This window comes from Budorcas taxicolor, chromosome 2 (assembly GCF_023091745.1).
Source record: "Budorcas taxicolor isolate Tak-1 chromosome 2, Takin1.1, whole genome shotgun sequence".
In the NCBI taxonomy this organism is placed as follows: domain Eukaryota; kingdom Metazoa; phylum Chordata; class Mammalia; order Artiodactyla; family Bovidae; genus Budorcas; species Budorcas taxicolor.
The window spans coordinates 169,892,080-170,036,258 of NC_068911.1; the positions used below are offsets into that span (position 1 = coordinate 169,892,080).

Here is a 144,179-nt window from a genome sequence, read left to right on the forward strand (position 1 = left end):
ATTGTTTTAGGGACAGTTGATCTTCAGTTCCAGGGCTGGTTTGTTTCCCTTTCTCTGAGGACATTCTCGGAACTGTGGCAGCTCATGTGGTGGGCAGAGTGGGCACATTCTGACCATCATGCAATTAACTTCTCCACCTGGGGTTTCAGTATCTATAAGACCGCTCACAGGATATGACTCAGAATATTACGTATAGCCACTGAGAAGGAACTAAAGACTCTTGGCTATGCTTAATGGCTACATTATTACTATTTGGTCTCCTTTGTTTTTCACATGTTCTCATTTCTCTGATTGAATTTTTGCTTTTTTTCCCCCAACTCACCACCAATGCATTTATTTGCTGGAGAAAGGGTCAGATCTTATTAGGTACTTTAAACTGGATACGACTAGAGACATTGATCTGCCTAACATCTGAGCGTTCACGATTGCACAGATAACCATATCCTGCACATGAGGCATCAGCATTAAACTGAGGAGCCTTTGACTTGACCAGGGTTGGGTGTGGGCGAGGGGGGTGGAATACATTCTGAGCAGTCATACGATTTCCCATGTAGAATGTGCTGTCTTCTTAGACAAGTAGTGTTGAGAAAAACAAAGATAGACTCCTAGCCTGGATGTGGCGGCAGCCTGGTGAAAGGGGATCACATCCTATTTACAAAGCAAGAGCATGAAGCGCCCAGCTGAGCTGCGCGATGTGAGCAGGGGGTGACTTGAAGGGTGGGAGTTGGGGGTGGGATTTGAACTCATGAGCTTCTGCCCGTGCAACGTGGGCCTCCACAAGCCTGTCTCTGGCCCCGTGCACGAGGGAGACTCGGGGAATCTGCAGAGTGAGGGGATTCGGCCCCCATTCCCCAGCTCCACCCCACCTTCCCCAGGTCTAAGAGTGCCCAGTCCACTGGACTCAGCCTCACTCCCACCCAGTCCCTGCTTCTGGACAGACGCATGGGAAATATGGAAACTGATGCCTCGCCGTGCTAGAGCACCTTAGGTGATTCTGGGGTGGTCGTCTGACAGGTGCCCCAAGATGATCAGGCCTCACCCGCGGTGGCCAGGCTGAGACAGCGTGGTTTTGTTTTTTTAGGTGATTCAGCTTACTCCAGGACAAACCACGCTCCTGACGACACCCGGCAGAAAAGCAGGCTGGCGCCTCGGAAGAGCTGGCCCTGCACACTCAGGTACTTCCAGGGGTGGATCCAAGATTTGAACACTGGGGACTAAGGAGGGAGCCCAGCCCACAGTCCTTCATGGCCAAGAAATCACCAGCCAGCAGGAAGGAGGAGGTCAGCAGGCTCATCGCAATCCCCATCACGAATTTGGTGTCAGCCCGGATGGCCAGTGCCTGGCTGAACTGGGAACCTAGATTCTGGTCATGCCCCAGCCCTGCCGGGGCATCACTCATGCTACCATCCACCAGGTAGGCACTGATGAAGTGGGCCAGCAGGTTACAGCCCCACAAGAAAATCGCCCAGGTGGTGGGGGCTTAAGCCCATAAAGAATCCCAGCAGGCCCTCTTCTTTGAAAATCTTCCCAATGGAGGTCAACACGCCGCTGGACTTGGCCTCCCATCCCGCAAACTGGACCACGCAGCACGCTGAGATGACTTGCAGGGGGAGGGCCAGGATGCGCGACCACCCACGGCATCACCATCGTGTAGGAGGTCTCCTTCAGCACCTTCTTCAGAGACGTCTTCATGTCATCCTTGTTGGAAACCTGCTGGATCTCCTCTGGTACCTTCGTCCTGCTGCCCTGGGTCACCGTGGAGAGGGCGTTGGACGTCAGCCTAGGGGCTCAGGCTAGAAGCAGCCCTGTCTTTCCGTCCACTTGCATGATGTGCTTGACATGCAAGGTAGAGGACCTTCCTCCCCAGCACGCTGGTCCCAGTGGTGGAGGGCCTTGTCTCATGACCCACCTGGATGAGCAGCAGTCATGCTCAATGGTGACTGAGCGCCATCACTCCTGAACCCAGCGCCACGAAAAGAGCCCCAGTGGTCAGGGCATTGTCCCCAGAGGCCAAGTCCCCAGATGCACCATCCATTCTGCGGGTGGAGGGCTGTGCCACAGGCTGAGGGTGGCATGGAGGTGCAGGCAGCGGATCCCTGAGTCCAAGCCTTGACTCCCGCCACCATCCCACGGCGAGCTCGGGCTTCAGCTCTGGCTCTTGCCATCCCCGTGGCACCGCCTGGAGCCTAAACTTATTCTTTGACTAAGTTTTCCACAGACAAAAGGCAGGCAGAGGACCTGGTGGGACAAGGACCATACCATCCCACTCTCTTTCAGTGATTATCCTTAAGCCCATAAGGATCAAATGATCAGTTAAAGTAGCCAGTTGCCATCCCAGTCTTAAGTCTGAAATTTAAAAGCTACTTGCGCAGAATGTTGAACAATCTGAAGCCTGGCTGTCTGGAACCCTTCCCAGGACTGACGTGCATTAACAGAGCTAACACATTTCTCACGCATAGCCCCAGTCTCTACAGTTCAGTTCAGTCACTCAGTTGTGTCCGACTTTTTGCGACCCCGTGAACTACAGCACGCCAGGCTTCCCTGTCCATCACCAGCTCCCGGAGCTTGCTCAAACTCATGTCCATCGAGTCAGTGATGCCATCCAACCATCTCATCCTCTGTCCTCCCCTTCTCCTCCTACCTTCAATCTTTCTAAGACATTGGACAGGAAAACAAGTTGGGCATGCTCATAAAATTTCTTGCTTTCACCTCTATCATGTCTGATCCTTAAATTCATTTTTATGATGGAGTATAGTAAGTATTTCTGTTTCTACAGCTTCAGGGGAGAAGACAGGTCCTCCCCATCTTTCTGAGGCTTGTTTTTATAGAAGTTGAGATTTTCATTCTTAGGGCCAGGCACTGGAATTTTGTTAGTTAATGCAGTGAGAAAGAGAAGGGTTGAGGAGGCCAAGTTCTAGAGCTAGAGAAAAAAAAAATGTTTAATAACCATTATTTAACCATACTGGAATCTAGAGTATTTGGTTGTTTTCTGCAATATTTTAGTTTGAGGTCAGAAATATCTTCTTAGAAGATGGAGTTCTTATTTGTTGTTCTCCTCAGTGTATGTGTGTGTGTGTGTGTGTGTGTGTGTGTGTGTGTGTGTGTGTGTGTGTCAGGGGCCAGGATGATTTTCAAGAAGAAAAAAGGAAGAAGATGCCTTCAACCCACTATCTTGAAAAGACAAACTTGGAGTACTTCCTCCCACCACAGGACTTTGCATATGCCGTTCCCTCTGCCTGGAATACACTCCACCCTCTTGCCTGGCTAACCGTGTTGGGAAAAGCCCTATCTTCCCAGGGAATTTCCCTCATGCCAAGTAATTCTCCGTGATACCAACTAGAATTGTGCCCTAGAATTCAACTGCATTCTGACACTATCATCCCAGAGATATAATCAGATTCTACAGGTTAAGGGCTCAGCCTCATAAGACTGCTCCTCTCCACACACATCAGAGGCTAGTCTGACCAGCCATCTATACATCAACACTTCCAATGACCCCCTCCTAGGGTTCGACCCATTTGTTAGAGTGGCTCACAGAACTCAAGGAAGCACTTACTTACCTTTAGTAGTTTATTAAAGGTTACAACAAAGGATACAGATGAACAGCCGGATGAAGAGACACACAGTGTGAGGTCTGGAAAGGTCTCGAGCACAGGAGCCTCTGCCCTGTGGCACTGGGATGTGCCATCCTCCCACAACAGGGATGTGTTGGCTCGTCTAGAAGCTCCCCAAAACCCATGCTCTGGGGATCTTTATGTGGACATAATCAATAACTAACCTCCATTTCAAGCCCTCTCCCCTGGAGAAGTTGGCATGGGGTGTGTGTGTGTGTGTGTGTGTGTGTGTGTGAAAATTCCAAGCTTATAATCATGGTTGGTCTTCCTGGTGACCAGCCCCCAGCCAGGATCCCAGCCCCCCAGCCCCACAAGTGACTACAATAAAATGAAAGATGCTCCTAGTGTTCACTTCAGTCAGGAAATTACAAGCTTATAGGAACTCTGTGCCAGGAGCCAGGGGTGGATATCAATATCGATATATAATTATTATCTCACAATGACCTTTTCCATCCTGAGTTTCAGCTTAAGCATCACATCCTCAAAAGACCTTCCTGATCCCACAGATGGAGCATCCTCCTTAGCTACACCCCTGCACAGTTCCATGAACCCCTTCTCCACAGCCCTGTTTACAGTCATACTCTAATATTTACTTGTGATTTCTTAGCATCTCTTCCCTAGTTGGCTGTGTACTCCCTGAGAGCTGGCTGTGTCTCTTTCTCCTATTTTCACAGAACCTGGTGTTTGTTGAGATGATGGGAAGATGCTGGAACGTGGGATCTACCCTCACTCCCTGACCTCCTTGGGGTAGAGAGAAGGGTCCCAGGGAGTTGGCAGCCCTGCGTCCCTGGCTTGTCACAACCTTTCTTGTGACCTTTGCTTTATTTGGGGTCGTGCTGGGTCTTTGCTGCTGTGTGTGGGCTTTCTCTAGTGCCAGTGAGCCGGCTGTGGTGTGCGGGCTTCTCATTGTGGTGGCTTCTCTTGGTGAGCACAGGCTCTGGGGTACATGGGCTTCAGCAGTCGTGGACGAACGGGCTTAGTTGCTCTGCGGCATGTGGACTCTTCACGGACCAGGGATCAAACCCGTGTCTCCTGCATTAGCAGATGGGTCCTTAGCCACTGGACCACCAGGAAAGTCCTTCCTTGTGATCTTGAGCTAAACAATTGTCTGTGTCTAAAGCATGTGCCCTCAAAGCCTACATTCAGTGTGGTAGGTTCAGAACTGCAGTACCAACCCTGGCTCCAGGCAACACTCCGACAGCAACTCCTGCCACCTCTCAGCCTCAGTTTCCCCAGCTGCAATGACCAGGTGTTGAAGGAGGCCACAGGTCCCCCCACTTCCTCCTGTTAGGACTTTCTGGTCTTCCTCAGCCCCAGGGCCCTGTCCCACAGCCCCTAGTCAGCATGTCTGCCCCGATGTCCTCTGTCCCCTCTGCTGGGTCTGGCCCAGCCATCCTTAGCCAGGACGTGGCACACATTTGAATTTTCACACGCAGGAAGATGATGGGAAGGCCTGGGAAGAACTTGGCTTCCCACGCACCAGGCGCCATGCAAAAGGGTCTTGGTGCATGGCTTCGCTCAGCTCACCATACCCAAGACGGGGTTATCTGGTGCTTTCTATTTTGCAGGGGAAAGGTAAACAGTGTGCCCAAGGTCTGCTGCTAGGAAGGGACGGAGTCAGGGTCCCAGGATCCAGCAGCCCCTCTGCTGCTCACTGCTCCAGGCAGGACACCCCGGGCAAGTTCCCTTTCTCAGGGGCCCTCTGGAGCTTTCCCACAGAAACTCTATCTCGTTACCCTTACTTCCCCTAAGGGACTGGGAACTTTGATGAAACTCGACTTCAGTTGCTGATGTCTCCTCCCAACACCCTGCCAGGTCACAGGGTTCAGGGCTGAGACCCTCTGGGCAGCATTGGAGTGGGGGGTGGGGTGGGCGAGGGCAGTCTCTGGACTCAGCTGCGGCTTGTTCCTGGGATGGAGGGTAACACCCCCTGCTGACCCGATCTAGTGGGGCAGGACCCAAGAATCTCGGGAGGAGAGAAAGTGGAAGTGCTTCATGATACATTTCAGTTCAATGCCATCCCTACTGGCTGGCCCACTGTGGGTTTACTGGGAAACTATGGTCAACACCACAGACCCAGACTCTGCCTTCCAGAAACCCTGGTGGAAAAAACCCAGAGAGTGAGGTTTATTCAAGCTGACCTTCCTGCAGCAACCTTGGGACCAAGGAAGGTCATTCAGAGGAAGTGATGCGAGCCAAGGGTGAGTGGGGAACGAAGTGGGACGGCATGAAGGAGGATGCGCACTGAGGAACTGACAATAAAAAAAAGTGTCAAGTGGCAGCGTGGGAGGCCCCGGAGCTTGGCCTCTGATCCTAAAGCTTTGGGGACAAGTCCCTGCTTGAGGGACATTGGAATGAAGAGTGATGTGCTGTGAACTGTATTTTAAGTTCCCAGAGGAGGTGTGGGACATGGCTTGGTAGGCACAGAGGGACACTCAGGGGGCTGCAGATGCTGGTGCTCCAAGGAGGCAGGAGGGAAGCCCTGTCTCGCTGGTTGGCAGACGGCAGGGGGAGGCAGAAGGAAGCGGGGTGGAGCCCAGAGAGCCTGGGTTAAGCCTCCCCATCTGAACAGGGTTGCCTCCAGCTCTAGTCAGAGTCTCAGGGGCAGGGGGCTGGGGCCGTTGGAGTGGGAAGGGAGTGTACCAGCCTGTGCCAGACTTGCCTCCCAGCCCTGCTGTCTGGGAGCTGCTGATGGTGCTGTTGTGCCCAGACTGCCTCTGGTTGACCCCTGATGTGGCCCCACTTCTGAACTTTCCCAGAATAATGAGGGCTTGAGTCCCAGGGAGGTCCGGGCTGCCATCTCCACCCCCAGGTGGGGCTTTGGTTCCAGAGCATGTATGCTGTGTGCAACACAGAGCCTCTTCCACTTCCTTCTAAACAAGCCAGGGGCGGTGAATTATTAGGAGAGGATTCTTCTGTCCTAGCAAGTGATTCCAGGCATGTGGGCCAGGGGGCTCCAGGGAGCAAAGTGAGACCTAGAGACCCCAGAGAGAGTGGAAAAGGGGTGGTGGGTCTCCTTCCACCTTTCCTGACACCCTGCCTGCTCTGAGCCCCCGGGGCTGCGGCTCCTCAGGCAGAAGTCTTCAGAAAACTCCGCCAAGGCTTCATTCCCACTGCGGCCGTCTTTTGAGCCTGAATCTCCAGTCTGACCTTAAGCTCCAGGTATACGTACAGCCCACTTGACGTCTCCCCTGATGTTCCCCTGAAGGTCCTCACACTCAGCGCCTTCCCGAAACCCGTTCCTCCACGCTCCGCTCCACAGTGAATGGCACCTCTGAAAGGCCAGGTGCCCAGGCCAGGGGTCTTCTTTTTCCCAGGACTCCACCTCCTCTCTGCAGCTGCCACCTCGACGCAGGCGCCTTCAGTCTTGCCACTGGTCTTCAGTCTCTGCCACTGCCTCCAGCCTCACCTCTTCCTCAGCACCGTCCTGCCATCTGCCCTTTAAATGCTGCCTTCTGGACTTCTCTGGTGGTCCAGATTAAGAATCCGCCTGCCAATTCAGAGGACATGGGTTTGATCCCTGGTTCAGGAAGATTCCACCTGCTGTGGAGTAACTATCCCCATGGCCCTTGGGGTGAAGTGTGAGCTCCCAATGACCCAGCTCTTCTGGGCCCTGACAACTCTGCAATCTCATCTCTTGCCCTCCCTTTCCAGAACTCCCCCTTCAGCCACTTGGAAGTGCTTGTACTCCATTAATCCTGAAATACCCCCTTGCTTCCCCAGGCCTTTTGCACCTGCTGGGAAAGCTCCTCACCATTTTCATGCAGGGTCACCTCTATTCCCCCATCAGATCCCAGCCTTCACACTCCATTTCTAGGGAAGCCTTCCTGATGACCAAGTTGGTTAGGAGTGCCTCTCCTAGTAATGGTTCTTTCATTCAACAAATATTTACTGCTTGTTTAGGCTTCCCTGGTGGCTCAGACGGTAAAGTGTCTGCCTGCAATGTGGGAGACCCGGGTTCAATTCCTGGGTTGGGAAGATCCCCTGGAGAAGGAAATGGCAATCCACTCCAGCACTCTTGCCTGGAAAATCCCATGGATGGAGGAGCCTGATAGGCTACAGTCCATGGGGTCGCAAAGACTCAGACACGACTGAGCGACTTCACTTTCACTAGATGAGCTAATCCCTGTCCCAGCCACTTCGAATACATCCAGAAACAATGCCAACCACCATCCATGCCCCTAGTAGAGCTCACATTCAAATGGGGTTGGGGATGGGTGAGACAGACCATAAACAATACAGAGTGAATAAGCAATTGATCCAGTGTGGGTGAAGGCAATGGGTGCCATGCAGAAAATGGAGCAAGGGAAGCGGGAGGCAGAAGGGGGGTGGGGCGACTGCAGTCCTCACTGGAGATGGTAACCTTTGGGTGAAGACTTTGTCAGCAACCTCCAGCCAAAGACCACCAGGAAGACAGGAAAATTATCACCTTGGGTTTCTGGCTCATAGTGAGGGACAGCACCCTCCATGGGGAGCATGGGGACCGTGGGGCCACTCAGAGAGTGTTAGAAAGGCCTTACTCTAGGATTTGGGCTTGGGTTAGATGATTTAGGAGGGCTCCAGGAAGCAGGACTTTCCTATGGATTGGATGCTGTCAAGAGCGGGGGCAATTCTATGACTGGGGATCTTAATGAACCTTAATGAGGAGGGAAGACCAGACCCAGGCTACCGCTGTTATTAGCATGACACAAGTTTTCCTTATGAACTGTAGGGGGATGGCTGTAACAGATTACCACAAACTTGGTGGCTTAACAGAAACTTACTCTCACGGTTCCAGAGGCCAGAAGTTTGCTGTCAAGATGTTGGCAGGGTTGGTTCTTCTGGAGGCTCTGTTTCATGCCTCACTCCTTACTTCTGGTGGCTGATGGCAGCCCCTCGTGTTCCTGGGCTTCCAGATGCTCTTCACAAGTTTTCCCTGTGTCTCGACATCTTTTCCTGTCTCTTACAAGGACATTTATCACTGGACCTAGGGCCCACTCTTATCTAAGATTGCATATCAAGATGCTTACTAGAATTACATCTGCAAAGGCTCTTATTCCAAATAAGGTCACATTCTGAGTTCCAAGTGGACGTACCTTTTGGGGTCACGAGTCAACCCACTACAGGGATGGCTGGTCCTTTTAGTGGTTTGGATGCAATGTTCTGAAAATACCAATCAAGTCTAACCGATCTATTGTCTCATTTAGGATCTCTGTCGCCTTATTGATTTTCTGTCCAGAAGATCTGTCCATTGATGTGAGGTGTTAAAGTATCCTACTCTCACTGTTTTCCCATCAGTTTCAACCTTTATGTCTTAGTATTTGTTTTAGATATTTGGGTGCTTCCGTATTAGGTGCCTATATGTTGATGAGTATAAAATCCTTTTCTTGTATTGATCCTTTTACCATTATACACCGCCCTTCCTTATCTTTCGTTAACAGCCTTTGCTTCAAAGTCTGTTTTGTCTGACTTGAGAATTGCAACTTCAGCTTTCATTTGTTTGCATGAAATATCCTTTTCCATCCCCTCACTTTTGATCTGTGTGGGTCCTTTGCCCTAAGGTGGGTCTCCTGTAGGTAGCATATTCCTAGGCTCTTGTTTTTTCATCCTGTCTGCCACTGTGTTCTTTGATTGGAGAATTCAGTCCATTGACATTTAAGGTAATTATTCCTTTTTGAAGTTTGGATAACGTTCACATTTTTTCTGTGTTCAGACATGATTGTCTTGACCCATCATGGTCACAGAGCGGTCTTGTCTGGACACTGATGTTCTGTGAAACTTTATGTGCAGGAGAATACCAAGGCCCAGCTGTGGGAGCCAGGCCAGCCACTGGAGGCCAGGGCCTGCTGTCCTCTTGTTCAACTTGAAGGCAATGGGGGAGGGAGCCATCTGGGGGAAGCGTTCCAGCCACAAGGGCAGGATGGGAGTGTGCCTTTAAGGGCCAGCCAGTCCCTGGGGTGGCTGTGGCCAAGGGAGCAAGGGGGAGAGAGGCAGTGGGACAGAGAGGCAATGGGAGGGGCTGCAGAGCAGTGTACACAGTGGCTCTTAACACTGCAGGAAATAAGGGGCCTCGGGAATGCTCTGAGCAGAGCAGTGAACACCAGGACTGGAGTCATCAGCAGGCATGGTTTTGATAAGAGTGTTAGGACAAAAGCCTGACTGAAGTGGATTTGCGTGCGAGTGGGAGGGTGAAGACACAAGACGAGACAATTCTTTCCAGAAGTTGTACTGAAAAGCGGAGCAGAGAAACAGGAAGTCGCTGGTGAGAAAGTGGAATCAAGAGAAGGTTTTTCGCTTTGTTTCTCTTTGAAAGCAGTGACGGTGCATTTGAACGCTGCTGGGGAAAGTCTGGAGGAGAAACCGTCTTGATGGCGTCAGTTGGAGAGGGCATAACCGGAGGGGAGGGAAGACAGGCTCCAAGTGCAGGTGGTGGCCTGGCTGTGGAGGAAGACCATGGTAATGAGGAGAGGGTCGGGCTGTGGGGCTGAGGCAGGCCGGCCGGCTGGGAGACTTCATCAGCAGAGGCTCTCTGTGGAAAGCCTCCCTCCACATCTCAGCTGCACTTCCTGTCAATAACCTTGCTCCCAGGCCACGAGTGTAGTAATAGTGTCTGCAGGGGCCCCTTTAGACACCCTGCCTGGCCCAGGTGTGGAGACAGCACTTGAAGCTCCACAGACCCCAAAGGGGACCAGAGATGGAGACAGAAGGGTAGGAAACTGAGAAAGAGAAAAACCAGAAAGGGATCAAAATTCAACCCAGTCTCCCAGACCCCAGGTACAGGCAGGGGCCACAACCTGAGTCAGAAGCTACCTTGTGCTGTTCACAGCCCTAAGCATCAGGGCCAGGTTTGAATTGCTGAGAAATTCACTTGTCAAGCTGAGCACTCTCTGTGAGCCTCAAGTTCCCAGCTATAAAGGGGGGAACACCACCAACCTCCTCTTGGGTCTTCTGGGAGAATTTAGGGGTTATAAAACACACAAAAGTACCATCAGGGTGCCTGACAAGGAGCCAGATTTGTTTTCCTTCTCCCCTCTCATCTCCCGCCCCGGGGGACCATCCTACATCTTCACACCGGTTCCTACAGCAGCTCGGAGAATGGGAGCAGGGCCCCGCCTGCTGGCTGACTCTGGAACTGCTCCTCTGCCCCCGTCCAGAGGTAGAAGATTGCATGCACATCCAATTCTTCCAGCAATCTCATTCCATGGCAGCAGATACCATGCAAATTCGGTAGGTGAGCACTCAGGCCTTCTTACCACCTCCATCGTCACGGGGCAGGGGCTTTAATACACTCTGACCCCCTTTATTCCTGCAGCTGCCCCTGCCTGGAGTACCCCCACCTCCATCTGGAAATGTCAGAGGTCCGGGGCTTTCCACGACCCTCACCTCTTAGCGCCCCCTCACTCTCACAGACAGAACTACTGGGGAACTTTCCCCCATTCTCTCAACATTTGGACTTAACCTCTAGATTGGCTAAACCGTGTGGAGAGAACTGAAACACCTGTCTCCCCTGCTTTGAGACTCACTCGAGGGCAGGAACTGCCTCATTCATGTTATTTTCTGACACCAGAATCCCATCAATCACTGCCCTGCCTGAAACCTCCCCACTCTGGGTGGGGAGGGTGCGTGTCTGTGTGTGATGTGTATGTCTCTAGATTTTCCCCATATTTATGTCTTCACACATATGTCCTTCACTGGCTTCCTTATATCTTCAAATTCCCCAGCAAAGCTCACAGCATAGGACCTGGCCTCTGTCTTCCTGATTCCTCCCTCCTGCCGAGTAGTCATCCCCTCATCCATCTTCCATGCATCTCTCACTGGTTCCTCTCCCTGGAGAACTACAGCTCACACTCCTCCATGCAGCAAATCCCGACTTGATCATCAATGCTCAGCGCAAATGTCATCTCCCTAGAGGCCTCCCTGACACCCCAGTCTCATTCATCTCTGCTGTCCTCATCCCGTCTATCCCTCAGCTGAAGCCTTCAGCATCTGAGCAGCAGCACCGTAAGTGTGCCTGTTTCCCTCTAGAAGGCAGGCCTCTAGCGGGCAGGGGTAGTGCCCTTCCGTACGCCCAACTCACACGTGTTCAATCCATGTTAGCTGAAGTCCCCACTGCCATTGTTCACTCACAAGCAAAATGAGGGATCCAGCCAGGATCTCATAAACCCTTCTGACTCTAAAAATTCTGAGTTGATAACGACAAGCATATTTTAGGCAAGCAGTTACCAAACAGTTGCTCTTGAGCTGTGATCAACCTGTTGTTTTCTGCCAAAAGGTCCTTCTCCATGGGGTTCACCACCCTCTCCCATCCTGGGGAGGTAAACAGGAGTCATCCCCTCCCTTCTCAGCAGAGGGCCCATTAGGGGCATAGGACACTGGGGAACCAACAGTCGCTTCTCATCTCTGCATCCCTCACCAGTGATGTGCTCACCGGAGCAATGGAGACCATCTGCCAATCCTGGTGAACAGGAGGGGTTTACCTCCCCAGTCATCGGCTAGAGCTGTGTTAGGGGCGAGAGGCAGCTAAGCCCCTTCCTGCAGTATTCCCCTTAGAGGGGCACTAAAACAGGGTTGGAATAAATCAGAAATCTGGGTGCCAGGGATGCCAGGTTTCCATACCATGCCTCTATTTGCTGTGTAAGCACCAAATTCAGCCATTCCAGCTTCCACTAAAGTCAAACGGACCTTTGAAAAGAAAGAGCTTTGCAGGCTTGGATATTCCCTACTGAGCCTTCTTTGAGACGCAAATTGAAGTTTTACTCTGCAACTCAAATTCTGAAACCAAATAACACATGGCATAATCTCTTACCAGAAGGATTTTATTACCTAAAATACATCTAAATCCTTTATTATACCTTCTAGTAAGTTGTCCAGTTTGGGAAAAACTTCTCTTTCAATTTCCAAATATCTAGCTCCAATCTATAAAGCCCGATGGCAAGCCAACTACGGCTCGTACACTCCTCCCCTTACCTCATCCCGGAGGCCGTGTTAACCTGTGCTCAGGCTCTGGAGTCAGAATCCAGTTCCAATCCTGACTTCACTACATGAAAATCGTAAAGAAGTTTATCTCTGAGCCTGTTTCCTCATCTGTAAAATAGGGATAAAAACAGTATTCCTTAGGGCTATTAAAATTAAATAAATGCTGCAGATGGTTGCTTGACAGTAGGCAGGTACTCAACGAATGATTTTGAACCAGCACTAATAGTAACCTCTGCTATGACGACAGGAAGGTGTCCTCAGAAGATGAGGACAGTCATCATTACGGAAGCCAGCAGAGAAGTTAAACTTCCGTCTAGCTGTGATTTTATAGATCTCTGTTCCTTTTACCAGGCTGCTCCTGCTGTGAGTCCACACTCTCGCCCTAAGGGATTTGGAGCCTCGTTGGCATTTTAGCCACAGTCACGTGCGTTGTCTCACCATGCACAAAGCGCGCTTCCTGCACGGTGTCCTAGCATGCAAGACACATCCACCCAGGTCAAACTCCAGCTGAGATCCCCTCTAAACGTCCTCAACTTCACTTGCTCTCACTCCTGTGCTTCCTGAGCTGTAGCTCAAACGCACGCAGCTGCAGCCAGACAGTGGTGGTTACACTGGGACAAGGGCACCCGTCTCTCTGCCTTAACCCACTTTGCTCAGTGAGGCTTCATCAGGGGACTGGAATCTTTAATTAGAATTTCCAGTTCATCAGGGGGCATCTTTATTTGTGGTAATAAAATGGGGACACAGCGTCACCTCCCAAGCCTGACAGCTGTACCTGACAAATAGTCCCTCATGGCAGTGGAAGTAGGTGATGGCAACTGAATCACAAACTGCACCCAAATGACAAAAGTTACATTTAATTTACAATGTAATAAAGGTTACAGGTAAAAAGCTACACATAAAGCGTGAAAAGGCCTATTACACAAATGTACAAATCTCTGTACAAAGCTCTTATCAATGTGTCCTACCTTCGTCTCCTATGTTTGTTAGCCAGGTCTTCTAGTCTTGGAGCTCTGGGTCAAGTGGGGGAAAGAGCCTCCGAACCATCATCTAAAAATGTCCTCTTAGAGACATTCGTTACTTCAAAGTAAAAATCTTTTCCTTTTTAATTAGAATTTCTCTAACTGGTCATATCCTTTAAAAATTGCCTTCATAACACACTCAAAAAGGAAAGTAATACCTTAGAGAGTAGAGGACAGTACCCTGAAATCAAGTGAGAAACTTCCGCAAGTACTCAGATTTCACAAGAAAAACAGGTAGAGTTCAAACAATACTGTAAGTTTAAAACTGTCAACCTGTGTCTATGGCACTGGTCAGATGAAGAAAAAAAAAAATGTTCTCATTTGAACAGAAAGGACAAAAGAGAAAAGCCAAACTGCTGGACCTCAAAACCACTGACCCAGGAAAACACTTTTGAGTTTAAATCTTAGCTTAACTGGAGAATTTTAAACCCTCCTGTTAAGCAACCTGGAATCCGCGGCAACTCCTCTGCTACCTGGACTTCCAGGGATAGCAGGTATAAATTAGGCTACTGGGCCCACGAGGCTGGCGGCGCTTCTGTCACCCCCACAGCTCTGGATTCAACCTGAGGACCTAGAGTTTCTCCCTGGGGTATGTGACCTTAAATAAAAATGACCCTAGAAAGAGGGAGAAAAAAAAAGGAGAAAAGGAAAGCCTGGGGAAAAGCCAGGGCAATCTATTTAAAAGGATATATGAAACGTTTCTCCGCAATGAAAGTGTTCTGAAGACAGGTCTTTCTGGGATATTTCAACCTCACTCCCCGTTTTAATATTACATGGTTAGGACCCCAGGAGACATTCTGAAAGACGATACTGCACACATGAAAAGTTTTTCTCCCTAATTCATTAGCTCCCCCCAGCACCCTTCCACCCTATTCCCACCCAATCCCACCCTCCTCCATGACCAAAAATATCAAATCAGTAAGGAAGGTGTGGGCTTCTTGCCCGGCCACGCCTCTTTTGCGTATTTCTTCTTCTTGGGTTCGTTGACAGCTTCGGGGTTATAGACGGCAGGGTTTGGTGCAGGGTTCATGTTCACTGCTGACGGCACAACAGGGGTCAAGTCCACATCAGGAGCGAGGTTCGGGTATGGCATGGGCAAGCCACCAATGAGCGCTGTCCCATGGATGCCGTGCGGCTGGGAGCCAGCTTCACTGTGCGTGGGGGGCAGGCCCCCGTAGAGTCCTCCACTGAAGGCAAAGTTCTGCATGCGCCTGCTCCCCGATTCCTCCAGGCCCAGGGAGCCAGGGCCCTCCACCCGCTTCTTCTGTGGTTTACAGAGGAGACAGAAGTGAGACAGAAGAGTGCTGTTAGGTTCCTCTACTGCAGTCCTAGAAAAGCTGGGGAAGGCCCCTGAACCTCTAACTCGTTTGTTTCCCAAACAACCCATCTCACTGTCCTCAAATCTCAGGGCCTGAAGAGGCCTTACAGTGGTCCTCTAACACGTGGCTCCCAAACACTGCTCCACACACAGTGCTCATCATCCTACACCAAACCAAGAAAAATGAGGCCAGTGTGTGAACTTTTCATAAAGTAAGACTTATCCAGTTTAAGGGACTATTCTTTACCCTAAGGTCATGCCTCTCTCTCTGTTTTTGATGTTAAAATGCCCTTTTAGGAAACAAAGGTGATTAATAGATGGTTCCAAGTATTCTAATTTTTATTTTCTTGGGGGAAACAGACAGCAGAAAATTCCAAAGGAAGAAGAAAGAAGAGAAAGGTGCTCAAGGGGAAATGTGACACAAATTCTATGGAGTTGTCTGAAAAAATTTCATCTTGTAGTTTTTCACATTGGACTAAAGTTCAACGAAAGATCTTCCTGAAACAAAGACTAACCGGAAACTTGACACATTTCTTGATCTAATATATTCTGAAGATTAGGAAAAAAACCAACTCTCTCTAGCAGCTCTGACCAGCATCTTCCAATCACCATTTGAACACCTCTGCCAACAGGGATCTGCTTCCAGGGGCCACATGTTCCCTTTTGGAGCCCTAGCTGTCAGGTAGTTCTCCATGAGCACTCAGAACATCTCTGTAGCTTCCACTTCTTGGTTCTTCAATAGAGCTATCTTTAAACCTAACCCAATGTGGGCTGGCTTTCCTATCTGTGTCATTCTTGTTCACAAAACAAATCCATGGCAAAAGCCAGAGGTGCCATGCAGAAGGCAACTTTGCCTCCTCTTTGCCTAACAGCTTACTCTGAGTTAAGAGGGGAAGGCTAAAGAAACATGGGTCTCTCTGCACCCTACCCTGCTGAGAGGTAAATTTACAGACTTGCATCACATCATAATTTACATGCAGCATTAAGCTGGCTCGTCACCTGCAGTTTCTCTATGGCACTCCAGGATCCCAACACACAGGTCAGGTAAAAGTATTCCCACAGTATGAAAAACAAGAAAGGAGCAAAGAATGTGTTTTAAAATTAAGCCTACATATGGAAGAGTGGGTTTTTAACCCAGATTATATAACATTCCAAACATGCTTCCTACCTTGACTGGGACCACTGCAGTCTGCACCATGTTCCGAAAGCGACCAACCGAGGGATCCACATCCTCTGCAAAAAGACACGAGAGCGGGGTTAATTCAGTAATCAACTGGGCGGATTAATGTCACATGGCTCAGTGTGAACAAAGTCATCACAATAACTCATATTACAACAGTAAAATACAGCTAACACTTCAAGTGTTTTCTGGGTATGTGTTCAATCCTCACAACAACCCTATGAGCTAAATACCACTGGAGTAAACATGTAATAGATGAGAAAACAAACTCAGGCTTGGAGGAGGAAAAAGACAGGCCCAGTCACCTCGCTGGAGAGGAGCCAGGATATAAAGCTCAGCAGCCTGTGCTCTAGACTACTTTCCCATTCCACATACTTCCCTCTTTTGAGGGGAGATTAAAAAAAAGTAGACATCATCAATCTCATGTTAGTAATAAAAGAGGGACACCTCAAGAGGTCACACACCACGTACTTTGCTAACACCTGCTCATAAGCGAAAAACAAAATCAGGATCCACACCCAGGGCTTCTAGCTTAACTTTGCCTTTTGAACTGAACACAGGCATACCTCGCTTTACTGTGTTTCACTTTATTGTGCTTTGCAGATATTGCAGGGTTCTTTTAAAAACAAAAACAAAAAACAAAAACAAGTTGAAGGTTGGTGGCAACCCTGCATTGTCAGATGATAGTTTGCATTTTTTAGCAATAAAGTATTTAATTAAAGCACTGTAAAGAAACAAGGACATGGGTTTTTTTAGATATAATGCTATTTTTTAGACATAATGCTACTGTACACTTGTAAATGTAAATTATATATGCACTGGCAAACCAAACAAATCTGCGTGACTTGCTTTGACATTTGCTTTATTGAAGTGGTCTGGAATGGAACCCATGATATCTCCAATGCATGCCTGTACAAAGGCGGCTCACTAACAGATCTGCAGGCCCTGCCCAGGCAGGGTGGGAGAGCTTTTCACAGCTTACACACACTCTACTGCACCCTACAAAGCTTCTAGCTTCATTCATTCACTCTGCCAGAAGAAGGCACTAAGATCAAGTAACATCCTTGCAATCAGTCTCTCATTTATTGGACAGAAGGCATGGAAATAAAGAGCAAGACATGGTCCTGCCTTTAAGGAGCTCACAGCTATAAAGCCAGATGGGTCACAATACAATGGAGGTGCTTCAAGGGAAGTATGAAAGTAGTCATCTTGGAGCACAGAGGGGAGACTGGGTTGGATGACCTAGAATGAACAGTTTCCTCACTGAAGACGAAGTGTGGGGAGACAGGCAAGCACAGACTTACTATCATTACTAGAAAAACCAACTCCCTGGCCCTTTTACCTTAATACAGTGGTAGGAAAGGAGTTGTTTCCCAAGCAGACATTGTACACCTTATTTTAATGTACTGAAGGTGTTTGCTATTTAAAGAAACACTTCTGTGAATCCCTTTGGGATATAAAGTATTCCTTATTTAATTGAAGAGCCCCTGGTTTATTTAAGTCTGGCTTTTCACATATTAGGATGCCTCTAAAGAATATATCCTGGAATTACGTACACAAACAATTGTTGTTCAATGAACGAACGAATGAACAGCTTCTATACAGAAAAAGAAAGAGGAAAAGGTAGCCAGGCTCATCAGGAAGGAGACAAGGTCTCTAAAAACAGGCACCCTTATTTTCTCTCATTACCACAGGAGCCCTGTTCCAATCAGCCCTTCAGGAAAGCTAAATGAAGCGCAAGAGCAACTGGAGCCCGAGAGGCGTGGCTACAGGGTATGTGCCCCACGAACACAACAGGCCTGTGGAAGTGAGGACGAGGCCATCGAGGAGACCCTGTCCTGTGCTGGCTGCACAGTGTTCGGTCCCCTCACCCTTTCCTCATTCTCGAGCCATTTGACTCCTGAAGAGGGAGTCTACCCACTGCAGGAAATCTCTGCTCCTGGAAGATCTACCAAGAAGTTCCTTGCCAGGTCTACTTCTGGTATAGGAAAGTCTGCACAGGTAAGTGTGACAGGGCTGGCAGATGACGACTGGGATAATGGCTAACATTCATCACGAGCTACTGAGTGCCTGGATGAAGCACAAACTAGAATCAAGATTGCTGGGAGAAATATCAGTAACCTCACATATGCAGATGACACCACCTTATGGCAGAAAGCAAAGAGGAACTAAACAGCCTCTTGATGAAAGTGAAATAATAGAGTGAAAAAGCTGGATTTAAAACTCTACATTCAAAAAAGGAAGGTCATGGCATCCAGTCCCATCACTTCATGGCAAATAGATGGGGAAACAGTGGAAACAGTGGCTATTTTTGGGGGCTCCAAAATCACTGCAGATGGTGATTGCAGCCATGAAATTAAAAGACGTTTATGACCAACCTAGACAGCATGTTAAAAAGCAGACGGACCTTGCCAACAAAGGTCCATCTAGTCAAGGCTATGGTTTTTCCAGGACTCATGTATGGATGTGAGAGTTGGATCGTAAAGAAAGCTGAGCACCGAAGAATTGATGCTTTTGAACTGTGGTGTTGGAGAAGACTCTTGAGAGTCCCTTGGACTACAAGATCAAACCAGTCCATCCTAAAGGAGATCAGTCCTGAATATTCATTGATGCTGAAGTTGAAGCTCCAATACTTCAGCCACCTGATGTGAAGAACTGACTCACTGGAAAAGATCCTGATGCTGGGAAAGATTGAAGGCAGGAGAAGGGGACGCCAGAGGATGAGATGGTTGGATGGCATCATCAACTCGATGGACCTAAGTTTGGGCAAGCTCTGGGAGTTGGTGACAGACAGGAAAGCCTGGTGTGCTGCAGTCCATGGGATCGCAAAGAGTCAGACATGACTGAGTGACTGAACTGAACTGAGTGCCGAGCACATATCGGAGGTATTTTCACTTTAATCATTTAATCTCTCCATCAATCCTATGGGGCCATAAGTCTGACAAGTCACTTGACCAGAGGGTCACAGAGCTACCAAGCAGAGATGTGAATTTCATACCCCAGCCCACTAGAGTCCACACTCTTAAACACTCTGCCATACTCTCCCTGAACACACTGCCTTCATAAAGTTCCAGGACAATAATTTTCTTCTTTTTCTTTTTAGCTGCCCCATGTGGCATGTGGGATCTTAGTTCCCTGACCAGATACTGAACCCATGGCCCCTGCAATAGGAGCAGAGTCGTAACCACTGGACCACCAGAGAAGTTCCACAATAATTTTCAAGAGAGAAAACAGAACATATCAGACCCTAGGTCTTGAAGGGAGACTTAATGAATTATCTAGTTCAGTCATTCCCATACTGTAGGCTGTTCATCAGTACAAATAAGAGCTTAGTAAAACTACAGATTTCTATGTCCAACCCCTAGAAACTCTTATCTGACATCCAGAAATAAACTTTCTAGATTAGTCATTCAGCTCCTGACTGAACATTTCCCTTGGACATTCACTACTTTGACAAGTAATTCATTCCACTTCACACATCATCAGAAAGTGAACAAAAGTCACTAGAATGAATGCTTCAATCTCTTTCACAGGAATTCTTTTAATTTTTCTTCTAAATATAAGGATTTGTTGTTGCTTTTAATGCCGAGCCAAATACTTGCTACTCACAGGCTCTGGTTTCGCCCACTCCTTCCTCCCGAAGGTCAGCCTTGCAAACATCTATTCTCAGGGTGCCTCCCCCCAATCTGCTCTCCTTCATGCGCATTTCCCAGCATTCAAGGACCACTGTCCATAGCTGGGAGTCTCCTTCTCCCTTAAGACTACAAAACACATTTAGTATTTTAGTAGAAGTTAGAGCCTTAATGGGCTTCCCTGGTGGCTCAGAGGTTAAAGCGTCTGCCTCTAATACAGGAGACCTGGGTTCAGTCCCTGGGTTGGGAAGATCCCCTGGAGAAGGAAATGGCAACCCACTCCAGTATTCTTGCCTGGAGAATCCCATGGACGTAGGAGCCTGGGAGGCTGCAGTCCATGGGGTAGCAAAGAGTTGGACACGACTGAACGACGTCACTTAACTAACTTAGAGCCTTAAAGAGGCAAGTCTTCAATGCAGTTAATAGTGGCAGAAAGTTGTCCAATTTTAAGTTACCAGTCATACACAGATCCCCATGAAGACAACAGTGTCTGCTCTAACCTATACTTAAACTCCACTATGATACAGACATACTGCATCAGCAAAGGAGAACTACAGCCATGCTCTGTACACTGAATTGTATGGGCCCTTCCTCTAGCTACTTCTTTCACACTGCAACTGGATAATGCTTGAGTGTTCAGGGCACTCCATCAATGAAAAGGCATAGCTTGTTTTATTGTACTTCACAGACACTGAGTTTTTTATTTCAGTAAATTTGAAGGTTTATGGCAACCCTGCATTGAGTAAGTATTTCAGTGCAATTTTCCCAACAGCATTTACTCACTTCCTAGCTCTGTGTTACATTTTGGTAATTCTCACGTTTCAAACTTTTCCATTATTGTTACAGTTGTTATAGTCGGAGAAGGCAATGGCACCCCACACCAGTACTCTTGCCTGGAAAATCCCATGGAGGGAGGAGCCTGGTAGGCTGCAGTCCATGGGGTCGCGAAGAGTCAGACACGACTGAGCAACTTCCCTACAGTGGTATATGACCAGTGATCCTTGTTGTCACTATTGTAAAAAGATTACAACTTGCTGAAGGTTCAGATCATGGCTGGTGTTTTTTAGTAATAAAGTATTTTTTAATTAAGGTATGTACATTGTCTTTTTAGACATGACGCTACCACACACTTAACAGACTACAGCGTAGTACCGGGAAACCAAAAAATGTGTGTGACTTGCTTTACTGAAATTCTTGAACCAAACCCACAATATCTCCAAAGTATGCCTGTAGTGTACAAAAATATCTCCCCTGAATATAGCACTTGTTATTCTAAAACTTGTTGAGAAACAACTGACCTACAGGTTGTGTAAACTACTCTCTAGGATCATAGCCTTTTCATCAGAAAAAACTAGCAGGACACCTCACCTGGGTTGATGATCTCATCATCCTCACTAAAGGTCACCCGTGAATTCTTCCTCTTCCTCTTTGGTCTCTGAATGTCCAGATTCCCCTCCTCAATGGTGAGAGTGGAAATCCGCTTGTTGTGGGCAGTGTTGAATTCTGTCAGGTTCTGGGCCAGAGTTCACACAGGAAAGACAGGAATGAGTACACAAGGAATTTGAAGGAGAATATTACCAAAGAGCAGGAAGGGATCAGGAGCTAACCTTGACCTCTTCACAAAGATGAAGTTCTCCTTGCATCCAGAAAAGATTACTGTCCCTAAATAGCTAACACCAGCAAGGCTCATTTGACAGGGTGTGGAACATCTTCAGTGACCAGTGATATTCAAAAGGGGCTGAAGGACCCTGAGCTGAAAACAAGTCATCTGTGCAAAAACCCTTGAGTTGAGGTTTGGGGGTTTTTTGAAGAAGGTTATCATGTCTTCATGCTGAGAATTAAACGAATGCGACTGGGAAGAAATTCAAGAACTGTTTAAAGTAACAAAACAGATGAGAAAGAAAAACTGACAGTTTCTTTCCCAGTGGCTCTCTCCTTTAAAACTAGTTAGGACGCTGCCAGTGCACGGAATATCTGGCATTAATATTTTGTCACTCCCCATCCCTGTCTGGCCCCATTTCTATTCATAACTATCCATCCATCTCAGTGATTAACTTGGCCTCAGCACTGCTGCCTGCCTCTTTTCAATCCCTTGGACTTATTCCAATCTGCGCTGCAGTTTGAGACATCCCAAATGTCTTGAGAACAAGACCTAGAGATGACAGGAGGAGGCATGGAAGCAGTCTGGAAAAGAATGGGCAAGAGGGACTGCCAACCAGGCCCCTGGCTATGAGGCTACTTATTTACAACCAAGTAACTTCCGAGTTGTAAGATTTGTACTGTGCTTTTTTCTTCCTACGATCTGGGAAACTGACTCTGTATACAAGAAGAGTAAATGTATGTGGGTGGTTAAGGACAGGCTGCCATTTGATCTACCTGGATAGACTAGTCACACCAATACAGTGACAGGCATGTGAAGACAAAAGCTACATCACAAACTACTGGGGTCAACTCTAGACAAGGAAAACCTTAACACATTAAAGTTAAATCCTGTAAAATTCAGGGCAGCCAGGTCCAGAGCAAAAGCAGTCTAGTTCTACTCAGAAGATTCTTGGGCTGATTGGACAGTATCAAAAAAAGCTACATAAATGAATGAAAGCTCCAATCTCTGTAAGCCAGTGCTGTTCAAACAAACTTTCTGGATGATAGAAATGTTTTCTATCAGAGCTATTTAGTTTGGTCAGTCACTAGCCCCATGTGACTACTGAGCACTTGGAATGTGGCTGGTGGCTACTGCACTGGATGGTAGAGCTCTTAAGAAAGGTAACTCCCTTTGGCTTCTAACATGCAGCAAAGGTGCACAAGACAGCCATAAGGGTCTACTGGCTAGTCAGCCCTGGTTATATATAACCAAACCCACACAGTGCAGACTTCCAAGGGCCACACCACACTGCCAAAGTGGCAAAGGCTTACCACTCTATTCAAGAAAACCTCCAGCTGCTAAGTCATTGGCATTTCAAGCTACACAGAACAGCTACTGCAAAAACCAGAGTCTCCAAGACATAACAATGACATAGACAATAGAATTACATCAAGTTCTGTTTCCTCCTCTGGAAGCCCCAGTAAGCCCTTGAGTTCATCATCCTCTCCACCCATCTTCTCATCTCCTTTCACAGCTGATGGCAATGTCTGAGGCTTCTCACGTAGAGTGTATGCCCTTGTGGATGCACCAAATGAGACCGTGGAGTCGATGGGAATTTGCTGAGGCTTGTGTGGCTCCAACCGAATGTGACCCAAGAAAGTGCCGTGTGCTGGGAATAACCAAATCAGAAATGTAAGAGAGGAAAAGAAAAAAACAAACAAAAAACAAACCTGAATTGCAGAAGAGAAGCTTCTGCCAGCACATCAGTTTTGCTTTTTAAAACAGAAATGGCATTGGGTCTACTTTGCATCCCTTGTCATGAGTCACACTGAAAAGGAAACTCCTTCACTGAATCCTGAATCACTACAGTGGATTTCTTACACATCTTCAGACTTGCTGTTAGCCCACATAACAAGTACCTCTGCTGTCAGACTGACTCCATTCTGGGTCCAGCAGGAAAGGCTTCAACCCAGCAAAAGCCATGCCCCCCAAGGAGGAGGACAGGAACTGCTGAGGTCTCACCTCTCCAGCCCCAAGCCTAAGGAATACAGGAACTGCTGGATGGGTAGCAGTTATACTTGGGGTTTCCCCAGGATAAGAAATGAGGCTGGCTGAAACACGTGCAATACCAATGGCAAGGTAGGCCAAAAATCCTACTGCAGAGTCCGGATACTTTTCCATGTCTACATTCTGCATATTATGAAATGGAGAGAAAAGATGAGATAAATTTGCAAGTAAGTACTTATGAGACAAGGCTCTCCAAAACCACCATATAACCATACTGGGGTAACATGTGCATGTGTATGCAGAGGGGGAAAAAAGGAGTAAAACACGATCAACCCAGGAAGGAGATCCCTTATGTTCCATGCTGCAATTAATTATACACAGGTGAAAACAAACAAACTTCAAGGCCCCATGTAGTCAAGTTTCAATTGCATTTCTGAGATTATCTCTGACAAACTTGAAAATCTTATAGTCGGAGTGTGCTCATAGAATTAAAATTGATATTAGTAGTAGTAGTAGCCAAAGCAAAATGTAGCTGAGATAAAAAACCTATTATAAAAAATAAAACTTGCTCAAAATAAGGATTTTTTTTTAATGTCCTGTACCCACAACTCTGCTACATTAATGGAGCTAACCAAAGCTTCTGCTTAAACTGGATCACAATCTCTCAGGGGCCTATAAACACATTCCCTAGTTCCTAGGTGTTTTTTTGTTCTCTCTATATACCTATTACTCTCTTCAGGAAAGCACTCCCTAAAATCTTCTTCTCTCTCCACTCATTAATTATTTCAGTAAAATAGGAAATAACACAGGAATGGAGAAGGACTGATTCAAAAACCAAACATAAACTTCCTTGATGAGCAATAAAACACAATTTCAAATCTGAAGAACCCAAAGAGCATCTCCACGCTGCCCAAAAGGGAATGTGTAAAATGGGATGGGATACGAGTTACTTACTACTGTTGAGATCTATCAGGAAAACTCTCTTCAGATGCTTGTGGTAGACCAAGGCAGCATGGACCCGAGAGCAAGACTGGTGGTCTATTGTGAAGTCACACAAATCAGGGTTTCGCCCAAATAAGTAATACTTCTTCTCATCGATAATCAGTTTCTAAATAAATATAAAATACTACTTAAAGCTGGTTTCAACAGGGTTTAGCAAAAATTCTTCCAATAAAAGTAGAGCATATTAACGTAAAATTCCTTGTCAAAGTAAATAAATATATATATATGTATGTATATATATTTCCTATTCTTCAAGATAGAGACCTCAGAAAAATTTACTAACATTTTTGGGGAATGGCAATTTTAATCCCCAAATATAGTGGTCAAATGTTGAGTGCCAATATGAAAAGAACTTTCCCTAATCCTATTAGATGTAAATGGCCTGCAAGAGAGGCTGTCTTCTTTTCATTGTAAATTTAAGATTTCACTTAACTTGAGGTTGAGCAGCAAATAAAAACATAAGGCATGCCTATAAAGGAATAAGACCTCTTTTCAGAAAAATACATATTGAAATGAAGACTATCAACTGGTCTGCAAAGGAAGGGAGGTATAAACACTTACCTATATTCTAATCATGCTGCCAGAGCCCCAAAATATTTTTGGAAGCCCCTTGAAATCAGAATTACGTTAGACATCACCGTATGAGCCTCTAGATCTAACTTTATGGTCTCATTTCATTTTGGCCACAAAAAAGCATTACTCAGAGTTAACTCTAAATGAGTACTTGCTTTGTCCAAATATGGTATGACCTCACAGGGGAAAGATTTTCCAGGTTTGAGGGAAGAGAATGTAGAGATTCACATTTATTGAAGGGCTATTTTTTGCTAGGCATTTTAAGCATTATCTCATCTAATCCTCAAAACAGGTCTGTGAACTAAGTATCACCTTTATTATTGAAAGTGAAAGTGTTAGTTGCTCAGTCGTATCCAACTCTTTGCAACCCCATGGACTGTAACCTGCCAGGCTCCTCTGTCCATGGAATTCTCCAGGCAAGAATACTGGAGTGGGTTGCCATTACCTGCTCCAGGGAATCTTCCTGACCCAGGGATTGAACTGGGGTCTCCTGCATTGCAGGCAGATTCTTTACCGTCTGAGCCACCAGGGAAGCCTATCACCTTTGTTATTAAACATAAGAAAATGAATTCAGAGAGATGAATCTAGTCATTCAAGGCAGTCAGGCTGGTTAAGTAGCAGATGTGGGATTTAAATTCAGGTATGAATAACTTGCAAGGCTAATATTCTCAACAACAGTGCCATAGGTCTGAAATAATTCTAAGAACTCCAAAATGTTTCTAACCACTCCTGTGGAACTGGAAAAAATAGAACTATATAATGTCCCAATATAATAGTAGAAAAGAGGATTTTGCAGAGCAGCAAACTGTTATTTTAAAAATTGTAGGGGCTGATGTAGCACCGTTAACTTTCATTTTGCCAAAAAAGAACTTTCTTTTAAAATTGTCACCAATCATTTTATAAAAGAAAGGTCATTTTAACAAAAAAGCAGGGAGGACAAGGATAAAAGGCCACTCTTTGAGTTGAATTTAGCTTTATGAAAAACTCACTACCCTGTCTTTTTCTTTTAATCCTTGATCAGTAAAGCTTTTGCCACATATTGGTTGTGGACTGGGCTGTCACAGATGAAGGACCCTAGGTTAAATTTTTGCTAACACTTCATTCAGTTCTTAAGGTCTACAATTTGAGCCTTTGAAGAATAACCCTCATTCATATACATTATGTTGTTCCTTTACAGTTTTTACTTTTATCTGCACCACGTGGCTTATAGGATCTTAGTTCCCAGATCAGTGACTGAACCCATCCCCTTAGCAGTGAAAGCGCCGATCCCTAACCACTGGAATCCCAGGGAATTCCGTTTTTTTCTTTAAACAGAATGTCTCACTAAGCTCTAGTTCACATTTCACACTATGCTCCTTCTAAAATCCCTGAAAGAAGACAGCACAAAGCTGAGTAAGGAAGTAGAGTCAAATTAGGATTGTACCAGGCTAGGATTCAAGAGGCTTATTTTTCGTTCCTGGCTATGTCACTGAACTCACAGTGGGCTACTATTCTCCCCTGTGCTTCAGTGTTCTTACAAAACCAGAAATGTACCTCACATACTGGTAACAGTTAACAACTGCTGAGTACTTAAGTGCACACACTGTGCTATGAGTTTTATGCTATGTCATTTCATCCTTACAGCCACTCTGTGAGCTAAGTAGGTACTATTATTCCTATTTTTATAGATAGGAACAGTGAGGCATAAAGAAATTAATTAATATATGCAAGTTCACACTGCTAGATATTTATAAACTGGATTAGAAATTCAGGTCTGATTTCACAGAATCTAAGCTTTTATAACCACTATATATTTTCTTCACTCTTCCTGCATCAAAAAATCTACCATATGGCAAAAAACATTTAAGGAGTGAACAAGTAGTATAGGTCACACTCTTAATTTTTTTTTAAACACTTACCCAGTTACTTGCCAGCTTATACTTTAAGGCTCAAAGGGATGGGGGTCACCTTTGGGAAACTGTCCAGCAGAGCCCACTTGCTTCTGGGAGAGCTTGTCCCAGGCCCCTAGTGCTAGGGGGCCTCAAGATTCAACAACAGTCTGACAGCTCAATGCCACAATTGCCCCATGCCTGCTCAGACCCAAATATTAAGACGTGGGTTAAAAATAAGATATTGCTTTAGAATTGAGAGAGCCCTAAAATGTCATCATGTTATTTTCTCTAGGTAATATCTATGCAAGTTGAATCTCATAGATGCATTTTCCATTCGTATCTATATGCACATACATGATGTCTTCACAAACTTAAATTTGCTAACCACAGAGCTCATAGGCTGGACTTAAAACAAGTCATAAGACCACCAGCTCTTGGGTTCTAATACAAAATTGATCACCTTTCTATGATTCCAGGCTTCCCTGGTGGCTCAGCAGTAAAGAATCCACCTACCAATGCAGGAGACACAAGTCTGATCCCTGGGTTGGGAAGATTGCTAGAGAAGGAAATGGCAACCCACTCCAGTATTCTTGCCTGTGAAATGCCAAGGACACAGGAGCCTGGTGGGCTACAATCCATGGGGTCACAAAAGAGTTGGACACAACTTAGTGACTAAACACCACCACAAGGTGTCAATACCAGAGATTTAGGTGTTTAGAGAAGAAAGAGAAAAGGCCTCAAAATTAAATATGCACATTCACAATTAAAGGTATCTCAATTATAGAAGGGTGAAAATGTAGAGGAAAAAACAGTATGCCTCAGAAGCAAGAAAATGAGTGAATTCTTAGACAATTTGCTTCTTCTGTCCATGTGAATGAAATAATGCACTGGCCCTTCAGTAGTTACTAAACCACAATTGCTTAACTAGCTATGGCTAATATCATTATCCAGTTGTGCCTCTGAGTTATAACTCAGAGTGTATCTTTACACCCCGGGCTTAAAAGACTCATGGCTTTTGTTTTAATATTGCACTTCTTAAACCCAGCTATCACAACACATCACAGGCCTCTGACATAAGGCTTGGACATAGATAGCTCGGTTAGTATCAAGTGCTGCCTAAATCCTTAAATAATAAGCAGATCTGGAGTCTATTTCTCTCAGAAACAACACAGTGATGCCTAAGGATTGTAACATGACACCTTTGTGGCAACTTAGCACACCTAAGAGCACTGAAAGACAACATTACCAGTTAATGGAAACCAGTAATCAGAGCGATGTTTGACAAGTTAAGAGTGCTTTGAAAATATATATTATTTCTTAAAAGAATTATGATATTATCTTTAAAGCTAGGCTCCTTATCTTTTTCTCCCTACTGCAAATTAAAGATTTATTAAATTCTGGTTAGAAAAATAGACTTCTATATGTCTATTCAGCAACATTTTATATATGTGGGACAGTTTATAGTTAAAGAAAAAAAAGACATTTTAGCTAAATTATTCCCTTGAATAATCCTGATATTTTGTAACCTTTAAGACAGAAGAACCCATGACAAAGTGGTTCTAACTGACTGGCTAAGGGCTTGATGAATTCATCACAACTTCTGCCTTAATGTTTTACAAAATACATGTATCACTACAACATCCTGAAAGTGAAAACAATGTATTTATAGAACATCCTTCAGGAGATCTCACAGACAGTTTTCATTACGGAGTGCAATGTTTTTACTATATACACCAAAGAAAAATAACTGCACTCAATAATAGGGCCTTGAACTTAAATGTCATCTGAGCAAACAAACCTAAAGTTGGTTAAAAACATGGAGACTCACAACTCGATGGCCACAGTGGGCTTAATCCCCATTTCTTGGTAAATAAATGGTACAAAAGAATTTTAAAAAATCCACACAACCTAAGAGCTAAACAAAATTCGTGTTCTCTTGCAGTTCTATGCGGTTTTCATTCTAGAAACTTGGAGAAAAGCCAGAATTCTGCTACACTTGTTCTTTATAGTACTTACTTCGATTATAATCATGTAAATTTTTGTTTGGTTCTGTCTTTCCCACCAGATGATTCTTTTGAAGACAGGAACCATGTTCGTTTTTTTTCACTGCTGTATTCCCTATGCCAAGCACAAAGACTGGCACATAATAAGCACTCAGTACATGTTTTAAATGAGTGAATGAATTTCATCACCATTTCCATTCTCTTTTTTGAACATGTGTCTTAGTTTATGATCTTCTATGAAGGGTTTTAGCTTGAATGTCATAAAAGCAACTTAAAAGTTGAATTCAATCTATATCATTCACTTTCTTCTTCAATTATTGCAGATCTTGCATCTTCCACACAACTCCACATACTCAGAGAGAAGGAATTCACCAAGTTATAGGGCATCCAGTTTCACTGAGGCCTACAGGCCCACAATCTATTAAAACCCTTCATTTGGAAGGTAAGAAAAGTCACAAGAAAAACTGAGTATCTGTAGAGATACACATTGGCATGTGTTTTATCACTATGTGCTTTTAATAGAAAAAAAAAAATCAGGATGAACAAAAGTAGCATTGCTGGAAAACAAAGCACAGGAGAGGGGGTGGAAAAGTGAGTCACTGGCAAGAATCTTTAGTGTGGTGGGGAAAAAAGGCAAGATGTGTATTTCCATACCTCAATTAGCTTGTCTCCTTTGACTACATCCAGATGTAAACCAGGAGGGGGCTTACCTGCCCTGAAAAGTAACAGTGAAAAAATATTTTCAGGATGAGTTTGTAAATGCCATTTACAATCATTATCCCATTCAACACTGCAGCTCTCTTACCAGCCTATAATTAGTTCATGTTCAAGCAGAAATGTCACCTACTTTACTATTATAGCTCCTTTCTGCATTTGACACTTACCTCCCCAGTGATTCAACTGCTCTAAAACATATTTCAGGGGATCTGTATTTAGAGCAGCACCAAAGAAACCTGTTATTTTAACACTGAATTACCTACCTTGGAGAGAAAGCAGGACAGAGAATGCAAGTACTATAGTCGGAGTTGTCTGGTCACTTGGAGTTTGAGTCTAAGATTTGCCACTACCAATAATTACCATACAAAGGTAGAATAAATCAGTTGGTGTCTGGGGCTGATCAAGGTAGACTCATCACAGAAGAAAGAGAGGGCATTGTCCTGAGCTCTGAGGTCAAACCAGATATGTAATTTAGGCAGTGAGGGCAATCCAAAAGTATGCCATGAAACCAGGTACCAATAAATACAAGAGATATTTGTTAACTTTGAACAGGTCATTCTACAATGGCATGTATAAGGGAACTTTTCTCTATACTCCTATAATCATACCATCCAAGGGAGACACATATATGTCAAAGCACCTAACACAATGTCTGGTGCACACCAGAAGTTAAGGAAATGGTAAGTGATCTTATACAGTCTCTTCTAACTATAAATTTACTATCCTGGCCCAGTAAACTTATAGTTAGAAGACATAAGTAAATATTCTGAAATCAATGCGGCAAGGAACTGAAATGGACAAAATTTGCAGACTGGAGCAACTATGTGTTGCAGAAGTGCAGAGAGACCCAGACAATAGCTACACATTCACTTGTTTCCTGTCTTTGCTCGTCTGAAGTCTGAAGAACAATTACCAGAGTCCCAACATCTATGCACGCGCGCGTGCACACACACACAAACACAAATGCATCCATTTACATCTAACTGAAGATACAACACAGTCATCTCACAAGCCTGACCCAACTCCTCTATGGTGGTTGCTGGGAGGACAGTGCATTGGACAAAAGCCCATTTTGTCTGGAAACCAGGGAAAGCCAAGTTACATCCAGAATATGCTTTCTGAACTCCTACTCTGTGTCTGGCTCAGGCCTAGGAACTGTGACTCTAGAGAAACATTAGGCAGCCCTTGCCCTTGAAGGGTTCAATATAACGGCGAACACACACAAACACCACACTGTGATGAGCAGAAATAGCTCTAACTCGGATGGGTCGCCTTGCCAGGCAATTCATATAATTAATCGTGTACTCCACTCAAAGACTAAAATTATTCCATTATTCCCAAGAACTTGCGAAGGCAGGTTAGGAGTTCATCCTAACAAGCAAGGATGCCCTCTGGTGCCCGACTTCGCGCTGGTGGCTAAGAGCACAGGAGTAGGTCAGAGCCGTTCCTGCCCTCAGGGAGCTCCCAGTCAGCGAGAGACAGGCAAGGGCCGCACCAGGCTGCAGTAACAACCGCGGGATGCGAAGCTCTGAGGGGGGATCGGGGCCAGGAAGCTAGCTCGCGCGCGCTCGGGACAGAGAGCGGGGGGCAGGTACCGGGCTCCACAAGAGCACCAGGCACTCAGGCAGGAGGCACTCAGTCAGGAGTTGGGGTAAGTTCGAGACCAAGGCCCCGAAGCGCCCCGGCAGCCGGCTGACTGCCCGAGGGGCTGCCTAAGCCAGCGCCTCGAGCCCCCAACTCTGGGTTTCCTCGGTTCCTGGGCCCGGGCTCCGAGCTCCGGGCTCCTCCACACGCCGCCCGGCCCGACGGACACTTCTCCCTCAGTCAGTCCCAAGATGTTTGGGCCGTTCGGCTCGCTGCGAGAAATCAGCCGCCCGGCCGGCACAGGCCAGCGCAGCCAGGCCACTCCAGCGCTGGTCGCCCCGCCACTCACCAGGTCGGGCAGTCGAACAGCGGTAGGCTGGAGCCGGAGTTCGCGGCTGCCGCCATCTTGCGTCTCCCCCTCCCATTTGGCGGGCCCGAAGCACGCTGGGAAACTGGAAGACCCAGAGGGGGAGAGGCGGCTTCCCAGCGACCTGTGCGTCTGCGCGCGCACACACACACTCCCACGCACGCACGCACGCACGCACAGGGCGCTGTAGTAGCGGTGGAGACTGGGTTCCCGTTTAGGGGTGTTTTTTAGGGTTTGAGAGGGTTGACCTTCTCCAGAGGCCAGAGCTTTCCTCGGCCGGCAGTTGTCTGAGGAAAATGGGCTCGGTTTCCCTGTGCGTTCTTTTTGCAAAGACGCTCCCAGGCTCTAAAGTTTTGTGATGCCACCCTTGCTCTGGGCTCGCACCGTCAGCCTTTTGACTCCCAAGATGGAGATAAGCTAGAGGGTATAGGGCTTCGGGATTGGAAAAACACCAGTCTGTTGTGTCTTCTCTAACGGTCCTGAGAAGCTACCTTTCGGGGTCGTATAAACTCTAGACAAACAGGAGCCAGGGACGGATCCAACCAGATGGCAGGCGTCCAGATCATCAAAATGCATGACTGAAAAGGGTTATTTAATCAAGTGGAGGCCTCTTTGGATTTTAAAATTTTGGTCATAGTGACTAGATTGTATAACGAAGACAGGATTCAGGTCTGCTTTTGTCCAACAGCTGAAAGATCATCAGCAGGGCTTCTGGTTGTAATGGCTTATTGTCTGCTGCTGCTGCTGCTAAGTCGCTTTAGTCGTGTCCGACTCTGTGCGACCCCATAGACGCCAGCTCACCAGGCTCCCCCGTCCCTGGGATCCTCCAGGCAAGAACACTGGAGTGGGTTGCTATTTCCTTCTCCAATGCATGAAAGTGAAAAGTGAAAGTGAAGTCGCTCAGTCGTTTCCAACTTTTAGCGACTCCATGGACTGTAGCTCACCAGGCTCCTCCATCCATGGGATTCTCCAGGCAAGAGTACTGGCTTATGTCTACTGAGTGCTTATGTGGGCAAGAATGTAGTTTATATGGATCATCTCATTTAATCCTTAAAACTCTCTTTGAAATAGGTATTATAGATCCCTGAGGGGAGGCTCAGAGAGACTGAGTTGCCCAGCCTCACGCTAGAAGGAGTGGGATTCAAACCTAAATCTGTATGATGCCAAAGCCCATGCTCTTTAATCATCACTCTCTCACACTTTGATGTTGATATGATCATATTTATTATTAGCATGCAACTGAAACCCAACACTTTCTCAGTTCTGTAGAAAACATGAGAGGATTATCCAACCTGTTTTTTTCTTTTAAGGAAACCAAATGCAAAATTACTGTCCACCTATAAAGAGGCATTGCACAGCAGATTATCTCTTTCTGTGGTGGAGCTCTTGTCTTGATTCCCTACTACTGGTCCTTTAGATTTTAAATCTAACATCAACCTGTTCAAAAGATTTTGCCCTGGGTGACATCTCCAGGCATCAAGATTTAACTGTAGCATATTAACTTAGAATTTAAAATTATCAACTGTTAGGAGAATCACATTTTCCACTGGTCTTCAAAAGCATAATAAACTCATCCAGCAAGGATGTTAACTGGTCAGATTTTTTTTTTTTGGCTGCATGTGTGGCTTTAAGGATCTTAGTTTCCTCACCAGAGATTGAACCTGGGGCCACAGCAGTGGAAGCACCAAGTCCTAACCACTGGACTGCTAGGGAATTCCCTGAGGTCACTTATCAAATGAACGGGTTAATATACCCCCTTTTCCAGCCCTGTGATTCCAAAGATAGACTAGGCCAATAGTTCTAAACTTGCTTTCAGGAAAACAGGCTATAGCTTCCTCCTTTGAGCACAAGGACTTGATTCTTAAAAAAAATTAAATCATCTCAAGTGTTTTGAGTATAACAGAAAAGAGAAGGTACTTTTATCTGGAGAGATTGTGTGGGCCTTTGAGGTCCTATGCCCTTTTCAGGCATGAGGTGGTATTGAAGGCATTTCTAGCTGTCAGTGACCTTAATAACATGTCAGCTTTGTCTTTCAATTTCTCAGCTTCCACGGGTGGTCCATTATTTAATCCCTTATAATGCTGAATATACACCCAAGAAACCTAAAATATATTCTTACCCTTATAATTCTTTATTCCTTGGCCATTTCCCCTGTTTTCAGCACAGCTAATATTCACACTGACCGCAGATGTAATGTAATGGCACACTTACCTAGGCCTTACAAAGCAAAATGCTCTTTGTTTGGGTACCAATGATGTCAGTACAGATATGCAAACTAGAGGACAGCAGTCTAGGAGGTGAACCTTTTGAAATGTAAAGACTGCTGGACTAGCTGCCAATGGATTTTGGTATCTCAAAAAAGATTAGTTTCTTAGACTTTGAGACTTTAGAATAGAATCTAAAGATATAAGGAATATATTGATATTAAAAAAACTTCCTTAGAACATCTTTGATATGAATGATCAGATGGAGACACTGAAAAACAAATGTTTGTATACAGATGGTAGATACATCAGGAAACTTCATTTAGCCGGGTGGTGAACAAAAAATTGACAAGGTGCTAAGGTCCATCTAGCCTAGTTTTTCCTGTGGTCATGTATGGATGTGAGGGAGGCCTGGCGTGCTGCGATTCATGCGGTCGCAAAGAGTTGGACATAACAGCGACTGAACTGAACTGAAGAAAAGATGTTCATGAAAAGTGAATAGAAATTGCCATTACTCTGGATTGTTAAAGCTTTATGAAAGAGGTGGTGGAACGACAGTTTGTATTAGTGATGAACGGAGACAGTGCATAGGTCTAAAGGTATGGTTTTGAAGTCTGTGTGCTTGAGATCAAAGCCTGACTCCACTGCTCCTAAACTGTGTGCCCTTGGCCAGGTCACTTACTATGCCTCAGTTTCCTAATCCATAAAAAGAGGACAAGAAAAATACATCTCTTCAATGGTTTTGTGGCTATAAGATGATAAATGTAAAACGTTTAACATAGTGAATTGTTTGTAGTAAGGGCTTTAATATCACCCCACAAATGACCAATGAGAGCACTTCCACAAGCCTTTAAATTCCTACAGTAGACCACCATCCTTGGCCTCAGCTTCTTCAGCTGTAAAGCGATGGGGCTAGTCTAGATGAGTGATTCAAACATTAGAGATGTCATGGACTAGGGGAAAAAGAAGATACTACAGTGGCATCAACTTTTATTTTGCCAACTAAGGAGATTTTAAATGAAGACTGTGACCTAACATCACCACCTTTTCATTTTCATAATCTTTTTAAAAAGTGAGGAAGCCATTAGCTCAAAGATGGCACTTTAAAAAGCCCACTAACATTATTTTTCTCATTTCTTCACGGACTGTAAAAAATTGGTCCTCAATCAGAGTCCCACATTAAAAATTCTATCATTTCAAGTTTATCTCTTAAAAATGAAGTACTATTTTGTCAATCAAATTTCATTTTGGATAAGGATTCAAAAGAACTCCTCAGTTGACCTAAAAGCAGAAAGAGTTAGAATCAAAATCTTTCAAGCTATTCCCTGGCAAGGTGGAGATTCTGAAGTAGTTGTAATTCATAGTGCTGGAAAGCAATACTGAAAAATTCTTTGAAACCTAGGGATACCCTAAACATGCTTAGAAAAGCAGGGAGGAAGCAGGTGATTCCCACTCCTAGAAACATGATAGAATTGAGTTCTGTCTAACACTGAGTTGAGTTCTGGTCTGCATTTAGTGACCAAAAGTAAGTTTCACTCCCATGACTGAGAACTGCCTCTGAACAGAAGGGGGAAAAAAAAAAAAAAACCCACAAAAAAACCAAAAACTGAAGGGAGAAGGCTCAAGGTGTTTTAATTTGCACTGACTGAAGCATAATTTCATTTTGACATTTTTGCTAGTGGTACAAGGGAGTGTATCTCCACTCCTTAACAAAACAAAACCTGTTCAGGGAGCACAGATTTAGCAGCTAACAAGTTCCTGTTCTTGAATATTCACAGAGGAAGTGGCCCGCATGACACTTCTAGTCTACCCTATACTACAGTACTACAGTTTTAATTCACTTGAAGAGAAAACTTTCCATAAAGAAAGGAGAAAGGGAGAAAGAGAAAAGAAAAGGAATAAAGAGACAAACAGAATTTGTATGTTCAGACTAAACCCTTGTGATCCTTATAATCAGAGAATTTAAAGCTATAAAAGAGCAACTGAGGACACTTGGGGCCTATGGGTTAAGTAACTTGTTCAAATACCTATAGTGAGTAAATAAGAGAGTTAAGATTCTCCAGGCCTTCTGTACCCCAGTCTAGTTTTTGACCTCCAAACCAATGGTTTTCAACCATGGTTATACCTGAGAATTATCTGGAGCTTTAAAAGTCCCTATATCCAAGCTATAACCCCCACTAACTAAATTAGAATCTTGTGGTAGGGGTACCAAGATATCAGTATTTTTTTGTTTCTAATGTGAAGACATAGTTAAGAATATCACTGCCCTAAACCATGGTGCCCTCAAGGTGGGCAAAGCACAGGTAAGGATAATTCTGTGAACAGGTTTGTTAGGCCCATTTAGCAGAACCTCTTGGTAACTATTACAAGTTCTAGGCCATTGCAATTCTAGGCCAAGGTCATATTTGCGGCCCATGATTACTATTACCACACCACCATGGGATTATATAGTATAATAGAACAGAACTATGGTGGCTTCATTTAACCCAAACTGAAAAGTGTTTTGTTTTGTTTTTTAAAATCAAGCCTTTTTTTTCTTGCCTGGAGTATTATAAATGATGTATTCAGGTCCAAGTATAATTTAGAGCTGAAGGGGCAGTGATTGTAGAACCAATGAATTATCTCTGAAGCTGCTGCCTGGGCCTCTGTGACACCCCAACAGCTCTATTCTGTTCTTCAGGGAAAGGGCCTCTTCCACCCCCAAACCAATCCTCACCTGATCTCCAGTTTTCTTGCAGGTCTCAGTTTTTCTCTGGACAGCACATCATCTGATATCTACTGCATTAGGATGTTAACGCATAGAAACTTATAATAGAAGGTTTTAAAATGTTTATTTGTATTATGAGGGTGAAATGATGCAAGAGTGCAAAGAAACTTAAGTATTTAGCCCTTGTTTCCCTGCTGTTCACATTATTTTAGGAAAAGAAGATTAAGGAACATTAAAAGGAATGGAAGAAGTAAATATAAATATACCTAGCCAAATCCTCTAATTCACTAAAGGATGAACTGAAATTGTTGGCCCAATTCACATTTATTGAGAACCTAAAAAAATTACTTCCCCTGTAACTTCCCTAAACCTGTGAAAAAGGGGAGTGGACAACATTTATATTACAAGACAGCAATCTTTTATTGAAACATTTTTTTTGGTCTAAAACTATGCATGGAGAGATTAACCTCTTGTTCATAAATTAGGATAATTCTAACATCACTATTCCAAACCAATATTATTTACAAAAAAAGTACCTTTTCTTTGTTTTCTTGCCAGTTCACAGGACTAAATTCTAAATTTTAAACCAACTTGAGTCTAGCTTTTAAAATTTCCCTGCCACCAAATGCCCAGCAAACCTTATTAGGGTAGGGGGCAGCCTTTTGATGGCAACAGTCATCATTTACCAGGAATGTAGAACCACAACTGAGCAACAACAACAGAAGATTAAATCATTCCAAACAATTCCTGTTTGCTTTCCAAAAGCATGCTTTGTCTAATTCTCCCATTCTATACAGACAGGTGGGAGAGGAACGCCACAGAGCATCGTAATGTTGATTCAATCAACCTCTTCAAAAAGTGGACAAGATGGTTTAGCATATATATGGATGAACTGCAGTCAATGACACGAACAAGTAATAAACTTTAAACCCAGATTAACACATATTCCCCAATAGCTGGCCAGCTCAGATCATTACTTCTCATTTAATCTGGATCACATGTGCAATTTTTTACTCTCTAGTTAAATACATTGCCAAAATTTTTCAAAGCATATAGGGAACAGGCTTCTTAGAAATTCAAATTAAAATGTTAAATAATAAAAATTGCTGGCTTATTATACAGTTTCTGACAAACTCCAATGTGCTGGGTGACCGAAAGTAATTCTATCTCAGTTGCTAGTAAAAAGGTAAATCTTGTATATACATAAAAAGACAATATTACAAGACTGTAGTGTTAGCCTACTGAAACAAGAATATCTTAGAATGGAATTTTAAGTAAACACTTGGGATGATGAGCAATCAGAATACAAGAGAAAAGAAAATCCACATAAATTAATTCTTAATTTGAGGAATCAATAAAATGTATACACAAATTGATAAATACTGTCTCCATAGGTCACTAATTCCAAGGACTAGTTAGTAGGTAGTTTCTAACTAAATTATTACAAGACATTCTGGTGTATTCTCTCTTCGTATGATCAGTTTGTTCTGGCAAGACTCCAACAAGCACTTGCCCTTGAAAACAGCTCAGCGGGAGAAGGCTGGAGGCAATCACTTCATTTATTAACTAGCCACAAAATAAATCCCAAGATTACAATAATCACTGACAGGACAAGCACCAGGATACAGATCTTCTTGCGAGATTTTTTCTGAGGAGAGAAATATGTAAAGAAGATACTCATGAAACAAGTAAAAAAAGTTTATAAAACTCCAGGAGTGCTTCATCAGTCGGCCTCCTGGTAATGCAAAATTAAACTGTGTATGATTATGCAGACACCTTCTCAAAAATCTCAAGGTACCAGTGCTAGACAGCAGTGCAAGTCCTCATTCAATGCTCCCAAATACAGTTTTGCAAAGGAACTGTTTATGTTGCAAGGTGTTATTTGCCATAAAAAAAGTTATTTGTACATGTATATTTGAATAAAGGTTTTATACCTGTTATAAAATTTTATGTTCACTGTAAAAAATACAGACAAGCAGAAGAGAAAATAATCACCCACAGATAAAACAGCTGACATTTTAATTGTATTTCCTTCTGATCTTTTATCCAGGCACATTTATCTGACAAAATTGGGACCATACTGTATCATGTCTGATGGTTTTCTCACTCAATATTTTAGAATAAAATTTGTGATATTATAAACTTTTCATAAACATCTTTTAATTCCCACATAAAATAACATGAAGTGGATATAGATAATTTACTTGACTGTTCTTTACTGTTGGATATTAAAGTTATCACTCACTTTTTAAAAGGAAACTACTATTAAATACAATTTCTTTAAGAACAGTCCCAGGGGAAGTACAATTATCTTAGGAACATGGTAAATGACTAAATGCTATTTGTTTCTAAAAACCCATGCAACACCAGGTTGAGGAGAAATGAGAAGGACCTCATTCACAACATGTGTAAACTGAGGTGAAGACCCAGATAAAGTTCGTAAAATCAGAGTTTCAAATAATATGTAGAAAAATACCACTTTACAGAAAGTAGAACAATTAACCCCTATTTGTTCACAGCAAAATAACCCTCATATGATAAGCCAACTAATTCATACATAAACAGCAGTCCAAGTTGAGCCTCTGTCCATTTTCTGTGGCAACAGTCAACATAAATTATCTGCAAAGTCCTACTTTGTACCTATTACTATCCTAACTGAAACAAATTTCATCTGTTTAGGTTAGAAAATTAGCCTTACCCCAAATTAGGTATCATGCTAGCTTATGGGGATAGCTTTGTAGCTAAGAGGCTTTTATGTCAGTTTATTCAAAGTTTGATGCCTTTTTTGTAGATCTCTCTGCAAAGGAAAATACTAAAAATGGGGCTGGGATGGCAATTACGACTGCCTGCCTCCAGCTTAAGACCAAACAGATGGCTGCAGCTGTTCTCCATGTGTCAGTGACTCTGATGGCCCCTAGAGTCTACAGCAGAGTGACTTTCTTTTGTACCTGCTTTTACCTGATAGTAAGCAGCTCGCTGTAGCTGGTCAGTGGCTCTTTCTACATGCACCTCTGAGCTTTCCACGTTGGCTTCTATGCTGTCTGCAAAAGAGAAGGGCAGAGGATGTTTTACCACAGTCGGATGTTTCAAGACTGCAAACTGAAGAGCATTCTGATGCTAAGGGTCCTGTTCCACCATCACTCCAACTATCCAGCCATGAGATCAAAAGTTACCAGCCCCATAAGAGAACAGCCCTCTTCTTTGGAAAAAACACTGAAGAATTGTTTAGAGGTAGAGGGTTATGAAGTATGCAAATCATCCACAAACAGTTCAGAAAAAAATCAGGTAAATACATAGAAAGAGTGCAAATAAAAAGCAAATGGGGTAGAATGTTAACAAGAAGTAAATCTAAGTAAAGCTTATAAAGGAGTTCCTTGTTATTTTCATTTTTGCAACTTTTTGTGAACTTGAAATTATTTCCAAATAAAAAGTTTTTTTAAAAAAGGGTTTCAAATCCCATAGCTGTGCAAGTTTCTGGAGATAAAAACTGAGAAGCTGACAGCTATTTCTCTAAATAGCCAAAGACTTAACATGAGGCTACGGCAAGTGAATAGGCTATTCATGGAAGCCTTATTTTAATTTCCACATTTGACAAGGTAAGAAAATTGCTAAGAAAATGAATTTAGTGATTTTTAAATGGTATTCCTAGATTCCTAAGACACAGCTTACTGACTTCTTTGCATACAAAAACTATCCACTCACCTTTATGTTAAAGGTATCAATAATACATACCAATGATATCACCCTGGTCATGGATCATCATGGCCAAATCTTTAAATATCTGATTGACATCCAAAATATCAGCCTAAGGAACACACACACACAAAAATTAACCAATATTAAGTAACATGTTGGAAGATTCATTTCCTCTACTTACCTAAAGTTCTGGCTATTAACATAACACATGTGTTTTTAAAGCTTATAAATCATGCTTTCTTTATAAACAGAAAATGAAAATAAAGTTAATTATTAACACTTACTAAGTGACTTCTGTATGCAGAGTACTATGCTGGTAGGTAATTAGAAGCACAGTCTCTTGGAGCCTGACTATCAGTTATAGAGGACTGTTAACCCTCCACAGTCTTGTTCAACCCTAAATTAAGAACTTCTTTGGACCTCCCTACTAAAATGTAGACAATGACAGTACCCATCTCATAGCATTTTCAGAAGTACTAGATAAAAAGTTCTTCAGTCCAGTTCAGTTTAGTTCAGTTGCTCAGTCGTGTCTGACTCTTTGCGACCCCATGAATTGCAGCACGCCAGGCCTCCCTGTCCATCACCAACTCCCGGAGTTCACTCAGACTCACGTCCATCGAGTCTGTGATGCCATCCAGCCATCTCATCCTCTGTCGTCCCCTTCTCCCCCTGCCCCCAATCCCTCCCAGCATCAGAGTCTTTTCCAATGAGTCAACTCTTCACATGAGGTGACCAAAGTACTGGAGCTTCAGCTTTAGCATCATTCCTTCCAAAGAAATCCCAGGGCTGATCTCCTTCAGAATGGACTGGTTGGATCTCCTTGCAGTCCAAGGGACTCTCAAGAGTCTTCTCCAACACCACAGTTCAAACGCATCAATTCTTCGGTGCTCAGCCTTCTTCACAGTCCAACTCTCACATCCCTACATGACTACTGGAAAAATCATAGCCTTGACTAGATGGACCTTAGTCGGTAAAGTAATGTCTCTGCTTTTGAATATGCTGTCTAGGTTGGTCATAACTTTTCTTCCAAGGAGTAAGCGTCTTTTAATTTCATGGCTGCAGTCACCATCTGCAGTGATTTTGGAGCCCCAAAAAATAAAGTCTGACACTGTTTCCACTGTTTCCCCATCTATTTCCCATGAAGTGATGGGACCGGATGCCATGATCTTCATTTTCTGAATGTTGAGCTTTAAGCCAACTTTTTCGCTCTCCTCTTTCACTTTCATCAAGAGGCTTTTTAGTTTCTCTTCACTTTCTGCCATAAGGGTGATGTCATCTGCATATCTCAGGTTATTGATATTTCTCCCGGCAATCTTGATTCCAGTTTGTGCTTCTTCCAGCCCAGCGTTTCTCATGATGTACTCTGCATAGTAGTTAAATAAGCATGGTGACAATATACAGCCTTGATGTACTCCTTTTCCTATTTGGAACCAGTCTGTTGTTCCATGTCCAGTTCTAACTGTTGCTTCCTGACCTGCATATAGGTTTCTCAAGATGCCGGTCAGGTGGTCTGGTATTCCCGTCTCTTTCAAAATTTTCTACAGTTTATTGTGATCCACACAGTCAAAGGCTTTGGCATAGTCAATAAAACAGCTGCTGCTGCTGCTGCTGCTAAGTCGCTTCAGTCGTGTCCGACTCTGTGCGACCCCATAGACAGCAGCCCACCAGGCTCCCCTGTCCCTGGGATTCTCCAGGCAAGAACACTGGAGTAGGTTGCCATTTCCTTCTCCAATGCATGAAAGTGAAAAGTGAAAGTGAAGTCGCTCAGTCGTGTCTGACTCTTAGCGACCCCATGGACTGCAGCCTACCAGGCTCCTCCGTCCATGGGATTTTCCAGACAAGAGTACTGGAGTGGGGTACCATTGCCTTCTCCGCAATAAAGCAGAAATAGATGTTTTTCTGGAACTCTCTTGCTTTTTCAATGATCCAGAGGATGTTGGCAATTTGATCTCTGGTTCCTCTGCCTTTTCTAAAACCAGCTTGAACATCAGGAAGTTCACGGTTCACGTATTGCTGAAGCCTGGCTTGGAGAGTTTTGAGCATTACTTTACTAGAATGTGAGATGAGTGCAATTGTGCAGTAGTCTGACCATTCTTTGGCATTGTCTTTCTTTGGGATTGGAATGAAAACTGACCTTTTCCAGTCCTGTGGCCACTGCTGAGTTTTCCAAATTTGCTGACATTATTGAGTGCAGCACTTAAAAGAAAGGGTATTATATGGTAAATGACTAATAAGTGGTATAGCATTTACCTCAAGCAGAGAAGGAAGACTATGGCAGAAGAGGCAGGACTTAAGAAGCCATATACATAGAAAGGTAACTTGGTTAAAGAACAAACAGCCCAGTTTGGCTATAACATGGATGTGATATTATGATTCATAATAAGAAATATGTATTTGATCTTTGTCTCAATCGGAGCACAGAGCTCCTAAAATTTTTTTCTAAGTGATAAAAGAGATAAAGATGTCCTTTTTAATTCAAAACAAACCCTTTCAATCACTCCTGAGTATGTTAATAGCTTGGCTTTTGTAAAAACCCCTCAGGATGGGGGCTAGTTGCCAGGGGAACCAACCTGGTGTTTAGTTGATTGGAACTTTCAGCCCCAGTTCCAACCTCTGGGGAGGGGTGGAGGGCTCAAGGTTAGATCAATCACCAAAGGCCAATTATTTAATTAATCATGCTCATGTAACCAGAAGTTCAGAGAGCTTCTTGGTTAGTGAACACATGGAGATATGGGGAGTGTAGTAGGCCTGGAGAGGGCATGGAAGCCATGCACGCGTGCATGCTCAATCATTTCAGTCATGTCTGACTCTTTGCAACCCTATGGACTATAGCCCATCAGGCTCCTCTGTGCATGGGATTCTCCAGGCAAGAATACTGGAGTGGGTTGCCATGTCCTCCTCCAGGGGATCTTCCTGACCCAGGGATAGAACCCATGTCTCCTGAATCTCCTGCACTGCAGGCGGATTCTTTGCCACTGCGCCACTGGAGAAGCCCCATGGAAGCCATGTACCCCTGGCCATATACTTTGCCCTATGCATCTCTTCCGTCTGGCTCTTCCTGAGCTGTATCCTCTTATAATAAACCAGTAACCTAATGAGTAAACTGTTTTCTTGAGTTCTGTGAGCTGCTCCAGCTAATTAATCAAACCCAAGGAGGGGATCATGAGAACTTCCAATTTCCAACCTGTTGGTCAGAAGCACAGGTGACAACCTGGATTTGCGACTGGCACCTGAAGTCGCAGAAACAGGGGTCAGTCTTGTGGGACTGAACCTTCAATCTGTGGGATCTGAGGCTAACTCCAGGAAGACAGTATTAGAACTAAGTTGCACTGTAGCGTATCTTGATGATGTGGCAGAATTGCTTGATGTGGGGGGAAAAAACACATATTTGGTGACCAGAGTGTGGGAAGGATAGAGTGGGAGTAGAAGAGAAGCACACCGGAGTGTGTTGCTGCACTGTTAGAGCAGGGTTTGCATGTTAGATGCAGGAAATGACTGGACACGAAAGTGCAACAGCTAAGGAATTAGACCTTGATTCTGTTGAACGTGAAGTGCCCATGACACTCCTCTCCTCAGCTCCACACATCTCATTCTACTCTCGGCTGGATGGGATTTCTCATGTTAGAGAATCAATTAGATGACTAGTAGCAATAGATGAAAAAGAAAACACATGACATCTTTGAAGTCAAACTTCAGGCTTTCCCTGATGGCTCAGCCGGTAAAGAATCCACCTGTAATACAGGAGACACAGGAGGTATGTGTTCAATCCCTGGGTTGGGAAGATCCCATAGAGTAGGAAATGGCAACCCACTCCAGTATTCTTGCTTGGAGATTCCCTTGGACAGAGGAGTCTGGCAAGCTACGGTCCATGGGGTCACAAAGAGTCAGACATGACTAAATACGAGCACAAGGATGAACTGTTTCATCAAAAAACAGAGGGCAACAACAAAATTCTGTAAAGCAATTATCCTTCAATAAAAAAAATTTAAAAAAAAAAAAGTATCAAGAAAAAAAAACAGAGGGCTCTAGGGCAGTGTGTCTCAACCTTGACTGCACTTTGTAATCACCTGGGAAGTTTGTAAGATAAAAAATGCCCTCACCCAGGGCTTCCTGTGGATGTTTGTCCATTTTTAACCTACAAAAAAATAAGAAAATCACATGCAGTTCAAACTAGTAATTGGTGGGTGGATGAGAAGAGGTGGGGCATTAAAAAAAAAAAAATCTCCAAGTGATTCTAAAAGTACAGTCAGGGTTCAGAACCACTGCCACAGATGAAGGTCAAGGAGGAGATCAAAGTTTCTCCTCTCTACAACCCTCCTCCCCGCACTGCCGCAAGATGGCAGTCTTCCATCTCCATGGAGAAAAGTACTCAGGTTTAAGGATATTTTACTGGTCATCATGCAAAAAATTAAAGTTGGAAACTCAGGTAAGAAAGGCCTTGAGACTTCTCTCTCAACCCTCACCTCAAAAATTGTTCCTGTTTCTCTGACTCACAGATGGGATACCCAAAATTTGTGATTGGACTTTCAGATGCACAAAAATGGAGCAAACTTTTTGGCCTGTCTTTACTCTGGGTTATTCAGACTAAGCAAAGGGCTCTCCGTAGAGCCCCACCGAACCTAAAGACTGGCACTGAGGTTTGGGGACAAGGTCTTAATAAAATATTTGTTGGCCTTGTTCTGTTCTCCATGGGTATTCTCATGGAGACCTTATAAAACATGGTGACTGAAGAGGGGGTCCAGGTGTCCTCAGGCACTATGACCAGTACCATCCTAGTGAAGTGTGAAAGTTGCTCAGTCATGTCCAACTCTTTGTGACCCTGAATCCTCTTTGTGGCCTGATTCTCCAGGCCAGAATACTAGAATGGGTAGCCATTCCCTTCTCCAGGGGATCTTCCCAACCCAGGGATTGAACCTAGGTCTCCCGCATTGCAGACGGATTCTTTACCAGCTGAGCCATCAGTGAAGCCCAAGAGGACTGGAAAGGGTAGCCTATCCCTTCTCCAGCGGATCTTCCCAACCCAGGAATCAAACCAGGGTCTCCTACATTGCAAGTGGATTCTTTACCAGCTGAGGTACCAGGGAATCCTGATATGGTCATAAGAGTAGGTCAAATTCACCATGATTACACTGACACATAATATGCAAACTGTACAACTCATTTCATCCTTTTTCATAATCACTGAGAGAAAAACCAGATTGCAGATACACTGAGTCAAACAAAAAACATGACCTGGCCCTCACCTCCAGCTGCCGAATTGCTGTCTCCCTCTCTTTAATAAGCTCCAGGTCCTGTTCGGTGATGGCCACCTCATCCTCCTGTCTCTGCATCTGGTTCCACTCCTCATGGCTGCAGGGAGACAAGCACATGGGCTGATTCCTCCCCACAAAGGTGTACCTAAGACATATCATCTCTGCTGTCAGCAGAGCCTGTCCAAAGACGGTACCAGGCCTCCAACTCCTCTGGTAACAATACAAGTCCCTGGGGGTTACATTCTTCACATCCAGAGGCAAAGAACTGGTAACACCAAGAAAACCAAGTCTCAGCTTTCATGGGCAAAACTAAGAGGAGGCAGAATTACAAGGGATGGGACTCCTTGCTGTTTCCATCCAGGGATACACTCTATAAAGTTGCTAGACAAGAAGCGGGCAGAGATTTGAAATCTCTGGCCCATTCTCTCCCAGGACACTCTCAAAGTGCAAGCTGTGTTGGCATCTCAGGTACTAAATGGGTAGAGAAGAGCAGGTTAAGTGACCTGTCAGTGCCTCACCAATTAGTCTGACAGAATCATATCTCCTGGTTTTCAAGGATTTCTTTGAGGCTATTAAATGTCTCTTAACAGAAAAGCAAAGTGAAAAAGCTGATGAAATGTTACAACTCTTCTTTTCTGGTACCATATTTAGAAGAAAAGCATATGACTTATGAGACATGGCACTTTGAAAATTCAGCATTAAATGTACCTTTCCAGTAGTACACATAAATCACATGTCATCTCCACAATACTTAGAGAACTTTCTCCACGTGCTGGAGATATAAAACTGAGTGAGAGGGCACTCCAGGCCTCTGAGGCACTCAGAGTATAGGGGTGGCAAGATAGATGCACACCTGTGACAAAACACTTTATGTTCTGAACTAGTACCATCAATACATCTCTATGGAATTAGTTAATTCAGTTTGGAGGAGGAAGGAGATGTCTTGTAGATACAAATCATTTGCTTTTTCTAGGGTTGCCTCCATTTTAGGGATGAGTAAACAGAAACCCAGGAACTTTGAAGAACTAATATCCGAATTATAGGTAAAATCTCAGCCCTCCTAAATTGTAGGTTTTGGGGGTTTCTATTTATTCCTCTTGAGCCAAACCCTCTCCTCAACACACAGACATTAGAGATTTCTTGAAAGTTTTTTATTCACTTTGAAATTATCCCTTTCATAATTCAAAGATCATGGAAAAGCCCACTGTTTTGACTTTTTTTAATTTGATGGATTATAAATTACCTACCCCAGGGCTCTTGAGAGTCCCTTGGACTGCAAGGAGATCAAACCAGTCAATCTTAAAGGAAATCAGTCCTGAATATTCTTTGGAAGGACTGATGCTGAAGCTGAAGCTCCAATACTTTGGCCACCTGATGCGAAGAACTGACTCACTGGAAAAGACCCTGATGCTGGGAAAGACTGAAGGCAGGAGAAGGGGATGACAGAGGATGAGATGGTTGGATGGCATCATCAACTCGATGGACATGAGTCTGAGCAAGCTCTGGGAGTTGGTGATGGACAGGGAAGCCAGGCGTGCTGCAGTCCATCAGGTCACAGAGTCAGACACAACTGAACGACTGAACTGAACTGACCCCAGGGGTCCCTTTATTTTTCCTCCTTTTTTCTCACTGATTTTTAAAATTAAAAGGAAGTATAAAGTATAAAATCCCATCTCAACTATCTACCTTAGAACAATTCCTTTACCTGTCAAAGGAGACGAGCTGTTCCTCTCTCTGCCTCTCCTCCGCCTAGAAAGTAGATGGCATTATTGCTGCTGTTATTCACAAACATGTCACAGACACAGACACACACACACACACACACACACACTCACATACACACAATGACCTCCTTTAGCTACAGTATAAAGAAGCAACATCCTTTGGCTCTGATAGGATCTATAAGATGACCCAGGGCTCTGGCAATCTGTCTTGACTGGGAATGGGTGTGAAATAGTCAAAAGCCAATCTGCACTCCACTTTGGGTTCAGAGTCAAAACTATACTAAGTAGGATGGAAAGAACATGGTAGGAGAAAGGAATAAAAACTAATAACAGTGATAACATTTTTAAATTTGGAGAGAGGTGCGTTAAGGGAAAGAATGGAAAACGTGCAAGCAAACACATTTTCAGAACTTGTAGAGATTTCTTTTAAAAATAGACCTTTAAAGCATATCGGGTTCTAAAGTGACAAACTGACTTCAAAAATCAGTCTAATGATACATTACTTTTGTAATTTAACAACTAAGAAAAAAAGTTAAAAGAGCAATCTATTTTTTAAAAAATTCCCTTTTTTATAACAGTAATCAAAAAGTTAAGCAACATAAAGAAAATTTCAAAATTCTACCCACCCAGAGGAATACAGTGGGGTTTTTTAAATTATTATTAGTTTTCACTCTCTCCCCAGATCAAGAAACGAAACACTGCTTGTGTCCTAAAGCCTACCTCTGTGCTCTTCTCCAATAACCACCACCTCCCTCTCCTCCACAGTAACCATTATCCCGACTTTTTGGCCACCATTTTCTTGTATTTTTAAAATATTGATATATATCAATATTTAATATTTTATCTGATTTTGAATTTTACATGAATGGAATTATAATGTTTGTATTCTTTCATGCTTTGATTGGATCAGATTAGATACGCCAGATCCATCCCTGATGCTAAATATAACTGTGGTTCATTTTCTCTGTTGTAATATATTATAGTACCACCACGTATTTATCTCTTCTATTGTTAATTGACATTGGAATGTTTCTGATTGAACGTTGCTATGAACACTCCTGTACTTATATCTTTGTACAAACATACAAAGTTCTCTGGGGTAGAATGGCTGGGTCATAAGGTGTTTTGAAGTTACAGCCAAATGTTTTCCAGTGGTTGTTCCGACTCATACTACCACTGGTCAGGTAGGAAAGTTCCTGTTCCATTACATCCTTTGTGTACCCTGGGCTGTTTATTACACTGCAAAAATTATTTGCCAGTATTCTTTGGGGGCTAGGATAAAAGATGTGTGAACAGAGACGATTTATATTTGCTTTTGTTTGCGTGAAGGTACTCAACCAGACCAGGACTTCTAGAAGCTTCAGGCTTTTGGACCATTCAAGTAGTATGAATTTGGACAGCAAATCTGCCTGAAGGTTACTCTGTGGTATAATTTACCGTCTGGATTTCCCCTCCCTCCTGCCGTCCTCAGTGTTAATGCAATCTTTTTAACAGTCTGCTAAGGAACAGGAGGGCTTACTTTTCATTTTTTTTAGGGCCCAGTTTAATTTGCAAGCACCTTCTTTTACAATATCCATCTTGCATGGACCCATTACTTTGACTTCATGCCATAAGGACATCAAAACTGAATTCACGTTTGCCCTCAGTAAATGTAATCGGTGGAAAAGTAGTTTTTTTCGGTGCTCTACTTATCTCTTTGGGTTCACACCTTCTCTTAGGCTTTGATCTTAATATTTTCATGGCTCTTCGATATTTTTGAGACATTGAGTTGTTAAAATCTAGTATCTGTTAATTCTTTTCAAAGAGAAGGCTAGTCCAAATAACCTGGCCTTCTACATTCTAGGAAACGGATTTAACCTTTCTTTTTAAAAAGCTTTTAACATAAGATCAATATGACAATGAGAGAGAAAAAAGAAAATTACACATGATTCTACCTGTCATTTTTGTAAATCTTTGTGCATATTCCTTTCCAGTCTTTGACTGTATGTACACTTTTTTAACAAAGGTTATACCAATCTGACATTTTCATAGCAGCTAATGTCCATGTTTATTATTCACAGGGATAGTAAGCAAAGACAAATGGTCAAAAAATTTTTTTAAACTTAGGAAAGAACATCCTGAAATTTGCAGAGGCCTTCTTTTGGAAATAAACTCACAGAAAGACGAGATCCAGCTCTTGCTCGGGCAATGCTCTCCTTCTCCTTTTCAGACACCCTTCTCTGCACAGCCTGGAAACTGTTTAAGGCTGCAGAGAAGTCATTCATGAGACGTTCCTTCTGAAGTTTCTGCTGGCGCTGGGAAATTAAACAAGAACTTAAAATTTCATATTAACCCAGAATCATTTGGTTTTAATTCCCTTTAAAAGCAAAAGTACACCCCCTAAAAATTCCCAACTAGGAAAAGAACTATGAAATAGGCTCTTCCTTAAATGAATGAACTTGCTCTTTTCTTTTAACTCAAATCTCTGGTTAATACTATAGGCCAAGTCAGAGTTCTCCTTCTTTCATACTTACAAACCTGTGAACTAGGTGTCTTTTACCATGTAAGGGAATCTCAGAGGGAACCACAGTTCAGAATTTTAGTTCCCAGGAGAATCTAAAAGCAGAATAAACACCTATGGATTTAGACTGGACTCAAACAGAGACTGTTTCCTTGCTAACATGTTAAACTGTATTCATCTATAGTTAGTTCACAGCTTCCCTGAACACCATAGAATCGTTTGCCTTTACACTGTAGTGAGGTTCAAAATCTTTGAGAACCTAAAAGCTTATTCTGCAGAGTTACAGGCTATGTTTATTTAGCTTACTGATACTATGTCTCAAAAAGCACATACTGAGAGCACTTGCTATAGTCAATTGGTACTATAGGTTATACAGAGGCAAGTATAATCAGTAAGAATCCAAGGGGTCAAGGCCTCAAGAGGTGGTGGACACTAAGGGAAGAGTAAGGCATGAATAGTAGAGAGAAGGGGAAAGGCAAAGCCATGCAAGGTAACTGTGTGAGCAAAGGCATGGTGGCAGAAATTTGCGGAGGATTTATAAAAAGATAGTTTGACTGGAACCAAAGGTTTTTTTCATGAGAATAGCTAAAAGATAAAATTGAAAACATAGGGAAGGGGCTGGCCACTGCAGGTTTTATATTTATTCTTTAAAGATTTGCTTACTTGGCCATACTGGGTCTTAGTGGCACACGCAGGATTTTTGATCTTCGTTGTGGCATGCAGGGCTTCCCAGCTGGCGCTAGTGATAAAGAACTCGCATGCCAACGCAGGAGACTAAGAGACGGGGTTCCACTCCTAGTCTGGAAGATCCCCTGGAGTAGGGCAGGGCAATCCACTCCAGTATTCTTGCCTGGAGAATCCCATGAACAGAGAAGCCTGGCAGTCTACAGTCCATAGGGTCACAAACAGTTAGATATGATGGGAGCAACTTACCACCCATGCACTCAGGCATGCAGGTTCTTTAGCTGTGGCCTGTGGAGTTTTTAGTTGTGGAATGTGAACTATTAGTTGTGGCATGTAGGATCTAGTTTCCTAAGGATTGAACTTGGACCCCCTGCATTGGGAGGGCGGAGTCTTGGCCACTGGACCACCAGGGAAGTCCCCACAGCAGGTTTTATTTTATTTTTTAAATTTATTTTTGGCTGTCCAAGTCTTTGTTGCTTCACACAGGCCTCCTCTAGAGCGGGGGTTACTCTTTGTTGCAGTGCGAAGGCTTCTCAATGCAGTGACTTTCTCAATGCAGTGACATCTCTCATTGCGGAACACAGGCTTTAGAGCTCAGGCTCAGTATTTGTGGCTCACAGACTTAGTTGCTCTGTGGCATGCAGGATCTTCCCAGATGAGGGACTGAACCCGCGTCCTCTGCATTGGCAGGTGGACTCTTAAACACCGGACCCCCAAGGAAGCCCACCTGCTGCAGGTTTTAAATGCCAAGCTAATGAGTTTGGGATTCAACCTCTAAAGAACAAAGAGCAATGAGGATTTCTATGAGGGGACCATGATGTGTACAAAATGATAACTTAGAAAGATGAGTCCACGATGGTGAACACAATGGAATGCAAAAATGAAATAAGTCAAAAAGATGACCACAATAATCAAGGTTTAAGGTTAGGAAGACATGGTATCAGTAATGAGAACACAAAGAAATGAGTCTAAAAAACATTATGCGACTGGCTGTGGGGAAAGGAGGATAAAGTCAGAGGATGACTCACATTTCACACCTGGGAGAGAGATGGTAACACTGAAAGCAAATTTAGATGACGGACTTTTTATCCCATTCCTGAGATTTTAATTTTTACATAAACATTAAATAATAGAGGGGAAAAAACATCATTCCTCAATCTCACTATCCAAAAATACTATCTTTTAAGTATATCATAAACATTTTCCATGTTAACATACTCTTTACAATTTGGTCTTTGCTATATAATACTCCATTAAGTTGATCTAGTAAATTTTATGTAAGCATTCCTTCTAGATTGTTCTATTTTTAACTATTACAAATAAATAAAGCTAAAGTAAGCCCTATTGTAACAGCTAATATTTATACAATGCTTATCACATATCATATTGTTATAACCACTTTATATAATAACTCATTTAATCCATCTATCAACCTATACTATTAAAGTACCTATTTGACAGATCTGGAAAATGAGGCACAGAGAGGTTAAGCAATTTGCCTAGGATCATATAGTAAATGGCAAGGGTAGAATTTAAATCCAGGAAACCTGGCTCCAGAGTGCATAGCTGGGTTTTTTTCCCTTAGAACTTGGAAACATTTGCATGAGTGGAAATATTAGGTCAAAAGGCACAAACTTTTTTTTACGACAGTAAGTACTGTCAGTCAGCTTAGTGAGGGGTTTGGGTGAAACAGAAGGGATTCATTAGCATATCAAAGAGGTGATGTCAGAGCAGGAATCAGCAATATGGGGCAAGTACTTAGAGGTGCAGGGGCAAGGGATTGAAAAAGATTTGGGGACCATGTCATAAAAGTCACAGGAAATTCATAAAAGTAGAAAAGACTCCTGGGGGAGAAAGCATAAAATAACAAAATTAGAGGATCACTGGTAGCACCTCGGGGCACACCCACTTCCAAGAAGACACAGAGTCAGAGAAAGACGCTGAGATGCAACCTGGGGTAAGAGAGACAAAAGGCCAGAAAGGGGTCACCAGAGTCAGGGGACACGAAATCTACTTTGTTGTCTTTACTATGGAAATCATGGGAAGAAAAAGGAAGTTTCAGTAAAGACAGGATGAACAGGAGGATCAAATAAAACAAAGAGAAATGAATAAAAATGCAAAAAACCTCCACTGGATTTGGCAATTAGAAGATCACTGATAATAGTGCATAAGTATGAAAGAAATGTGAAAGTACGATGTATGGTTTGATACAGTCCAGTAGCAAAAAGATGAGTGACAGGGCTAAGGTTAATTAGATAAAGAAACAGTTGAAAAGCAAAAGAATATTCAGCACAATAGGAAGAAGGGAATCCAGGATTTATATTTCACCAGAGATAATACCTCTGTGGATTTGTTTTATGTTCTTAATGATTCAAACTTTGCCAACAAAGGTCCATCTAGTCAAGGCTATGGTTTTTCCAGTAGTCATGTATGGATGTGAGAGTTGGACTATAAAGAAAGCTGAGCACCGAAAAATTGATTCTTTTGAACTATGGTGTTGGAGAAGACTCTTGAGAGTCCCCTGGACTGCAAGGAGATCCAACCAGTCAATCCTAAAGGAAATCAGTCCTGAATATTCATTGGAAGAACTGATGCTGAAGCTGCAACTCCAATACTTTGGCCACCTGATGTGAAGAACTGACTCACTGGAAAAGACCCTGAGGCTGGGGAAGACTGAGGGCAGGAGAAGGGGACCACAGAGGATAAGATGGTTGGATGGCATCACTGACTCAATGGACATGAGTTTGAGTAAACTCCGGGAATTGATGATGGACAAGGGAAGCCTGGCAAGCTGCAGTCCATGGGGTCACAAAGAGCTGGACATGACTGAGCAACTCAACTGAACTGAATGATCCAAGATAATGGAAGGAAACAAGATGCATAATCCAAAAATAATTTCTATTTGATTTTGGAATACATTAGATTTTTTTTTAAGCAGATTGAACTTTCTATTTTGCTTATGCTTCTATTTAACACTTTGCTACTGTTCATGTCCGACTCTGAGACCCCCGTGGACTGCAGCACATTCTGTTGACATCAGACTCTTAGATTCCCTTTTATTTTTTACTGCTAAATCTATCTACAAGTGTGTATTCCCTATGTGGACAGCTGGGAGAGGAAAGGGATGATTTGGGAACAATTTGAAAGAATGAATGGCAAGGGGAACTGGTCCAGTATGAGAAACAACCAACACAAACAGCACACAGGCAGTCAAAGGGTGATTATGTTAAGGTGACTACTTTGTAGCAGGATGACAAAGCACCTGGTTTTGGTTCTTTTCTTTTGTGCAAGGGGATGCCAAAAATCCAAAGACTGAACACATACTTCATTAAACGCCTTGCCAGGAATGAGTTAAACTGATAATATTCAAACTTTTTAAATGGAGATCCAGAATAAAAATGTGACATCTTGACCTAGCATCATATATACACATATGTGTGAAACAAAAGCTTCATGTAACGGTATTTCCCTTAATTACATGGTTACACACTCTGATGTTTCTATTCTGTTTCATTTCTTTTAAATGGTGATCATAATACACTAAAATTATATTATGTTCCAACAGTTACAATTCACAGACAACCCAGGAAGGGGAAATGGTAGGCTTCATCTTTGTAGCCATCAGAGACGAAATATTATTTTTAAAAATTCACTAATAAAAAACAATGTAAGTTCAGTGCTCCCATGAATGGTATAGAAACTAAAGCAAGATAAAATCACAATAGTCTAAGATAGAGAAGATTTTTGTCCTGGAAGAGACAGGATGTGAGGCAGACCATGAACAGTAGGTTAAAAAGTCAAGCTACAATGGAGGGGACACATTTGACTTCAAGAACAAGTGAAGGAAAGGCATGGCATATCAAGGGAACATTGAATTCCAATAGAAACTGTGTCTTTAAAGGATATAAATGGTCACTGAAGAAAATGACTTGAGTAGAGAAATCTTTCTCAGAGCATTTCCTTAACTGGAAACCTACAAAAACGTGACATGAAAGTGACTGCAAAGTAAAAAAAGACGTTTGCTTGAAATTTATAGATACTGGATACAAGCAAACTAGCATCAAGCCAGAAAGCATAAAGCTGCTAATCGAATCCCAACAAGATGCAAACACTGAGATTCTTCTTCAGTTAAGCCCATTTTACTAATATATTAATATATTATTGCTAATTATCACAGCAACTACCCATATTGAGTACCTACTAATACCTTGCAAGATCTGGTACATGCATTCTTTCTGTTGTCACAGTAGATACTTATCCATTTTATGGATAAGGAAATTGAGGTTCAGTTTGAAGGCCAAGTTTGTTTCACATACCGCCTCTCCAAAAAAAACCAATATTTTCCTTATTCAAAATAAATAAATCAAAACCCCAGAAAATACCAACCTGTTCTGAAGTAGATAAAGGAAGGGGCAAGGACCCCAGTTCCTTCAGTAATTCATTTGTTTCCTTGGCAAGCTGATTTGTAGAGTGTTGTAACTGTTGCCTAAGAGAGAAAAGATGTGCTTTAGGATATTCTCACTTCTTGAGAGCTGTTAGGATCAGTCTGGTCTCAGAGCATCTCAAGATGCAGGGAATGAACCTGAAGGAATGGGTTCCCAGATGCTCAGGTTCACAACAAAATTCCAAAAGTACCACCTAGTCAAACTCACTTCAAGTTGTCTTCACGTTACCGAGTAGAAAGAACCTACCTCAATGAAAACTGCTGATTAGGTACTTTAATTCTTTGGGGAGAAAAGAAAAGCATTCTCAGCAGTTCTGATAGAAATACAAAAGCAGCTACCCCCACACCTCAATCTAATAGTTTTAACATGCTGAACTCTCTCCGAAAATTCTCACGCTGATTTGCCCAAGTTCTGCATGGTTACTGTCTGTCACAGTCCACTGACTAGTGACAGAATCCACGCACTGGGGGTTGGATGAAATGTGCATTAGAAGCATAGCTTCTACCCTAGGGAACAACCTCCGAAGATTAACTCCCACGTTTGTGCTTAAAGCTGGTGCTTTTTCAGCTTTATCCTTGACTCCCTACCTATGCTTTATGCTTGACTTTCTGGCTCTTTCCTCCAAAACAAAGAAGCCCTATACTGTGTTAAAAAAAAAAGTAAGGAGCAGAGGGGAAAGGAAATTAAAGAGGGAAAAATGTGTGGGATTGAAAGGTACTGGAAATACAAAAAAGATTCCTTTCAGTCATGGTTTCTCCTACTATCTGGCCATTTCTGCAAAGGTTTTAAGGGAGGACAGAGAAACCACACTACTAATTACTAATATTTTTTCACTGCAAAGGGGTCTCCAAGATAGAAGGAAAAAAAAAAAGCAAAACCAAAAAAATTTTAAAAACCATGAGAGTCAAAACCAACAGGGGGTCAAAAAACAAAAAAACAAAAATGGGCATTTCCTGGTGGTTCAGTGGTCCCCTCTTCCACCAAAGAGGGCACGGGTTCAATCCCTGCTTGGTGAACTAAGATCCAACCAGCCATATGGTATAGCAAAAAAAAAATAACAATACTAAAATAAAAAACAAAAGCTCCCAAAAAGAGTCAATCCGAAGCTTGAGCATCATGGACAGTACTAACATACCCACAGCTACCTCACGTCTCCCTCAAAAAAGCTCAAAGTACTAACAGTAAGTGATTCTCTCACTTCCCAATGTCTAGGACAGGAAACAAAAATAGTGCTAAAGATGAAAACTAGAACTTCTAAGAGCAGAGATAGAGTCAAGGAGGACATAATAAAAAGAATCTATTCCACTATTCTCTCCTCGGGTCATTCCGAATATACTTCTTTAATATTATATACAGCTGGAAATCCAACAGATTAGACAAGCACTGTAGATCATCAGGAGGCCTGTGCCAACAAGGAAGCTCATGTAGGGAGAATGCAGTTTAAGAGTGGTAGGGATTCCCTCTCTACTTCCCTAAATTGTTCTGCTAAGCAGTCCAAGGGAGCAAGAAAAGCAGTCTAAGGACTCTGAGAGGCAAGGGAGATCACAACCCTTTAATGTATTCTGTTGCTCCTCTTCTAGATCCAGCTATGACCTCATGTCCCCACTGCCTCTTGTGCTGACTTCACAGGCCTGCAACCTAAGCCGCCAAGCAGCAAAAGCATTAAGTGTGTCCCCAAAAGGCCCTCACAAATCCCAACCTTGTTAGGAAGCTACTCACAGATTTTCCTGTAGCTTGCTTGAATCCTGCTTAGTTCCTAGTTGGCTCATCAAGTTCTTTATCTGAGCGGCTGGGAAGAGGAGGAAAAAAAAATTTATTAAAAAGAAAAATACATTCATCACAAGCACCCTGGGGAGAGGGGAAGGGATAAATTGGGAGACTTAAGACTGATATATACATACTAACTATATATAAAGTAGATACCTAATAAGGACCTATTGTATAGCACAGGGAACTCTACTCAATACTCTGCAATGGTCTATAAGGGAAGAGAAACTAAAAAAGAGAGCATATATATACATATATATATATACACACATACATACATATATATATACATATATATATCTGATTCACTGTGCTGTACACCTAAAACTAACACAACATTGTAAATCAATTATACTCCAATAAAAATTAAAAAAAAAACCCAAGCACCCTAATTCTCAGATCACTGGTCTCTCCCCATATCCTGAATAAGTATGTACAACTAATAGGAAGCATGCTATGATCAAGACCCTGGTCTTGATCTTCTAAACTATTCTCTTCTAAATCTACCTGTGAGATCTACCTTTCTCCTAGAGAGTAACTATGCCACTAAGCAGAAGGTGGTAGTTTTATTCATCACTCCCAAAGAACTTCCACATTCTCCCAGATTTCCAGTGGCACTGGTTAAAATGTTTGTCTCTTTTGGAATGGCCTTGATACCAAGTATCAATTCACAACAATAAAAATTTAAATTCATGAATACAAAATAATTTTCTACAGCAAACATCTTTGGAAAGACAACGTACATTTACCATTGATAATAAGTTACCACTAGCTGAGCACTTCTATGTGCCAAGTACTATATTAGGAGCTTTGTATACATAATCTCATTCATTTTCATAGCAACAGTCTGAAGTAGATGTATGTTCATTTTGCAGATGAAGAAATAGATTGAGAACTTAAATATCTTATGTAAGCACACACACAAAAAGAAGTAGGGCAAAAAATTCAATCCCAGGGACATCATACTCCAATACCTATGTTCTTTTAACTATGCTGTCTGTAGACAAATAGTACATTGCTTTGTTCAGATTACTCTACCAAGATATTGTGCTAAGATTAGGAATGGTCATATTTGAATCCTAGATGTTTAAGCCCCTAGCCCTGGACTAGGAAAGCAGAGTTCTGGAGGAACTGACAGTCAGAAACAGACTGGCTGGGAATCTGAACACCCTTGTCGCTCACTGACTTCTACAACAGGAATAGAGCCCCTGATTTCCTATGTCTTACTTTCTATTTTCTTTTTCTGTTGGCAGAGAAGATGGGGGAGATTCATTCATTTATAGAGCCTGAAATTTTATTGTATGACTTTTCTGTTTGTTTGCATGCTTGCATTTTAAAAGCACTCACTGTCTTCTACAGGGCTTCCCTGGTGGCTCAGAGGGTAGAGCGTCTGCCTGCAATGCGGAAGGCCTGGGTTCGATCCCCAGGTCAGGAAGATCCCCTGGAGAAGGAAATGGCAACCCACTCCAGTACTCTTGCCTGGAAAATTCCACAGACGGAAGAGCCTGGGAGGCTACATATAGTCCATGGGATCGCAAAGAGTCACACATGAATGAGCAACTTCACAACTGTCTTCTATTGCAAGAAGCTGGAATACAGAACATAGTAACAAAGTACTTTTTGTCCAGGGGAAACATACTTATCTTCAAGTTTCACCAGAACTGCAAGAGATAATCTATCACAACAGGCATAGGGCTCCTCTGGCCAAAAGACAGTTTCCTTTGTGAGGGCCTCTCCTATCCTCTCAGGTTTAACTCCAGTTTCACTTGTGAAACACCAGACTGCTAAATGACTAGCTTAGGGGAAGAAGATGAGGAAACCAGTGCTTACTGTAACAATTTGTATCTATCATTGGAACAGATTATATACAAGGTTTCAATGTCCAATAAAAATGAAACTTCACTTATTAGAATTTTAAATTTTAAAAATTAATTGTGCCTTATGATAGGGTGCTTCTTAAATAACAAAATTTGGGGGTCACAGTCATAACCCTGACCTTAATTTGGTCACCAAGAGTAGTAAAAAGGCAAGCTTAGTAAGGACCAGTTACCTTACAAAAACACAGATGTGTTAATAGCTTCTAAGTCTGTTAAGAAATAATAACTAGCCAAAATCTTCTAGGTAATTGCTGAGTGACTCTACAGCTAAGGGAAACTGAACAACCTAGCCCTTAACAGCATCTAGGAGTTATTTCTCCTGCAGAAAACTAACAAACGGAAACCTCAATTACATGGAGTTGGGAGATCCCAAGGGGGAGCTCTCACACCTACCAGATAGCAGAGCCCAGCAGGAAGACTCCTCTACGCCGATGAAAAGCCATGGACTCTGGGTTTGCTGTATTATTACCAACTTTCTTTTACCCTTTCCTTGCTAGGAGGCGGCTTGCACTTGGCTTGCCCTGATTGCAGCCCCCGAACTGCAACTCTCTGGTAACTCTGAATAAAACTGTCTTTGCTGGAGAAATATCTGGCAGTCTATTTTAGGTCAACATCCGTAGCCCAGATCACTGTGCCATCATGGGTGTTACAAAGCAAAAGTTTCCACAGTCAACAATATATATGTGTGTAACACTTCAAATCATGATTTTATCTTAAAGACCATCTTTTAAGCAAAAATATAACTCCAATTTTATAACAGAAATATAGATTTCACATGATTAAAAAGTTGCCTTTTGACAAACTTTCCTAAAATGTAACTATTCCATTAAACGGGGATTTTTTTAGCTTAATGGTTCCATAGGAAAATGTAAAGCACTATAAAAGATTACATTCTGCTAAAAAAGCATTATGTAAGATATAAATAACCATTTTTCATCACTAAGATGTATAATGTCCTTCTTACCTAAGTCTAATGGGAATCAGAATCAAAGCTATCAACTGACTGGCCAAACAAATAATTTAAGAAAGAGGACAGACATTAGCAGCTACAGAGTGTTCACCATGTGCCAGACACTGGGCTATGTACTTGATGTGGTATAATAAAAAGCACATTTGGTCTTTGTTCTCAGTTCCTGGCAAAGAGTTCCTAAAAGCCTTGGAATTTCCTGAGTGATAGGAGTGTCTTTTGTTATTCATAAAGGGCTCCTTTGGAGCATACAGAGCTTACCTATTGAGGTGACCTGAACCTCAGATATGCAGATGACACCAACCTTATGGCAGAAAGTGAAGAGGAACTAAAAACCCTCTTGATGAAAGTGAAAGTGGAGACTGAAAAAGTTGGTTTAAAGCTCAACATTCAGAAAACGAAGATCATGGCATCCGGTCCCATCACTTCATGGGAAATAGATAGGGAAACAGTGGAAATAGTGTCAGACTTTATTTTGGGGGGCTCCAAAATCACTGCAGATGGTGATCGCAGCCATGAAATTAAAAGACGCTTACTCCTTGGAAGAAAAGTTATGACCAACCTAGATAGTATATTCAAAAGCAGAGACATTACTTTGCCGACTAAGGTCCATCTAGCCAAGGCTATGGTTTTTCCTGTGGTCATGTATGGATGTGAGAGTTAGACTGTGAAGAAGGCTGAGCACCGAAGAATTGATGCATTTGAACTGTGGTGTTGGAGAAGACTCTTGAGAGTCCCTTGGACTGCAAGGAGATCCAACCAGTCCATTCTGAAGGAGATCAGCCCTGGGATTTCTTTGGAAGGAATGATGCTAAAGGTGAAGCTCCAGTACTTTGGCCACCTCATGCGAAGAGTTGACTCATTGGAAAAGACTCTGATGCTGGGAGGGATTGGGGTCAGGAAGAGAAGGGGACGACAGAGGAGATGGCTGGATGGCGTCATGGACTTGATGGACGTGAGTCTGAGTGAACTCCGAGAGTTGGTGATGGACAGGGAGGCCTGGTGTGCTGTGATTCATGGGGTCGCAAAGAGTCGGACACGACTGAACTGAACTGAACTGAGCCCTGACAGCCTTAGGGTGGGTAGGGTTTGTCACCAGAAAGACCAGGTAATTGGCAGGTTGGAAATTTCAGTTCCACCCACCAATCTCTGAGAAGGGAAACTGCGGGTAGGGAGAGGAAGTACAGATTAAACTCTATAAATTCTTGAACTAGATTTGATGAGCTTCCAGATTGGTGGACTCCCCAGGTGGTTCAGTGGTAAAGAACCCACCTGCCAATGCAGGAGACTCAGGAGACACGGGTCCGATCCCTGAGTCAGGAAGATCCCCTGGAGGAGGGCGTGCCAACCCACTCCAGTATTCTTGCCTGAGAAATCCCATGGACAGAGGAGCCTGGCACAGTCCATGGGGTCGCAAAGAATCAGATATGACTAAGTGACCACACGCACACAAGCATTGACTGGTGACCACACGCAGATGCAGGGAGGGTGTCAGTGCCCAGAAAGAGAATAGAAATTTGAGCTCTTCCTACATACCTTGTTCTAGGACTCTCTTCTATCTGGCTGCTCCGAATTATATCCTTTTATAATAAACCAGTCCCTGTTGGGTCAGAGGGTAAAGCGTCTGCCTGCAATGAGGGAGACCCAGGTTCAATCCCTGGGTCAGGAAGATCCCCTGGAGAAGGCAATGGCAACCCACTCCAGTATTCTTGCCTGGAGAATCCCATGGACAGAGGAGCCTGGCAGGCTACAGTCCACAGAGTCGCAAAGAGTCGGACACGACTGAGCGACTTCACTTTCTTTCACTATAATAAACCAGTAAGTGAATGTTTTCCTGAGTTATGTGAGCTGGACTAGAAAACGAGCTGAACCTGGAGAGGGGCTCATGGAAACACCTCCAATACAGCTCACTGGTCAGAAACACAGATAAGAACCTACACTTACAATTGGCATCTGAAGGGAGTGGGGTCGGGGGAGCCTTGTCGGACTAAGTCCTTAATTTGTGGAATCTGATGCTAACTCCAGGTAGTGTCAGAAATGAATTAAATTGTAGGACACCCAACTTAAGTCCAGAGAAACTGACCACTGGCGTGTGGTAAACCCACATACCTGGTGTCAGAAGTATTGAGAGTGGAGAAAACATCAGAAAAGCGCTTTCCCTTCACTCCTGATAAGCATTATCTTCCTGTTGTTGTGCTAGTTGCTCAGTCGTGTCCAACTCTTTGCGACCCCACGGACCATAGCCCGGTGGTTCCTCTGTCCATGGGATTCTCCAGGCAAGAATACTGGAGTGGGTTACCACTCCCCTCTCCAGGGGATCTTCCCAACCCAGGGATTGAATCCCAGTCTCCCGTACTGCAGGCAGATTCTTTACCTTCTGTCCCACCAGGGAAGCCCCTTATCTTTTTAGATAAGCATTATTACTATGAAGACCTACAAGACCTTTTAGAATTAACACCCAAAAAAGATGTCCTTTTCATTATAGGGGACTGCAATGCAAAAGTAGGAAGTCAAGAAACACCTGGAGTAACAGGCAAATTTGACCTTGGAATGCGGAATGAAGCAGGGCAAAGACTAATAGAGTTTTGCCAAGAAAATGCACTGGTCATAGCAAACACCCTCTTCCAACAACACAAGAGAAGACTCTACACATGGACATCACCAGATGGTCAACACTGAAATCAGATTGATTATATTCTATGCAGCAAAAGATGGAGAAGCTCCACACAGTCAACAAAAACAAGACCAGGAGCTGACTGTGGCTCAGATCATGAGCTCCTTATTACCAAATTCAGACTTAAATTGAAGAAAGTAGGGAAAATTGCTAGACCATTCAGGTATGACCTAAATCCAATCCCTTATGATTATACAGTATAAGTGAGAAATAGATTTAAGGGCCTAGATCTGATAGATAAGAGTGCCTGATGAACTATGGAATGAGGTTCGTGACATTGTACAGGAGACAGGGATCAAGACCATCCCCATGGAAAAGAAATGCAAAAAAGCAAAATGGCTGTCTGGGGAGGCCTTACAAATAGCTGTGAAAAGAAGAGAAGAGACAAGCAAAGGAGAAAAGGAAAGATATAAGCATCTGAATGCAGAGTTCCAAAGAATAGCAAGAAGAGATAAGAAAGCCTTCTTCAGCAATCAATGCAAAGAAATAGAGGAAAAGAACAGAATGGGAAAGACTAGAGATCTCTTCAAGAAAATTAGAGATACCAAGGGAACATTTCATGCAAAGATGGGCTTGATAAAGGACAGAAATGGCATGGACGTAACAGAAGCAGAAGATGAAGAACTGTACAAAAAAGATCTTCATGACCCAGATAATCATGATGGTGTGATCACTCATCTAGAGCCAGATATCCTGGAATGTGAAGTCAAGTGGGCCTCCAAAGCTAGTGGAGGTGATGGAATTCCAGTTGAGCTATTTCAAATCCTAAAAGATGATGCTGTGAAAGTGCTGCACTCAATATGCCAGCAAATTTGGAAAACTCAGCAGTGGCCACAGCACTGGAAAAGGGCAGTTTTCATTCTGATCCCAAAGAAAGGCAATGCCAAAGAATGCTCAAACTACTGCACAATTGCACTCATGTCACGTGCTAGTAAAGTAATGCTCAAAACTCTCCAAGCCAGGCTTCAGCAATATGTGAACCGTGAACTTCCTGATGTTCAAGCTGGTTTTAGAAAAGGCAGAGGAATGAGAGATCAAATTGCCAACATCCGCTGGATCATCGAAAAAGCAAGAGAGTTCCAGAAAAACATCTATTTCTGCTTTATTGACTATGCCAAAGCCTTTGACTGTGTGGATCACAATAAACTGTGGAAAATTCTGAAAGAGATGGGAATACCAGACCACCTGACCTGCCTCTTGAGACATCTGTATGCAGGTCAGGAAGCAACAGTTAGAACTGGACATGGAACAACAGACTGGTTCCAAATAGGAAAAGGAGCACATCAAGGCTGTATATTGTCACCATGCTTATTTAACTTATATGCAGAGTACATCATGAGAAACGCTGGGCTGGAAGAAACACAAGCTGGAATCAAGATGGCCGGGAGAAATATCAATCACCTCAGATATGCAGATGACACCACCCTTATGGCAGAAAGTGAAGAGGAGCTAAAAAGCCTCTTGATGAAAGTGAAAGTGGAGAGTGAAAAAGTTGGCTTAAAGCTCAACATTCAGAAAACGAAGATCATGGCATCCGGTCCCATCACTTCATGGGAAATAGATGGGGAAACAGCATCAGACTTTACTTTTTTGGCCTCCAAAATCACTGCAGATAGTGATTACAGCCATGAAGTTAAAAGACGCTTTCTCCTTGGAAGTAAAGTTATGACCAACCTAGATAGCATATTCAAAAGCGGAAACATTACTTTTCCGACTAAGGTCCGTCTAGTCAAGGCTATGGTTCTTCCTGTGGTCATGTGTGGATGTGAGAGTTGGACTGTGAAGAAGGCTGAGCACCAAAGAACTGATGCTTTTGAACTGTGGTGTTGGAGAAGACTCTTGAGAGTCCCTTGGACTGCAAGGAGATCCAACCAGTCTATTCTGAATGAGATCAGCCCTGGGATTTCTTTGGAAGGAATGATGCTAAAGCTAAAACTCCAGTACTTTGGTCACCTCGTGCGAAGAGTTGACTCATTGGAAAAGACTCTGATGCTGGGAGGGATTGGGGGCAAGAGGAGAAGGCGACGACAGAGGATGAGATGGCTGGATGGCATCACTGACTCGACGGACATGAGTCTGAGTGAACTCCGGGAGTTGGTGATGGACAGGAAGGCCTGGCATGCTGCAATTCATGGGGTTGCAAAGAGTCGGACATGACTGAGCGACTGAACTGAACTGAACTGACACTGAGGCTCACACTGTTCCAAAACTCATTCCTTCATTTAGAATATCTATTCTACAGTTATGTGCTCTAGAAGACATTGTTCTCAAGAAGCTTTCCCTTTTAGGAGAAGAGATAATAAGCATGTATCAGGTAGTGGTAAGTGCTATAAAGAAAAATAAAATCAGGTAAGGGTTGGAATAACAGGGTAGGGAGAGGGTACTAATTTACACAAGGTAGTCAAAGATGACCTCTCTGATAAGGTGACACAGAGTAGAGACCTAAAGGAAGTGAAAGATCAAACCATGAAAATATCTGGGGGAGAAGTTTTGAGCAGAGAGCATGAAGCACAAAGTCCCGAAGGCAAGAGCACTTGCTGTGATGGAGAAACAGGGGGCCAGTGTGACTAGAGAGAGATGAGAGAGACGGGGGGAGCCAGAATACATAGGGCCCTGTAAACTGGAGCAAGGCCTTCCAATTTGAATGAAATGGGAAGCCCCCGATGGTTTTAAGCAGTGTCATAAAAGTGAAAGTGAAGTCGCTCAGTTGTGTCTTTGCGACCCCATGGACTGTAGCCTACCAGGCAAGTCCATAAAAACCAGAATTCAAATCCAGGGCTAGCTAATTCCAATAACAATATATATTTTTTATGTCACGTTAGACTCTCTCACAGGCATAGGGACCTTTAGAGGAAATACACAGAATGTAGTGACTTAGGGCAGGCTTCCATTTGCCAGTGTTGCACTTTGCCCCACCCTGCTTATCTGACAGCTCCCTAACTTAACAGCTCTCTCCTCCAGATAGGCTGATGCCCTTGCTCTAACCCGCTCCCTTCCCTAAGGCCCTGCTACCTTTGGGAAGGTTCCTGCATATTTACTGGAGTCCAGCAGAGTGCCAGCACCCAGGGAGCAGGAAGCAATTGCTGATTAATTCAGTTAGCCTCAGTTTTGAGACTTCCCTGGTGGCTCAGACAGTAAAGTGTCTGCCTACAATGCAGGAGACCCGGGTTCGATCCCTACGGGGGTAAGATCCTCTGGAGAAGGAAATGGCAACTCACTCCAGTACTCTTGCCTGGAAAATCCCATGGGAGGAGCCTGGTAGGCTACAGTCCATGGGGTCCCAAAGAGTCAGACACAACTGAGCAACTTTACTTCACTTCCTCAGTTTTATGTTATGCCACTTTCAAGGCAGCAAATGTGAACAAACATGAGCTAGGCATAATAAGACCTAAATTCTAAGCCAAACAGGACCACTAACTATATGTATGGCACCAGATAAATCATTTCCTGTTGCTGGGTCTCTTTCACCAATTATATATGATATTCAGGTTTAACTAACACATATTGAGTACTTATTGTCTGTCACAGTACTTAGTATTTGTGTGGGTGGGGCTTTCTTCCTCATTCAATTATTACTGACTACATAAGGACTAAATGACCTCCAAGTACTCCCACTACTGCTCAATGATAAAAGTCAACAATAATGAAGAAGCTCTAATGCCAGAATGATGCTGTGTAACCAAGCAGTTTTTTTGCAACCCAGAGTTTGGCTGAGAGAGACTCTGCCTCTCTGTACACCTCTGGAGAGGAGGGACCACATTCTACTCATTTTTGTATTTGCATAACCACACATGCATACACACTCCTCCAGAAAATAATTGGTTACAGGGTGACACATAAAGGTAAATGTTACTAGTATGGCAGTTCAAGGAAACAGATCTCATCTTATTGACTGTCTTTAGATAGAGCATTCTCTTTAGAAACTCAATAGAGATTTCAAAATTTCAAGTTGTTAATCACTGATCAAAATGTATTAAATGCCCTAGACAGCAAAGGGGATTTTACAGACTATGGGGGAAAAGTCAATTTAAAATCAGCTGTTCTTGGTTTAAACTCAGCTGAGAACTTTTTTTACCTAGTCTTTTCTGACTTCTTTTGTTTGCTCAAATATGTAAATTGGGAAGCGTCACTTGTTAGCTAAGCACCAGAATGAATCCAAGCTTTCATTAATTCTATTCAAATTCCTGAATATTGATATTTTCCTAAAAGTTTCCAGCAAGATGCCCCAAAACTCAAATGATAAGGACAGTAGCGTCTTTGTTTACTGGAAGTAGAATTCTTTGTATAATGCCCTCCATAACCCCCAACATCAGAGTTTATTTGAAAATAGTGACTCAATAACCCATCTGTTTCACAACCAAGAACTGTATCACTTGAGACTTCCCTGATGGTTGAGTGGTTAAGAAGCCACCTGCCAATGCGGGGGACATGGGTTTGATCCCTAGTCTGGAAAAATCCCACATGGTGGGGAACAACTGAGCCTGTGTGCCACAACTATTGAGCCTGAGAGCCTAGAACCTGTGCTCTACAAGAGAAGCCGCCGCAAGGAGAAGCCCACACACCATGACTAGAGAACAGCCCCCGCTCTCTACAACTAGGGAAAGCTCCCGGCAGCAACAAAGCCCGAGCCAGGCTACAAAAATAAACAAATAACTCTTGTAAAACAGAGAAAAGAACTGTATCCCTTAAACCTAAAGCACAAAAAGAAACAGTTACACACACACTTATTTTTCCCTTGAATGCACTTAAGATGTTAAAAAGTAAAGTGATACTTTTTGGAATAATTTTTATCAAAATGGGTTAAATCTAAGAGTTTTCTGGTCAGCTTAGTTAATGAGAAAACTCCTTTTCTAAGCATTCTAGTAAATGAAAGTTTTACTTTTAGATTGATTTGTTATATTTGGGATGAAAATCACTGGGTATCTATCCTCTATGAAATGCTACATAATCTGGAAACCAGATGACTAGGCCAAATGTAAAGAAAAGTTCTTCAGTTCTGTGTAAGCCATTTTGTTATTTTTAAAACTAGGCCTCAATTTCTCCTATCACGGACCTCTCATGTTTAAAAGCATGTCCTGGCTAAAACTTTTATAAGACTACAAAGCAAACTAATTTATTGCACATTACAGCTAACATCTACACTAGGAACTGCTCTAAACTGAACACTCGTCGTGGACTTTTAGCTGATATCAGCTTTTAGCAGAATCTGAATCTCCAAATGAACCTTAGTCCATATCAAAGTCTAGACACATTGAAAGCAACTACCATAAAGGTAAACAAGCAAACATATAGTCAAGGAAAGAATCATATTTACATAAAATGAGAACATGATAGCTTATGTTAGCACATAAATCATGACAATGAAGCCATCTCAGCGTCTTACTCTGAAAATTAGGTTTGCATCGTTTTTGCAAAGCTATCATGAAAATGACCTGACTTTTTAGCCACTATAATAGGAAAGCGCTAAACTAAACTAAACTGAACATGAACACTGAATATTGAAGGTATAATCTTCTATTTACCATACCCATAACAGAACACACAACGGGTTAAGAACATAGACTCTGAATTGAGACTGCCTGTGTGTTATTCCCAGTTCCACACTTCCTAGTAAAAGCCTCCACTCCTTTGCGCCTCAGTTTCCTCACCTAAAAAATGGGAATAACAAGAGAATCCTCATGTGGCTGCTGTGAGGCTGACATTAAGACAATATGAAGCTAAATTCAGAACAGTGTCTGGCACTTAAAAGAACTCAATCAAGGATAGCTATTATTATCAAACTCGAGACCAAGAAAAATGTACTTAGCAATGATAAAAATCAATTAAGTACATACTGAATGCCAACTATTAACATATATCCACTGCAGTGCCAGGCCCTGTAGTTAAAAGAGAGCCGTACAATGCATGGCTGCTCTCCTCACAAAACTAACAGTGATCTCTCAGTTGGAATAACTAGGTCAAAAAGCATGAATTAATTACAGAATACAGAATAAAGTAAGTGCTAAGCTTGCAAATTCAAAAAGAAACACAAAATGACAGTTAACATTTCTTAAACAATGTTGCAGGCCTGCTTCAAGCACTTTACATAAATTTCCTCATTTAATTCTCATGATCCTATGAAGTAAAGACTGTACAGCAATATGCTTACATAGCTAGTTAGAAGCAGACCTAGGACTCAAACCCAGGCAGTCTGACTCCTGAGACCGCTCATTTAACTACTAAACTATAGTGGAGCAGGGGACTCAACCAATTATATTCCGGCCGGGCACTACACTAGGCACTTTCAAATAACCCATTTCACCAATAGCATTCATTTTACAGATGGGGTAACACACAGAAAGGGGAACTGCTCCAGGCTAACAGCACAACATAGAGGAGCAAGAACTCTGTCACAGATCTGCTAAGCCTAACTCCCAGGCTCCTGGTGATTTCATTCTTTGAAAAGCAAGGGAAAGCTAAGTTACAAGGGGCAGGATTTAAGCACAACTCAAAGGATTTGTATAATTTAGGTGGTTTGCGAGGTAGGGAACGATTGAAGAAAGGAGGAATACAATGAGCAAAAACTTGCTCCAGAAATCAATGTTTAGGGATGTTAAGAAAAATGGCCTGCCTGGAGCAAAGGGTGACGAATAGGAGAAAATATGGCTAATTTGGATTAAGATGACAAAGACAGTGGAAGCAAAGCGGAATGCTAAGACCTGATGCAGCAACAACAGCCAGCCACTGTAGGCTCTTGAGGAGGTAAGAGGGATTTTAGACATATTGCTGATAGCAATTGTTGGGATGAACTAGAAAGGATGTTGAGATCATGAAGACTTCACAAAGAGGGCAATGAAATAAACAGCAAAGGGAAACAATTTTAAAAGAACAGCCCACAGGATTTCACACAACAGTCAATTTTAAAAGTTTAGCTGCTTTTAATTTTTTAGTAAACAAAATCATATCAGTAAATTAGCAACATTAAAGAACAGACATGCTGTTCTTTAATCTCTTCAGAGATAACTTGGAGCCTGTTAGGTTATTGCCCTCTATCTGCCCAGACCCTTCGTTTCACAACAGGCGGAGTCAAGCATTTTTCTTCTGTTGCCCACACATACTGATAACAACCATCTGTGCCAGGCAGTCAACCTTAGCTGTACCTGTAACAACCCACACAGTGGCCTGCCGTATTTCAGCCTGAAAGGCTCAGCAATTCCAAACCCACAAATGCAGCTGAAAAGTTGAGAAAAAAGAACAAGCTATTCTCTCATATTTTCAATAAGTACAGGTCCTTGCAGGACTCTATGGATGTGGGCATACGTCTGAGGCGGGGTGGGGAGAGTGGTGTCACATCCAGACTGTACACTTAGGTACACTGGCCAAGTTTGGGGAAGGGGTACCAGCCTGGTAACTGGGTAGAGACAATGTCACCCTACCCATTTCCAACTCCCAGAGCCTCACTAAACAATCCCAAAGGGAAAATTTCAACTCACACTGCCTAGGGTCATAAGATGTGGTAGGAACCACACAGCACAAGGTAAATGAGGCAGGGAGAGGTGGAAAAAATCTCATTCATTCAAATCTACTAAATACAATTTACTGAGCATCAAGACCCTAAATAATATGATCCCTGGCTATCTCCACGGCCTCTTTTCCTACTATGCTTCCTTCTCTAACTGCAGTCCAGACACATTAGTCTCCCTGCCATTCTTGAAGGCACTGAGGTCTTTGCTCTTGCAATTTCCTCTGCCTAGAATGCCTTCCCTCAGCTACTCACAAGGCTCTCTCCCTCACTTCATTCAGGGCTCTACTCAGAGAGGCCCTCCTTGACCATCTGATGTAAGATAAACAGCACTTCTTTCTCTGGTTACTTTGTGTCTCCTTATCCTGCTTTATTTTTCCTTCATAGCACTTATTATTTCTCAACATTAGTTATATATGTATATGCATGCATATGTATGTATATACACACATTCATACACACATATATATACACACACTAACAGGGCAGGGTTTTGTTTATCTTGCTCGTCACTCCATCCCCAGTGCATAGCAGGTGCTCAAAGAATATCTGTTGAACAGCGAATGAGTGAATCTATCATATGGATAGATCTGAGGTAAGTACTAGAAATATAAAGATGAATAAGTCATGCCTCATTTCTTCAAAGGCACTAACAATCTAGCAGGAGAGGTAGACAAACCACAAGAGGAGAAAGTTCCACAGCTCAGGTATTCCCCATAGCTTCCTACGAAGAGTTCAAAAAAAAAAGTCACTTCTCACCTGCTGAAGTGTTAACTGCTACAAAACTGTAATATTAATTAAAAATTATAAGAAGGCTAAATGTTGGTCATAAGAGACAGATCTGGTTTCAAATTTCTTAGCCTGTTTCCTAACCCATAAAAAGAAATAATACTGGTAATTACTTCAAAGGGTTGTTACAAAATCAAGTTAGATAATGCCTGTAAAGCACTTATATCGCCTGGCACACAATATGCACCAAAAATGTTAGCTGTTAATGTTATTAATGGCTGAATCCAACTATTACTTGAGCCTGATGCCTAACCAAGAGCTAAATCTTATGAATTCTATCGCCAAAGACACCTCTCCTATTCCTTCTTTCTTTTCATTTTCAGTTCCTAACTGGTATCTCTGATTCCAGTCTCTCCCTTCCAACTCGATTTACACATTTCTACAGAATTAAATCCAAACCCATTAGGTTAGCACTTAAAGCCCTTCATATCTGGGTCCCAGCTTAAACTTTCCAAGTCTACTTTGCACTGCGTTCTAGAATCCACCACGCTAGCCAAATTAAACAACTCTACTTTTCTATACACAGCACATGCTTTCCCCTACCATGCCTTGTTCATTTAATTCCCTCCTTAAATGCCCTTCTCCTATTTATCGTAAAAAGTTCAAATCCTTTCCACCATCTTTCCAGCCAGACCTAACTCAAATGCCATAATGCCTTCCCTGGTCCCTCCCACATGAAAAAGATGTCTCTCCTGACTACCTATAACTTTATTATATCTCTTCTATAGCACCAAATCCTTTCAGTTGCTATGTATGCCAAAGGCTCCCTGCCAGTTCTTATACACAGTACATGCATGATACTCAAATAAATGCATACAGAATGAACATTTCACAAATAGACATTAAAATTAGATTTGGTCTCAACAACAAATTTTTGGCTTTGAATCAGAATTTTCTGATCTAGCCTGTATTACAGCTCCCTCACAAAAGGAAACTGGAACACAAAGTACTATACTTCCTAACCAGTGGTCATATATTTTAAAAACATTTTTATTTTTTGGCTGCACCATGCAGCATATGGGATCTTAGTTCCCCAACCAGGGTTTGAACCTGTGCCCCATGCAGTGGAAGCATGGAGTCTTAACTTCCCTGGACCACCAGGACAATCCCACCAGTGGTCATATAAATTTTTGTTTCAAATTTCTGGATTTCACAGATGACATAGTCTTCTTTCCACTTCCAAGGCGCCAAGACTCAAATGATTTCCATCAGAAACTTTCCCTCTCTCAAATTCTACATTACATATTAAATTTAAAAGCTAAGTGGTATTTTTCTTTAAAATATAGAACACAATTGTGATTCAGGACCAACCAGTTCTACCTATTAACAAGGTACAGCCAAGCTCACAAAAACACAATAAACAACAAGGATGATGATACCATTCCTTCCAAGTAGTTGCTGCTGCTGCTGACCTCCTGTTTATAAGTCTCTGAGCTGATCTTCAGGCACAAGATTTAACTCATTCATCTACAGTCTCATTTAGACCCTAACAGTGGGGAAGCAGTTTTAAGACAAGCAATGACATTCTGAAATCCACCACCAATTCTACCATGTCTTACTTGCTATGTGATTGTGGCCATGTCCCTGAGCTTCTCTGTGTATCATGCTTGTTCAAAAGAGTAACTAGATGGGGAAGGAAAACAAAAGACTCATCAGCTTGAAATCCAAAAGCACGCAAATCTTCTGCTACAAAAGACAAAATACTGTAAACTGAAGTGTCTTTGGTGAACTCTTTTATTAAAATAGAAGTCATCTGACCCCTTGAATACAAGTCATTGTAACTGACTTCCAAACATTACAGGAAGAACTGTATTAAAGTCACCAAAACACATGCATTCTCCACTCTGCTTAATTGAAAGCAGCTGACTTTCAAGAAGCCAGAAGCTGAGCAGAATGTAAAGTCTAAACCAGTAAACAACTCCCGATCCAAACTGGTCAAAGAGAAGTGGGTGGAGGGAAGCAGATGACAGGAAAAACTAGGCTGACCGCTGCATCAGGTCGACTCACTCACTGCTCTGGAGCAAACACACCCTCCCACCCTGGGGCTATCAGGACTGCTGTCTTAGCCCCAAAACACCTTAAGGGCAGAACTCCTGAGAAGAAACTCGAGCTTCAGTTGAGGCGCCGGACCCTCAGGGTGCCTGGGCCTGGCAGATTAGGGGATGGCAGCCCACCGTGTCCAGAGCGGAGCGCCCGAGACGGCCTCAGGTGTGGCTTTGGCCGTAGCCCCGGCTGGGCTCCGCCGTCCCGGCAGCCTCGTCAGGACGGCCCCCGCCCCCCTCAGCCGCCGCGGTACCCCGGCTCACTGGCTTGGCTGATCCGCTGGATGTTGCCGCTGCACGTCTGGATGATGCTGTTGAAGTCCCGGAGCGGGGGCCCCGAGGCCCCCGGGTTCCGGTACATGTCTAAGGGACCGTAGGACATGACGAGGAGCAGACAGCGACTCGACCTGCACCGCGCTCCTACCGGAAACAGCCGCCAGACCCGACCCGCAGGCTGACAGGGAAACCGGGAAGAGAAAGGGCGGGGACGGGATGAAGCTGCGTGCGCACTAGCCCCGCCCCCTCGCGACGCGCTCGCGACGGCCCCGGCTCGACCCGCTCCGCATTTGCGCAGGCGCCGCCGGAGCTGGCGGCTGAAAGGTAGCTTAGAGACGCGACGCCCTGGAGTTTGCGGGGCGGAGCGATGACGTCATGCCGTTGGGACTTGGATGAGAGAATCTAGGGTGGCGGTGTTGTTTATTGTCAGGGCACGGCGACAGAAGGCAAGAATTTTTCGATTAGCATAAAATTGTACCAGATGATCTCAGCCCTAACATCCTATCCTGGTCTATTCTGAGAACTCAGGCCCAAATATGGAGAATTCGACAACCTTGAAACCCAGATCCGTAACCAAACTCCTGAGATTCCTCACTGTTTTCATCCCCTAGGGTTTGGGGAGGATTTTTGAAGCACTTTTATGGTTTACAAATCACTTTCATTTCTCTCTCCACCCCTCTTCTAGTCTGCGTGCTTAGTCGCTCAGTCGTGTTCGACTCTTTGCGAACCTATGGGCTGTAGCCCGCCAGGTTCCTCTTGTCTCTGGAAGTTTCCAGGCAGGAATATGGGAGTGGGTTGTCATTTCCTTCTCCAGGGGATCTTTCCTCACCCAGGGATAGAACCAGCGTCTCTTGTGTCTCCTGGATTGGCAGGCGGATGCTTAATCAGTGCGCCACCTGGGAAGCCTAAACAATAAAATAATAATAATGAAAAGATTTTTAAAGCACATATTATGTGTGACACACACACACACCCCCACACACCCACACACACCCCCACTGCAGTTCAGTTATTCATAAGCTGTTTCACGCCAAGGGACGATGCCCTAACTATTCTTACCTTCAGACTAGATAACGGACCCCATGGACTGTAGACTACCACGCCCCTCCATCCGTGGGATTTTCCAGGCAAGAGTACTGGAGTGGGTTGCCATTTCCTTCTCCAGAGAATCTTCCCAACCCGGCTTTCCCGCATTGTAGGCAGATGCTTTACCATCTGAGCCACCAGGGAAGTCATAGATAACGGACAATCGATTTTTAAATATTGAAGTAAAGTAACAACAGAACAAGCATGATCATTTTCCCTATTTCAGGTGAGAAAGTTAATGCCACAGAGGTTAATTTGCTTTTCTGAGATTTGACTGCAAAACCCAAGCACTAAGCTAATCGTATTGTCATCTTGCTATGTCCTTAAAATGCATTCTCGTATTACCAAATTCATTCTCCATCTAAATCCCTCCAAATAGCTTCTGCATCTATATCCCAAACCAGGATTTCTTAGAGAACTAGATTCTCAAATTTTTTAAATCATTCCCTTAAGTAACTTGTAATATATGATGTCAGTGTTTCCATAGAAGACTGCATTTTGTGAGCTTATGGTAAATGGAAAGACAAGTGTAGATTTTGCTTTGGGGAAGATCAAGATAGACATAAGTGAGGGGAAACTGGCAGTGGTTTGGTTTTTTTTTTTTCCGTTTTCTCCACCCCACTTCACCCCAGTCTGCCTTGCAATCTCTGGGGAATGACCAAGAGAGGAAGCTTCTTGCCTGTGTGGGAGGGGGCCCTTAATGGGTGAATGAGCCTGCATTCAGCCTTAGAGCTTTTATAAGCAAATCTGTCTCTATTTTTTTGTTGTTGTTGGAGCATTTATAAGAGCATTTTTTTTCTCTTTAGAAAAGGACAGATGATATTTGGGGGCTCTCATTCTGGTTTTTAAAACCATATATATTTTTTTAAAATCCATAGTTTTATATGTTTGCCGGCTAAGTCGCTTCAGTTGTGTCTGACTCTTTGCAACCCTGCGTCTCTTCTCTCTCCTGCATTGGCAAATGGGTTCTTTACCACTAGTGCCAACTGGGAAGTCCATAGTTTTATATATCTTGCCAGCAAAGATCCATATAGTCAAAACTATGGTTTTTCCAGTAGTCAGGTATGGATGTGAAAGTTGGGCCATAAAGAAGGCTGAGCTGAAGAATTAATGGTTTTGAGTTGTGGTGCTGGAGAAGACTCTTCAGAGTCCCTTGGACAGCAAGGAGATCAAACCAGTCACTCCTAAAGGAAATCAACCCTGAATATTCATTGGAAGGACTGATGCTGAAGCTGAGGCTCCAATACTTTGGCCACCTGACATGAGAGCCAACTCATTGGAAAAGACCCTGATGATGGGAAAGATTGAGGACAGGAGGAGAAGGGGGTGACAGAGGATGAGATGGTTGGATGACATTACCTACTCAATGAACATGAGTTTGAGCAAACCCCGGGAGATAGTGAAGGACAGGGAAGCCTAGTGTGCTGCAGTCCATGGGATCACAGAGTTGGACACAACTTAGCACCTAAACAACAATGGTAGTATTGTATGGACTTCCCAGGTGGCACTAGTGGTAAAGAATCCCCCTGCCAATGCAGGAGACCTAAGAGATGCCAGTTTGATCCCTGGGTGGGGAAGATCCCCTGGAGGACGTCATGGCAACCCACTCCAGTATTCTTGCCTGGAGAATCCCATGGACAGAGGAGCCTGGCAAGCTACAGTCCATAGGGTCACAAGAAGTTGGACATGACTGAAGCAACTTAGCACACAGCACACATAGTAGAGTAAATCAGTATTCTTGTCTGGGAAATTCCATAGACAGAGGAGCCTGGCTGGCTACAGCCCATGACAAGAGTTGTACACGACTTAGCAACTAAAGCACCACCATAGTTGGGGAAGGAAATGGCAACCCACTCCAGTACTCTTGCCTGGGAAATCCCATGGACGGAGGAGCCTGGTGGGCTGCCATCTATGGGGTCGCACAGAGTCAGACACGACTGAAGCGATTTAGCAGCAGCACCACCACCACCATAGTAAATCATGTACATTGTACTTTTTACCTAGAAAGTAGCCTTGGGAATGTTTTCATTTACATTTGACTCTGTTCAACGAAGTGAAGTTCAGTAAAGGTTTTCATCCTGGTTTGAAGTGGTGGTTGTTACTGTTGGTTTTTCTCCAACTAAAATAAAAAGTGGTTTTCCGTCTGTGCCACGGCTATCTTGTGCTGTCACTTGTAGCTATACATTTGTGCCTTGCAAACACTAGATGTCAAATGAGTATATATTGAATTTATACATGAATAATAAATAATAAGTATCATTTCTTAAATGCCCATCCAGGCAATGTGAACACATTTTACAAAGTTATTGGTAATTCCCAAGATGAAACCCATCTGATAGAGACCACCTATGGTCTGACAGATTTATTAACTTAGTGCTGCAAAAAGGACTACAAACTAGAGGAATTATGGGGCATCTCACCAAGCACAGGGAGAGAGAGAATTATTCTAGAATTTTTAAGGAAGGACTGTAGGTAACATTTAAAAGAAGCAGTGTTTTTGATAGCCTCAAAGCATACCAGGCTATGTGTAAAGGGATTATCATCGGGCCTGAGCTAACAAGAGGACTCAGAATCCTGTTTCCTTGGAAACTAACAACATGAAGATAAATGTGGAAAGCTGTATCTAGAAACCCCTTATCTGAGGCTCTGCACCTGGGTTGGAAATTGAGGCTGCTTCTCTGTGTCAAAGTCACTCAGATGCTCCAGGCAAGAGTGGAATGTTCCGGTCTTACTGATATTTCAAATAGCAGATTTTTTGAAAAAGCACCGCTTTTAGAAAATGAGATTTCTCAGCATTATGTCTTTTTTGCTAATTGACAAAAACTGTTTCTCATAGTTTGAACTCATCAAGGTGAGATTAGCTCCTTGGTAACAGATGAAGAAACTGGTGTTCTCCAGAGGTCTGGATGGTTGCCCACCATCATGCAACTATTAAACTGCAGAGCCATGATTCATGCATATTCTATGACCCAGTAATTCTACTCACTATATACTCAACAGGTGTGCATCCATATGTGTTCCAAAAACCAAGTATTAGGAAGCTCATACCAGCACTTTTTATGACTAAGCAGAATTTATCTGTATTAATTTTTATTGTGTTAAGATTAACATGCAATAGAATACACAGATATTACAGGTTCATGTCAATGAATTTTGACATTTGTATATACCCACATACTGTGTTAGTTGCTCAGTCATGTCCAACTCTTTGTGACCCAGTGGACTGTAACCCGCCAGGCTCCTCTGTTCATGGAACTTTCCAGGCAAGAATAATGAGTGGGTTGCCATTTCCTTCTCCAGGGAATCTTCCCAACCCAGGGATCAAACTGGTGTCTCCTGCATTGCAGGCAGATTCTTTTCCATCTGAGCCACCAGCCACCAGGGAAGCCCAAACACCCACATAACCACCACCCCAATTGAGAAACAACATTTTCATTGTTATCAAAGAAAGTTTCCTCAAACTGTGGTCCTTTTTTTGTGGGAGGGGCTGCACTGGGTCTTCGTTGCTGCGTTTGGGCTTTCTCTAGTTGTGAGCAGGAGCTGTCTCTAGTTGAGATGCTTGCGCTTCTCAGTGTGGTGATTTTTCTTGTTGCAGAGCACGGGCTCTAGGGCACATGGACTTCAGTCATTAGTTAGGGTTGGGGGCTCAGTAGCTGTGGTACACGGGTTTGCCCCCGGGCATGTGGGATTTTAGTTCCTGGACCAGGAGACCAGGGACTGAACCTGTGTCCCCTGTATTGGCGGGTGGATTCTTAAACACTGGACCTCCAGGGAAGTCCAAGCTGCGCTCCATTCTAATCAATTCCCCTCATCCCCAGAAATCATTTTCTGATTTTTATCATCAGAGATTGGTTTTGTCTATTCTCAGGCTTCATCAAGAAGGGATCATACTTTATCCTTTTGTTTTTTGATCATACTTTGTCTCCAGTTCAAAGCTATTATGAAGAAGGCCAGAGAAGCTTTTTATTTCTTAGATCTATTTTGTTTTTATGTTTTAAATTATGAAAATATGATAACACATTTACAGGAGACTTGGAAAATACATAACAAGGTTACATATAGTTCTATTATATATTACAGTTATTTTTTACATAGATAAGATTTTTGGTTGGAGCTTCAATATCAAACTCTCAAAAATTAATAGAACGAATATACAGAGAAGTCGAAGGATATAGCAGACCTGAAAAGTACTATGAACCAATTCAACATAATTAAGATTTATACGATTTTCATGCAACGATAGGATACACATTTTATTTAAGTTTTCATACATTATAAACTAGGAGACCCTGGAACATATCTAGGGACATAAAACAAGGTGCAAAAATTTCATGGTCAAAGGTATTGAAATCATATAGATTCTGTTCTTTTATCACTGTGGAATTATGTAATCAATATCAAAAGACATTTGAAAATAATTTTCAAGTGCAATATGACATTTACCGAGAGAGATCTTTGACTTAGCCTTTGAAAGCCTCACTAAAGTTAGAAGACTGAAAAAATGCAGAGGGTGATTGCAGAGAAGAGAGCATTGAAATGAGAAATTAATATCAAAGATACTTTTAAAATCTCATGTATTTGGAAATTAAATGTCCATTTTAAAGTGATGGGTGTATCTAAGTCATAACAAGGAAAATTAGAAAATATTTGCAAGGAATAAAAATGAAAGGAGAATTTACCAGTTTGTTGTATGGAGCTGAGGCTGCTCAATACAATTAAATACAATGTGGAGTCTTGAATAAGATATGAAAACAAATAATGGACACTAGCGTAAAATTTTATGAAATTTGAACAAAATCAATACTTTAGTTAATAATACCATTCAGTTCAGTCACTCAGTCGTGTCTGGCTCTTTGCAACCCCATGAACCACAGCATGCCAGGCCTCCCTGTCCATCACCAACTCCTGGAGTTCACCCAAACCCATGTCCATTGTGTCGGCGATGCCAGGCAACCATTTCATCCTCCATCGTCCACTTCTCCTCCTGCCCTCAATCCCTCCCAGCATCAGGGTCCTTTCAAATGAGTCAGCTCTTCGCATCAGGTGGCCAAAGTATTGGAGTTTCAGCTTCAACATCAGTCCTTCCGATGAATATTCAAGACTGATTTCCTTTAAGATGGACTGGTTGGATCTCCTTGCAGTCCAAGGGACTCTCAAGAGTCTTCTCCAACACCACAGTTCAAAAGTATCAATTCTTCGGCACTCAGCTTTCTTTATAGTCCAACTCACATCCATACATGACCACTGGAAAAACCATAGCCTTGACTAGATGGACCTTTGTTGACAAAGTAATATCTCTGCTTTTCAATATGCTGTCTAGCTTGGACATAACTTTCCTTCCAAGGAGTAAGTGTTTTTAATTTCATGGCTGCAATCACCATCTACAGTGATTTTGGAGCCCAGAAAAATAAAGTCAGCCACTGTTTCCCCATCTATTTGCCATGAAGTGATGGGACTGGATGCCATGATCTTAATTTTCTGAATGTTGAGCTTTAAGCCAACTTTTTCACTCTCCTCTTTTACTTTCATCAAGAGGCTTTTTAGTTTCTCTTCACTTTCTGCCATAAGGGTGGTGTCATCTGCATATCTGAGGTGATTGATATTTCTCCCGGCAATCTTGATTCCAGCTTGTGCTTCTTCCAGCCCAGCATTTCTCATGATGTACTCTGCATATAAGTTAAATAAGCAGGGTGACAATATACAGCCTTGACGTACTCCTTTTCCTATTTGGAACCAGTCTCTTGTTCCATGTCCAGTTCTAACTGTTGCTTCCTGACCTGCAAATAATACTGTGCTGCTGCTGCTGCTGCTAAGTTGCTTCAGTCGTGTCCAACTCTGTGCGACCCCATAGATGGCAGCCCACCAGGCTCCCCCATCCCTGGGATTCTCCAGGCAAGAACACTGGAGTGTGTTGCCATTTCCCTCTCCAATGCATGAAAGTGAAAAGTGAAAGTGAAGTCGCTCAGTCGTGTCTGACTCTTAGCAACCCCATGGACTGCAGCCTACCAGGCTCCTCCGCCCATGGGATTTTCCAGGCAAGAGTACTGGAGTGGGGTGCCATTGTATCACATGTTAATTTCCTATTTTTTTAAACAACATAGTATTTCTTTATATTCTCAGAACTGGATTAGAAGTTTAAAGTTTCAAGCCTCATTCAAATTTTCTTTTTTTAAATCACTAAGATAATAAATATTCTAGACTTTTAGCAGTAATACTAGATGCCAAAATACATGAAACTATATCAAAGTTTTGAGTGAATATAAATTAGAAATGTAGTATTTCTATCATAGTAAGTCAAACAAGTAGAATCAAATGGCAAAAATTCACAAGTTTTCTAAAATATATATAATACATGACTATATATGTATACATATTATACATACTAGTTATATGTATATTATATATATGCATAAAAAAGTTTTTCTACTATGCTTAATAAAATCTTGATAAAGAACAACAGTAACCAAAAAAGAGGGACAGGAAGCAACAGTTAGAACTGGACATGGAAAAGACGCTTCACAATAAACTGCGGAAAATTCTGAAAGAGATGGGAATACCAGACCACCTAATCTGCCTCTTGAGAAATCTGTATGCAGGTCAGGAAGCAACAGTTAGAACTGGACATGGAACAACAGACTGGTTCCAAATAGGAAAAGGAGCACATCAAGGCTGTATATTGTCACCCTGCTTATTTAACTTATATGCAGAGTACATCATGAGAAATGCTGGGCTGGAAGAAGCACAAGCTGGAATCAAGATTGCCGGGAGAAATATCAATCACCTCAGATATGCAGATGACACCACCCTTATGGCAGAAAGTGAAGAGAAACTAAAAAGCCTCTTGATGAAAGTGAAAGAGGAGAGTGAAAAAGTTGGCTTACAGCTCAATATTCAGAAAACAAAGATCATGGCATCTAGTCCCATCACTTCATGGGAAATAGATGGGGAAACAGTAGAAACAGTGTCAGACTTTATTTTTGGGCTCCAAAATCACTGCAGATGGTGACTGTAGCCATGAAACTAAAAGACGCTTACTCCTTGGAAGAAAAGTTATAACCAACCGAGATAGCATATTCAAAAGCAGAGACATTACTTTGCCGACTAAGGTCTGTCTAGTCAAGGCTATGGTTTTTCCTGTGGTCATGTATGGATGTGAGATTTGGACTGTGAAGAAAGCTGAGCACCGAAGAATTAATGCTTTTGAACTGTGGTGTTGGAGAAGACTCTTGAGAGTCCCTTGGACTGCAAGGAGATCCAACCAGTCCATTCCGAAAGAGATCAGCCCTGGGATTTCTTTGGAAGGAATGATGCTCAAGCTGAAGCTCCAGTACTTTGGCCACCTGATGCAAAGAGTTGACTCATTGGAAAAGACTCTGATGCTGGGAGGGATTGAGGGCAGGAGGAGAAGGGGACGACAGAGGATGAGATGGCTGGATGGTATCACGGACTCGATGGACGTGAGTCTGAGTGAACTCCGGGAGATGGTGATGGACAGGGAGGCCTGGTGTGCTGCAATTCATGGGGTTGCAAAGAGTTGGACATAACTGAGCGACTGAACTGACTGAACTGATTCACTGGAAGGACTGATACTAAAGCTGAAACTTCAATACTTTGGCCACCTCATGCGAAGAGTTGACCCATTGGAAAAGACCCTGATGCTAGGAGGGATTAGGGGCAGGAGGAGAAGGGGATGACAGAGGGTAAGATTGCTGAATGGCATCATCAACTCGATGAACATGAGTCTGAGTAAACTCCGGGAGTTGGTGATGGACAGGGAGGCCTGGTGTGCTGCAATTCATGGGGTCACAAAGAGTCGGACACAACTGAGCGACTGAAGTGAACTGAACTAAACCAAAAAAGAGGTGGAGAAATTGAAAAACATAAACTAAATGAAGTGAGAGCACTGAATATGAAATAGGAAAAGTGAAACAACCGGATAAAAGCAAAAAATCATTATATAGTCCAGTTGTTTTTAAACATGGTTGCTCACCAGAAACACTTCTGAAGCTTTGGAGAAAAAAAGCAATACCTGGGCATTTGTATTTTTCAAATAATCGGAAGATAATTCTGATATGCTTCTGGATTTTAAAAAGTAATTACAGGTTTTTCAATTAAAAAATGTAAATGTAGTGTTAATTATGTAGAATTCTATTATTATCTGTTGCAGAGCAGCATTTATTTCTACAGGTTCCCAACTGGAGACAACCTAAATGTCCATCAGCAGTCAGATGGATAAACTGTAGTATCACAGAGCATGAAAATTAATGGCCTATTACTATGTGAACAACATGGGTGATTTTGTCCAAACATAATGTCTGGCCAAAGAAGCAGACAAAAATGAGTACATTCTGTATTATCATCCTCTGCTGTCCCCTACTTGTTTTGCCTTCAGTCTTTCCCAGCATCAAGGTCTTTTCCAACGAATTGCCTCTCCGCATTAGATGGTCAAAGTATTGGAGTTTCAGCTTCAGCATCAGTCCTTCCAGTGAATATTCAGGGTTGATTTCCTTAAGGATTGACTGATTTGATCTCCTTGCAATCCAAGGGACTGTCAAGAGTCTTCTCCAGCACCACAGTTCAAAAGCACCTATTCTTTGGTGCTCAGCCTTCTTTTATTGGACCATAACGAATAGTGAAGGTCAGGGAAACCTGGTGTGCTCCAGTTCATGGGGTTGCAAAGAGTCGCGTACAACTTAGCGATGGCACAACAACAGCCTTCTTTACGGCCCGACTCTCACATCCACACATGACTACTGGAAAAAGCATAACTCTGACTGTATGAGCATTTGTCAGCAAAGTAATGTCTCTGCTTTCTGATATGCTGTCTAGGTTTGTCGTAGCTTTCCTCCCAAGGAGCAAGTGTCTTTTAATTTTGTGGCTGCAGTCACCATCTGCAGTGATTTTGGAGCCCAAGAAAATAACATCTGTCCTTGCTTCCGTTTTTTCCCTTTCTATTTGCCTTGAAGTGATGGGACTAGATGCCATGATCTTATTTTTTTGTTGAGTTTCAAGCCAGCTTTTTCATGCTCCTCTTTCACCCTCATCAAGAGGCTCTTTAGTTCCTCTTTACTTTCTGCCATTAAAGTGGTATCATCTGCTTTTCTGAGGTTGATGATATTTCTCCCAGCAATCTTGATTCCAGTTTGTGATTCTTCCAGTGCGGCGTTTTGCATGATGTACTTTGCATATAAGTTAAATAAGCAGGATGACAAAATACAGCCTTGTCGTTCTCCTTTCCCAGTTTGAACCAGTCAGTTGTTCCATGTCCTGTTCTAACTGTTGCTTCTTGATCTGCCTACAGGCTTCTTAAGAGACAGGGAAGGTGATCTGTTACTCCCATCTCTAATAATTTTCCATTTGTTGTGATCCACACAGTCAAAGGCTTTAACACAGTCAATAAACCAGATGTTTTTCGGAAACTCCATTGCTTTCTACATGATCCAACAAATGTTGGCAAGTTGATCATGCAACCTCAGGCATGTATGTGCTAAGTTGTTTCAGTCATGTTCAACTCTTCATGACCCTATGGACTGTAAGCCACCAGGCTCCTCTGTCCATGGGATTCTCCAGGCAAGAATACTGGAATGGGTTGCCAGGTCCTCCTCCAGGGGATCATCCCAGAGATTGAACCCGGATCTCCTGCATTGCAGGTGGATTCTTTACCCACTGAGTCACCTGGGAAGCCCTCACAGCTTTGTACATCCATCAAAATCCTTTTATCTATACACTAAGAAGGATAAATTTTGCTATATGTAAATTATATCTTATTAAAGTTAAAAATGGCACTCTAAAGATCAGTGAAATGAAGGTGCACATATGAAGTGGGTAATATGGAGTTGAAAAAAAAAGACATATTAATTGTGGTTTTGGTGAACGTTCTGGTGACCTAAAAGTGATCTTGGAACCAAGTAACTTTGGAAACAAAAAACAAGTGAACATACGTGTTCATTCTATTTTGTCACTGTTGTTTTCCCTCTCAAGAAACAGAAAATATAGATTCTGTGGGAGTCTTGCATAATAATAACTTACCAAATCTAGGGCATACTATTTGTCAAGCACTGTTCTAGAGACTTCTCAGTTCAGTTCAGTTGCTCAGTCGTGTCTGACTCTTTGCGACCCCATGGACTGCAGCCCACCAGGCTTCCCTGTTCATCTCCAACTCCCAGAGCTTGCTCAAACTCATGTCTATCGAGTTGATGATGCCATCCAACCATCTCATCCTCTGGTGTCCCCTTCTCTTCCTGCCTTTAATCTTCCCCAGCATCGGGGTCTTTTCCAATGAGTCAGTTCTTTGCATCATGTGGCCAAAGTATTGGAGTTTCAGCTTCAGGATCAGTCCTTCCAATGAATATTCAGGACTGATTTCTTTTGGGATTGACTGGTTGGATCTCCTTCCAGCGCAAGGGACTCTGAAGAGTCTTTTCCAACACCACAGCTCAAAAGTATCAATTCTTTGGCACTCAGCTTTATGGTTCTACATAATTTAATGTATGTAGGATCATACATACATTGTGTAGAAGGAGACTTCCGTATACATTATTTAATACTCACAGCAACCCTAAGGTAAGTAGAGATAGAATTCAAACACAGGCAGTCCAACTTCAGAGCTAACCACAGCCTGACACAATCTCACTTTTCAAGTAGAGTCGATAACCTGCTTCAATGCCAGTCTGACAAGCACTAGCAGGCTAAGTAGTTATTGGTTCCAGTCATAAGTAAGAAATATGAACTCCTTCCCCTCAAAAGGTAACTTTCATTCCTGCCTTCAAAACCCAGAGATTCACATAGCTGTTACTCCGTCTTATAGATCAAAGGCCAACGTAGCAGCCAGCCTCCCAGGTGGAGCCCAGTGGTCTGCCTGCCGATGTGAACGCACCTGGGTAGTCTCATTCCACACTGAAGGGTCAGTGATTTGTCCTCTGTAACCAGCAGGCTGTGGAAACGTTGAGGTATGACAGTCAAACGTAGGCCATGAGAGACATTGCAGCTTCTGCCTTGCTCTCTTGAATTTGGTTCGGTTCTAAAATCCATTCCCTACGTGGCAGTTTCTATTTTTAAAAATTGCCACCATGGTGGTTTCCATCCCGCATGCTCTTCTACTTTGTCACCTTCTCATCAAGAGAAGGGATCTATGTCCCTTCCCCTTGAGTCTGGGTGGACTTCTGCTTTGACTAATAAAATGCTGCAGAAGGGAGGTACTGTGACCTCAGAGGCCAGGTCAGAAGATGAAACACAGCTTCAGATTTGTTCATTGGATCACTTGTGCGATGGAGTCCTGAGCCACCATGGAAGAAATCTGATTACTTAAAGGCTGGGGAAGGCCAAGCTCTATATGGAGGGGCCTATTCCATAGGTGCTTCAGTCAGCATTACTAGACTTTACCATCTCAGTCCAGGCACTAGATACACAAACAGAGCCTTCAGAGAGATGATTCCAGCTCCAGTAAGTGTCCTTCAGCTCTTCAATCTGCCCAGCTGAGGACCCAGAACTTAAGCAACAAAGACAAGTCATCCCCACAGTGCCCTGTCCAAATTCTTATCAACCGGGTCTGGGGGCATATTAAAATAGGTGTTTTATAAAACTAAATTTTGGGAAGTTCTCTGGTGGTCCAGTGGTTAGGACTCACTGCTCTCATTACCATGACCCAGGTTCAATCCCTGGTCAGAAAAAAAAGACCCACTAAATTTTGGGGTAATTTGTTGTGTAGGAATAACAACCGCAACACTCGTCAGCTCCTGACAAAAATGGCCCCTCCTCCAAGAATCTAGATGACCATTAGCTGAGGATAGTTATACTGCAGGTAACATATGGTCTTAAACTGCAAAGGATGGGACCAAAAGTCTGCTAAGTTACTTTAAGGTCTTTTGTTGAAGAGCTTCACTTTCACTTCACTGTCACTTTCCTGAAGAACTAGATGATGTCTTTCTCTCTTTATATTATACTCTTCCCCTCTAGCGGCTTTTAAGGCTGAGTAAATGAGTAAATTAAAAAGCAGAGACACCACTTTGCCAACAAAGGCACATATAGTCAAAGCTATGGTTCTTCCAGTAGTCATGTATGGATATGAGTTGGACTATGAAGAAGGCTGAGTGCCAAAGAATTGATGCTTTTGAACCACGGTGCTGGAGAAAACTCTTGAGTTCCTTGGACAGCAAGGAGATCCAACCAGTCCATCCTAAAGGAAATCAACCCTGAATATTCACTGGAAGGACTGATGCTGAAGCTGAGGCTCCAATACTTTGGCCACTTGACATGAAGAGCCGACTCACTGGAAAAACCCTGATGCTGGGAAAGACTGAGGGCAAGAGAAGGGGGTGACACAGGATGAGACGGTTGGTTGACATCACCAATTAATTCAGTGAACATGAGTTTGAGCAACTCCAGGAGATACTGAAGGACAGGGAAGCCTAGTGTGCTGCAGTCCTTGGGGTAGCAAAGATTCAGACACAAGTTAGCATCTAGACAACAAATGGGCAAATTAAGAGAATTCACACAATAAAGATGGTCATAAACATAGTCTACTGTCTTAGTCTGTTTGGACTTCTATAACAAAATATCACAGACTGGGTGGCTTATTAAACAACAGAATCTCTCAAAGTCCCCACCTTCTAATACTACCATCTCTAGGCATTAAGATCTCAACATATGAATCTGGCAGGGTGCATGTGTTAGTCACTCAGTCCTGAGTCTTTGCGACACCATGGGCTGTAGCCTGCCAGGCTCATCTGTCCCTGGAATTCTCCAGGCAAGAATACTGGAGTGGGTAGCCATTCCCTTCCCCAGAGGATCTTACCCACCCAGGGATCAAACCCGGGTCTCCTGCATTGCAAGCAGATTCTGTACCATGAGCCACCGGGGAAGCCCCTGGCAAGGAGGGAGAGCAGGAATAAACATTCAGACCATAGCACCTATAAAACTGTCTTCATTCAGAGGAAATACACTGTCACCGAGCCTACAGAAGAGAATGACCAGGATGTGACAATGACGTCTGAAAGGCACTTCTTACTGATTTAGAAACCTACTAGCGCCAGGGTTTCAAACCAACACATTCCTGTCCTTGAGATGGCATATCAAAAACCTTTCATTCATACCGTATGAAGATCCATCCCATATTAATTGTGAATAATAATGGTAAATATAAAATCAAGGAACAATGGCATTGTCCAATACTCTATTAAATGGGGGTCTCATGAGGAGAGTAAGTTTGTCAATTGTCTTCCCTGCTGTATATTCAGTGCCCACCAGAACTTACAAGCAAGCAACTGAATTGAATAAATATAATCACAGAAGAAAGAAATCAGTTTATTCTCTGATGGATATAAAACTCCCTATTAGCGCCGTTAGGCTTTTAATTGTTTAAAGTCTACAAGCAAGACAAACTGACTCTTTTCTAGGTTGAAGGGGATTATGGAATATGTCTATTGGTGAACCAGCAAGAAATAAATGAAAAAACAAAGAAAGCAGTAATTATACTTGAGTCCATATGAATTTTTATTAACACACATTTTTCAAAGTCTGTACAAACCAAAACATTCCTGTGTTTTAAAATGTCCATTATTACAAACATACAAATAAACAAAAGGTGTTACCAAAAGTTAGCTACTCAATTTTATGGTAAAACAGTATCATGATTTTTAAAAACCAAAATTTCAAGACTGAGGTTTCTTCCTTCTCTTTTTGGAACTCGTGGAAAGTTAGAAAATGTATGGATTTGCTTTATATTAAATGCCAAGACCTTAAAAAAAGATTTAGTATAAAACTAAATATGTTTTTACATTGTCACTTCAGGTAACAGAAATTCTCAAGTCTTTAAAATTAAAAAAAAACAAACCATGACTGCAACTTTTTTCACAATCTTTTCCCCATAGTCAATGTAAATGCATCTGAAAAATATTATCTGACAGTTTGTCTTTACCTAAAATTTTCTCATTCAAAAAGTTACAAAACTATTTAGCACTGCCATTTCCCTTGCTTAGAAGAGAAAATTACATCCCCTACCAGAGTGATAAGCAACATGATCCATTGTTCCTCTTATCTGAAGGAAGCCACTCATTTCCACGTCTCTGTCCAATTAAGTGCATGGCTCCACTCGTGAGAATGTTCACCAATTAGAAGCCTTTGCTCCTGGGAAATGCCTAGTAAGTTAAACTTACTGCTACACTTCTGGTAGTCTGAGGTACAAATGTCATCTGCCCTTATGATAACCTCTAACTCCAGTATCGACCCCTGCGTTAAAGGATTCCAAAGTAGCTGGTTTTACTGTTCCATGGCACACCACACATCTCTAACTTTCACAAACATCACAGAGGACCTGAGAGTATGGCTAGAAATGCAAATCTATCCTCTCACATGAAAAGTAAATCCATGTGCCTGCTGGGTCAAGAAGGGAAAACAGGACACAATTCAGGTTGGGGCCAAGCTGCTTTTGAGAAGCACCTGATTTCAACACATTTCCATTAAAAGCAGGGAGTGTACAGGCGGCAGTGGGTGAGGAAGAGTGGGGAGACAGTACATACAGGGATATCATTCTCGCAGTTACACTCAGAGTCCATACTTGAGCAGCTCACTAACTTCCAAAATGCTCTGTAGTCCAAACCTTATCCCATTTTGAATCATTTAAAAAAAAGCTATCCGACAATGGCCCAGTATGACAGCTGATATAAGAGTGTTTTTTTTGTTTAAAAAGAGGTGGCAGTGTGAGAAGTTAAAATCAGTCACATAAAACAATCAGGAAGGAGAGGGAGAGGGAAGTGTCCAGTACAACCTGGACAACCTTTCTTTCTGCCCTTACTTAGAAAGACAGACTCTCCAAATCTTTGCTACCTCCCTTAAGCATCTTCTTACATGCTCTTCCAAGAAACCCTCCAAAAGGCACTTAACTCCATACTTATATATTGAATTGTTTCACCTTAGCAATCAGTTTTTAAGACTCCAAGGTAACAAGAAAGAAAAGATCTGATTCTTTCACTAAAAGCTAGAGAGTAGTACTTTTTTTTAAAAAAGAAGCATCACTTTTACAAGAAGAACAAGCTAGGCTACCATTATTCCTTTATCAAGAAAAAGTTTCTTTTTTTAAAAAATAAATAAAACTCTGGCTATACATAGTACAAAGTTCATACATAATATACCTGGAAAAAAACCCAAGGGTATACCCTGAAGCAAAAGGTTTATTGGAGAGAAAAAGTCTCTTCCATTGTACCAAGTCTTAAGGTGGCAGTTTTCAAAGTTCAGAGGGTGGGCAGTGATATGTAATTAATGCCAAATTGCTTGCTCATGGGTATGGCAGGATGCAGTGATGGACCAAAAAAAAAATCATTCTGCACATAACACTGAGCAGTGACCACCACAAAAAGGAAAAAAAAAAAGTAGCAAAAGAGAGACAATAGTACTGAGAGAAGGGCTGGGGGTAGAGTAGAGAGAGGGGAGTGGGAGTGAGAGAGTAAGAGAGAGAAAGAGAGGGGAGCTTGAAACCCCAAACATTCAAGCATGCAGTCATAACACAGCACAAACCAGGTGTTTCCATTCAGCCCAACGCAGTCACACAAAGAAAGATAACTGTAATAATATAGAGATCTCTTAAGGAAGCTTGCAATTCCCAGAAAACAGCCAGGTTGCCACCCTAACCGAGGAATCCATTTGCTGTTGCCGGGAGCGTTCTTGTGGTCTCTCATGGAGAGGTTATAGCTCCTGACTTCTCTGACTTCTTGCTCTTGGACAAGGCAGCTGCCTGCTTCAGGAGCTCCCGGTTTTTGGCCTTAAAAAAAAAAAATCAGTGGGCAAAGGAAGTTTTAGCAGGATAGGATGTTTTTCATGCAGATGCTAAGGGAAACAATGTAGAGGTCAGGAAGAGGTGAACAAATTCTAGAGGCAGAAAACAATAGAAAAGCTCTAGGGTTTGGTTGAGAGGGAGGAAAGTATTTGCTGGAAGTTAATCAGTGTACTTGCATCTCCTGGGATCCACTATTACAAACGGATGCTCTATGCAACACAAACAAACCATGGAGTGCCTTAGTGGGCTAGATAAACAGAATTTACAATTTCGACATCTGGAATCACATCTGGTTTATCCAAAAATCAAAGAACACATTTATTAATTCCACTGTTTTTTGACGTAAAAAGATTAGAACACATCCAAGAGAAAATAATAAAAGTCATCTATAAGGTGATTTAATGTTAACTGACATGTCAAATTTCTGAGAAAAAAAGAAATCTAAGAGAAGATCACTTAAAATATCAAGATGGGCAAACAGTGGAAACAGTGTCAGACTTTAATTTTTGGGGCTCCAGAATCACTGCAGATGGTGATTGCAGCCATGAAATTAAAAGACACTTACTCCTTGGAAGGAAAGTTATGACCAACCTAGATAGCATATTCAAAAGCAGAGACATTACTTTGCCAACAAAGGTCCATCTAGTCAAGGCTATGGTTTTTCCAGTAGTCATGTATGGATGTGAGAGTTGGACTGTGAAGAAAGCTGAGCGCCAAAGAATTGATACTTTTGAACTATGGTGTTGGAGAAGACTCTTGAGAGTCCCTTGGACTGCAAGGAGATCCAACCAGTCCATTCTGAAGGAGATCAGCCCTGGGATTTCTTTGGAAGGAATGATGCTAAAGCTGAAACTCCAGTACTTTAGCCACCTTATGTGAAGAGTTGACTCATTGGAAAAGACTCTGATGCTGGGAGGGATTGGGGGCAGGAGGAGAAGGGGACGACAGAGGATGAGATGGCTGGATGGCATCACCGACTAGATGGATGTGAGTCTGAGTGAACCCTGGAAACTGGTAATGGACAGGGAGGCCTGGTGTGCTGCGATTCATGCGGTCGCAAAGAGTCGGACAAGACTGAGCGACTGAAGTGAACTGAAATACACCAGAGTTACCATATTAAATAAACAGAGTTACCTGCAATTGTTCTGTGACTTCTTTGTGGGTTTTCTCCATCTGGTTCATTTTGGCTCTCATCTGAGATTCTTGGTATTGAAAATCAGCCTTCAACTCTGTGATCTGAGGGGGAAAAAAAGGCAGAGTGACCAGAAGAAATTTCTGTGCAATGAAAAATGTTTTGGTACCAGAGAGCTAAATAGTCCCCTAAATTAATGAAACCCAGGGCTCTCCTAAAGAGCCATACCTAAATCAAAGCCAGGGAACTGTGGCTTTGTATCCTATTTTTTTCTATTGATTTCCTGAAAATTATATAAAATTCTGCATTAGCATGTCTGCTACTGACCATTTGCTAGAAGGTTTTAGATATTTCATGTACTCGGTACAGGCAATAATCTTTCAAAATCTCAACTCCAAGTAAATCAATGATTATAACAAATATGACTGATAGTTTGAGAGAAGCCATGAAAATAACAGCTGCTGTCATTTACTGAATTTTTGCCCTGTTCCAGGCAAACTGTTTGATTATATTATTTTATCCAATCCTAAGATAACCCTGTGGGATAGTAACATTATTCTTCCCATTTTATAGATGGGAACATCAAGGCTTAGAAAAGACTAAGTAAAGTGGTTAGCAAGTAGCAGAGTCAGAATTCAAACTCCAGGCCTTCTTCTATTGACTATGCTATTTAAGGAGCACAGACAAGAGGTATTAAATCAGAGAAATGAGGTGTGAGCTAAGTTTTGAGATACAAGTAGCAACTAGCACATGAGGCACGGAAAAGGGCATCCAAGCAAAGGGAACAGTATCGGCACAAGCAGAGTGCAGGGTAACGGAGAACTTATTCAGATGACTGATGAGTGTGTCGGGAGATGAGGCCACAGATAGGAAGGCATGATGCGGAAGAGCCTGTGTTCTAGCCAAGGAATGTGATCTTGATCCTGAAAGTTATAGGAAACAATCTACTGTTTGTTTTTGCTCCTTTTAAAACCCTAACTTTGCGGGAATTCCCTGGAGATCCAGTGGTTAGAACTCGGTGCTTTCACTGCTGTAGGTAAGGGAATTAAGATCTTGTGACTGCAAAGCACTAAAGACGAGTATTCATTTTGTCTCTATTTTGCAAAAATCCTTTCTTTAATGTGCCATTCTGATCTAGTTCATAAAGAAAATATCCTTGGGTCTGCTTTCATCTGACAGTCATGTAGTAAACTGAAAAGAATACTGGTCTCTTCCCACGAACTTCCACCTTACTGGTAGAGTAGAAATGCAGCTCAGTAGAAAGAACGGGAGGGTCAGAAAGATTTGGGTTCATTCCTTTGTTCTGCCTTTCACCAGCTGTGTGATTTGGATGGGTCGTTTAATCCCTTTCGGTCCATTTCCTCATCTATAAGATGAGGTAGGAATCAGATAGAAAGAATGCACATAAAGATTTTAACATTGCAGGACTTCCTTGGTGGCCCAGTAGATGGGAAGCTGCCTGCCAACGCAGGGGACACCGGTTCAATCCCTGATCCAGAAGATTACACATGTTGTGGAGCAACTAAGCCCTACCACCACAGCTTCTGAGCCCACGGGCAGTAACTACTGAGCTCGTGTGCCACAACTACTGAAGCCCAGCACCTACAGATGCACTCTGCAACAAGAGAAGCCACCAGAATGACAAAAAGCCCACGCACCACACCAAAGACCCAGTGCAACCAAAAATAAGTTAAAAAAATGTTTTAACATAAATGTCTTTGTTAGCACTCATCATAGCATTCCGAGCACAGTGCAAAACAACATACAGCCTCGGGGAGAAAACAGAGCTAGAGGAAGGAACCCTAAGGGGAAAAATATTGAAGGCACTGTTATCTATGAATGATGATAACAATTCCTACCTCAAAGTGATATGGGGATAAATGAGTTAGTACATATAAAGCACTTAGAATAGGGATAAGCAGATAGAGGTGTGTTAGTCGCTCAGTCGTGTCCGAGTCTTTACAACCCCCTGTACTCTTCTGTCCATGGGATTCTCCAGGCAAGAATACTGAAGTAGGTTGCCATTCCCTTCTCCAGGGGATCTTCCCGACATAGGAACCGAACCCCAGTTTTGTGCATAGCAGGCCAAAGCATCCAATAAAAGTTAACTATTATTATTAGTTATTAGAATAATAAGGTAAAAACGAGACACTCTCTAAGAATCTGAAAGTAAGAAATAATAGAATGAATCAGAAAAAGGACATAAAAAAATTCCCCTAAAGAGGGGAATATGATTCTTAGACCAGAATAAGACTTCACTGAAGATAATAACGAGCTTAGAGAATAGGTCACTCAGGAAGGGAGTTGTCAACAATGGAAACAAAGTGATGTAGTGACTACAGGAAGGCCTACCACAATATTGTCTGGGGACGAGGCAGACTTGGTCTACATATTTTGAGTATTACTGTCCCCTAGACACAGCCATCCCAATAATAGAGATGGAGGCATCAGGTTCCCTTAGCCTGAGAGCATTAAAAATTCCAACTATGTAACTACTTCCTCTTGTCCCAACTCCTCACTCAGCACCCTCTGATTACAAGCTCCCTGAACAGCTTACGCTGAGAAGAGTAGGACTCTGCTATATGCCCCACTATGAAATAAGAGGTGGACACTGTGGTTTTACACATCATCTCTGTAAGCTTAATGTACTTCAGTCCTCCCTTAGAAGTGGAAGCCTCTTCCAAATGAAAGAAAGAAAAATCAACCCTCTAAACCACTTGACGGAAGGGGATTGACAACAGTAATGCCATGTCACGATCCTGGCAGACAGCAAGCTGCTCCCTAGGACATCCCAACCTTGCCACTGGATATCTCTCTCAGAACTTCAGTGGTATGTATCCAACAAATATCCATTAAACAGCTAGCATCATGCCCTATACCACATATCTTACCCGCTTGCCTCACTCTGACCTGAGAAGCGCTAACTAAGCAGTACCTTCTTCTCTTTCTCTAAAATCATTTGATCCTTTTGATGCAGCATCTTCTTCAGAGTGGCCACTTCCTCCTTCAGTTGGGCAATGATGACAAAGTGGTCAGTGCCTGGTGAGTCCAGAGCCAGATCTGGGGAAAAGCTGAGGGGAAAAATGGAGGGGGAAAATATCAGTTGGATGCATAAACTTTTTTCTACCTGAGGTCACATTACAGGCCACTTGACTGCAACTTCAAGAGCAGGAGCAACTAGTTGAATCCCAGCCATCAAGCACAATACATGCCCGACTTGAGAGTATTTGCTAAACTGCACAAGCAAGGTGGCCATCAGATAACTATACCAACCAAAGCCACAGCCTGCAGCATTCCTGCAGCATCTTTGCTCACATGCATGCTGTGCATGCGTGCTAAGCCACTTCAGTCGTGTCCGACTCTGCGACCCTATGGACTGTAGACTGTCAAGTTCCCATCCACGGGGATTCTCCAGGCAAGACTATCAGAGCGTGTGGCCATGCCCTCCTCCAGGGGATCTTCCAAACCCAGGGATCGAACCCCTGTCTCCTACGTCTACTGCACTGGCAAGTGGGCTCTTTACCACTAGTGCCACCTGGAAAGCCCATCTTTGCTCACATTCAGGACTAAAATAAATGCCACCTCATAAGAGCCAAAGATATTTTGTTTCAGGTTCATTGAAGATCCCTAGTTATTGTAGGTGAGAGTTATAATTTTTTGTGATTAGATAATTTCCCTAGAATCTGGATAAATTGTAATTTCATGCATTTTTATTTAAAGATCCCCATAGAGATTTTGACTCTTTGTTTTCTGCTCCAAAGCCCATGCTGTGGTACAGCTGCTGAGAAGCTATTGCTTTCCACCTCAGGTACAATCTTTTTAAAAAGCGATAAAAAAAGAAGATGAAATTAACAGCAAAGAAGCCAACTTCCCCTTCTACAATTGGCCTGTGCACTGTCACTTCCAGTATCAAGAATTTTGTGATAGTTAGTTAGGAAAGGAACAAAAAGGTGGCAAACTGCAAAATAATATCACAACGTGGGTCTTCAACAGAGTCCTCCCTGTGATGGTCTCTGAGCACTATATTTTGTCAAAGTGCCAGGTGAACTCTGTCCTTTTAGTCGAGTGTCTTAACCAGGAAAGTTTCAGGGAAGTTGTAAGCCCCTGAGATTGCATATGCAATTTTATGTACACATACAACAGGGTGGTTTCTAGGATGGGGATCCAAGGCTCTCCTTAGTCTGGTCAGAGGTGTCTTAGACCCATACAAGTTAAGAAATCACTGCCAAGAGAGTTCAATCCTACCCTTCTCTAGAGACCTACCCAAAGGAAACTCTTTACTTTTCACAGGGCAACCTGTAAAGTAAAACACAAACCGGTTTTTCCTAGAAAACTGCAATACTGATTCCCAACACCCTATATCAATATAGCAACTACTCCAGATCCCCCTTGCTGTTGGATCTTTCCTACACCTTGAACAACATCTAATAACCATCAATTTTCTACACAGGTAGAAACTCCAAATAACATGGGGAACTGCTGGACAAACCTCCTCATAGTTACCAAGTTAAGTGTTTCTATGGCTAGAATGGGAAGACAGTCCATTGATAAAAATATTCTGCCCTCAGTCTACACAAAACATATGAGAAGGATGTCAGAGGAACAATGGATCACTGCTTTGCTAACTAATAATAAATATGCAGAATTACTGGGTAACAAAAACAACATGTAAAATAATAAAACAAGGCATGCAGGAGAAAATATTAAAAGGGTCCATCACGGTCTCCACCAGTTTCCAAACTTGCCGAGGGGCTGTCTTCCCTCAACCCAACAGAATCTATTTAAACCCATAACCAGAGTGACAAATGAAATGGAGTAATGGGCTAATATGCTCCACCTGCTTTTTAAACTGAAATATAATTGACATAAAATATTATGTTAGTTTCATACATAATTTGACATTTGCATATATCACAATCACTCTAAGTCTAGTAAACGTCCACCCATATATAATTATTATTGACTACATTCTTTATGTTTTATGTTACATCCCCATGACTTATTGATTACATAACTGGACGTCTATAGCTCTTAATCTCCTTCACCTGTTTTGCCTATCCCCCCACCCCCAACCTTCTGGTAACTACCTGTTTGTTCTCTGCACCAATGTTTCATTTTGCTTTGTATATTAGACTGACATATATGTGAGATCACGCAGTATTGGTCTTTCTCCAACTTATTTCACTTAGCATAATATCCTCTAGGTTCATCCAGGTTGTTGCAAATAACAAGATTTTGTTTTTTATGACTAATATTTCATTGTTTGTGTACACACACACACCCCCACACACGCCACAGCTTTTTTAGCCATTTGTCTATCAACAGTCACTTAGGTTGCTTTGATTATCTTGGCTCTTGTAACTAAAGCTACAGTGAACACTGGGATGTATATATCTTTTTCAAATAGTGTTTGTTTTCTTTGGATAAATAACTAGAAGTGAAATTTAATTGCAGGATTATATGGCAATTCTATTTTTATTTTTTTAAGATACCTCCATACTAGTAGCTTCACCAACTTACAGTCCTACCAAGAGAGCACAAGGGTGCTATTGTCTCCACATCCTCGCCAACATTTATCCGATAGCCATTCTGATTGTGAGGTAGTAGCTCACTGCCATTTTGATTTGCATCTCCCTGATAATTAGTGATATTGAGCATCTTTTCAGGTGACTATAGGCCAGGTGGAGAAGGCAATGGCACCCCACTCCAGTACTCTTGCCTGGAAAATCCCATGGATGGAGGAGCCTGGTAGGCTGCTGTCCATGGGGTCGCTAAGAGTTGGACAGGACTGAGCAACTTCACTTCACTTTCACTTTTCACTTTCATGCATTGGAGAAAGAAATGGCAACCCACTCCAGTATTCTTGCCTGGAGAATCCCAGGGATGGGGGACCCTGGTGGGCTGCCATCTATGGGGTCGCACAGAGTCGGACACGACTGAAGTGACTTAGCATTAGCATAGGCCATCTGTATGTTTTCTTCGGGGAAAATGTCTATTCAGGTCCTCTGCCCATTTTTAAATAGAACTGTTTCTTTTTTTTTTTGATGTTAAAATATGAGTTTTTTGTAGATTTTGGATATTAACCCGTTATTGGATATATTATTTGCAAATATCTTCTCCCATTCAACGGGTTGCCTTTTCATCTTGTGGATCGTTTCCTTCATTGTGCAAAGGCTTTTGAGTTTGATATAGTCCTTTGTAAAAGCAAAAGTAAACAAACAGGACCATATACCCTGAGGATACATATCCAAAAAAAACTGCTAAGACCAATGTCAAAGAGCCGATGTTTTCTTCTAGGAATGTAATGCTTTCACAGGTCTTACATTTACGTCTTTAGCCTACTTGGAGTTATTTTTGTCAGCAGTGTGAGAGAGTAGTCCAGTTTGAGTCTTTTGCACGTAGCTGTCTAGTTTTCCAACACCATTCAGTGAAGGGGCTGTCTTTTCCCCACTGTACACTCTTGCCTCCTCTGTTGTAGAGTGACTGCCCATATAAATGTGGATTTGCTTCTGGGCTGTTAATTCCCTTCCATCAGTCTCTGTGTCTGTCTCTGTGCCAGTACCACTGGTCTTCTTGTTTTGTTTTTGGCTGAGTCAGGTCCTAGCTGCGGCACATGGGGTTTTTCACTGTGGTGTGCAGGCTCTGCATTATGGCACACGGGTTCTCTAGTTGCAGTGCGTGGGCTCAGTAGCCCAGCAGCATGTGGGATCTTAATTCCTCAGCCAGGGACTGAATTCATGTCCCCTGCATTGGAAGGCAGATTTTTAAATACTGCTCCACCAGGGAAGGCCCTAACCCCATACTGTTGACTACTGCAGCTTTGTAGTACAGTTTGCAATCAGAAAGCATGACACTTTCAGCTTTGTTCTTCATTCTCAAGATTGCTTTGACTCTACCTGCTTCATGAGGGAAGATTCTTCCCATACCAATAGATTGTTGACAAATCTCATTGTGTCTTTCCTGTGTTAGGGACTGTACTGTCTAACTCTGTAACTCCTGATGAATAAGAATTGCTGGGAATCAAAATGAAAAAAGATGGCTAGGTTACTAAGGCAGAAAATCAGATCTAATCTCTCTCTAAACACCACCAAAGACAGGGAACTTGCTATTTATCCAGGAAGCTCAACATTCAGAAAATGAAGATCATGGCATCTGGTCCCATCACTTCATGGGAAATAGATGGGGAAACAGTAGAAACAGTGTCAGACTTTATTTTTTGGGGCTCCAAAATCACCGCAGATGGTGACTGCAGCCATGAAATTAAAAGACGCTTACTCCTTGGAAGAAAAGTTATGACCAACCGAGATAGTATATTCAAAAGCAGAGACATTACTTTGCCGATTGAGGTCCGTCTAGTCAAGGCTATGGCTTTTCCTGTGGTTATGTATGGATGTGAGAGTTGGACTGTGAAGAAGGCTGAACGTCTAAGAATTGATGCTTTTGAACTGTGGTGTTGGAGAAGACTCTTGAGGGTCCCTTGGACTGCAAGGAGATCCAACCAGTCCATCCTAAAGGAGACCAGTCCTGGGTGTTCATTGGAAGGACTGATGCTGAGGGTGAAACTCCAAAACTTTGGCCACCTCACGCGAAGAGTTGACTCATTGGAAAAGACTCTGATGCTGGGAGGGATTGGGGGCAGGAAGAGAAGGGGACGACCAAGGATCAGATGGCTGGATGGCATCACGGACTCGATGGACCTGAGTCTGAGTGAACTCCGGGAGACGGTGATGGACAGGGAGGCCTGGCGTGCTGCGATTCATGGGGTTGCAAAGAGTCGGACCCGACTGAGTGACTGAACTGAACGGAATGCAGGAACAGTCAAATGGAACTTGCATATGTATGAAAATAATTTTCGTGGCTGCAGAAAAATTTTTTCCAAATTTTCAAATTATTAGGTTGCTTTTTTAATTATCATGCATATTTAAAGAGAAATTTATTTTTAAAGATCTTTCCCAGAGGACATTATGAAAGATCATGCGTCTGAGTTAAGGATCAGCATCCTAATTGAGGAAAACAATCATGGCTGGTAACCAGATGCAATAAAACACTGAACAGACAGTTTAAAGTCTTTGGCTTGGTGAAGCCATAGCAATAGTCGGCAAAAACAGTGGCAGTATCTCAAAAACAAAATGACCTAACAGAAGGCAAACTTTAAGGCCTGTTGGTTAAACTAAAGGCTATGAATGAGATTTTTCAGGTCATTCAAACATAGCGCACATCATCAACAGCACAAAGCAGAAATGATGAGTCTAAAGGCTGTGGGTCTTGGCTTAGGCCTTCATAAAGCAGGGCATTCAGAATGGTTCATTTCCTGAAAAAGTTTTTACAGGATCATGCATCCTGGCAGATGTGAGAAGACAATCAGCGCCACATCCATTTTCTTCAGAATGGTCAAACTAGCTGCTCAGAGAACAAACAATAACAGTAAAGCTAACCAGAAAGATGGTCTTTATGGTTCCTTCCCCTATGTAATCAGAATATCTAAATCAAGCATTTCTAGAAGGATCAATTCAAGAAGTTTGAGGCCAATGATACCAGAAATACAAAAAAAGTCTGCAGAGTCTCAAATCAAGTTAATGAAAAAGCCAGCTTCATAGATGCTATGCATATCCCTAAATAAACAAAATTCAGCCCCAGTAAGCCTATATGCTGGTCTGCTCCCATATCTACCACTGTCTGGGAGAGAGAATGGAGAATGGGAGTTTTCAGAATGGAGATGATTCTAAGGATTTTAGGGATTAGTGTGCCAGGTGGTCTCACTTCAGAATGCCCAGCCTGGAGGAACAGGCCCCAAGACTCTGCTGAGAAGCAGCCCACTACACCAACATGGATGGGGCATCCTGGATATGAGGAGAAAATAGCTTGGAAGCATCACTAAGAAGGAAAGGGGAAAGTGAGGAATAAAAATGCATTCAGAAAGGCTTAAAATTAAACAGAAGTATTCAAATGCATCTCCTTCCCTCCTGATTCAGCATCTGCAACGGGTTATCTCCCTTAATGCTAAGGAAGCATGGATTATCCCTCACAGACTGAGCAATACTGCTTTAATTCTAAGTTGTCAGGAATTCCCTGGTGGTCCAGTGGTTAAGACTGAGCACTTTCACTGCCACAGCCAGGGTTCAATCCCTGGTCAGGGAACTAACATTCCGAAAGCTGTGCGTTGTGGCCAAAAAAGAAAAATTTCCAATCTGTCTCTGTTTTGCCTCTGCAGACCAACTCCTGCCCTGCCTGAAGACGGCTATAGGCACAGATCACAATAAAAAGCCTGTCTTTGAATTCTTGTGAGGAAGTTATTTGTGGACTGCAGAAAATTCAACTGCTATTAAATCCAGTTATATGTTCTAGACAAGATTATATTTATAAACTAATAGCAGTATTGTTTATTTATCAGGTAAGTGGCTAGTGTAGTATCGCTGAGAAGTTCACTGACAACCATAAACTAGCTCCATGACACACCCTAAAATGTATTCCTGCTTCAGGAACTGTGTATGCATTTCAAACAGGAACATGCACACACACTTGAACTGGCTTACCTATCTCCATTGGTTGTGATCGACTCAAACTTGGATTTTTTCTTTGGGATTTCATTTTGAATTGAAGACGTAGAAAGGGTTTTCTGACTTTTAATGGCAAAAAAGAAAAAAGAGAGAGAGAGAAAGAGAGATACACACACTTTAGAAATCAAAGATTAATAAAACATCACAAAATGAAAGTCCTGTCAAATGGGACCAACATAATATTGTACCTATTCTATGCAAGAGCTAATTATTTTTGACCATTAAAATTCACCCAAGTCTTAATTCCATAGATGCATGGATAGCTCGTTTCTGTAGTCCTTCCCCAATTTTTAGCTGTGATTAAATATTATCTGCTTTATTCATAACTATGAGAACAAGTCAATAAAACCTTAATCAGAAGCATAATCCATCTTACAATTTAAAAAGTACTTTCACATTCATTGTTCCCCACGCATCTTATAATACTGTAAGGCAGATACAAGGGATTATTTCTATTTTGCAGAAACTGAGGCTCATCAACACTAACTTACCTACCCAGGGATATACAGCTAGTTTGTAGTGAAGCTTTATGTATCTGAACACTAAGTCCAATTCTTCTTCCCTCTGTTTCTGTAAATCTTCTAGTAACTAAGAGTCTCATGACAACCCTAAAGATCAGTTTTAGTCTCTAAAACTCGTCTGCAACCCTTTTACTTTGATGGATATAAAATTGCCAAGCCCAAAGGATTTTTCAGACCTTTTCTTATTGGCCTCTTTTCAATATTTGACACCACTGATCATGCCTTCTCCCTATCACGTCCAACTTTATAACTGACAAATATAATTGTACATTAATTAAAATGTATGAGGTGACAATTTTATATATATTATAGAATGATTACTACCAAGATCAAGATAATTAATACACCCATCACCTTGCATACCTGATTTTATTTTTTGGCTGTGCCACGTGGCTTGTGGGATCTTAGTTACCCAACCAGGGACTGAACCTGTCTCCCCTGCAGTGGAAGTGCAGTGTCCTAACCACTGGACTGCCAAGGGAATTCCATTTTATTTATTTTAGTGAGCATGCTTGAGATAGGATCACCAACTCAATGGACATAAACTTGGGCAAACTCCGGGAGACAGTGAGAGCCAGGAAGGCCTGGCGCGCTGCAGTTCATGGGATCGCGGAGTCAGATATGACTTAGCGACTGAACAACAGGCTTAAGATCTACTCTCAGCAACTTGCAAGCATACAGTCACTGAGCTGTACATCAGAACTCAGAACTACTCCTAATGAAGTCTGTGCCCTCTAACCTACACCTCCCCACTTCCCTCTCCTGTTGCACCTGGCAACCACCATTCTATTCTCTGTATCTATGAAATCAGTTTTTAAGATTCCACATAAAAGTGTGGTGTGTGTCTTTCTCTCTGCCTCATTTCACTTAGCACATGCCTTCCAGGCTTATCTGTGTTGTAGCAAATAGCAGCATTCCCTTCTTTTTTTATGGCTGGATATTCCAGTGAATATATATACCATATTTTCTTCAACCATTCATCCCTCCAAGGACATTCAGGTTGCTACCATATATTAGGTACTGTGAATAAATGAATGGAAATGCTGATCTCAGTTCCTTCAGATATATACTAAGAGTGACTGCTGGGATCATATGATAGTTTTATTTTTAATTTTTTGAGCAAACACTATACTGTTGAGTTCTTTATATATTTTATTAACCCTGATTAGAGATTTGGTTTTCAAATACTCACTCCATCCTTGAGTGCTTCTATAATCTGTTTTCAGTTTCCAGCCTAAGTTGTATCAGTCAAGAGTATGGTTTTAACAACTATTATAGTGGGTGGAAATGATGTTCCCCTGATCATCTCCATGAGAATCATCTGAGAGGTTTATAAAACGGATTCCTGGATTCCATCCTACATCCTACCGAATTAAACTCTGGGGTAGGGTCACAGAAATCCACATTTTAAAATCAGCTCTGCTACCACCGACTCTTATATGCTACCAATGGCTCATGTTCAAACCTCTTCTGAATTATAGCCTAAGCTCCTACTAAATAATAATCTTTTTTAATATCAGATCTTAGTTTCTTGCTACTTCCAGAACATCTTATTTTTGACTGGGCACAGACACAGAGGTTGAAGCTCTCAGAGGATAGCTTCTGTTCTTGACAATCTGTTCCTTGCACTTTTCTTTGGCCTCCCTTGTTCTCTTGGCCAAAAGTTTAGCATATTCTGCAGCCTCTTCCCTATTTTCTTAGTACACTGTTTCTTCAGAGCAATATGCTGACATTTGTGCTGCAGAATACGTGGAGTAAAAAGACGCTGAATTCTGGGTGCTTTGGTCCTGGTTTTCTCATCATCTCTGCTGCAGGGCTTCCTCACAACATACTGGTGGACATTATTTTCAGTCAGTTCAGTCGCTCAGTCGTGTCTGACTCTTTGTGATCCCATGGACTGCAGGCTTCCTTGTCCATCACCAACTCCCGCAGCCTGCTCAAACTCATGTCCATCGAGTTGGTGATGCCATCCAGCCATCTCATCCTCTGTCATCCCCTTCTCCTCCTGTCTTCAATCTTGCTGAGCATCAGGGTCTTTTCCAGTGAGTCAGTTCTTTGCATCACGGGGCCACAGTATTGGAGTTTCAGCTTCAGCATTAGTCCTTCCAATGAATATTCAGGACTGATTTCTTTTCGGATTAACTGGTTTGATCTCCTTGTAGTCCAAGGGACTCTCAAAAGTCTTCTCCAACACCACAGTTCAAAAGCATCAATTCTTTGGCATTCAGCTTTCTTTATGGCCCAACTCTCACATCTATACATGACTACTAAAAAAACCATAGCTTTGACTAGACAGACCTTTGTTGGCAAAGTAATATCTCTGCTTTTTAATATGCTGTCTAGGTTGGTCATAGCTTTTCTTCCAGGGAACAAGCATCTTTTAATTTCATGGCTTCAGTCACCATCTGCAATGATTTTGGAGCCCAAGAAAATAAAGTCTGTCACTGCTTCCCCATCTATTTGCCATGAAATGACAGGACTGGATGCCATGATCTTAGTTTTTGAATGTTGAGTTTTAAGCCAGCTTTTTCACTCTCCTCTTTCACTTTCATCAGGAGGCTCTTTAGTTCCTCTTCACTTTCTGCCATAAAGGTGGTGTCATCCGCATATCTGAGGTTATTGATATTTCTCCCGGCAGTCTAGATTCCAGCTTGTGCTTCATCCAGCCTGGCATTTCGCATGATGTACACTGCATAAGATAAATAAGCAGGGTGACAATATACAGCCTTGATGTACTCCTTTCCCAATTTGGAACCAGTCTGTTGTTCCATGTCCATACAGTTTTAACTGTTGCTTCTTGATCTGCATACAGATTTTTCAGGAGGCAGGTAAAGTGGTCTGGTATTCCCATCTCCCTAAGAATTTTCCAGTTTGTTGTGATCCACACAAAGGTTTTGGCATAGTTAATGAAACAGTAGATGTTTTTCTGGAACTCTCTTGCTTTTTCAACAGATGATCCAACAGACGTTGGCAATTTGATCTCTGGTTCCTCTGCCTTTTCTAAATCCAGCTTGAACATCTGGAAATTCTCAGTTCACATACTGTTGAAGCCTCGCTTCGAGAATTCTGAGCATTACTTTGCTAGTGTGAATGCACTGGTCATAGCAAACACCCTCTTCCAACAACACAAGAGATGACATAGATGCCACCAGATGGTCAATACCGAAATCAGACTGATTATATTCTTTGCAGCTGAAGATGGAGAAACTCTATGCAGTCAGCAAAAATAACACCAGGAGCTGACTGTGTGTGGCTCAGATCATGAACTCCTTACTGCAAACTTCAGACTTACATTGAAGAAAGTAGGGAAAAACACTATACCATTCAGGTATGACCTAAATCAAATCCCTTATGATTATACAGTGGAAGTGACAAATAGATTCAAGGGATTAGATCTGATAAGGGTGCCTGAAGAACTATGGACAGAGGTTTGTGACATTGTACAGGAGGCAGTAATCAAGATCTTTACTTCAGAGATTATAAAGTCTGCAGACTCTAGCTCTTGGGCCCCAGGTAGAGTCCCAATATCACCAGTAGATCTAGGAATATCCTCCTCTCCCTTGTTGACAATGACCAAATTGAGGACACTCAGACTGGCATTCACAGTGCAACCCATGCAGATTTGCTCTTTCCTTCTCCCGTCTTCCTTGGCCTGTAACAGGAATACTCTTTAACTCAGGAGTAGGTGAACACTGCCATGGGTCAACACCCTGCTTCGTGGTCCTTTGCCTGTCATTCCCACCACTGATTCGAACACATAATCCCTCCATTCTTTACCTGGAGCATCAGCAGCAACTTTCACGGCCACGAACTTCTCACAGACGGTACAAAGTCTGCGTTCACTGTCCACTGTAGTGAGTTTCTGGCAGCCAGTGGCTGCGAAAGAGATATTCTGCTTCACCTTGGAGCAGCTGATAGCCTCAAAGGTGCCACAAAAAAAGAGCTAAATAGTTCTTGACACTTCAAATTCAACTTTCCAAAACTGAACTTCTTTTTTCCCCTTCTGATAGTGTCTCAGATAAGGATTCACTCACTCATCCCAGTAAGAAACCTGAGAATTATCCTTTATTCACCCAGCTCCTGCCCATCTACCTGTTCAACAGATTACCTAATTTACCCATAATTCTCCTTCTGAAATATTTCCTGAATCTACCTCTTCGATCTTTAGTGCCACTACCTGAGGGTCTCTATTAACATCTCTTTCTGGACTCTTGCCAATAAAGCTTCTTAACTAGCCCCCAGCCTCTTTTTCCTCCAGTGCATTCTGGGTTAATCCTTTCTTCTAAGGTAGATTTGGTCCCTGCCCAACACAGGTCCTTTCAGTGGCTTCCTATTAATATTACTAATATCAAGATCATGTTACTTACCAGGTCTGCCGGATTCCTTTCCATCCCATTTTCCAGCTTCCAATCATAAGCTCCAGCAAAATAAAAGGATCTGCTGTTCCTAAGTTCCATGTGGTCTTATGCCCTCCATGTCTTTGCAATTGCTATTCCCTCAGCCTAGGATGTCTCCACCCATTCCTTATCTGGCGATTCTGACCTATCCTAAGATCTAGCTCCAATGTCACCTCTTTTCTGATCTCTCATTGCTTGACCTCCCCAGGCAGTTAATTACCACAACCTCTTATGCCTGTATCTTGACATGCTTTCACTGTGATACCCTCAGGTTATCCTGCAATAATTTGATTACAGGTCTGTCTTCCCTACCAGGCTGCATACTCTTAGAAAACAGAGTGATCCTTTTTACTCATTTCTGCATTCCTTGCAGAAAATCTGGTCCATGAAAGTAACTAACAATGAACAAACGAAATCATAAAGGTAATGATAACAATGCATAACCATCATGTACTGAAGCTTCCTATATGCCAGTTATAAAACTAATCACTATTCACATACCATATAATTTATTTTCACAGCAACTCCATGGGTTAATATTTCCCTCATTTTACATATGAAAAAACTTGCCCAAGATCCCATACAGAGAACTTGGCAGACCCAGGATTCAATCCAAAGCCAGAACTCTTAACACAACAGATTCTCTGAAAGGAAGCTTAAGACAACAATGAAGGGACATCACTTTGACTGGATCTTATAAGGACAGACCTAGAATATCTATCAATCCCCTAGCCAAATATGTATATGAAAAGTTGCATTTCCTCAGACTGTGGAATGTCCAGTCTTCTAGGGAGATAGCCACTCTTAACGGTGGGGAGAACAAGACACAACACAACCAAGTCAGAAAACCCTAATGCCTTATGGAAGTCTCTCTGGCCCTTGGATGATATATGAATTATAAAATACATCAGAGGAGATTCCCTCTGTAGATTAGTAACTAGAGAGAAAATACGAAAATTTAGACAAAATAGTATCTTCCATGACTGCTTGTGTATTACATCTGACCTCCCAGAACCTCTTGTCATATCTCAGGCATCCTGGGGTTACCTGTTGTAATGGCTGCCGCCACTCAGTCGACTATACTGCTCCTTCTCCTGGTGGCTGGCACGGGAAGAGCTGCTCAGGTGCTTCCTCTGTTCTTTGGTCTTCTGAAGGACCCGTTTGTATGAAAGTGTGCATAGCCAGCATAGCAATTTCCCATCTACCTGAAAGATGAGGAGACAAAGATAAAGAAGGAATGTGCTAGTGCGGAGGCTAAGAACATGGGTATTAGGATCTAGAACCCCTGGTTAAGTCTGGATCTGCCACTCACGAGCTGCGTGACCTTATGTGTAAGTCACCTGGGCACTACTGGGATCAATTTCTTCATCTATAAAATGAAGGATAATAATATGTACCTCAGAGGGCTGGTGCAAGGATTCAGTGACATAATGGAGGTAAAGCATGGTGCAAGGTACATAAAAACTGCTTAATAAAATATCCACTGGAGAAGGGAATGGCAAGCCACTTCAGTATTCTTGCCCTGAGAACCCCATGAACAGTAGGAAAAGGCAAAATGATAGGATACCAAAAGAGGAACTCCCCAGGTCATTAGGTGCCCAATATGCTACTGGAGACCAGTGGAGAAATAACTCCATAAAGAATGAAGGGATGGAGCCAAAGTAAAACCAATACCCAGATGTGGATGTGACTGGTGATAGAAGCAAGGTCCGATGCTATAAAGAGCAATATTGCATAGGAACCTGGAATGTCAGGTCCATGAATCAAGGCAAATTGGAAGTGGTCAAATAAGAGATGGCAAGAGTGAACGTCGACATTCTAGGAATCAGTGAACTAAAATGGACCGGAATGGATGAATATAACTCAGATGACCATTATATCTACTACCGCAGGCAGGAATCCCTCAGAAGAAATGGAGTAGCCATCATGGTCAACAAAAGAGTCCGAAATGCAGTACTCGGATGCAATCTGAAAAACGACAGAATGATCTCTGTTCGTCTCCAAGGCAAACCATTCAATATCACAGTTATCCAAGTCTATACCCCAACCAGTAACGCTGAAGAAGCTGAAGTTGAAGAGTTTTATGAAGACCTACAAGACCTTTTAGAACGAACACCCAAAAAAGATGTCCTTTTCATTATAGGGGACTGGAATGCAAAAGTAGGAAGTCAAGAAACACCTGGAGTAACAGGCAAATTTGGCCTTGGAATGAGGAATGAAGCAGGGCAAAGACTAATAGAGTTTTGCCAAGAAAATGCACTGGTCATAGCAAATACCCTCTTCCAACAACACAAGAGAAGACTCTACACATGGACATCACCAGATGGTCAACACTGAAATCAGACTGATTATATTCTTTGCAGCCAAAGATGGAGAAGCTCCACACAGTCAACAAAAACAAGACCAGGAGCTGACTGTGGCTCAGATCATGAGCTCATTATTACCAAATTCAGACTTAAATTGAAGAAAGTAGGGAAAATTGCTAGACCATTCAGGTATGACCTAAATCAAATCCCTTATGATTATACAGTATAAGTGAGAAATAGATTTAAGGGCCTAGATCTGATAGATAGAGTGCCTGATGAACTACGGAATGAGGTTCGTGACATTGTACAGGAGACAGGGATCAAGACCATCCCCATGGAAAAGAAATGCAAAAAAGCAACATGGCTGTCTGGGGAGGCCTTACAAATAGCTGTGAAAAGAAGAGAGGTGAAAAGCAAAGGAGAAAAGGAAAGATATAAGCATCTGAATGCAGAGTTCCAAAGAATAGCAAGAAGAGATAAGAAAGCCTTCTTCAGTGATCAATGCAAAGAAATAGAGGAAAAGAACAGAATGGGAAAGACTAGAGATCTTTTCAAGAAAATTAGAGATACCAAGGGAACATTTCATGCAAAGATGGGCTCGATAAAGGATAGAAATGGTATGGACCTAACAGAAGCAGAAGATATTAAGAAGAGGTGGCAAGAATACACAGAAGAACTGTACAAAAAAAGATCTTCACGACCCAGATAATCATGATGATGTGATCACTAATCTAGAGCCAGACATCCTGGAATGTGAAGTCAAGTGGGCCTTAGAAAGCATCACTATGAACAAAGCTAGTGGAGGTGATGGAATTCCAGTTGAGCTGTTTCAAATCCTGAAAGATGATGCTGTGAAAGTGCTGCACTCAATATGCCAGCAAATTTGGAAAACTCAACAGTGGCCACAGCACTGGAAAAGGGCAGTTTTCATTCCAATTCCAAAGAAAGGCAATGCCAAAGAATGCTCAAACTACTGCACAGTTGCACTCATCTCACATGCTAGTAAAGTAATGCTCAAAATTCTTCAAGCTAGGCTTCAGCAATACGTGAACTGTGAACTCCCTGATGTTCAAGCTGGTTTTAGAAAAGGCAGAGGAACGAGAGATCAAATTGCCAACATCCACTGGATGATGGAAAAAGCAAGAGAGTTCCAGAAAAACATCTATTTCTGCTTTATTGACTATGCCAAAGCCTTTGACTGTGTGGATCACAATAAACTGTGGAAAATTCTGAAAGAGATGGGAATACCAGACCACCTGACCTGCCTCTTGAGACATCTGTATGCAGGTCAGGAAGCAACAATTAGAACTGGACATGGAACAACAGACTGGTTCCAAATAGGAAAAGGAGTACGTCAAGGCTGTATATTGTCACCCTGCTTATTTAACTTATATGCAGAGTACATCATGAGAAATGCTGGACTGGAAGAAACACAAGCTGGAATCAAGATTGCCGGGAGAAATATCAGTAACCTCAGATATGCAGATGACACCACCCTTATGGCAGAAAGTGAAGAGGAGCTAAAAAGCCTCTTGATGAAAGTGAAAGTGGAGAGCGAAAAAGTTGGCTTAAAGCTCAACATTCAGAAAATGAAGATCATGGTATCTGGTCCCATCACTTCATGGGAAATAGATGGGGAAACAGTGGAAACAGTGTCAGACTTTATTTTTGGGGGCTCCAAAATCACTGCAGATGGTGACTGCAGCCATGAAATTAAAAGACGCTTACTCCTTGGAAGAAAAGTTATGACCAACTGAGATAGTATATTCAAAAGCAGAGACATTACTTTGCCGACTAAGGTCCGTCTAGTCAAGGCTATGGTTTTTCCTGTGGTCATGTATGGATGTGAGAGTTGGACTGTGAAGAAGGCTGAGTGCTGAAGAATTGATGCTTTTGAACTGTGGTGTTGGAGAAGACTCTTGAGAGTCCCTTGGACTGCAAGGAGATCCAACCAGTCCATTCTGAAGGAGATCAGCCCTGGGATTTCTTTGGAAGGAATGATGCTAAAGCTGAAACTCCAGTACTTTGGCCACCTCATGAGAAGAGTTGACTCATTGGAAAAGACTCTGATGCTGGGAGGGATTGGGGGCAGGAGGAGAAGGGGACTACCGAGGATGAGATGGCTGGATGGCATCACGGACTCGATGGACATGAGTCTGAGTGAACTCCGGGAGATGGTGATGAACAGGGAGGCCTGGCGTGCTGCGATTCATGGCGTCGCAAAGAGTTGGACACGACTGAGCGACTGAACTGAACTGAACTGGGGACGTCCCTGGTGGTCCAGTGGTCAAGACTCTGTGCTTCCACTGCAGGGGGCACAAGCTCAATCCACTGTTGGGGAACAAAGACCCTGCATGCCATGGGGCATGGCCAAATTTTAACAAGCTAATTATATTTATTTTTTTATTTTGTTTTTCTTCAACTTCACACACACCAGAGCAAAGGTCCCACAAGAATTTCAAAAGACACAAATATCTCCATAGTTCTCACCAAAGAAAATACAGCAGGGAGAAGATAAAACATATAATTTGTACTTTAGCTTTCATACCTTATAGATGACTCATAAAGTGGTATGCTGGATATCTTTTCTCAGATGGAAAGAAGGTTTCCAGAAAAAGACTGATGGGCAAGTAGCTTCCAGGGCCCCAGTCCCTGGTGGTGACTACTATGGCACTTTGTTTGAATCAGAAAAAGTCAATCACTTTGGGCAGAAGCACCTCTATACCAAGGTGCAAAGCACAGGGCTAGGAAAGCAAAATGGGGCTTCCACAATCCTCTGAAGCTGGGGCCCCTCTGTACCACACTCAGATTGCAAGCCTGAGTTTGTGAAGTGGACTAGTACAAGTGGTAGGGCAGCAGAGCTATTAGCTCACACTTGCGAGGGAATGTGCTGATATTTTACAGAATTTCAGTTTGGGGCATTTTAGTTTTAGTCTTGGCAGTTTAGTTTTTAATTTTGTCTTACCTCTAAATTGGACCTTCTGCCCTATTTTGAACATGGGTAGGTAAGCCACACCATTATTTATCTGAAGTATTTTTCAATCTTGTTAGCAAAAACCTCTTTGCCCCTCACTCTCCTAACCTATTACATTAGCAACTCATGGGTCTGATCTATCCACTTCTTTCCAACTCCACTGCTTCCACCCAAGCAAAGCCATTCTTATCTCTCACAACTACAAGACTCACCCAGGGACTTCCCTGGTGGTTCAGTGACTAAGACTCCACACTCCCAATGCAAGGGGCCCAGGTTTGATCCCTGGTCGGGGAACTAGATCCCACATGCCATGACTAACAGTTTGCACGTCTCAATTAAAAACATGCTGTAACTAAGACTTGGCGTAACCAAATAAATATTTTTTAAAATGACTCACCCAAATGATCTCTCTGTTCTTCTCCCTATCAACCATTCCTACATAGGTGCCAGAGGACTTCTTAAACGTAAATCTGATTATAACTCTCCTCACCTTAAAATCATAGATTATCTTATATAAAAATTTAAATTTTTTACCATGGCCTACGTTGACTTAAATGCAGCCCTTACTTGCCTTTATAATCTCATTCCCGTGCTCACTCTGCCTCCTTATTTATTTGGCTGCACTGGGTCTTAGTTGTAGCATGTGGGATCTTTGACCTTCACTGCTGCATGCAGGATCTTTGATTTTCTTTGCGGCACGTGTGATCTAGTTCCCTAACCAGGGATTGAGCCCTGACTCCCGCCCCAGCGTTGGGAGCTCGGAGTCTTCGCCACTGGAATGTCAGGGAAGTCCCCCAGGCTCATTACTCTTGCCACAGGGTCTTTCCATAGGTGGTCTCTCTTCCCAGGATCTTTGCCCTCCAGAGATTTCCATTGCAGCTTCCTTCTCGTCAAGTTCAGTTTCAGGTCAAATGTGATCTCCCTGCAGGTCCTCCTGAATGCTCCACTGAAACTGGCCTCCCCAGTCACTCTCTACCAGAGACCCTGTTTCTTTATAGCACTTACATCTAAAACCTGTGTTCACTCAACTCCTTGTTTGTTCTCATCGATCTCTTACATATGTAGATAAAAGCTCTGAGAGAATAAAGTGTCTTTTGCTTAGTTCATTAGTGTATTTCCAATACCCAGAACAGTGTCTGATACTCGACAAGCATGTAATTATTTGTTAATGAATGCATAAATGAATTTTGAAACCAAACTTCAATGAGGTGCCTTTCATGGTTATGGGATGTGGCTTAAATGCCTGATTTTAAAATACTCTAGGAGACCTTGGCCAGGAAAGAGCTTTCATTGAAGACAGGTTTGAAAACAAAGCAACCACACTGAAAGAGAGCATTAAACATGAAAATCAAATACTGGACCACAGGACATGTTATTTCAATCTTCCCTTCACAAATAAACTTTAAAAATAGAAAATTACCCTCTGAGAATTAAACTATCATAAAGAAATCATCATAGATAACACTGAGTACTTATCAAGTGCCAGATTCCTTCTGAAGGCATTTACACCCGATAACTCAACCTTCCTAACAATGATGACGTCTGATCAGCCTCATTTACAGATGAGGAAACTGAGGCACTGATAGATTAACTTGACCAAAGTCACGCAACAAATAAGTGACAGAACAAAGACCAACCCAGGCACTCTGAGTCCAGATTATGCATGCATGCACGGTCAGTCATTCAGATGTGTACAACTCTTTGAGACCCTATGAACTATGTAGCCTGACAGGTTCCTCCATCCATGGGAGTCTCCAGGCAAAAAATACTGGAGTGGGTTCTCATTTCCTCCTTCAGGGGATCTTCCCAACCCAGGGAACAAACCCACGTCTCCAGAATTGGCAGGTGGATCCTCTACCACTGAGTCACCTGGCAAGCCCACTGAGTCCAGATTATCCACCCTTAATCCCTAAGATTAGTCTTCCTTAAATTTGTAAATAAGTGATTGACGATACCTATAATTATGCAAACTCTAATCACAGGATTGTAACTAGAAAGTAGAAACTTAATGAATTCTAATGTAATCTAATTAATAATAATATAGGTACCATTTACTGAAGTACAGTATGTGCTAGGCTCAAAATTAAGTGTTTTATATGACATACCTATATCAATTAAATCTCCTTATGCCCTTGTGAAGTAGTTACTGTTATTCTCATTGTAAAGATGACAAAACTAATGCATAACAGGAGTAAGAACTTTGCCCATGATGATCCAGCTAAGCCAGGAGTGGGATGGAACCTACATTTGTGGGACTGAAAACCCTGTGCTCGCTCCAACTATTATATGTTACCTTCTGATTACTAATTCAGCTTTTCCAGTATCTTGACTCAGGGAAGAAGTGCCCTGGTTGGCAGGCAGGAGTACTCTAGTCACTGGCAAGTTACTTCCTCCCATTGTAAATTAATGAATTGGGTTACAAGAGTCAGCTCTTGAGAGACTAAGCCAACTCTGAAAAGCATCTCGGGACACTGAGAATTTCCGTACAACACTCTTTCACTCAAACAATATTTATCAAGTACCTACTATCTATAATAGATGGGAATACCACACCACCTGACCTGCCTCTTGAGAAACCTATATGCAGGTCAGGAAGCAACAGTTAGAACTGGACATGGAACAAGAGACTGGTTCCAAATAGGAAAAGGAGCACATCAAGGCTGTATATTGTCACCCTGTTTATTTAACTTATATGCAGAGTACATCATGAGAAACGCTGGGCTGGAAGAAGCACAAGCTGGAATCAAGATTGCCGGGAGAAATATCAATAACCTCAGATATGCAGGTGATACCACCTTTATGGCAGAAAGTGAAGAGGAACTATAAAGCCTCTTGATGAAAGTTAAAGAGGAGAGTGAAAAAGTTGGCATAAAGCTCAACATTCAGAAAACGAAGATCATGGCATCTGGTCCCATCACTTCATGGGAAATAGATGGGGACACAGTGGAAACAGTGTCAGACTTTATTTTTGGGGGCTCCAAAATCACTGCAGATGGTGATTGCAACCATGAAATTAAAAGATGTTTACTCCTTGGAAGGAAAGTTATGACCAACCTAGATAGCATATTCAAAAGCAGAGACATTACTTTGCCAACAAAGGTCCGTCTAGTCAAGGCTATGGTTTTTCCAGTGGTCATGTATGGATGTGAGAGTTGGACTGTGAAGAAAGCTGAGCACTGAAGAATTGATGCTTTTGAACTGTGGTGTTGGAGAAGACTCTTGAGAGTCTCTTGGACTACAAGGAGATCCAACTAGCCCATTCTAAAGGAGATCAGTCCTGGGTGTTCTTTGGAAGGAATGATGCTAAAGCTGAAACTCCAGTACTTTGGCCACCTCATGCGAACAGGTGACTTATTGGAAAAGACTCTGATGCTGGGAGGGATTGGGGGCAGGAGGAGAAGGGGACAACAGAGGATGAGATGGCTGGATGGCATCACCGACTTGATGGGCGTTGAGTCTGAGTGAACCCCAGGAGTTGGTGATGGACAGGGAGGCCTGGCATGCTGCAATTCATGGGGTCGCAAAGAGTTGGACACGACTGAGCGACTGAACTGAACTGAACTGAACTACTATGTGTCAGACTGCTGGGAACACAGCATGAAAACAAGATGGACAAAGAGCTCATAGTCCAGAGCGGGTAGACAAACATGTACGCAAATAAACAAGATAATTTCTCATAATGTTATGTGCTATTGAAGACAATAAACAGAGTATATGATAGAGTGACTGAGAGTTAGTAACGGTCTCTGTGAGAAGGCGGCAACTGAGCTGAGACCTGACATGAGGAACCAGTCATGATACCGTGGAGAAGGCTGTGTATCCAGCATACCCAGGCAGCACAAATGAGACGAGCACGTCTGAAGGACTCAAAGGTAGACAGTGCGGCTGGACCAAGGGGAAAGCGGGGAGAGTAATGGGTGATGAGACAGAGTCAGGTATCGGCCTTGCAGGCGATGGAAGGAGTTTGGGATTTATCCTAAGTGCAACTGGAAGCCACTGGAGGGCTTTAAACAGACCAAATCTATACCATTTTAATTCCACCAAGGTACCATCATTCCACATGGACCTTTATCTGTATCATTTTCTTGAGATCTTTAACTGCAACAGAGAGAAACATCTGAAGAGCTCGATTGTAAAACTGGTAATACACTTACCTTGCTTAAGTCACAATCCCTACAGAGTTTTGTAGAATTTTGCCAATCGCCATTTCACTTATAAGGGATACTGATCACTGTAATTTAGATTCTCGTGAAACACTAGCTCAATGTTAGAATATAGAGGTCCACATTTTATAAGCGAAGAAAACAAAGGCTGAAAAGCTTCCTCAAGGTCAATAACAATTTGGAGAGGAACTGAGAAATCAGTCTCTGTTACCATGTCTTTTTTAACACAGTTGGCCCATCTTAATTTCTCTGAAAGAAAAAAAGAAAAACACAGAGACTTACCTTCTTTCTATCATCTTTCCTGTCAAATGCACACTGCTGCTTGCACTGTTCACAAGAATACGGTGGTCCGTACTTCTTCTCTGAATTTGTGCAACGCTGACACTTGTTGCCAATAAAAGCTGCGATTATGTTGCAATACTGACAAGGTTTGGGCTTTAAGAGAAAAAAAAGGTGTCAAGTAAGTACACTATAAAATACCAGTGCATTTTTTAATGCAATGATTTCTATTACACACGTTCACTAATCAATGCAAAATGCATTCCCAACTTTATAAATTTCCTTTTACGCTGATCAAAGAAAGCCCAATTTCTCATACCATGTAGTGTTTTTATGCACAGGACCTATTGATTTTTAAATAAATAACAAAATCCCATTAGCATATATGCTGGAACTTCTCTAACAAATTCAACAGAACTAGCTCTTTGGAGAAACCAGCAAGCGCTTCCAAATCTCTGAAAAGGCCTCTTTGCCATTATCAGTGTATAAACATGTTGGGAGAATGCCTGCAAGAACACAGTATGCTGAACCCTAACACTGGAAAAAAAAAATTATTTATCAAAATGAAAAGTCAACTGTTACCAAACAAAGAGCTCACACCATAGGATTCATCTTTCCCCTTCTCTTTACATACTGGTTACTAAAGCTTCTCAAGGAAAATTATATCACAAACCTGTCATAGTGACTATAAACACAGAACTCATTAATACTAAGTATTAGCTAACTTTGAAAGCTAAAATACTAGATACATTTTTCTGAGAAATTTTTACATAACTAGGTCTTCTAATTAAAAAAACTGTAATTATATTAACAGTTCGCAGAAGGTAAGGTCCCAAGAGACCAGAGTACTCACTATAAGGTATGGAGAAACCCTACTTACCGTTCCATACAACTGCACGTTCTGAGCACATTTCTTGCATATAGTATTAGTTTTACTGTTAAGGAAGAAAGAGACACAAGGCTTCATAAGGAGAAAAAGTCATTTGACTTAGAACATCTCAAAAAAGATTCTTCCTTAACTCCAAGGAATTTTTTCATTACTAAGTGCCAAGGTAAAAAATGGTTTGGATATTAGATTAACTGAAGGTTGAGTTATCTGGCCATGAACTCTTTTAATTCTTTTGTAGTTTCAGCTCAGATAAAAAGAGGCTTTGGTTTAAGTGGAGAGTGAGCTGTTTCTGATTATGAAATTTCCAAGTATCACCAAGTAAAATTATCAGACATGGAGAGGACAATCAAAAGAAATATTATGTCAGATGAAAAATGTACTCAGAAAAGAAATTAATCCTCCTTAAGTCAGATGACCAGGTGAGAAATTTGAGATGAGGAATAAAGTATTTGTGTTTGGGGTATAAACTCAGAAATTCTATTCATGTTGACCTTACTCTGTCTACATTCTCCTCTGTAAGCAAAAGTATATGAAAATCCCAGATGTGGAGAAATAGATGTGAACATTAAATATTTTTTCAATATTTCAAGTACTCTAGGAGCTAAGCACTGACAAAAATAAACACACCCTTTCCCTTGTGAAGGGACTTCCCTTGTGGCTCAGTGAAGATCCAGGTCACAGTATTTCCAACTTGCCTAAACTGATAAACTGCCTTGGAGAAAAGAAATCATCTTCAAATAAAGTCTAATCCTTCTCACAGGAAGGTACAAACAAATACCTGATGTTTAAGAACAGTTTAAACAATATTTGAGGGCTAAAAACAAAATCACATAAAAATCCAGTATATTCACTACTTTGATTTTTTTCCCCCTACAATTCCTATCAAAGTGACTACAAAGTTAAAGGCCAGAAGAAATACCTCAAAGTAGAAAAAATTAAGTTAAAATGAGATATTCAAACAAAATATTTCCCAGGGCAATTTTCTGCCATTAAAAAAAGGCAGTTCAGGAACTTCCCTGATGGTCCAGTGGGTCAAAAAAAAAAAGGCAGTTCAGGAAGTGAAGTACATTGAAAAAGACCTCTAGAAAGAGGATTAGCATCAGTGATGCTGTGATCTTGAACATTTGGTTTATCTTAGATTACTCAAGGAGTGGGACATATATATCAATATATATAAATCTTCTTGACCCCTCAGAAAAAAATGCAAAAAAACCTATAATCCATCTTGAATTAATTTTTATGTATGGTATGAATTAAGGGTTAAACTTCATATCTCACCCTACACACAAAAACTAATTCAAAAGGGAATCACAGGCCTAATGTAAGAGCTAAAATATAAAGCTTCTAGAGCATATTCTATATGTTTCCATTTATATGAAGTTCTTGAGCAGGTAAAACTAATCTACGGTAGAAAGGAAAATCAGAACAGTAGTTGCTTGGAAAAAAGCAAGGAGGGTGGGGACTGACTAGGTTGGAGTTATAATCTCTGGGGTGACAGTAATGTTTTATATTTTGATGGGGTTTGGGGTAAAACAGATGTATACTGTTTTTAAAACTCATCGAATGATGCAAATAGGATGTGAGCATTTCACTGTGTGCGGATTTTACCTCTAAAAAAACATGTTAAAACAATAAACAAAAATTGAACTCTAGTTAATGATATGCATGCTGAAGTGTTTAGGGTCAAGTACACTAATGTTCACAACTTTAAACTGCATCACAAATAAGATGTATCAATAAACTGATGGACAGAGAGATGGACAGATGCAAATATAGTGAACTAAACGTAAATTGTAGAATTTAAGTAGTGGGTAGATGAGTGTTTACAGTCTAGTGTTTTTTTGGGTTTTGTTTGAAAATACACATAACAAAATGTCAGGGGAAATAGTCCCAAAATTGAAATGACGCTGACTGAACTCAGGCTTCTAGGTCGGTGTATGAGCTAGCAAATAAGACCCCATCCTGCTTAAGGTAATATTACCTACAGCTACAGTTCCTCAAAAAAGTTGAACTTGCTATACCACTAAACCACTCTGCTGCCAATAAAAAGTCCCCCATAGATGTGTGCTCCATTCACACCCAGGTATTTTTCACACTTCTCAAAATGAGATTCACACAAGGTAAGTGTAAAGGCAAGTGAGTTTTTTCAAATGTGACTAGAGCTAACAAACCCTTTATCAGGATTGTCACATTTCCAAAAGTATCTTCTTTGAGCTTATAATTTCTTCAAACTCTATGTATAACCATACTAAAACGCAAGACTCATGTTTTCTGTTGTGGGATTGCTTTCTTAGTGTCAAAAATATCCAAACCACAATATGAAATTATCGAGGATGAAAAACAAGTAATTTGTAAGCAATCAATGAATAACTAGATAACAATGTGTATTTTGCATCCATTGCGTTATAACCGGAAATGGCAGCGCCCGTGTCTGATACATTTGATTACCTCTCCTGCTGGTATTCAGTCCTACAGTAGGTACACTTCACAACAGGGTGTGCAATCCGACATTCCTGAAATGAAACGAGGATACAGCTTTAACAGGCAGTCAGAAATGGAAACAGTCTTCAGGAGGAGGCAGAAGATGGGAGTACTATTCCAAGCACAAGCACTGTGCTTGACTGAGTCACTTTAACTTTCTGGGACTAATTTTCTTCCTCTGTAATACTGGCATCACCACCCTGCATTGATGTGGGAGTTAAGTAAGAATTTACATGGAACTAGTCATAAATTGTAAAACAAAGGTATGAATAAGCCTCAGACATGAGGAATAAAAAGCCCTGAATTCTAGTCCGGTTCTGCCTCTGCCACTGTGTGATTTTTCAGCAGGTTCATTTGTCAAATCAGAGTACTGGATAAAAATTATTGCTTACATACATAAAACTCCCTTAAAAGCAAATACACACGTACACACAAATATGTATTTAAGGCCAAAAAGGCACTCAACGATTTGAGTTTTGAGATCTCTCATACCTAGTTAACAAAAAAGTGTCAAATTTACGGCCATTTGAGGCAATAACGATTGCCTCAACACAATTATGAGTTATCCATAATAGACACACAAACTCTGGATTAATCTGGAGATATCTTGACATCACTCTACAGTCGGCTTAGTGACTTTTCACGACACCTCATTGGAGAAGGAAATGGCAACCCACTCCAGTGTTCTTGCCTGGAGAATCCCAGGGACAGCAGAGCCTGGTGGGCTACCGTCTATGGGGTCGCACAGAGTCGGACACGACTGAAGCGACTTAGCAGCAGTAGCAGCACAGCATCTCTATTCATTTAAATAGGCAAAGAAAGATGAAGCAACTTAAACGAAAAAGAGAACTTGGACCTTCAAGGGTAAAAACTGAACAGCAGCTGGTTAGGGGGAGGACCGAAGGTCAATAACTAGACGCTGAAAAAAATCATCCTTTTGCTTTATGCGCTTGATTGCGGGGCTTTATTATGAAGCCTGTCTACCTCTGACTCTGAAATTGACTGAAAAGTGCCCATGAGGCGCCCGAGTTCGAGGCAATCTTCCCAGGCAGCACCCGACTCTGGAGTTTAGTCCCAGGTGGGGTAGGAGGTCCCTAAGTCTGAAGCCCATCAGATCAGGGCGGGGGCTGGGAGAAGCCAGCCCAAGAAGAATCTCCGGCGCCGCTGGTCCAGGGCGAGCCGGGGACCAGGTGTCCCCTCCCCCGACCTCACGGGGTCCGAGAACAATCCCTCACGGTTGCTAAGCACCCGGACACGCCGGCCGCAGGGACCTGGACGGGGCCTGGGTCTCCCCCACGTGCCCCGCCGTTTCCCGGCGGGGCGGGTGCGGCTCCTCAGCTAGGCGGGCCTGCCACGCCCTGGCCAGGGGACCCCGCCGGGCGTCCCCGCAGAACCGGGAGATCCGGGCCGCGCCTCGAGCGTCCCAGTTCCCGGCCGCCGCCCCAGCCCGCGCACCTTGCACAGCTGCTGCCCCTGAGACAGCGCCTCGAAGGGGAAGCGCTGGTGGCACTTGGTGCAGGCGTAGAGCGCCGCCATGTCCGGCCCGGGCCGCGCTCACCGCCCCGCCGGCCCGGCCCGCCGCTTTATCTGACAGTCTGAGGCACAACCTGGCGGCGGCAGGCTGCGGGCTGCGGCAGGCAGGCGGGCCCTCGGGTGCGAGCGGACCAGGGCGGGCGCGGCAGCGCTAGATGCCCGTTCACTGGTTCATTTCGACGTCTATCAAGGAGAAAGGGCCGGAACACAGAGCTGCTTAGGACTCTGATTCGGTCTGGACTGGAGTACGCCACTTATGACGCGCGCGGCCTCGATTATGTAAAGCGCAGTCACGCGGGGGCGCCGCTGGGAGGGGCGGTCTCCCGCCCGGGACCTAGGAAGCGCCTAGGCTCCTCCCACTTCTCTCTCGGCTCCCGCCCTCGCTCCTCCTCTCTCCGCCGCAGGCGCAATAGCGCCTCTCGCGATACCTTCGCAGAGTTGTGATGTTTCAGTTTCCATGGAGTTGCCCTTCGGTAGCGTGTTGTGCCGAGTGCGGTGCATTGTTGAACTAGAACACGGTCGTCACTGCGAGCCTGAAGAAGATTGGGGGTGGGGGGAGCGGGCGGGGGCGGCGCTTGTGAGAAAACAACCCCAACCTCAGATCCAGAGGGCCCTGCACAGCCCTCTAACTCGAAAAAGTAGCGGAAGCAGGAGAAACAACTTGGACGAATGTTCTCTGTCTGAGACTCCTAAAAAAGAGGGACCTGGTCTAGGGTCTCTGACTTCCAGAGAGAAAGAGAAGCCCCAGAGAAAGCACCCCTATTTTGTGGAAGAGGGGTGCTGACCCCTCAGAAAGGAAAAGACAGATACTAAAGCGAGGCTCTCCACTGCTGAGAGTTCTTGTACCCTCGAGGACGCCTCCAAGTGGGACGCAATTGGCCTGAGGCCTGCTCTCTACTGCGTCTTATCCAGTTGCCCCCTCAGTTTATATCTCTCGAACAACCACCTGGCATTTCCTGGTTAGATCTGGCCACCGGAAAGCAAGACCCATCCTTCCAGCTACTCTGCCTCTTTCCAGTCCCCACTTCCAGTTCCCAGCCTGGTGCGTCTAGGCGCTGTCCAAGGAACGACGAAGTTTTTATTCTTGAGACTGGCAAAGCTTCCTGTAGTGCTGACCTTTCCAAGTCTCTGCTTCATAGCTGCTCTGGGGCTATTACTTTTGACTCTGCCAACCACCTGAGCCATACTAATTGCAGTTTTACCTCAATGTGCGGGTTTGTTTTCTAGTTTTAAACAACCGAGGGCACATTTATAGCTTATAAATCCCGCCTCCACCAAATTTTCTCTCTTTGATACCCAAATCCAGCCCCCTACTTGTGATTTTGCCGAAAGTTGTGTATTTGTTTAAAACTATGTATTTATTTTTGGTTGTGCTGGGTCTTGGTTCCTCTGCGCGGGCTTTGTCTGGTTGCACTGGTGGAGCCTCCTGTCGAGTTCTTCCCATTACGGAGGCTTCTTCTCTTCCAGAGCACTGGCCCTAGGGCACATGGTTTCAGTAGTTGCAACTGGTAAACTCTAGAGTATGGCTCAATAGTTGTGGTGTAGGGACTTTTAGTTGCTCCCCACCATATGGAATCTTCTTGGACCAGGGATCAAACCCATGTTCCCTGCATTGGCAGGTGAATTCTTAGGCATTGTACTATGAGGGAAGTCCCAAATATGTGCATTAATCAACGATTTAAACTCTGGAGTCAGAAAACTAAGGTGCAAAATCAGTGCTCCATGTCTACTGGCTCTATAACCTTAACCTTCTAAACTTCTCACCATGGCTGAATTGCTCAGAGCCTTATTTTTCTCAGTTGTAGAATCAGGTCGTTGTGGGGATCAAAAATTGCAGCTGGAGGGGAAGAGGGGAAGCTGCTTCATGGGTAAGTGGTTTTCCTTTGGAATGAGGGAAATGCTTTGGAACTAGATATGACAGGGACAGAGCAGGTGATTAAATAGTTACTCCCACCAGGGGATATTAAGTGGAAAAAATATGGGCAACCCCTGTAAGTTAATGATTACTCAAGAGAGCAGATTTGCTTAGCAAGAGAACCGTGCAGCAGAAGCACAAGACCTGCCCTAAGCAATAAGATAATCGCGACATTAGACCCACCTACTTCCCAGTGAGCTCAGTAAGTTAATGATCTCTAAGACATGCTCTTTGCACACGTAAAAACAAAACAAAGCAAGTTTGTGGACCTAGCTTGACCATGTAGGGACAAGAAAACTTCCATGTTCAACCTGGAGGAGGAGCTGATGATGTGTACTCAAGAAAAACAAAAAAGCTCCCCCCTCCCCATTTTTCCTTTGATTATAAAACTGTAGCCCAGTAAGTTCTCAGGGTGCAGCATTGGTAAGACTACCCACTTTTAAGCCTTGCAAGTTTCCTATTCTAATAAATCACTTCTTATCTATCACTTTGTCCTTGCTGAATTCTTTTCTGTACCAAGACATAAATGACTATGGTTCCAGAGGGCCCCTGAAACACTACCAAATGGAGCTCACCAAACATTTTCAGATAGAGATGTTGTTCATCACAACGCATAACATTGTGAATGTATTAATTGCCAATGAATTCTTCACTGCTCACACACATACTTCACACTGGGGTATGGGCCTCGCTGTGTTTCTATCGCCTCCAGTTCTGATCTCCACTGTATTATTTACAAGTTTTGCAACTACCTATTTACTTGTTATCCATCCATCAGACTATTGCATCTGGAACAGAAACACTGTACCTGGGTCCTGTATCCTTTTCAACCAGTGCAAGGATAATCAATTCACTCAACAAATATTTAAGTATTTACTATATGCCAGGCTCTGGCTTAGGCACTGGAGATACACTGGTATATAAAACTGATGTGATCCCTACACTTGTGAGGCCAACAGTCTAGAGGCAAAGACAGCTAAATGGCAAGGACTGTGAATGAAAAAAAAAACAAAACACACAAACGCTGGAGGGATAAAGAACAAAATTGAGGGGGAAAGGAAGGAGGAGTCACATGGGTAGAGAAGAGGTCAGGGAAATTTTTTCTGAAGAGATGCCAAGGTCTGAAGTTTGAGGACTTAGACATATGACTTGGCCAAGAATGTTCTGGTCAGAAGGAAAGGTTATGATCTTGAGGTAGAATATTGCTTGGCATTTCCAAGAAATGGAGGAGAGGCCAGTATAACTGGAGCTTAGTAGGACAGAAGGCAAGTAGAGAGGTCAGCAGGAGTCATCAGGGGCCAGATGTGTAAACCCTGTAAACCTTGATATGGATATGATTTTTTTCTCAAAACGCAGCACAAGTATAATACGAAAGAACTCATAGGCAGTTTTTAAGCAGAAAAGTGACAGAATTCTCCTTTTTGAAGATTTTCCTGGCTTCTGTGCCGAGACTAGACTGTGGGGGCCAGCGTAAATGCACAGAGGTCACTGAGGAGGCTATGGCAGTCATCCAGGTAAGAGGTGATGATGACAGATTTGAAGTGGAGATAAGTGAAAAGAGTCAAGATACATTTTGAAGATAGAGTCAATAGGACTTAGAGATGGACCGGATTTAGGAGGTGGTGAGAGAAAGGGAGAGATTATAGTCTATGTGCCCGGTTGTATGTGGATGATAGAATCATTTCCAGCAAAAGGAAAGACCAGAAGAACAGGTTTCAGAGACAAAGCCAAGAGTTTTATATATAAATAATTAAAGTTATTTATTTTTAATTGAAGGATAATTGCTTTATTGTGTTGGTCTCTGCCAAACATTAACATGAATCAGCCATAGGTATGTCCCCTCCCTCTTGAAACTACCTCCCACCTCCCTCCCCATCCCACCCTTCTAGGTGGTTACAGAGTCCTGGTTTGAGTCCCCCTATTATTATATTTCTTTGGCCACAATTTGCCTCTTGTGGGATCTTAGTTCCCCAACCACAGATCAAACCTGGGCACCTGGCTGTGGGAGCTAGAAGTCCTAACCACTGGACCGCCAGAGAATTCCCAGGAGTTTTATTTTTGACATTCAGTTCAGTTCAGTTCAGTCGCTCAGTCTAGTCTGACTCTTTGCGACCCCATGAATCACAGCACGCCAGGCCTCCCTGTCCAGCACCATCTCCCGGAGTTCACTCAGACTCACGTCCATCGAGTCAGTGATGCCATCCAGCCATCTCATCCTCTGTCGTCCCCTTCTCCTCCTGCCTCCAATCCCTCCCAGCATCAGAGTCTTTTCCAATAAGTCACCTGTTCGCATGAGGTGGCCAAAGTACTGGAGTTTCAGCTTTAGCATCCGTCCCTCCAAAGAACACCCAGGACTGATCTCCTTTAGAATGGACTGGTTGGATCTCCTTGCAGTCCAAGGGACTCTCAAGAGTCTTCTCCAACACCACAGTTCAAATGCATCAATTCTTCAGCACTCAGCTTTCTTCAGAGTCCAACTCTCACATCCATACATGACCACTGGAAAAACCATAGCCTTGATTAGACAGACCTTTGTTAGCAAAGTAGTATCTCTGCTTTTGAATATGCTATCTAGGTTGGTCATATCTTTCCTTCCAAGGAGTATGTCTTTTAATTTCATGGCTGCAATCACCATCTGCAGTGATTTTGGAGCCCCCAAAAATAAAGTCTGACACTGTTTCCCCATCTGTTTGCCATGAAGTGATGGGACCAGATGCAATGATCTTCGTTTTCTGAATGGTGAATGTTATGTTTTTGACATAGTAGGTTCTAAATGTCAATGGGACAACCAGAGGGGGACATTGTGTAGTCAGTGGCTCTAGTCTGTATATCTCTAGAGGGGAGACCTGGGATGACCACAGCTTGGGGGAAAATGATCCACATATATGTGGTATTGAATGCCTGGAGACTGGATGGTATTACCTTGGAAGCCTTGAGAGAGAAGATAGCAGTGCTCCTTCCTTAGTCAAGAGGAAGGTCATCCAACAGAGCTCTGGTCAGGAGGAGATGTCTGCAAAGGAGCCATGAGCAAGAGAGTTCAGAGATGAGAGTGGTTTCACCAAAGCCCAGAGGAAAGCAGGGAGACCTCACTCAACAGTGTCATCAGCTGTTGTTGTGCTTAGACACTCAGTCGTGTCTGACTCTTTGTAACCCCGTGGACTGTAACCCTCCAGGCACCTCTTTGCAACCCCGTGGACTGTAACCCTCCAGGCACCTTGGTCCGTGGGGATTCTCCAGGCAGGAATACTGGAGTGGGTTGCCATGCCCTTCTCCAGGAGATCTTCCCAACCCAGGGATTGAACCCAGGTGTCCCTCGTTGCAGATGGATTCTTTACCAGCTGAGCCACCAGGGAAGTGAGGGCAGTGACTGATGCTTCCTGAACTAATCTGAACACACACCTGTGTTTGCTGAATGTCTAGCTGGTCAAACTTTATCCCTTCTTTCCTTTATCGAGTCTCCCTCCTTGTGTCTTTGGATTTGTCCCTGTGGGAGCAGTAAGAAAAGAGAATATTTCTAGCAGGATTGTTCACACTAACAGAAGAAAAGGGTGGGGGGAATAACCATAAACAGAATAATGGATGTCTGAATTGTGCTGTGCTTAGGGTATTATGGAAGTACACGAGAGGGGACACTTAGCTTCAATGAGGTCAGCTCTCCTAGAATGTCACTGCTTGCCTCCTATTCACAGTCTCCTGAAAATCTTCATGCTAAGGAGGTGGTGTAGGTCCAGGCTGGAAGAGAGGGAGTTGATAAAAGTTGAAACTGGCTTCTGTTATCAGGTGTAAATTCTTGATCCACAAACTCAGAAATAAAACTTTTCTAAAAACTGAATTTTAATTTTTTTAAAAGCTAATTTTAAAAATTTATTGAGATATAATTGACATGTAACATAATTTAATTTCTATATTCAGTTCAGTTCAGTCACTCAGTCATGTCTGACTCTTTGTGACCCCATGAACCACAGCACACCAGGCCTCCCTGCCGGGGTCCAGCCCCAGTGGATCCAGGGTAGTTCGAAGCGGGGATGGCGTCGGCGTCTAAAGATTAATTGTTTAATTAATTAAAGGTATAGAGAGAGATTAGGAAGAAATAGTGTAGTAGGAAAATAAGTGGAGAAAAGAGGCTGAATAACTTGGTTTACGCAGAGAACCAATAAAACCCCAAGACAAGGGGTTTGCACCACCTACGTAGGCCACAGGCGTCTTCCTGGTCTCCCGAAGGAGTGGAGACACAAAGTGTCCCCCCGTTCAGATCTTAGAAGCCCAGGCAAAGTTAGTAGGCTTGGCGAGCCTCCGCGCTCCAGATGGGAATTCAGCCAGAAAAGAAGAGAATGAGAAAAGACCACACGGGGGAATCCAGTCTTTCCAGGAACTGGTCCTTTTCTTTATTTTCCAGGTCCGCTTTTATACTTTTTGTTATACATAGAGATAAATGGAAAATACGAAGTCACTCAGGGTCAGCAGTCCTGACCCTTATTGAAACCACACTTTCTTTCTGTATTCCTTCCGATATACAAAGTTCTCAGGTGATTTACATCATCTTCTGGCCAAGAGGCCTGCTAACATTTTATGATCCTTTCTGATGATGATTAGTCAACCAGAAAACTTATTTTCTCCAAAGGTGATTTTTCTTAAGTCAGGCACCACCCTCCGAAGGCACCAGATTAAGTTGCATTCCTACAGGGTAAAGGTGCAATGGGCTATAATCAAAGAATTTAGCCTAAGGTCTAACGTGATTAATATCAAGGTTAATACTTATTTCTCCTATATGCTAGTTATATTCATGTGTATAAGGGGCAAGGGATATGGAAGCTTAGCAGCAAGTATTGGCTCAACAATGAAACCCTCCACTGGTATAATTTCTAACTAACTCGCTAATACTATACTAATAATTTTCTAACTTCTCAAAAGAATCTGTTTTTAGGAAGTTTAAAGCATCTCGTGCCTCTCACAGTTGGGAGGCTGTGAACAATCACATGTAGCCAGACAAACCTGTCAGGTAGGCTAGAGAACCATCAGAGGAGTTTTTGGACTGAAACACTCTTGTCACGCCCAGGAGATTTATTAACTGGAGTCCTAAGTTAACTCCTTTTCAGAGAGAGGTGGTGGGGGATAGCCCCCTGTAATGTCAGCAGTGTTAGTGAAAGCATAATGCAGTAAGGTAGGCAGACTCTGGTTTTGGGGGTAGATGCTGGAGAATTTCCAGGAGGACCCCTGAGGCTTGATCCCGCCTTTGCGTATTGTCAGGCCTCCTTCCTCATGACCTTTGCATGGACAGAAGAGCCTGGTGGGCTATAGTCCATGGGGTTGCAAAGAGTCAGTCACATCTGAGCAACTAACACTTTGACTTTCGATTCCTAACCTGGCCCTTCCCATCTGGTGTCATCGTCCATGTGGCTTGCTGCCATGTCCTCCTCTTCATGTCTGCCAACAACATTGCCACACCTACTCTGCTCAAGGCTACCACAGAAAATGTGCCACTGTCCCCTGTGCCACCCTCAAGCACAGGGAGTCACATCCATCAGCTATTCCTTTTCTACTGCTCCCGGATTGGATTGGGTGTGGGGACCTAGGGTAAGCCTGGGCTGCTGTTACAAGGAGAATGAACAATCACTCAGCACCTTGAACAAGATGGCAGTTCCTTTTTCTCTTATATAATTGTAATGGACTGAATATGTCCTCCCAAAAGTCATATGTTGAAACCTGATCTGGAATGTGATAGTTATTTGCAAGTAGAGGCTTTGACAGGTGGTTAGCTCAAGAGGCTACCCCATCACCAAAGGGATTAGTGCCCCTTTAAGAGAGGCCCTGGAGCGCTCCCTGGCTCCTTTCACCGTGTGAGGACCCAGAAAGCACATGTCCTCATCAGGCACTGAATCTGCCACCCCCTTGTTGTGGACTCCCCAGCCTACAGAACTGGGAGAAATAAATCTCTCTTGTTGACTAGCCACCCAGTCTATGGCCTTCTGCTGTAGCAGCCTGGACTAACTAAGACGGTCGTGGTCAAAGGACTCACACTCCAGGTCATCTGGTGGCCGTGCTCCCTGTTGTCACGCAGGCACCCAGGTTCCTTCCCCTGTCTGTGTGCTTGAGGCTGGCTCGCGTGGGGTTCAACCAGCAGGAAAAGGATAGAGTCCTGGGAGTTTTCCCCCTTTCAGTTAACAACAGTTCAATTTTCCCAGTTGTTTGGGTCAAAAATGTCATCCTTGACTCCTCTTTTTCTCATATCTTACAGCTGGTCTGTCAGTAAATGCTAGGTATCCCTCACTAGTTGCATTCCTATTCTCCAAACTCAGAAGCCAAAAAGACACAGATAAATATTTAGAAGTGTCCTTCAGTATCTGAGCCTTTACAACTACAGCCATCCTTAGACCTAGGTCCTATGTTTTAGGAGGCCCTACATATATACCAGGTTTCCCCAGTGGCTCAGCAGTAAAGAATCCACCTGCAGTGCAGGAGCTGCAGGAGATCCAGGTTCGATCCCTGGGTGGGGAAGATCCCTTGGAGGAGGGCATGGCAACCCAGTCCAGTATTCTTGACTGGAGAATCCCATGGACAGAGGAGCCTGGTGGGCTACAGTCCACAGGGTCACAGAGTCAGATGAGACTGAAGTGACTCAGCATGCACGCATGCATATATCACACACACACATCAAATAAAGAACATACAAGTGCCTCTGATTGTCAGGTTCTGAAGTTCAGCACTGGCACAGGACAACTTATAATCATAAATATCTGCTCTAGGACTAGCGCCATTCAGTCCCCAGGGAATGCTTCTAAAATCTCTTGCCCTATGTCCTCAAAATAAAAGTTGACGGTGTTGATTGCTGTAAGGTTTACAACTTGTGTTCCTGCCAACATCAAAGACAGACACTGCTTCAAAGTCTGGGGAAGACTGAGAGTTAGAAGAACTTATGCAAGAGAAACACCAAATCGGTTGACTTGCCAGATCCTTTCTCTCTGATAGCATGAATGTAGTCATAAATCCTTGCATGACAAAACATTATTTACCAGTAGTGCCCAAGTGTCCATTTTCTTGCATCTCTTCCAGTTTCAATTCCAAACGAGAGGTCCTCATAAATAACCTCAGCAAGCACAACAGCTGCGCATGGCAGCAAAGGGAAGTTTTCCAACTAAACAAGTCATATTACTCATCTGGGCTTCCCTCATAGCTCAGCTGGTAAAGAATCCACCTGCGGTGAGGGAGACCTGGGTTCAGTCCCTGGTTTGGGAAGATCCCCTGGAGAAGGGAAAGGCTACCCACTCCAGTATTCTGGCCTGGAGAATGCCATGGTCTGTATAGTCCACGGGGTGCAAAGAGTCAGACACGACTTTTACTTTATTAGTCATCTGTATATATAGATAGGTCTAGATCATATGTGAAGCATAGTACCAGTTCTTTCTATTAGCATTTTCACAGATACTGCACAGTAAAATGGTAGAAATTTTCTTAAAAAGAAAAAGATTTGATAAAAATCTTCCAAAACGAAATGTATCAGCTTTCAATTTTGATTTAAAATGTTATATTAATAGGTATAGCTTGCTTTTTTATTTGTATTTATGATTTAAATCTTCTGGAGTAATTTTTTAAAAGTTAAATATATAAGAAAATGTTAATTTAAAATTTTCATATTTATTTTAGTTATTTTAATGAAAATATATGCAAATTTGTGTGTTCTGAAAATAATTACACTTTAATTTAATTATTTTATATTTTCTTTTAAAAATTTATTTATTTTTAATTGGAGGATAGTTACTTTACAATATTGTATTGGTTTCTGCCATACATCAACATGGATCAGCCATAGGTACATATATGTCCCCTCTTTCTTAAACCTCCCACCCCATCTCACCCTCCCAGGTTGTCACAGAGCATCAGATTTGAGCTCTGTGGGTCATCCAGCAAATTCCCACTGGCCATTTTATACATAGTAATGTATACGTTTCAATGCTATTCTCAATTTGTCCCACCATCTCCTTCCCCAGCTGTGTCCGCAGGCCTGTTCTTTATGTCTGTGTCTCTGCTGCCCTGCACATAGGTTCATCGGTGCCATCTTTGTAGATTCCACACATATACATTAATATATAATATTTGTTTTTCTCTTTCTGATATACTTCACTCTGTATAATAGGCTCTAGGTTCATCCACCCCATTGGAAGTGACTTAAGTGGATTCCTTTTTATAGCTGAGTAATATTCCATTATATATATATGCCACAACTATTTTACCCATTCATCTGTCAATGGACATTTAGGTTGCTTCTATGTCCTAGCTATTGTAAATAGTGCTACAATGAACACTGGTATACCTGTATCCTTTTTGATTACATTTGAAAATAGTGGCTGTTCTCCATAGTAGCTATATCAATTTATATTCCCACCAACAGTGCAGGAGGGTTGCCTTTTCTCCATGCCCTCTCCAGCATTTATGTGAAAACAATTACATTTTAACTTTAATTCTTTAGCTCAGAAGTTAGTAAATTTTCCTATATAGGGACAGAGAGTAAATACTTTAGGCCTTGTTGGTCGTTACAGTCTTTGTCGTAACTACTCTGCACTGTAGCAAGAAAGCCCCCATAGACAATACGTAAATGAATTAATGTGGCTGTGATCTGAAAAAACTTTATTTACAAAAACAGGCAACAGGTTTGATTTGACCCGCAGGTTATAGTTTCCAAATGCTGTCGGCAAAACACAGATTATGTGAAAAAGAGTTTGAAAGGTTTACTTAGTTATTTTTGGCTGAACTGGGTCTTCATCGCTGTGCTCCAGCTTTTTCTAGTTACAGCGAGCAGGGGGTGCTCTTCACTGTGGTGCCGTGGCTTCTCTTGCTTTGGACCACAGCCTGAGGCTTGCAAGCTTCAGTAGTTGCCTCAGGTGGGCTCAGTAGTTGTGCTGTATGGGCTTGGTTGCTTCTCAACATTTGGGCTCTTCCTGGACCAGGGATCAAACCCATGTCCTCTGCACTGGCAGGTGGATTCTTAACCGCTAGACCACCAGGGAAGCCCTATGTGAAAATTTTGACTGTGAAAAATTGTTAGTAATTTGGCTGAAACAAAATCAAGAAAAATACATTCTAGGTGCGCTGGTACCCTTCAGTCCCCCAGAAACAGATCTGTAGTTAAACAAGTTGGATTTATAACTCCCAGCAGTGAGGGAGAACACATACCACTGGAAATCATGGGACGTTTCAGAGAGTGTTAGGATCCTGTTATAGGATCCCGGGTTGAATGACTTGGGGGAAGGTCTGAGAAAGTGAGGGATTGCTTCAGATTAGATGTCAGAAAGCAAAGGCAATTCTGTGGTTGGGGGTACAAATTTGACCTATAGAAGGAGGAGACTAGCACAAGGGTAAAACTAGTTGGTAAGAAGTATACTCGGACTTCCCTGGTGGATCAGCAGTGAAGACTCTGCCTGCAATGCAGAGACCCAGGTTCGATCCCTAGCTTGGGAAGATCCCCTGGAGGAGGGCATGGCAACACATTCTGGTATTCTTTCCTGGAGAATCCCCATGGACAGAGGAGTGTGGTGGGCTACAGCCCACAGGGTCGCACAGTCAGACACGACTGAAGAGACCAAGCAGCAGCAGCAGTCACTCATTGTAGCTAAGGGGGTTGTTTGATATTTTATGGATGGCACAGTGACTGTTGGCTATGCTTAGACAAAACATAAAGTGGCCTTGTTTTGTCTCATTTAATCATGGTCTCAGAGTACCTTCGTCTGAGACTGGTATTCAGTGTGGTCACTTATGTTCAGTACCATGACCTAGCTGTGAGGGCTAAGCCCTCCTCCTCTTCTTTTTTTCTTTCTTATATGTGCTGTGCGCTTAGTCGCTCAGTCGGGTCTGACTCTTTGCGACCAAATGGACTGTAACCCGCCAGGCTCCTCTGTCAATGTAGATTCTCCAGGCAAGAATACTGGAGTGGGTTGCCATGCCCCCCACCAGGGTATCTTCCTAACCCAGGGATTGATCCCAGGTCTCCCACATTGCAGGCAGATTCTTTACCAGCTGAGCTACCAGGGAAGCCTTTCTCATATGGAATAAATACCTAATAACTTATTAATTGTGTATATATATATTTTTTATTTCTCATCTAAGTGTTTCCAGTCCATCAGTAGAACACCCAGATATGTACTATGATAATTTAGTCATTTTAATAAGCTATTGGTCATATAAAAAACATAGTTTTTCCATTTTTTTTCATTTTTTCATTATGAAACTATGTTTGTTGAAGTATGAGGATAGAAGATGCCTTAAATAATAGATTTTTGTCTTGATTTAGAGTTTTTAAATATTTAGACATCAGGGAGGTGAGCTTCCATTTACAGCATTGTCCCAGGCCCTGTAGAAGTGGGTGGTGAACCTTTTTATTTCTCCCTCATCAGACTCAAGGTGACATGACTACTATCACATCAGAACTTACCATCCAAGCTCAGAAACCAAATAGATTCAGACAGTGAGGGATAGTCAGGATACTTTCAGAATTCAAGCACTTCTCACACCCCTGTTGTCAAAACTCTGGCCCAGTTAGACTCAGTTCAGTTGCTCACTCCTGTTCGACTCTTTACAACCCCATAGACTGCAGCACACCAGGCTTCCCTGTCCATCACCAACTCCCAGAGCTTGCTCTAACTCATGTCTATAGAGTCAGTGATGCTATCCAACCGACTGTGGCCCCAGCCATTTGCATTTCTCCTCTGGGGTGGTGGGTATTATGTCAACTCAGCTAAGCTGCAACTATGTTTCCCAGAGTTCCTTTCCTTGTATAGTTTTGGGTGACAATTAGCCCCAGAGGGAGATTTAGGCAGGCTCTAGAAGGTGAAATGAAGCTGCGGCCATGCTTATGTTTGGACGGTTAGTACAGGGTCAAGTGCTGCGCAGCTCATGCATGTTTTCACTGATCTGCTGCCCACCTCCCCCAACGGTGTGAGGCTGCAGCCGGGCCACAGCTCCTCCAGCACGCCCTTCCTGCCCCAATCTCTGCCTTCAGCTTCTCCAACTCCAGGAAGTGTTGATGAAGGGCACCAGTTTCTCTTGCTGGTCATCATCAAAATTGGAGACGTAGAGGTAAGGAGAGAGAGATGGGGGGAGGGGGGTCTACAGATTCCATTCATCTTCATGGTGCCAGTTTGACCTTGCCCTCCACCATTTTATGTCCACCTTTCAGAACACCCATCATTTAGGACTTACCTGCTAACTCCTAGCCCACGATCAGATACGCAAGCAACAGCTGTACGTAAACTGTGTAACCAGCACCCATAATTGCACATGGTCAAATACCTCTAACAAATGCCTTCTTCTTATCGTTCCTAATGGTTCTGCTTCTCTGATGGAACTCTGATGGATACATCTGGATTATTGCAACTGACTCCTAACTGGTCCCCTCGCGTCTGTCCCTGCCTTCCTGGGCAGCCAGAGTGATCCTGTTAAAACTTTTCAGACATGTCACTTCTCTGCTCAAATCCCTCCAATAGCTTCCCATCTCTAAGTAAATGCCAAAGTCTTTCCTGTAGCGGCACAGATTCAGTTTAGATGTCTCCCAGAAGTCTGTATCCTTGCCTCATCCCCAAACTTGATGGGCTGCCTCAGCATCATCAGGAGGCAAGCGCTAGCCTTTGGCATGAGCTCAGTTAAGCCTGCTGCAGTAGGAACACCAGAAGCTTTGGCACTCACGACTGACCCAACTGGACTTATGAAGGCTCTGGCTTTCCCAGCAATGGGCCGATGGAAGGAGTTAATACAATTCCAAAGCACAGACTGTTAAGACCCTGTTGGCAAGCATGAGGCTAAACAATGAAACGTTGCCGACATATAAACTCCTCACACTTCTTCCTTACTATAGACTATTCCAAGACACACCGGTTTCATGTGACCTCACTGAAGAGATTCGTGTGACCGAGCAACTGACCTTGATTTTTGTGGAGCTCGAGCTAGCTAAGTAAAGCACTTAGCTTGTATTTCTTTCCTTCCTTCTCTGTTTCACATCTCTTTTCGCCCCTTGCTTTTGCTTCCTTGGGATTACAAACCCCAAGGAAGCATTAACATACAATCTTTGATTCAGGCTCCATTTTTCTAAGGAATGCAGGCTGATATTTACTGCCAGAAGAGGTTCTAGAAAACAGACCTCTGGGTGTGATTTTGTAGTTGAATTTCTCACCCATGTGAAAGCAAGAGGGATCTCATTGCTGGTAGCAAATGGAGTGATAATAACTTTGCCCTTCAGTTGGCATCACAATTAGTAAAGCTTTCACTTGTGGTGAAGGGAAGGCTACATGGGGAAAAAGCACAGCCAATCACGTTTTAAGTGGCAGAGTTGCAAATGTCTCTACAGGTACAGTGTCAGTAGATGTCCTATATCAGTGTCAAAGTCCTGATAGGGAAAAAGTAAGGCCCTGAGACCTGGGTTAGGAACATCAGGGTAGATTAACCTAAGACGCTTTACCTCATAAATTCTCCTGGGTGGCAGAAGCAGCTCCTGCCCTCTTGCTAAGGAATAACAGCTTCTCTTTATCTTGAGACTATACAATAATCTCACATGAAGCAGATCCCTCATAAGATATTTGTTCTCTTCAATACAAATGTCATTCCCATCACACACTCAAATAACTGGAGTCAGTTCCTAGCAGCTCCTTAGTGGAGAGATTTAAGTGCTGACCCAGGAAAAATAAGCTACAAATCAAAGGAACCAAAAGGTCTAGCAAAAACATATGTGGGAGTGGCCTTGGGAGTTTTAGACATGGCAGTAGGAGGCAGGCATAGCAGAATATCAGACTGGCTAATGGGGAATCCATCATCATGGACCATGTTGTTCACTCGCCCAGTCATGTCTGACTCTTTGTGACCCCATGGACTGCAGCACTACCATGCTGCTAAGTCGCTTCAGTTGCGTCCAACTCTGTGTGACCCTATGGACTGTAGACTGCCAGGCTCCTCTGTCCATGGGGATTCTCCAGGCAAGAATACGGGAGTGGGTTGCCATGCTCTCCTTCAGCGAATCTTCCCGATCCAGGAATCAAACCCCATCTCTTACATCTCCTATATTGGCAGGTGCGTTCTTTACCACTAGCGCCATCTGGGAAGCCCTCAGCATGGACCAGTCTCAAGTAAATCAGGCTTTAATTTGCATGCAAGGATGCCTGAGCTGGTCTCTGGTAGTTTCCGAAGCTGGTAACCATTGGGACTTCCCTAGCAGTCCAGTGGATAAGACTCCATATTCCCAGTGAGGGAGGCTGGGATTGGATTCTTGGTCAGGGAACTAGATTCCATATGCCACAACTAAGATCCTGTATGCCAACCAACGAGACCCCACATGCCACGATGAAGGTGGAAGATGTCATGTGCCACAGCTAAGACCTGGCCCAGCCAAATCAATAAATAAGCAAATGTTTTAAAAAAATCCAACAAAGGCAGTCATCATCAATTCCTTCCCTCCCTTTATGTACACGCCACCCCTCACATCAGAAAATGGCATCTATTTCTCTGCCTCCTTGAATCTGGACTGGCCTTATGACCTGCCGTAACCCACAGAATATGGCAGAAGTGGCACTGATCCAGTTTCAGACCTGGCCTTTGAGAAGACGGGCAGCTTCCATGTCCTCCCTCTTGGATGCCAGCTGCCATGTAAGAAATCCAGCCACATGGAGACACTCACACTGTGAGGAGGTATGAGCTAGCCATGCAGAGACACCATACTGAGAAAGAAAGATGCCTAACCAGCCAAGATGTTCCATCCATTCCAACTGAGCTGCCATTTCTGTGAATGAAAAGGACATCCTGAACATTCTACCTCCAGCAACACCTGCAAACAACAGATGAAGCATTCACCTGAGCCTAACCCAGATTGCAGAATTGTCAGAAATAATAAATTGTTGTCATTTTAAGCCTTTAAGTTTTGGGTGGTTTGTTATTCAGCAATAGATGATTAAAATATTTTCTTAATAGGTTGCAAGTGTGCTTGATTAAAACAGGATGATGACCTACAATAAATGAGGTCAAGATTCTAGAACGTCCTTGGTAGAATATTTAGGAAGAGGTCAGAAAGTTTAAGGAGGTGGGAATGTAAGATCTAAGAACTCAGCACCAACATTCTCTAGGAGGGCCCACAGGACACTCTGCACTAAGTCATTAACGGGTTCATGATAAAGGAGGCAACAGAATTATGAGTAGCTCAGTGGCGACTGTTTTGGGTACCCTAGGATCAAGAGTAAGAGATGCTGCTGTAGAATTGGGATCATTAACGTCAATAGTACGTTGGGATTCCAGAATGGCAGAGGCGGCATCCAAGATCAGGTGAATATAACTGCTGTCAAGGGCAGCAAGGCCAGAGTGAAAGTAAGGATGCCTCAATCTGCAGGAATCTATGGCAAGTTGATTATGGGGATGGGATGGATGGATAGCTCAATGAATGATCCTCTATTTTTGCTTTTATTTTTTAGCAAGAGCTGGTAAGCAGAAGAGTGACATCAGCTGCTACAATAGAAAACCACCACAGTCCACCATCTAGATTCTAGATCTAAATTCAGACCCAGAACCCCTTGGCTACAGGAGAGGCCATTTCCCTTCAGAAACAACTCTACAGTGAGGCCATAATTATATATAGTAAATATTCCTCCACTCCCTCCCCAAAGGAATCTGGTGCCATTTGCCAGGATAACTGTGTGTTGGAAAAAGGACAATATTCAGAATTTTAAAAGATTGTTAAAGAAATGGAGTCTAACTTGACACAAAACACCATCACAGTTCTCTGGCTAGAGTGGGGAGTAAAGGAGGCCAAGTGATGCAGATGGAGTTTGGTCTAAGTCCAGTGGGTCCCATAGAAGCTGACAGAATCCTGTCATTGGTTCCATGATCTACGAATTAATGGCTATTATAACAGGAAGAGCCAAGCAGAAGCTCCTGAAACTCCCTGCTTTAGTCAGGGTTCTCCAAAGAAACAGAACCAATAGGAAGTGTACATATATAGAAAGGGAGTGATTTATTTTAAGGAATTAGCTCATGCAATTATGGAGGCTGGCACGCCCACAATCTGCAGGATAGACTAGCCACCCGGACAGTCAGGAAAGAATTGATGTTACAGCTGGGCCCAAAGGCAGACTGCTGGCAGAATTCCCCCTTCCGAGGAGGAGTCAGTCTTTTTTTTCCTCCCAAGGCTTTTAACTGATTGAATGAGGCTCACCCACATTATAGAAGACAATCTGCTTTACTCGAAGTACACTGATTAAATGTAAATCTCATGTAAAAACTACCTTCACAGCAACACCTAGAGTAGCGTTTGACCAAATATCTGGGTACTGTGGCCTAGCCAAGTTGACACATAAAATTGACCACACACTGCCCTACAGATGATTTGTGCAGTATTATTTCTGATCTAATACTTTGGCTGAGCTTGGATTCCCCATCATATCCCCATTCAATTCACCTGTCTGGCCTCCAGGAAAACAGATGGATCATGGCAGATGATGAATAGACTACTGTGAATTTAATCTTGTGATAGCCCCCATCAGAGCTGCTCTTCAGGATGTGGTACCTTTACTGGAGCAAATCAGCACAACTCCAGCACTTGTGTGTGTGGTTGTTGATTTAGCAAAAGCTTTCATTTCAATATTCAGAGAAGAGATGATCAAAGGCAGTTAGTTTGCCTTTACATCACAATACTACAATAAGCACCTTTACTCTCTCCCCTGAGGGCTTTGTTAGCTTACCCGCTCTCTGTTATCTATAGTCTTCAGGAACTTTGATCACCTTGAGATCCCACAGAACATCATATTGGTCCACTATATGGGTGACATCACGCTCACTCACTGGATATGAACAGGAAATGGAAAGCACCATATTCACCAGAGAGTAGAAGAAAAATTGCATGAAAATTCACGGTCCTACTACAACTGGGAATATTTTTAGGGGTTCAGTGTTTTCTGAGGCATGCCAGGGCCAGTTATCTAACCCCACACATCTCTTAGAAAAATGCAGTTTTGGGCCAGAGCAGTGGAGAGCTCTTTGGATTTTGAAGTCGGAATATACACCCTTAGAAGTACTTCTCCAACCCTTTATTAGGTGACCTGGAAAGCTGCCAATTTTGAGTGGCGCCCAGACCACGAGAGGGCTTTATAGCAGGTTCAGATCATAAAACAGCCAATGCTGCCACTTTGGATTATATGATCCTGCAGAGACAGTGTTACTGGAGGAATCCGTGGTGGATATAGTTTCTGTGGGGAGTCTCTGAAAGCTCAGATAGAAGGGCTGGAATGAGGACCCCTAGGATTCTGGAGCAAGGCCATAATTACCGTGGTCCATTTGAACAAAAAGGTTCTTCTGTGTCTCTGGGTCCCAGTAGTGACTGAGCATGTGACCACCAGAGGTCAGGTGGCTATATATCTAAAGCTAGATGTTATCAGATGAGCACAGCAGCAATCCAACATGATGGAAGTGGTACATTCAGGGCTATGCTCAAAGGATCCAGAGGCATGAGTAAATCAAATGAACAGACATCTCAGACTCCCATGACATCTAACTCTATGGATTTGACACTTCTTTAACTCATACCTATGGCCTCATGGAGGATTCCCTACAACCAACTGATAAAGAAGGAAGAGAGTAGAATATATTTTACAGATAGATCCTTGTAGGCAGAAGATGCTTGCTCCTTGGAAGGAAAGCTATGACAAACCTAGTCAGAGTATTAAAAAGCAAAGATATCACTTTGCTGACAAGGGTCCGTCTAGTCAAAGCTATGGCTTTTCCAGTAGTCATGTATAGATGTGAGAGTTGGACCATAAATAAGGCTAAGGGCCGAAGAAACCAGTTAATCCTAAAGGAAATCAACCCTAAATATTCACTGAAGCTCCAGTACTTAGGCCACCTGATGCAAACAGCAGTCTCATTGGAAAAGACCCCGATGCTGGGAAAGATTGAAGGCGAAAGGAGAAGACGGCAGCAGAGGATGAGATGGTTAGATAGCATCACTAACTCAATGGACATGAACTTGAACAAACTCTGGGAGATAGTGAAGGACAGGAAAGCCTGGAGTGCTGCAGTCCATGAGAGTCAAAAAGAGTTGGACATGACTTAGTGACTGAACAACAGCAACAGAATAGGCACCAGCTGGAAATGGACCACTCTATTATAATCCCAGGTAGGGGCAGCCCCAAAGGACAGCAGTCAATCCTCCCTGGGAGCAAAACTCCAAGCAGTATACTTGGTCATTCCCTTTGTGTGTGGGAAGCGATGGGCTGAAGCACAAACACACACTAACTCCTACTGACTAGCAAATGGTTTGGCTAGTTGGTCAAGAGCACAGAACAGGAAGGGTGGGATTTCGGAGATAAGCAGGTCAGGGTAAGGGGCATATAGATGGACTTATGGGAGTGGGTGCAAGGCATGCAGATCTCTGTGTCTCACACTAACACTCACCAAAGACCATCAAGGCTCTCCAACCAAAGGGTCAGATGTCCCATCTTGTGGATGTCAGCGATCCTCTAAACTTAGCTACCCTGCTGTTTTGCAAAAGACCCATAAAAGGATGGCCCAGGTGGCAAGGATGGAGGCTATGAATACACCTGACAACTTGGGCTCCCTTTCATCAAGGCTGACCTAACAACAGCCAACAACTAGCCAACCAGACAGCAGCAGGCAGCTGCACAGAAATTTTGGTTAGGGAGAGCAGCCAGTCACCTGGGCACAGGTCAATTACATCAACCCCTTTCCAGCTTGGAGAGGAAATGATTCATCCTTACTGGAATTGTTCAGTTCAGTTCAGTCGCTCAGTCGTGTCCAACTCTTTGTGATCCCATGGACTGAAACACACCAGGCCTCCCTGTCCATCACCAACTCATGAGTTTACTCAAATTCATGTCAATTGAGTCGATGATGCCATCCAATCATTTCATCCTCTGTCGTCCCTTCTCCTCCCACCTTCAATCTTTCCCAACATCAGGGTCTTTTCCAATGAGTCAGTTCTTCACATCAGGTGGCCAAAGTATCGGAGTTTCAGCTACAGCATCAGTCCTTCCAATGAATATTCAGGACTGATTTTATTTAGGATGGACTGGTTGGATCTCCTTGCAGTCCAAGGGACTCTCAAAAGTCTTCTCCAACACCACAGTTCAAAAGCATCAATTCTTCCGCGCTCAGCTTTCTTTATAGTCCAACTCTCACATCCATACGTGACTACTGGAAAAACCATAGCTTTGACTAGACAGACCTTTGTTGGCAAAGTAATGTCTCTGCTTTTTAATATGTGGTCTGGGTTGGTCATAGCTTTTCTTCCAAGGAGCAAGCATCTTTTAATTTCATGGCTGCAGTGATTTAATTTCATTTGCAGTGATTTTGGAGCCAAAAAAAAACTGGAAAAAAACCTGGAATTGTTATTTACTCCAAATATGGGTTGCATTCTAGTTCTTCAGTCATCACCATCCAAAGGTTGAAAGAATGCTCAATCCAATACCCAGGGCAGGAAGACCCATTTTATGGCAAAGGATCTGAGACAATGGCCTCATGAACATGGGCTTCACTAGTGTTACTACATACCCATCAGCCAGAAGCAGCCAGGTTAAGAGAACAATGGAATGCTTTCATTTCCACAAGCTTTAATCTCCTCATCTGCAAAACACGATTATAAATAGTGACAGTACTTCTCAAGACTGTTGTGAGATTGGATATCTTTCCTGGACCCTTGTGTGCAGCAAGTGCTCAATATATGACTTGCTGTTTAGTCACTGTCCATGGGGTCTCAAAGAATCGGAAACAATTGAAGCCACTGAGCACACACGCATGCAAGTCGTGCCTGACTCTTTTGTGATCCCATGGACTGTAGCCCACCAGGCTCCTCTGTCCATGGGATTTCCCAGGATTCCCAGAATACTGGAGTGGGTTGTGATTTCCTTCTCCAGGGGATCTTCCCGACCCAGGGATCAAACCCAAGTCTCCTGCATTTCAGGTGGATTTTTTACCTCTGAGCCACCAGGGAAGCTCTTCAACAAATGGTAGGCATTATTATTAATTAAGTTGAATTGTGAGAGACTTTCTGCCTTAGGAGGAACTGGTGGTCTAAGTGGCTAAGCCCAGTAGGACTGTGGATCCCAGTCTAGTTTGACCTGCTTTGAATACTTTGTTTGAGCTGTTCAGAAAGTCTCCAGCTTGAATTACGTCTTTTAGCCACTAGGCAGCTCAGCAGAGATGCTGTCCGTGAGCAGAACTGGAAGGGAGGAGAAAAGATGCCGCAGGGCGCGAGAAACTGAAACGGGAAAACGAAACTGGAAACTCTGATGCTGATTGGCCACTTAGAGGCAATCTGAAAGGGCTATAAAAAAAACCAGCCTGAGGAGTGTTACTTCACTGCTGTTCCCTTCTAGCAGCAGGCTCCATCCAGGCAGGAAGATTCCTTCTCTGCTCTCCTCCAAGGTAAACCCAGAAGCTCTAAGGTGTGGGTGTCAAGCTGCCAACCTCTGCCAGGCTGCCTGCCTGGGAGCCTCATTCCATAACAGCTAGAATGCCCATTCCTCAGGGAGGCTACACTCCTGAGTGCCTTGGACCAAGACTGGTCTGAAGGGATGGGTTGGTGGGCTTTTAGGGGCTTGGGTTGCAAGCCCCTAAAGAGTCATGAGACTTAGCTTATAGGTGCCGTGTCAGCGATCTGTGGCCTTAACCCTGTCACTTCATTTATCTGGGCTTCAGTTCTGTAAAAATGAGGATCAAGCTACTTTACCTGCCCAAAGGACTGGATGATTTCTGAAACCCCTTTATTATAGGACCTAATGTGATGGTGAGTTTATCTTGGAGGATAGATGAAGTGATTGGAAGCAGATGTTCAAAGTGTGGGTGTGGCATCAGTTAACTGTGGCCTTAAATCTTGACTCTGCTTCTTCCTAGCTGGGTAGGTTCGGAAGTATCCCCTTTCTGAGCTTCAGTGTCCTTATTTATAACATGTGGTTAAGTACAATGGTACCTATTTCATGAGGTTGTTATAGGTATAATTAACCTTGTGCCATAAAGTGCTGAGTAAGTGTTCAGTCCAGGGGAAGTTTTGGGGGAATTTCTGCTTGTTTGTTTTTATTTCAAGGAAAACACATTGAATGAACAAAGATCACATTAAAGGTAAACTGTGGTGGGGGCAGGGAACTGTGTTTCTATTTTGTGGTATAATGGAAAGAGCATAGGTTTTGGATTCTGACGGTCTTGAGTGTGTGTCTAGGCTGCAGGATTTGGGTGTGACCTTGGGCAAGTTCCTTTACCCCTTTCTGCTTTCTGAAAAATAAAGTTAATCTGAGGCAGTATGCGGTGCCTATAAATATTCAATGCATTGGAAGAATAAATCTATCAACAACCATTGTTTAGAAAATCCTATGTGACAGGTACTGTTCTAAACGCTAGGGATACAGCGGTGCACAGTTGCAAAAACCCACAGCCACCCCCTAAAATAGGCTCTATTAACACCCCCACTTTAGGGTTAAGGAAACTGAGGCTCAAAGAAGTCCCAGGTATCCTGCTTAAGGTCACACAGCCAGAAAAAAAGCCAATTACAAAAACCACAGTAAGGATACTAGCTGACTTCTGGTGAAGTACATGCCAGGCATAGTACCAGAAGAGGATTCTCTCCTGTAATTCTCACGACTAATAGAGTGGCAGAAACATCAGCGCCGCTGGTGCAGCGAGGAAACGAAAAGCCTGTGGCTCCTTAGAGGGGGTCCTGGGCTCAGTTCAGAGGATCCTGCTGCTTTTTGTGGACTCATCCTCCGATTGAAAGGGAATTACCACCGAACGGGCGTGGTTCCAATAAGGGGACCGTCTCTTTCCTCTGCCCCTAACCCAGATACGGTGACAAAGCCTTGAGCTGCGCCACCATGCGGCAGAAGGCGGTATCGCTGTTCCTGTGCTACCTGCTACTGTACACCTGCGGCTGCTGCGGGGAGGAAGGTAAGGATCTTGGGGCACCCAAGGATAAAAAAGCGGAGAGTTTCAGGATCCCTCGTTTAGAGACCCAGGCATGCTTCTGAATGTGAGGAGCTATTCCAATGGACAGCGCGGGGCGGCGGGGGGGCGGGGCTCCCTGTAGCCAAAGTCCCAGGTTCGAATCTCTTCTCTGTCCGTTGGTCCGTTCTCTTGAAATGTATTCAAGCCAGTTCTGTGCCAGGCCTGGCGACCTGGGAAAAGCCGCTATCCTTCATTGAGGAGCTCCAAAATGGGAGGATGGTGGTCCTACCTGTCCGGGTGGTCTGGAGCTTCGGGCACCGAATAGGGGACCTTGCTCCCCACTGGAATTTGTCCATTCTCCTTCCAGACGGAAAAAGACGCTCAGAGGAAAACAGCGACTCGAGCTTCTGGGGCATGGTGACTTACATGGCCGTCGGAGGCGGTAGGTCTGCAGCGAGGGGAGCGTGGGAAGATGCGGACGGGCCCTGCAGCCGGCGTCCCTCACCCACCGCCCCCCTCTTCCTCCAGGACTCATGGCCGCGGCACTGCCCGTGCTGGGCTTCGCGAGCACCGGCATCGCCGCCAACTCGGTGGCCTCCTCACTGATGAGCTGGTCGGCCGTGGCGAACGGAGGCGGAGTGCCGGCCGGGGGGCTGGTGGCCACGCTGCAGAGCCTGGGTGAGTCCGGGCAGGGTTCCTGGAGGCGGGAACACCCAGGCCAGGGGCCTCCTTTACTGCCCTGAGCCCTTTCCACAGCCTAACTCGGCTCTACACACCGTGGGGAAACTGAGGCACCCTCCTGGGGATTAAGGAATTGACTCAAATTCTCCCATATAGTTAGTACCACTGCCAGTATTCAAGCCCAGTGAATAGGCCTTCTTGCTTTCAGCCTGTAACGCCGGAGGCCTCACTGATGCTCTGGCCAAGTCACAAGTCTCAGTTTCCCCATTAACCAGGATAGGCATCCTCAGTTTATCACTTTATGAATCTCATCCATCCCAGAAAATCAGAGTGGCAACGAACCGGGGAGAGGTGACCCAATTCAATCTCATGCGCAGCCTGGTCTTGCATTTCTTGAGCATCGTGAAGGGGACAGACACAGAGCACAGGGTGGTGCTTCTGGAAAACATGCTTTCACTTCTCTCTCTGTCTCCCCATCCAGCTCTGTCTTTTCTTTTTCCCTCTCTCCCTCTCTCTGAGGCCTCCCACATCCTTCAGAAAAACCACCCCTGACAGACTGCCCCTCTGCCTTCCCCTCCATCTTCCCCTGAGTTCTGGATGACAAAAGCCCAAAGAAGCAGCCCAAGAAGATGGCCCTTCTCGGAGCGGGCAGCGGGAAGACAGCCCGAGCCACACCCCCAACGGTGGGAGAGGAAGGGTGTGGGCAAGCCCAGCAACAGTCCTGTGCTGTGAGACGGCTGTCCTCTCACGCGTCACAGGGTTGTGACAGGTTGTCCTGTCACACATGGCACTGGCAAGGTTGACATGTCTCACTTGCAAACCACCAGCTCCCACTGAGGCCTCCACCAAGGAGGCGGTCAGCATTACTAATAGCACAGCGTGTCCACCGCAGACGTGAAGAGAATGCGCTCTTATTTTTGTCATTTTCATCTCGGATTTGAGATGGCAAGTTGGGAGGGTGGCGACGGGAGTCCCTTCGCAGGAGTCCTGTCCCCTCTGGGCCTCTGTTCCTCTAGCTGGAAATAAAAAGGGTACACTTGACCCGTTGTTTCCCGAC

At 43.2% G+C, this 144,179-nt stretch overlaps 4 protein-coding genes, 2 non-coding genes and 1 pseudogene across 7 annotated transcripts in view; 2 read left to right on the plus strand and 5 right to left on the minus strand.

Annotated features, from left to right (window-relative positions):
• Positions 1-1,091: 1,091 nt before the first annotated feature.
• On the minus strand, positions 1,092-2,180 carry LOC128043686 (mitochondrial carrier homolog 1-like; annotated as a pseudogene).
• Positions 2,181-14,501: 12,321 nt separating this feature from the next.
• PPP1R8 (protein phosphatase 1 regulatory subunit 8) lies at positions 14,502-31,481 on the minus strand. The gene is made up of 7 exons (XM_052635530.1): positions 31,410-31,481; positions 29,414-29,474; positions 24,265-24,418; positions 22,752-22,972; positions 21,090-21,234; positions 16,078-16,142; positions 14,502-14,855 (listed from the first exon to the last, which is right to left on the minus strand). Exons 1-7 carry the CDS (start codon positions 31,463-31,465, stop codon positions 14,502-14,504), a joined length of 1,056 nt encoding a protein of 351 aa, XP_052491490.1. The 5' UTR covers positions 31,466-31,481.
• LOC128044067 (small Cajal body-specific RNA 1) lies at positions 27,706-27,871 on the minus strand. Its single transcript, XR_008199045.1, has one exon. It is a non-coding gene; the product is annotated as a small Cajal body-specific RNA 1 (non-coding RNA).
• Positions 31,482-36,747: 5,266 nt separating the features above from the next.
• STX12 (syntaxin 12) lies at positions 36,748-72,717 on the minus strand. The gene is made up of 9 exons (XM_052663708.1): positions 72,521-72,717; positions 56,359-56,428; positions 54,581-54,680; positions 49,167-49,304; positions 46,992-47,035; positions 45,278-45,383; positions 40,071-40,143; positions 39,297-39,379; positions 36,748-37,986 (listed from the first exon to the last, which is right to left on the minus strand). The coding sequence occupies exons 1-9, from the start codon at positions 72,636-72,638 to the stop codon at positions 37,894-37,896; spliced, it is 825 nt and encodes a 274-aa protein (XP_052519668.1). The 5' UTR covers positions 72,639-72,717; the 3' UTR covers positions 36,748-37,893.
• TRNAC-GCA (transfer RNA cysteine (anticodon GCA)) lies at positions 57,770-57,842 on the plus strand. Its single transcript has one exon. It is a non-coding gene; the product is annotated as a tRNA-Cys (tRNA).
• A 14,424-nt stretch (positions 72,718-87,141) lies between the features above and the next one.
• FAM76A (family with sequence similarity 76 member A) lies at positions 87,142-119,671 on the minus strand. 2 transcript variants are annotated; one of them, XM_052660702.1, is made up of 9 exons: positions 119,542-119,671; positions 118,054-118,118; positions 115,597-115,651; positions 114,720-114,872; positions 106,042-106,199; positions 100,053-100,139; positions 93,455-93,590; positions 90,522-90,623; positions 87,142-89,372 (listed from the first exon to the last, which is right to left on the minus strand). In XM_052660702.1, the coding sequence occupies exons 1-9, from the start codon at positions 119,620-119,622 to the stop codon at positions 89,286-89,288; spliced, it is 924 nt and encodes a 307-aa protein (XP_052516662.1). In that variant the 5' UTR covers positions 119,623-119,671; the 3' UTR covers positions 87,142-89,285. The 2 variants fall into 2 exon arrangements, with proteins under 2 accessions (XP_052516662.1, XP_052516671.1); XM_052660711.1 differs by having other exon boundaries at positions 106,042-106,195; positions 114,716-114,872.
• Positions 119,672-140,864: 21,193 nt separating this feature from the next.
• The window catches only part of IFI6 (interferon alpha inducible protein 6), a 3,634-nt gene continuing 319 nt past the window's right edge, over positions 140,865-144,179 (plus strand). Inside the window, exons 1-4 of the mRNA XM_052635876.1 lie at positions 140,865-140,932; positions 142,341-142,444; positions 142,809-142,883; positions 142,970-143,119. Coding sequence (XP_052491836.1) covers positions 142,372-142,444; positions 142,809-142,883; positions 142,970-143,119 — 298 coding nt within the window. The 5' untranslated portion in view covers positions 140,865-140,932; positions 142,341-142,371. The remainder of the gene's footprint in view (positions 140,933-142,340; positions 142,445-142,808; positions 142,884-142,969; positions 143,120-144,179) is intronic.

Coding starts and splice junctions, on each gene's coding strand:
- STX12 (XM_052663708.1), bottom strand. CDS start 72,638: ATGTCCTACGGTCCCTTAGACATGTACCGGAACCCGGGGGCCTCGGGG. Junction 56,429..72,520: donor CCAGCGGATCAGCCAAGCCA/GTGAGCCGGGGT, acceptor TCCTCTTCCCAG/CCGCTCAGATAAAGAACTTG. Junction 54,681..56,358: donor AGCAAGCTACAGGAAAATCT/GTGAGTAGCTTC, acceptor TTTCTCTCTTAG/GCAACAGTTACAACACTCTA.
- FAM76A (XM_052660702.1), bottom strand. CDS start 119,622: ATGGCGGCGCTCTACGCCTGCACCAAGTGCCACCAGCGCTTCCCCTTC. Junction 114,873..115,596: donor ACGTGCAGTTGTATGGAACG/GTAAGTAGGGTT, acceptor TTTCTCTTAAAG/CCCAAACCTTGTCAGTATTG. Junction 90,624..93,454: donor TTTTAGAGAAAGAGAAGAAG/GTACTGCTTAGT, acceptor TTTCCCCCTCAG/ATCACAGAGTTGAAGGCTGA.
- PPP1R8 (XM_052635530.1), bottom strand. CDS start 31,465: ATGGCGGCAGCCGCGAACTCCGGCTCCAGCCTACCGCTGTTCGACTGC. Junction 24,419..29,413: donor AAGGAGACAAGCTAATTGAG/GTATGGAAATAC, acceptor ATATTTATTTAG/AAACTGATTATCGATGAGAA. Junction 21,235..22,751: donor AGGAGGAAACAGAACTTGAT/GTAATTCTATTG, acceptor ACTCTGGCCCAG/AACCTGACAGAATTCAACAC.